This window comes from Clavelina lepadiformis, chromosome 5 (genome assembly GCF_947623445.1).
Source record: "Clavelina lepadiformis chromosome 5, kaClaLepa1.1, whole genome shotgun sequence".
NCBI lineage: Eukaryota > Metazoa > Chordata > Ascidiacea > Aplousobranchia > Clavelinidae > Clavelina > Clavelina lepadiformis.
This window is the reverse complement of record NC_135244.1, coordinates 22,958,453-23,102,631: the sequence shown is the minus strand read 5'-3', so window position 1 is coordinate 23,102,631 and position 144,179 is coordinate 22,958,453. Positions and strand designations below refer to the sequence as shown.

The following is a 144,179-nucleotide window of genomic DNA, read 5'->3' as shown; positions in this document are numbered from 1 at the left end:
TTTGACTTGGTTGACGTACCGTTCCTCTGCTTCCTTTTAGTTGACCCTGGCAAATGACGTTACGACTTTGCTCCACTTCCGGACATCGTTGTTTATCGTCGAGGTACTCGAGCTTATTTTAAAAGAACCTTGACTGTCTCTCGCCGTTCAAGTCATTCATTCACAATAATTTCGTTGATGATGGCCAACTATGTCAGAATAGAAATGACATTTAAATAAGGGCAATGACTTCAAAGCTGGAAGAAGGCGGAACAAAAGCGACCTAATAAGGCAAGTAACTCAGTCGAGTTATAACTGTGAGCTCATAGCTTGTGTTTAAATTGAATTTTCGAGTGGCGCATCCTCAAGCAAACTTGCGATTAATTCAAGACATGACGTCATGAGATTACTCGAACCAACTCCCACCAAATCGACAATGACACCGTATTTAAACCACTGTCATTGTGGCAAAATCCTTGCAAAATCATACTACCCAAACGAACAAAAGTTTTCCGACTCCAAATTTTCAAAAACAAAATAAAGGAGCTTTTTATCAAAAAAAAAAAAGTTTAACGTTTCCAATCAGCCAAAAAAAGCATTTTCAAAAAGCATTTTAAAATAATGATTGTAACAGAACAAAAAAAAAACACAAAAGCAACAAAGTATACTCACAAAACGAGTTTTAAGAGTTATGAAATTTGTACACTTGTACTGCTTCGTCACAATTAAAAACAATTTGAATGTATGACGTAAAAATGGACATAAGAAAAAAAGACCTTATCAGAATCTTAAAAAAGATTTCCTCCTCTTCACGATGGTGACCTTGAAATGGATCCATATAGAACGAAAAGTTCCGAAATTTACAAAAACGCGACAGCGATAATTACTCCAAAACCTAAAAAATGCCGTACTTATCAAGTGTTTTACGTCGTTCTGCTGAGCGATCCCGGAACATGTATGAATTCTTTATTGCAGAATTTTATTGCAGAACAACATGTAAACGAAACCATGCATTTGAAAGTTAAAATTAGAAATTGCATTAGAAATTTTGGCCATATTGAAAGGTGCCGTACTATTAGACTTGCTAAAATTAAACTGAGGTTGCTGAATAAGAGCGGTTTTGACTGGGATATTTTTGATTATTCTTCTGTTGCAAGTATTCAAATAAACTTCCGAGCTACTGTATTGTGCGATATGTTATAATCTTTGTTATACAGGTATTTGTTGTCTTTATGTGCTTCTCATGATTTTTTGAATTAGGCAACAACGACAACTACCAAAATATAACCTTATTGAGCTCTGGTAGAGGTCGGCTAATATATAATAATCATAAAATCAATAGCGGTAGGCCCAATTACCCAATCAATCTATTGTGTCCTATTCTTAGGTTCTAACATTAACCAGTTAACATAAAGTGAAATTCTAGCTGCGACATTGCAGCTATGCCTAACTAATTTATGTTTATGGACAATCACCTTTAAAAACGCACGCGCCATCGTAATTATGACGTAATCTAACTTATAGTGTGCCTCGTTGCTGCGCTTTTTAGTTGATTGGAATAACGGCTGTAAGTAGCCACGGTTTCAAATCGTTCCGCTTCTTTATTTCATGCATTTGAGTCCGGGCAATTTTGTAAAGAAATCTCAGTTTGTACATTGACGTCTGGATACACGAGAGGGTAACGAAGCAGAAATGTGTGAAAAAATTGTGGCTTTATCCCGATCCTGTAAAACCCACCCAGCGCTATTGGCAATTCTATTGGCTGGAGAGGTTTACATGGTTTTAAATCAGCTTATAATCCTGCTTGGCGGACGTCACAGTTTTTAATCCAGCTCATAGTAGGCTTACTGGTTTGTCATGTTGTCGGAGAGAGTTTGATTTTCTTTTAACTTTTCTCCATTGATGGCTGCCGGTCGGCAGGATTGGAAACCGGTTGAAAACATATTTTTAACGTTTTCCTTGCTTGAATTGTACCTTGGTCGCCTTCGGCAGGCTTATGTTTTGTTCAATACTTTGTGGAATGGCGTGTCGGAGTACGTTAATTAATTGGCGTTCATTCGAAACAGACATTTACATTTTTTGTTTCTACCTTGTCGAAGAGTATTTCTTGGTTGGAAACAATTGTCGTCATAATTAAAGGATGAGTTTACACCATGTTGCTGTTTTTTGACATTGTTTTCGTTCGCCTCACTGGCCATTTTGTTACAGCAACCTAGTTACAGTAATTGCTAAAATCTGAAACCATGTTAGACAACATCACAACAACAGCATTTAGTTCCTATCATGTTAAAAACTGGGTTAAGGCAGACAAATCACCTTCATCGTAGTTACCCTTGATAGGAATTGCTACCGGCTTCCAACCAATTGAATACTTGAAACTCCAAGTGATACTATTTCGAGAAAATCAAAAAAAAACTTCACAATTTTTTGTTGTTAAAGTTATCAAAGCCTGGTTAATGTGGGTAGTTACTCATGGGAAAACACCAAAGCTGTATTGTGTGTTGCTGTGCGTTATACTTTATGCGGTGCAGATCGTCCAACTCACTGGATTTGGGCCCTTATTATATTCAGGACCTCACAAATTTGTAGCCTAATGCACTGCGCTTTGCTTGGATAAATTGATAGATAGCACCTTGCCCACTGGCATAGGAACCCCCCTTGCAATACCTGCAGTCGCTGCAGGGGCCCGCACCTAAAGAGCCCCACGTTTAAGGGCCCCCTCACGAGGTGGAAGACTTTTTTGTTTTGAAAAACAAGTTTTTAGTGAAATCATGAAAGAAACCTGAAACAAACAACATCATGAAAGAAATCTGACACTTTTGTTATGTACAGTAAAATCAATTTTTCAGTTCCTTGCGTAAGGTAAAAGCAGTTTGTGTAAAATGTGTCTCTTTAGTTTTCGTAGTCTGAGTTTTTTCCATGAAATAATGCATCTTCCGTTGTAACGAGTTGGTCTATCATTTATTTTGTTTTTTGGCGGAAGCATGTTTTCAGTTTGATAACATCTTGCTTCTTCGCAGCCATAATCGGTACTTGGCTGGTATAGCACTAACTAGCTTCTAAGGTAGGAAGAACGTCAGGCTTAAGGATCCGAAATTTAGTTCGAACGAGTCCCATCCTATTCTTTGAAACGTCAATTTCAAACGAATGCTTCTTCCTGAAACGGAAGCTTTTATATTCCAACACGAGATACTTCTCAGTTCCCCATTTCGTCGATGTCTTGAAATATTCAGCGAAGTGTTCACGATAGTCTCTTTTATCAAGTCTTGGGTAACTCGAACCACATTACAAAAAGTGTATTTAGCTCCTATCACTTGATCAAGGCTGAAAAACAGTTTTGTAGCTTGGCTTTTTGACTTTACCTTCAATGACAGTAACTTTGTTACAATAACTTCTAATTACTTAAGTGTTTTGTGCTCTAAATAAATCATCCACTAATACACTCATTCAAGCTATTGAAAATAGTTGCAGCTTATCCTTCTATTAAAATGAACACACAAACTTTACCTGAACTGCAATAGCAGTGAACTTCATGACACTGAAATTTTCGTCAAAAACTAACGTACATTTATTTACGTTAACAATCATGCACGCACATTGATTCACATTGTATACCTCGTATGCAATAGCAGAGAATTTTATCACTTTCATTTTGTGATCAAACATTGATGCACACGAGTTTATCAGAAGCCTTGCCTAGTGTTAATCCCGGGATGAGACAGCATAAGTATTTTCCACAAATCAATCATGTAGAATAGATCATGCTTTTAAATTCCATATCTCTTGTATGCAATACATTGCAAATATCGATTACAGATATTGCAATCGCTATTGACGAGAAGGTTTTACATAGTTTTAAATCCAGATCACAGCATACTGGTTTGCTGCCATGTTGGCGATATTAAATTGAATATGTTTCATAACTTTCCTCCATTGTTGGCTGCTGGTCGGCACGATTGGAATCCAGTTGGAAAGATATTTATTAACGCTTTTGAAAGGTTGGATTGTACCTTGGTCGCCTTTGGCAGGTTTAAGTAACTTTGTTGACTACCTTGTGGAAAGGTGAGTGTTGGAGTGTTGAGTTGTTAATTGGCGAACAGACATTTTGTGTAACTATCTGGTGAAGTGTATGTCATCTTGGTTGAAATTTGAAAAAGTTTAAGTGTGCCTACCAATGAAGGCGATTACCTTTTGTTTTTTGCTTATTGTCTTTTTTTGCACAGCCCAGTTGTAGCACTCCTTGTCATCTAAGCCAATAGGAACAGGTTTATTTGTGTTTCCCTGGTGGCATTATCAAGATGCTTCTTGTCAAGCATTAAGCTTTTCAACATCACTGGAAAACAGAGGTAGTTATAAGGATGGAGTATTCTATTCATAGAAACCTTAAATAGAAGGACTGGTATCCTCTATGCTCGGTATCTGGAACTTGGGTCCCATCAGTATTTGTGTTAAAATAGGTGAGGAATTACTTCCTACTTTTAACCTTCTACAAGGTTATCTCACATAAAATTAATTGAAAGTTTATTTTTCTACAATATATATTTAACATGTTTAAGTAAAAATAGCTAGAACAAAGTTATTTCAAGGGACACATCGCAATGAAATTTGTAGAAATGAGTAATCAAACTACTTGTGTGTGTGGTTCTGTCGTTCCACCTCTCTGTTTGCTTGAGGCCACAATGGTGTAGTCTTCACATGATTGATTCCATACTCTATCAGAAAATTTTCAAATTCTTCTGAAACAAAATGTGGTAGGCAAAAGCACCAAAGAATGAGTTTTGTAGTAGGCAAGGTTTGCAGCCATGTCTGTTGACATAAAAGTTATGCAAAGTATCCTATGTATGTTCAGATTCAAATTCAGATAATTAATTGATCACTTTTATCAGAAAGGTCAACGAAGCCAACTAGCACATCGGTGGCAAAATCACTCAGCGCAAGTTTTTCCATCAAAAATATAGTCTTCCCGATAGGCTACTCAGTATTGTTTTCTTGTTTGTAAGGTTTGTAGCCTTGTAAGTTTTCCTTGAGTCCTTGGGCAATCTATAAGGTTTTCGAGTGAAGAACATTTTACAGAGTCATGCCAAACTCTACGTCACAGCCGTGACAATTTTTTATTACTTTACGCACAGCTGTACCACACAATTTAAAGTAAAGATATAATAATCATAGTGAAAGAGGCACTACAATAACTTGAAAAATGTGTAAAAACATTGAAGCGTGATAAATGAGCAAGGTTGGCTTCATACATAATGATTGGCCGAATTTCAATGAGAATCGATGAAAAATTATCCGAAGGTTGTTGGCCTAAAAAGAGTTCATGAAAAGTTGTGTGCTGAAATATTTGAAATCTTGCAGTTATGGCGAAGGTAGCGCTTGTACGTTGTTGCGTTGCTGTTACGATGCTGCGTTGTTGACTCCTTGTCTCAGAAGGTTGCTATCGCTGTTCTCTGTCTCCTTCGCTCATATATTAACTGAAAAGAACACGGCATTCTTAATTTAAGACTTTACTCAAACTGATGTCCTGCGCGCAGGCAGTGCAAAAACGAATGGGCAGGTAAAGTGAACGAGCAATGCGAAAATACACACGTACTGGGAACATCACGAGGGTGACAACCAGCGACAAACCAATAAGTATCCAACGGCCGCTACATACATCTTTCCTTCCCGGCAAGAATGAAAAAGGGGTGGGAAGCGATGAAGAACAACATAATGTGAACTATCAAAGCACAATTTACATATTACAAATTTGAGATTATCTCAGCGCCATTGTGTCAAAGTATCGTGCAAAAAACAAGGACAAGTGTAGTAGCGTCAGCAGCGGGTAAGTCATCACCTTTCCAAAAACAGCTACTAATGTACAGTGTACACCATAACAAAAGAACGCAAAGGAATAATTCTCCACGGCAGGAGTTCGCCGTCAGAGAGCATGGCATTTAGGGCCGTTAAGATAAGCACAATCGGCAATATAACGCTATTACACGTAACACCAGGTTGTGAGCGATAATTGTCAAAGGTTATAATAAACCTTTGACAGGCACGACAAATTGACAACTGGGCAAAAAGAGACTAGGTCGAACTAGTTAGAATTTAAATTTATGCGATAGTACACGACTCATGAAGTGTAAGGCTATAGGTTAAACGTAAAACTCAAGTTACCTTTTGTAGGCTTGAGGGAAAAAACGTACAACAAAATGGAAACGTTATAATTAAAGAAACGCATAAACAAAATCAGCACGGAGTGTCCGAATACCGCGCAGGTTTCTTGACTGGCCTTCCACGTGTGGTGAATTGTTCAGCGTGCGATGTTTCGCCGTCATCCTCGCATTCGGGGTCAATTAAAGTATCATCAACCACACTATCGGCCTGCGGTGGCTCAGACACGCCAAAACCTTGCATAGGTGGTAGATACGACCTATCTTCAAACATCACGTCGGGGTCACCAGAATATATGGCGAAGGTAGCGCTTGTACGTTGTTGCGTTGCTGTCACGATGCTGCGTTGTTGACTCCTTGTCTCAGAAGGTTGCTATCGCTGTTCTCTGTCTCCTTCGCTCATATATTAAAATAAAATCACACGGCATTCTTAATTTAAGACTTTACTCAAACTGATGTCCTGCGCGCAGGCAGTGCAAAAACGAATGGGCAGGTAAAGTGAACGAGCAATGCGAAAATACACACGTGCTGGGAACATCACGAGGGCAACAACCAGCGACAAACCAATAAGTATCCAACGGCCGCTACAATGTCACAGCTGAAAATGATTTTTCTGTTCCAGAGTTTTAAATTTATCATTGTCTACCTTTCATTTTTGTTTTATCTGAAAATTTCATTGGTAACAAGAAGACTAGTTGTACAGTTTTCAGTTTCTTTTGTTTTTTAGTTGGTTCAAATTAAACAATGGCCAGTATATCAGGGAATCAACAGTCTATGCGGCAGTCAGATAGTGATGAACTGTTTGTATGTCCATATGATCCGGTGCATCGAATTTCTGCCAAGAGATATGTTGGCCACATCATGAAATGCAAGAAGAACCACCCTGGTGCAGATAAGGTTATTCTAACATGTTTCATTTCTGTTTTACAAATCAATTGTAAACTTTTAATTAAGAAGTGAATAAATGCTTTATTAGCATGTATTTTATTAACCCACTAATTTGGTTTTATGCATACAATATATACATTGCAGGATGTGTGTTCATTTAATGCACGACACATTGTTCCAAAGCCAGAACTACAAATGCACATGAGTTCTTGCCCAGATAGAACGATGTTCGAATTCGAAATTAATAAAGGTAACTTCACAACCGAGATTTAGCAACTTTAGTGGTTTTCATAGTCTTAAGGCTAAAGTATTTAGTTTCACACAATACTGAATTGTTTGTTAAATTTATTGAATTGACTATAAGTCGTTACCATTTTCCATTTTCATATGGGTAACCATATGAAAACTTTTAACTCGGACTTACTCAGAAGAAGTTGATATAGCTTGATCTCTACAAATGACTTTTTCAATTTCTTCCTCCCATAGCCCAATCTTGTCAGAAGTATGTCATTGCCACCTTCTTTTTCATGAAGAGCTTTATAAAATTTCTTGTCGTTGCCACCACGTCAGCATGTTCTACTCGTGTGGCAATTTCCTTGACATCCTATTTACATTGCAAAATGTCTCAATTGACTGATATTGCATTCCTGGAAGTTGCTGCCAGTTTTACGTACAACAATTACAGTAAATTAACCCAAATCATTACCCTTACTTGCTCAATAATTTCTTGAAGTTCTTCTTCCGTTTCTGCTGCTAAAAATATTGGTGGCTCTTCATTCTTTTGTAACAAAGAAAGTGACATTAAGGAGTCCAACTTATCCTCAATCCCAGAAACGTTCAGATTGAGCAAGGAAATATCAGCTTTTAAAAGTGAAATTTCATGTCAATATGACACAAACTGAGGCAACTTTTGCTTTTTATGTGGTGGTTCATTGCTCAAGGGTCCAAGCTTTTGAGCCAACCTTAAAAAACAAGTAAACATTTATACATTTATTAACATTGCAACATACGCAAGGCAAATTTTATGAATTATTTGCAACAAATTTAGCCATAACTTACATTGCATTGCTGGTTGTGTTTAATTGTTTCAGATGTAATTTTTAAAGTTTGTTTCTAACCTGTTAATATCTTTCCTGTTATACGATTGGTTGTTGGAATAGTACTAGAGTTGTTTGTCTTTTCTGGTGTAATAAAGCTTGTGTATGACTTCATTCAGGGTTTCCCTTGTTGTATTAGCCACTGTCTTTGTGTAAATTTGTAATCTTGATTTAACAGAGTAATTGCTCGTTAATTATCTAAATCTGCATCATCGCATTTCTTATAGATCAGGGTGATGGCGCCTTTATTTATTTCCTTGCGAAATTCTCCTCTTATTCCGTCTGGCCCAGGTGATTTACCCTTTGCGAGATTCTGCACAACATTTTTGGTTTCATCATTGCTTATCTCACAATCCATTTTTAAGGTATTTTCCTGTCAAACATGTTGCAGATTTGCAGGTTACTCGATATGAACAAGTTGTGTTTTTACATCTGTCTTCATAGACGACTTGCGTTTGGCGCAGTAATATTTGGTAGCCGTCAGCATTTCTTTTGGTATGCTGATGGGTAAAGTGTTTTCGTGATATACATCTTCACTAAAAGTTTGCGATCGTTTTTTGTTAAAAATACGCAAAAAAATTCACGTGAGCCGATCTTTTCCTAATTTTCTCTATTTTTTGAAATAGTTGCATAAATTTGTTCTCTTCTATAGTTTCTTAATGCTCGTTTGGCTTCAACGTACTCATGGTAGTGCGCCGAGTTATCACAAAGTCGAATTTCAGCGGATTTAAAATTAGTCAACAAGCATTCTTCATACTTTTTTCTTTAAACATGGGGTTCTTTTGTGAAATCGACTACTATATTTTTTAATCTGCACTTGGAATCTATCCACCATGCGCTGGGGTTTATAGAACAAATCTTGCAACGTATGAACTGAACAGACAATTACAAATAATTGTATCCTTTAATTAAACAGCTTTAATAAACAAGAACTTAGCTAAGCTGCAACACAACAAGTAAATTAAGACAAAAGCATAAAAGGAAACAGGTTTTTGTTGTTTGTTGTTTGTTGTTTTTAAGCGTTCGTTCTTTTTCCCTCGGTTTGGCCTAGGAAGTAAAACAAAGCTAAAGTTTGAAACCACAACTCAACTCGTCTCGTGTTGAAAGGTTAAGCAATTTGAGCTTGGGTTTAAGGTTAACCAACTTTTCTCTCAACGTCCTCAGCTGAAGCTACATTTTTGCACGAAGTAGTTGATTTCGTTTTTCGAGTTGCTTTCGAAATCGGATTTTCGTTAAAGTCATAGTCTAAATTAAAGAAATTTGTAAATGAAGCTGAGAGCTGGTGAAAGTTATTTTCCAACACTGACTTTACTATAGACGATCATTAAAAATTAGCGTGCGATTTAGTTTTGTTGATAAACAAGGAGGTGGCAAAAAAATCGTCGAAAGACTGGTGTAACCAATGGTTTGATAATCACCTAAATATAGGTTTTGAACAAGTAAGTTTTGAACAGCTCTGATGACAAGTACTAGTTCTAGTACCATTCTGTTAATCATACAACAAATTTATTTGCCTTCGATAACACGTTTCAAAGCGTGGATTTGGACCTTTCTTTTGCATATAAGGTAGCACTAGGCGTTCATCCTTTCAAGAGCCCGCACCTGCCGTTTTGTTACAGTAACTTTGTTACAATAACTTTTAATTAAGCTCCTATCACTTGATCAAGGCTAAAAACAGTTATTGTAATTACCAATTGTTTTGGTTGCATTCTTAGCCAGTTTTTGTGGCTAACCTTATGAAATCATGGCTTGGCTTTGCGACTTCACCTTCAATTATAGTAACTTTGTTACAATAACTTTTATAAAGTGTTTTGTGCTCTAAATAAATCGTCCACTACTACACTCATTCAAGTTATTGAAAATATTTATGACTTATCCTTCTATTAAAATAACAAAAAAACACACAAACTTTGCCTCAACTGCAATAGCCGTGAATTTCATTAAATCACTTAATCAATTAAATCACTGCATTGCGTACTGTAGCCTTTTTTTACCAGTTCCTCGGTTTCTTGAAACTTGCTTTCGAGATTCACAATTATTTGGTTTAGGTTTTGCACCTTCTCCGCATGTTCTTTGAAAGTAGTCTAGTGTATCAACTGGTTTACACTAAACCAACTAAAAAACACTGGTTTAAAACCTAAAATTTCAGGAGTATAAAGTGTAACTGAAGACAATTAAGCCAAATTAATCGAAAATGCATTAGGTAGCAAAGAGTACAGCCATAAAGAAGATGACATGCAAAAAACAAGTTTTTCTGGGAAGGACAAAAATAGGACGGCGATTTAAATAATCTGATTTCATCGATCGATAAGCCAACTCACTTGCAATTTTTCATCCAGCTCGTCTTCCTCAAGAGGAATTTTGGTCGAGTACAATTCCTGTAAAACGTTTTCTCGACGTTCCAATCTTGCCCTTAAACATAAAGAAATATGTTGACACTATGTTAAACAAAATGGTAATCGCTTGGGTTGACGATAAATATAAACCGATGTAGTACTTACACCTTCCTTTCAATATTCACCACTTGATTATTCATCTGCTGTAACACTTCATCACGCAGATTCCTCTCAGTTATATAAACCTTTGCTTTTTCTTCTTTTAAAGCATTTTGCAAGTGATCGATGACACCAACCAACTTGTTCTGCATAAAGTTACAGATATTTTCATATTCATTCATAACTTTGTTACAATAACTTTTATTAAGTGTTTTGTGCTCTAAATAAATCGTCCACTACTACACTCATTCAAGGTATTGAAAATAGTTGTAGCTTATCCTTCTATTAAAATGAGATAAATTACGTATAAACTAACACACAAACTTTACCTCAACTGCAATAGCAGTGAACTTCATGACACTGAAATTTTCGTCAAAAACTGACGCACATTTATTTACGTTAACAATCATGCACGCACATTGATTCTCATTTTATACCTCGTATGCAATAGCAGAGAATTTCATCACTTTTATGTTGTGATCAAACATTGATGCACACGAGTTTATCAGAAGCCTTGCCTAGTGTTAATCCCGGGATGAGACAGCATGGGTATTTTCCACAAATCAATCATATAGAATAGATCATGATTTTAAATTCCATATCTCTTGTATGCAATATATTGCAAATATCGATTACAGATATTGCAATCGCTATTGACTGGAAGGTTTTACATAGTTTTAAATCCACGTCACAGTATACTGGTTTGCTGCCATGTTGGCGATATTAAATTGAATATGTTTCACAACTTTCCTCCATTATTGGTTGCTGGTCGGCACGATTGGAATCCGGTTGGAAAGACATTTATTAACGCTTTTGAAAGGTTGGATTGTACCTTGGTCGCCTTTGGCAGGTTTAAGTAACTTTGTAGACTACCTTGTGGAAAGGTGAGTGTTGGAGTGTTGAGTTGTTAATTGGCGAACAGACATTTTGTGTAACTATCTGGTGAAGTGTATATCATCTTGGTTGAAATTTGAAAACGTTTAAGTGTGCATACCAATGAAGACGATTGCCTTTTGTTTTTTGCTTATTGTCTTTTTTTGCACAGCCCAGTTGTAGCACTCCTTGTCATCTAAGCCAATAGGAACAGGTTTATTTGTGTTTCCCTGGTGGCATTATCAAGATGCTTCTTGTCAAGCATTAAGCTTTTCAACATCACTGGAAAACAGAGGTAGTTATAAGGATGGATTATTCTATTCATAGAAACCTTAAATAGAAGGACTGGTATCCTCTATGCTCGGTATCTGGAACTTTGGTCCCATCATAATTTGTGTTAAATACATAGTAAACCTTCATTCTGGTGTCTTTTGGGGTGTTTTGAAGGGTGAGGAATTGCTTCTTCCTACTTTTAACCTTCTACAAGGTCATCTCACATAAAAATAGCGTAAAATCACTCAAAATACTGCATATTTTCTCACTTAAACAACTGAAACACACAGTATGTTCCCCTGTAACTGAATTAAAATCTTATACATGGACAGTTTAGCCTGGGATCACGTCAATTGACCGTGAACAAATTCACCGGCGACAATTTGTCGTGGTCAACTAACCGGCAACAAATAGGCCGACGACACAAATCAACCGCTACGCATTTTATTTTTAATTTTTACGCAAATTAGCATTGTTGTTTATTCAAATTATATGATTCAAGGTCAGTTGGTTCTAGGTAAATTTACGTCATGGTCAGTTGTCCCCGGTGAGTTTGTTCGCGGTCTATTTCCCACGGTTAATTGTCGTGGAACCGTTTAGCCTGTATAGTTCAACAGAAACACGTCTAAGACGAACAATTTAGTTATTCTTGAAATAAGATAATTGAAAGTTAATTTTTCTACAATATATATTAAACATGTTTAAGTAAAAATTGCTAGAACAGTGTTATTTCAAGGGACACATCGCAATGAAATTTGTAGAAATGAGTAACCAAACTACTTGTGGCATAGTAAAGATACTTGTTCAGTTTTTAGTAGAGAGTTTTTCTTTTCTTTTCAAACAGCCGAGCTGTCTTTCTTTGTCACTGTTGTCAAGCACAAATGCTTTCAACAGAATGTTTGATGAAGTAAGACATGCTCCTTGAATTACAATCATTGAACTATCGATACGACGCAAAGCATGACTGAGATGAGCTCGGCAGCAATGCAAGTTGCACTTACCAAACAGTTTATAAGCTGAATGTATGAAATGTACTGTTGAGAGTAGAGGTACAGTTAGTCCACCTATATTTAAGTTTGTGAGAAACTCCGAATTGATCCGATGGTCGTCGTCATTTTGAGTTTTGATACGCAAGATATTAGATTGCACTAGGTCTTCAGTGCATGGAGGTTTTTGCAGCTGCCTTGATATCTATAATGTCAATATAGAAATTACCTCCACTGCGTTGTCTGGCTTGACCAAAGAACTTTTCAAGGGCCTCATCAACAAACACACCAGATAGAACGTAGATGAAGTTGTGCCGAGTCAGTAGCAACTCTGCGGCTTCGATGTTGTCTTTTATCAAATCTTGGGTAATTCGAACCACTTCAAACTGTTCTTCAACCATGTTGATCCATCCATCATACCATTCCATCTTCTCTCTCTGCCGCTTCATTTTCTAAGTCGTAGCAAAATGCCGGTCACTTGGCAGAAAACTGTGACCCATAATTGGCAGATTATTATCAATAGCATCAAAATATCCGTTTTTGACCAGTGTAGGAAAAACCTGAACTGTAGTGTGGTTATGGTTTTGGCCCCTGCAACCGTCAGAATAAACGTTTACCTTTTTGACTCCGGGTAAAACTTTGTTTTGGAGATAATGATGAAGGCACGAAACTACTCGCTTTGCAACAGTTTCTTGCCGCATTTACATCGTAGATGTGTTCGTTTTTGCACTGTACACACAACAGTTATGCAGCCAAATTTGCGGCATGTAAAAAATTTCTCCGACAGGAAGCTGAGGAAAAGTTATGTTTTGTTGAAAGTCGATAGCTAGTGTCTCCGTTTCTGGATCGTCTTCCGCCGAAGCAGAGTCAGCTTTTCAGCTTGTCATAAAAACACTTAGCATTGAGTTTGTGGAGTCAAAACTGATTGGAATTTTCTTGGCGTTGCTGGATGTTTTTCAGTTTGTATCGCGCAACATCAGATCGTGGCCTTCCAAATCCGTAGTTAAAAATATCTTTAAAATAGTTAAAGTATGCCCTGTGTCTAACAGGGCATTGTACAGATTCTGGTTCTGTCCCAGCTTGAACCTGAAGGTATTCATCTGGAAAGTACTTTTCCAAAAACGATATATACATGCGTCTGATACTGAGCTCTGATGACAAGTACTAGTCTGAGATCACGTCAATTGACCGTGAACAAATTCACCGGCGACAATTGGTCGTGGTCAACTAACCGGCAACAAATTGGCCGGCGACACAAATCAACCTCTACGCATTTTATTTTTATTTTTTACGCAAATTAGCATTGTTATTATTATTATTATATTATATTTTATTGTTATTATATTGTTATATTAATTGCGTGAATGAACATGTTTTCATACTGTACAAGGGATGCATGAACTTGTTTTAAATGTACGAACGTGTATTATCATGTGTTTCCATAATTTGGTAGTTTCCCTGATTCGACACTTTGTCTTAACCCTAGAATGCAAAACACTTGCGATATTATTGTGTTTACTATTTTACTATTATTTTTCATCAAACCTGCTAAAATGCGAATATTATAACTCCGTAAATTGTAGCAGCACTTCACAGCCATAAACAATATATTTTCTATGTCACTTTCCTGCGGGGTCGAAATGACCCCTGTTACGCACTCCCGGGATATTTAAGGAAAATGCATTTTTCTTATCAGGTAAAATTTTACAGAGACTATTTTCTCACCAAGTAAAGTCAAGCAAATCCAGGAGTTGCCAATATGTGTCAAGCAATCATGAGTAGCAGCGTTTGGGTCATTCTGACCTCTGTCATGCATTCTAGGGTTAATCTCCCAAAGGTGTCGAATAAGACGAATTCTACTGTATTTCATGAACATAGAAACAATTTTTGAAAGGATTATATTTTTTGCGAAATGTAGTATAAGAAAATATTCAACTAAATTTAAGATAATTAAGAAACTATATGGCAACTTAATCCAATGCATTTATTTAGCCATTGCATCTTTTCCATAAAGACAGTCGGCATAAATGAAACAGACAACCCTGAGAAAGCCAGAGTTACACAGTAAGTGTCTCATTATTGTCCAGCAATCCAGCAACAGGTAAAATGCAGGTAAAATGCAGGAAAAACGTAACTGTTCGATAACTTCTTTTAGATTGTCATTTTGTGACTTGGCCGGCTCTGAACGGTGGGCAAAGACCGACGGTTATGTTGAGAGGTTAAAGGAGGCTGGAAAAATTAACACGTCCTTGTTAACACTCGGAAAATGCATCGAGACACTGCGTCACAATCAGCAACACCCAGGTACATGAGCATCTTTTTAAAACTTAGTCTTATCTCCTCATTTATATGTACAATGTTTTGAATTGCAATATGACTGACAAAAACATGGTTTCCATTTCTGTAAATAATTTGCAGACAATGTTCGTGTTGTGCCGTACCGTGACTCACGCTTGACTCGGTTATTTCAAAGCTTCTTGATGGGGTATGGGAGAGCGTGCATGATTGTAAACGTGAATAAATGTTCGTCAGTTTTTGACGAAAATTTCAGTGTAATGAAATTCACTGCTATTGCAGTTGAGGTAAAGTTTGTGTGTTATTTTTTACGTAATTTTTGTTATTTTAATAGAAGGATAAGCTACAACTATTTTCAATAGCTTGAATGAGTGTATTAGTGGATGATTTATTTAGAGCACAAAACACTTAATAAAAGTTATTGTAACAAATTTACTGTAATTGAAGGTGAAGTGTCCTAAACAATTGGTTATTAGAATAACTGTTTTTTAGCCTTGATCAAGTGATAGGAGCTAAATACATTTTTTGTGACGTTCCTGCTATAGTTTCAGATGTAGTTACGTGAAAGTCTGCACTGCAGTTGTTGTGTTTACTTGTTCTTGTAGTAGAATCTGCTGATGATTCTGATCAGGAAGAAGACACCAGTGATAAACAGCATGATTATGCTTCCTGGAAAAAAAAGGGAGGTGAGAAATTTAAAAAAACTGGCGACACCTTTCATATCTTCTATATGATGTCCATGCAACTCTTTGCAATTAAATATTTATTTTGCTGACACCTAAAAATATTTTTATCTTTATGCAGAACAAATTGGTTGGTGTCGTCGATCACTTGCAAAATTCTTTAAAAGAAGAAAAAGCAAAGGTTTATATAACTGAGACGAATCTGCGTGAACTGTTACAGCAGATGAATCATCAAGTGGTGAATATTGAAAGGAAGGTGTAAGTAATACATCGGCTTATATTTATCGTCAACCCAAGCGATTACCATTTTGTTTAACATAGGATCAACATATTTCTTTATGTTTAAGGGCAAGATTGGAACGCCGACAAGATGTTTTACAGTACTTATACTCGACCAAACTTCTTCTTGAGGAAGACGAGCTGGATGAAAAATTGCAAGTGAGTTGGCTTATCGATCGATGAAATCAGATTATTTAAATCGCCGTCCTATTTTTGTCCTTCCCAGAAAAATTTTTTTGCATGTCATCTTCTTTATGGCTGTACTCTTTGCTACCTAATGTATTAGCGGTTAATTTGGCTTAATTGTCTTCAGTTACACTTTATACTTCTGAAATTTTAGGTTTTAAACCAGATTTTTTGATACACTAGACTACTTTCAAAGAACATGCGGAGAAGGTGAAAAACCTAAACCAAATAATTGCGAATCTTGAAAGCAAGCTTCAAGAAACCCAGGAACTGGTAAAGCAAAAGGATGCAGGTTATTATTTAAATTTGCTCACTGATGTCATTTCCAAAATCTTAATCTATAAAATGAAGATGTAAATCTACGTTACCCATACAGCAAGTTTTTTGTTATTGAATTTGATTCTTCATGGTACAAGGAAGAAAATGATGTTACCATTAGCAAAACAAGTTTTACAATGACAAAATTTTTATTTTAACAGTAACGTATATCACACCATGCAGTGTTTTTCGCATTTTGAGAATAATAAGCCTGCACCATAGCGTTGCCGTCATTCGTTGCTGCACCGGTTTTTAATGGCAAATATATTTCATTTCCATGTCTTTTTACATGTAAAGCTATATTAGCTATGGTCCATGTTCTTAATGTAGTTAATGTTGGAATACTTTCTTTTCTGGAATTCTGTTTTGTAATGACTAATGAGTAACGGAACAGATAACTTTCTGGTATTTGGGAAACTAGCGTTATAGAGCAAACAAAATTGTTTTTAACTAGATCTCAAGATTGAAATCTCATCTTCACTTTAAACTTTTAACTTTTGCTGCGTAGTTTGTTTGGTCTCACTCGTGCAGGCATTCCTTTTTAAAGTTAATCACAGTTTAACGGTTACTGAATGCTTCAGCAGCTACAATTTCAATTTTGTAATCGGAAAACAGTGCAGCATACAAACAAGTAAAACAATTTCAATTATGACCATTACTTGAAACATCAGTATATTTTATCGACTTGCAGACATTAAAGATTTGGAAAAGAGTAAAGCTGACAGTTTGTTGAAAGTGCGAAAATACGAAACTTTGCACAAAGAACATGAAGATGGTGGGTGAAATAGGCCGCGTCTTTTATTGTGTTATTACTGTTTGCTTCGTGCTACCTAATTTTATTTTTCTGTATTGCAGAGTTAATTTCTTGAAGTCTCACTGATTATTTCAGGGCGTGAAGTAATAAAGGAACAGCTTCAACAACTAAAAGAAATGAAACAAGCACTTAAACAAAAGGAGGCGGAGATAGAGAAATTGATGAATGTATGTATAAAATATTTGACTTATTAAACTAACTTTTTTTACACTGACCATACTGTTAAGAGCATGAAAGAAGCACAAAACGAAATGAAGCAGGAGAGGAAGAATTATTTAAAAGAATCGATCCTTTCCTACCTAATGCATTTTCGGTTAATTTGGCTTAATCGTCTTCAGTTACACTTTATACTCCTGAAATTTTAGGTTTCAAACCAGTGTTTTTGATACACTAGACTACTTCCAAAGAAAATGCGGAGAAGGTGCAAAACCTAAACCAAATAATTGCGAATCTTGAAAGCAAGCTTCAAGAAACCCAGAAACTGGTAAAGCAAAAGGATGCAGGTTATTATTTAAATTTGCTCACTGATGTCATTTCCAAAATCTTAATGCATAAAATGAAGATGTAAAACTACGTTACCCATATAGCAAGTTTTTTGTTATTGAATTTGATTCTTCCTGGTACAAGGAAGAAAATGATGTTATCATTAGCAAAACAATGACGAAACACAAGACTTCACAAAGTTTAGATCAAAGATGACGAACATGCGGCCCGCAGATGAAGCGAATTATGTTCTAGAGTTTTCGATATTATAGTTGTAATGTTTTGCGAATTTGATGGAAAGTTGTATAATAAAGATCAAAACGCAAATGTCTCATAAAACCTGTAACTCTCAGCACGTGGTTGTTCAGTTTTGAGTGAGACCTGACCCGAAATACAACCATCTCATGCATGATCACAGTCGTCTTTCCCGCATGACGTAGGTTTAATAATGTTGTCACATCGTAAATTTCGTGATATGATGACGTCGTTAGGGTAAGGTGTAATTCATATCTTAGTTCAACAGCTCTAATAATCAACAAACTGTTTTTATTGTTCTAAGTAAGAAACAATCAACCAGTTGAGATTAAAATCTCCCACAGGGCTGGTCACCGCCGTCTGAGTGAGATGAAACCGCTGTAGTCACGGTCCAATAATTATCGGAAACGTGCAAATTTGGGGAGAATTTCTCAATTCATCATCATTCGATAAATACGTGCAAGCGTCGTATATGAAGACATTACTAAACAGGCTACAGCACAACAACAATGCTTTGCAAATTCCATCAATGACATTGTAACGCAATACGACGATATACTGGAAAGCTTAAGAATTTGATAATGAAGAATATTGCCTCGCCTGAGCGAGGTAGAAAAATAAACTAAACTCATTGTATTGCTCCCAAACACGGAAATCTTTAGTAAAAGGCGATATTTTATTGCGGAAAAATAGCACAGAAAGAGAAAATATGTACAAGGAAAACTTTTCCAAAATCGACTTGCAAAATACTTTAATTGAACATGCCGGTGATGGTAATGGATTTAAACAAATGACAATAACACAGGTCGCGAAATCTTAGTAATGACACATCTGTAAATTGTAAGCAGAGCGTACATAGCAGGTATGATAAAGGTTGTACATCGCAAGTAACAATTACAACAAAGTTTATCTAGAATTTACACAGGTTCTAATTCATAAACAGTTTGATAATGACGTCCAAGCAACGGGACTAGCGTGGTCATTTTCCATCAAAAGCTATGATAGAGGTGGCGTGAAATACTTTTGCATTGCTGCACACAGTTTTTCAATCTGCTGTTTATAGGGCCTTCATTTCGCCGGTCCCATGTGCGTCTAGCATACACGGTCCTCTTAATAACTTAGACCGGATAATTTCGTCAGGGTTAAAAGTTTGGTTTTCAAACAAAATCGCGTTCCTATGTTTCCAAATTTTTTGTTTTACCACTGTTAGCCAATAGGTTAACATGTCTTCGGACTCGAAATCTGGGCCACCTATTCCATCGAAGTTGGTTATTGTGGTTGGTTCGAAGTTAATGTCGTCACTACCAGTTAAAATTTGCGCAACGCCGGAAGCACATTCCCAAATAGTGCTTATTTTTTTACATTTTACCATCGTGTACAACACTGAGTTGGGGCCGTTGGCGCAAAAACGACATGCTGTTTCCGTGTAGGGAACAAAGTTGGTCATATCACCTCGAGTAGGTAAATCATTCCATATTACTCTGTAGTTGAAAGCTTTTTGGGCGTTGGAGAGAATTGCGTTGTGTACTCTGGGCCATGTCGACCGCTCTGGTGGAGTCAAATAAAACTGCGGGGCACATTCGCGTATGATACGCTGGTATATTTTTTTAACCTTTCCGCTTAAGATCTCTTTCAGTGAGATACGGTGCTTCCTGATTATTTCGAGCATATGCTCATAATAAATCGATGGGGAGGTGACATGCGGTGTACAGTTATCAATCTGGACGCCGAGGAGGTTGGACAGTTGGTGACCGATTTGGTTTTCTATTGTGCGGTTTTCCAACGACAGAACCTTGTTTTCTATTTTGTCCCTGCAAAATGGGGTCAAAGGTTTTAAATAAAACAAATGCGCATACACGGGAATATTGAGTATGTCATAAACGCCGTAATTTCTGGGTCTTTGTAGAACTTCGATGTCTGCGAACGTATTATTACTCGTCAAAATGTACCTTTCAATTGTCCTGTTTATGGTCTCGGCTGTCTTGGTCGTTATGGGCTGGCTGAAGGCGTTGTATGAAATTAAAGGGAGTAATTTACTTCGAACCAATATGCACTTGGCATCAAAGGTGGAATGTACTTTATTAAGGCGGGTCGCTTCTTTTTTCAGGTTTTCTAACGGCCGTGACCAACTTATGGTAGGGTCGTAATTTCGTATTGTTGTTCCTAATAGTTGGAGGTGAGAGTTTGTCCACTGTATTGGTGGCAGTTGCGTCGTGGTATTTGGTTTGATTTCTGGGGTAATGCCTTTGGTTTTTGAGATATTGATTTTTAGGCCAGAGGCTTCGCTGAAATCATCCAGTAGGTTAAACGTCTTTTCGGCGGAGTACGCATCTTTGAGGGTGAAGGTGGTGTCGTCTGCATACGCGACGCATTTCGTACAGTACTCTGGGGTGGGACCCAAACCGTCTATTTCGACCGAGCTATTAATTGCGCATATTAGCGGTTCCACTGCCAATATGAAGAGATATAAACTTAGCGGGTCTCCTTGTCTGACCCCTATTGGTAAATCAAAGGGTTTAGATAAAAAACCGTTGTTGATTATCCTGGATTTCGCGTCAGAATACAAATTTTTAACGGCAAGTAGGAAGCGAGAAGGAAAATGCATTCGTTCAAGCACCTTAAAAAGCCATGCGTGGTTGATTGAATCGAAGGCTTTTAAGAAGTCAATCGGTATGAACAAATGGTTTTGGTTTTCATTTCTACTTTTTTCATACAGATCGCGAATCTTGATGATGGCGTCGTGAATCGATTTGTGGGGTTTTGCAAATTGGTTCTGGTGCGTAATACTGTTTAGTTTGCCTTTTAAACGGTTAGTTAATATTTTCGTGTAAAGTTTTAGATCGCAGTTTAACAGCGATATTGGGCGGTAATTGGTAAGGTCATTCGTAGGTCCTTTCTTATGGATTAAGGTTATAACACCTTCTTTGTTTTCCTTAGTCGTACTTGCGTCCCTGAACCACGTTTTGATTACTTCGAAGAAGCCACCTCCTATGATGTCCCAACATTGGACGTAAAACTCAATGCTGAGACCATCTGGGCCAGGTGTTTTGCCTTTTTTCATTTGTGTTACTGCGGTGAATATTTCTTGATCGCTAAGTTCAGCGTTTAACGTCTCTCTTTCGGAGGGCGATAAATGAGCGTTTAAATGTTTCAAAAAAGAGCGTTGTCTCTCCTCAGACGTTACTTCTTTCGAGTATAGATTATTGTAAAATTTACGGGTTTCTTTTAAAATCGATGGGGACGAAATGTGCTTTACGCCTCCCGAGTCGATGACCTCGGTTATTCGGGTTGACTTCCTATCTTGCATGAATCTTTGAAAAAATTTCTTGGTTGGTGTATCCAAGTTTCTTTGCAAATTTTTATGCAATTTCTTATCAGCATCTTTGCGTTGGAATTCAGCCAGTGATTTTTTGGCGGCTAGGTAATCGTCGTAATTACATTTTGCTTGGGGTAATCGTTCACAAACCAATTTATAATCGTTTTCGAGGCGAGTTTCTTCTTCCCTATTTTCTTGCGCGATTTCTCCTGTGATTTTGATTATCAGGTCTTTAATCCTGTTTTTAATTTCCACCCACCATGCGGATAAGTTTGGAATGAGTGAGGGATATAAGGTGCGCCAGTGGGGCCATCTTTCTTCAAGTTCTTTGCGAAATTTTACATTTTGAAACACGTTTACATTATTTTTCCAAACTCCGCGGCCTCTTTTCCCTAGGGTGAAAGAAACGCAATTTGCCAGTAACATTTTGTGGTTAGAATGGGGACTTTCCATCGTTTGGAGTCCGTTAACTTTTATTTGTTGAGAAACATAAAAGCGATCAATTCTAGATTTTGATGAACCGCTTTGCCAAGTAAAACCTACATCGCCGTGTTGGGGGGGATCATAGTGATCGTTGAGATCAAAGGCTTCGGTGAAGTTTTGAAGTTCTATTTTCGTTCTACTACTTCGCTTTTTGTGGGGAGGGAAACGATCTCGCTCTGGATCGTCCACGATGTTGAAATCGCCCCCTATTATTAAAGGGACGTTGGGGTTGGCGTAACTATAAAGCTTATGAAAAAATTCATTATTTTTCAGGTAGTGTCTTACTTGAACGTTTGGGGCATATACGTTGATAATCTGTATTATTTTTGTCGTCAAACTCAAACTTGTCAAGGTTGTCAAACTCAATTTGCATGCAACAGTTCTGGCCTTGTTACTTTTGTGAAGTATTACACAACAAACACATTTGTCATAAAGACCGGATTCACTGGCGGCTATTCTTAGAATATGAGCGAGGATGATTGATGGTTGATAACTTGTTTTGTTTCTGCTTCGATGGTATGAGTTCCCATTCCTCAAACGGCATGCTGACTATGCTGTTATTTGCATAATTCTGTCTATACATATTAGTAAATGATAAAGTTCCCATTTTTATTTATTGTCAGTTACAAAGGCCTACGCCTTTGGGCAAAGCTTACTTCTGTTGCATTGCGCAGTCGTAACAAGTGATAGAAAGAAAAGGAGAGATTACAAGCATTACAATAGTATTTATATGGCACACCAGTTAAAGCGAGGTAATTTATCTAAACGTCATTAAGGAGAATTTAAGCTTGGTCAGCAATTAAATCGCAAGATCCCAAAATAAAATTTTAGCATTTACAAACCAACCCATGACTCATGACGTAATTGTCACACGCTCTTCCATGAAGAAAAGGGCGCTTGTTTTGCTGTTCACCCTCTTTTAAGCAATTAGAAATGGTTTTATTCCGGCGCCATTTTGAACACCAATTGCATTGATATGGTGCAAGTTTACATTGTAAAACGTCTGTCCAACTGCAACTGTAAATTCTTATCATTATTTGATGTAAACGTTATAGAAAATTTTTTGAAATCCTATGTTTAAGAGTTTTCTTTTGAAGACAGCTGCCACAAATGATTAATAGACGAGTAGGCTAGAGTATTAAGAAGCTTCTACGATTGTAGATGCCAATGTTCAACATTTTAATATTTTATACTTTCAAAGCATATGTGGGGTTTCTGGTTAATCAGTATGCTTTCTGCACACTAACACTAAGCTAACGTTAGTCGCAGCTTGATTATACAACAACCTGGCTCCAATTCTGAAGTTAAAAAGGCATGTCCTTCCCAGGTAACACAGGGTCAGGCCTGTATTGGACACCAGAAAACTCTAACAATAAAACAAGTTTTGTTTAATAGCGGTACCACCAGAACGAATGCATTGATATTCCAAGAAATAATAGACAAGAATAGAAGTCTTTCAGCTTTCCAAGTAGGTCCTTCCAGTTTAGGTACTTCTTCGAACTGCTGTCGCGCTCTGTGTGTAGCTAAAGACCACATTTCTTTGATGTTATAATTAGTCACGCAATTGTTTATAGTGGCCTGATGCCAACCGACAACTTTTATTGGTTATGTTATAAAAGTAACGGCAACGTGAAACAAATTACAACACCAGGATGACAACTCGGCTCATTGTTGCCAGCTTAAAAAACAAAGCGATTATATTGAACCGCCATGACATGGTTCTGACGTGCTTATTATTGTGTATTGTAGCCTATTGTTTATTTTTTTAAATTATCTTTAAAGAGTGAAAATTTTGCGGGAAATAAATTTCAAAGTCAGTCATTTTTCATTCGCTACATAAAATTATAGTCTTAGAGCAGTTGAAATAAATTATTTTTAAATTGATCATTTGTATCCATTTTGTGCATTCATAGTACTGTTTGTGCAAAAAAATGCAGCGAGCGAATACCCTTTAAAAAGTTGCATGCTAATGGTTCCATTTCTACATTGAAAAAAGAGCATCACTCTCAAGATCATACTTAAAAACGGAGGGCGCTTATAGATGAACCACTTCTGTTAAATAGTGTCTTATATTTGCCACATATCACCACTTTTAGCACTATAACAAAAACAATATTTAATTACAGTCATAGCCTATACAACGAACTTATTACCCCTATCAATAATTAAAGTACTATTTTGCAAGGCAAAAAGTTGTCTAGTACAGAAATGCACAGCCGCGTGATGTATTTGTGTGCTAGAACTTTGCGAACCAAATTGTGATGTCATTTGGTTGTGTGCTTCTTTACTAAAACACAAAAAAATATGTTATCAAACCTATTTCATAAATATAGACAAAATTTTTAAATTTCAAAAAACACACATTGCAGTAATTTAATATACACATGCTTACGGCTTAGCCATGCCATGGTGCAACTTCATAGATACAAAGCGCAAAGCGGTATTTTTATCATTAAATTCATGCCAACCTCCCCAAAAAATAGTATTTCTTCTCATTTTTTGCTTGTACTTCGGATATGGACCATTTAAGTGTGTTTCTAAACAGTCGTAAAACCACCAACCTGACTTGTAGTTACTGGCACAATGTTGTTCGTCATCGTTGTCATTGTCTTCATCTGGTGTACTGAAGTAACTGCTAGTTATTGGGGCTTTGGTGTAACTATCATTAAAAATCCCACTCAAACTGTTTATATCTAACCAGTATTTTATTTTTTTTGATTCGAGCTGAAAATGACTAAGGTACCTGTACCGAATAAGGCCCACCTAACACTTTTTTGAAAATAACTCAAGAACCATAAATAAGAATAGACTGAAAAATCGTATTCTATTAGTGAGGGTATATGACTACAACATATTAAAACCACAATACCTGACTACCCACCAAAAAATTTTTATAAAGAAATTAAAAATTCCAAAAAATGGGCCTTATTAGGAGCATAGGCTCCTAATAAGGCCCACCAATTTTGTGAGTATTTTGATTCAAAACATAGTAATAGACAACATATAACTTTATTAGAAATTTCACATTTTAAGTTGTACAAACATTTAAAAAGATTCCACTAGGCGCATCAAAGTAACTGCAACAATTTGCCAACTGATGACTGGAACCACTCTTGAAGTCTGGACATAAATTAGCCAAGCATCTTGTATGGGCCTTATTAGGCGCATGTGGAATCCACGAAAAAAATGTAACATTTTTATCATCAGAAAAATTTTAGCAAAAAAAAGTGCATTATCCTTTTCAATACTAAGTTGGTTGTTACATGAAAACTTCAGCCGGCTGACAACAGTTCATTTAATCGGCCAAATTCTCACTTACTTTTTTTCTAAATTAACAAAACCACCTTAACTGCAAATATCAAATTTTTGTTGTGCTCTAGCGAATCGGTTGATCACGTGACAAGGATGAAATCTGGTAAACCATCATGAATTTATATTAGTTTTTATGTAGGGACAAAATCTTTCATTTATTTGCACGGGTTTGCGAAATATGAGCAATGGGCCTTATTAGGGACCGGGCCTTATTCGGTACAGGTACCTTATATTGAAGAAATCCTTTCACACCATCCCAATCTTCAAGATCAAAACCCACTTCTGGTGTTTTTATGTAGATCGTTCCTAAGTTGTTGGTTGAATAAGCAGTTTGTCTTGACAAACGATAAATATTTTCCAATCCAAACCAGTGTTCACTGCTAGGGTTTCCAAACCCTCTGACATAATCATCCCATCCCCTTTCAAAGTTGATCTCCCCGTTCATTCTTCTTTGTATTGTTGTCCAGCCCTTCTTAGTTGAAACGAGCTCCATATCACAGTAGACGTAGGTGAACTGGAATCGTTCCTTGAGCCATATCGGGTAGATACCACTTGTTCTTGAACCACTTGCGTAGATGCTTGTACAATCTGAAGAAATAGATAGTTTGATTTTCAATGCAATGCAAAAATACTCATAAAGCTTACTTGTTCCTTACCTTTGTCTAATCTAGCCTGTGAACCACCAAAATTAGTCAGGCTTGTTGTAAATTCAACAAATTCTTTGGCTGCTACTTGTTGATTTTGATAGTTTTGCAGTTGTTGAAAGATTTTTGTAGTTAAATGTGCGTTTTTTAGACTCTTGGTAACTCGCATTAATAAGTTGCCAGGTTTACTGTCAGTTGCTTGGCAATGCCGTAAATAAAAAGGCAACAATAGAAAGTAATAATAAAACCAACTTTGCTCTAACAATGTTTTTTTTAGATATAACATTTTAAGTGATAACTTTTTTCTGATTATCATTAACTGTTGCTGCTGACTTTACTAATTTCCTTCTCTGTACTTTTCAGGCTTCAGTATGGTTCTTAGAAATGCAAGTGGAACAGTCACAGAGGAATGTGATAACAGCACTGTGTTGCCTGGTACTAGGGAGTGGGAAATTCCACTGAGGGAGGGAGAATTTGTATATTTGCGGTTTGGGAAATCGTTTATCAGGAAATAATTATGATGTAGCAATTGTTATGTTTAATAAATGTTTTTGCGTTATGTTTTAATCTTGCTTTGGTAAATGATAACAATTGAACAAAAGCAGAGAAACTTGAGAATTTTGGTAGGCCTATGCTTTACTTAGACACACTTCTGTGAAAACCTGAACAATGAAATCTGAATCTCTTAATTCTGATTGTTATGAAATAGCCTACTCTAATTCTGTTTAGCAGTGAAATTGCTGTCTTTTGTTGATTTAGTAACTATAGTTTTTGTGTTCATGTAGTTGCTCTGGTGGATTACTGATTCTTAAAACAAGTAAGCCAGAGGCCAGAATTTGTGGACCTGGTAATCCTGGAAACTACCTTTTCAAAGAAACAGTTTTTGTTTTTATTCAAAGATATGCCAAGAACTGCAGTTTAGCTAAGATGTCCTTTAATTATTTTCGATTTGGTGAGTAAGCACAACATGTTTTTTCACAAATCATACAAATGAAAACTCTGAACTGATGATAGTGAGATTTTTAGTCAATAATTGACATATGTAATGCCATCGTACTTTCGAAACCATTTATTTGTCATACTTTACAGACTTTCATCTTACAATGAACAGCCATTATGTACAGCCTGGGGAGGTTGTTCAATTTGTTTCAGTACTACGTGGTGGGGACAGCTTGAAGGGATATCTTGGTTGTTTGCTGAAGCATAATCGAGCTTCCACTCAAACGGAGACGAATCTTTCAACATCAACCTTTACAGCACAACATATATATCAATACCCTGGAAACTATTTAATATATGCAAGATGTGACATTCTAAGGGAGAATGCTGTTTTTAGAACAGAACACGTTAATCTTTACGTGGAATGTGGCTTGTCACCTTCAACATTAGAAATATCCCACAAAGATATGGACAAGACATTCTTGAACCCGGTTGAACTTGTATTCCGTCACCGATATTGTTTTCCTATTTCATACTCCCTATTGTTGGGTGATGTCATTATAGCACAACAACAGACAAAGCAGGTTCTGGATGAGGCAAAATTTATGTTGAAGGTGTTTGAAGAAGTCAGTTTTAAAGTAAACTCAACCAAGCAACTATTAATTGGACCAGGAATACATGATGCCATGTTATTGTTACAAAACAATGTCTCTTTTATGATATATACCACACCAGTTATTTTGAACGAAGAAATCAAAGGTTTTTATATTGCAGTAAAAGAATACGTTGGTTTTCATCCCCATTATTTCATAATAAATGCGACGGTGAGTCAAGGAGCCCCAATAAGTCTTTCAATCCAAATCAAATCGATCGAAAGCAACTTGTCACACTTCAATGGTTCTCTATTCTGCCCTCAAGATTGTCACTCAATGGTGATCAAGACAAATTTATCACAACCAGGAATATACAAAATTGAAGCAACAGTTAAAAACAAGGTCTCTCAATCATCGTCATGGGCACTCATAGAAACATTACCACAGATATACAACGTGTATATTTCGTCACTGAAGCCAATCCCTAGCTACAGCAGAAATTACGTGTATGCATTTGTCAGAGGTGACATTGGTGATTACATGATGACGATATACTTACAAGGAAGACCAGAGAACCACAGTTTCACCATTTCCAAGTTGGAATATGATCACAAAGATCTGCCCAGTCTCCCATTTGATGCCAAATTTTACAAATTGATCAAAGTTGAACGAGTTTTATACCACATTGGAATGCAGCAGGTCACTGGTTTTATCAGGAATTCAAAACAATCATTTCCTTTCGTGGGATGGGTTGACGTGTTGGAGACGTCATCGTGCTTGGAGAATCTGAGAATTCGAGATGGGAACTATCAAGGAGGGTTTGAAAAACCATTGAAAGTCTTTGATTATTTGACCTTCAGCGTGGATTTTAAATTCACGTGCAAGAATATGTCTGAGGTCAGATATAAATGGTTGGTGTTCCCAGTGGCAACAGACATGGACATGGCAACATATACGTATGAAGTTGAATATGAGAAGGAGTCATTTGAACCAGAACTTATCATCAGAGCCGATTCATTGTCACCCGGCTTGTATGTGGTAAAGGTTAAAGTTACCAGTGAGAATGTGACAAGTGATGTGTTGGAGGGAAAGCTCAAAGATTATACTTTGATTGAAATTACCAAGAAAAAGCTACATTTTGTGATCTTAGGAGGAAATGTGCTTCAGACTGGTGAGTGGGCTATTATCAGATTTCTATGTGGCTTCATAAAATATTTTCATGAATTAAATTTTAATTGTTGACCACATCGGACCATATTTTTAATATCTTATGATTTCTCTGCATAGACAACAACATGACAGTCCTAAGATTTGAATCTTCAATTGATTACAACAAATATCATCGACACATCGGCTACAACTGGTTTTGCTCCATCAAGCAAGAAGAGCTTCCAACAAGGATAGTGATGGGGAAAATACAGAGAAAAGGTTTCAAAGTTTTTTTCAAATCTCATTTTGTTCAAGATTTAATTGTTTTTCTCATGTTTAAGATTCCTGCTTTGATTGGCACACTCTCTGGGTGACCAGTGGTCATGTGATGGAAATATCCATGAATGAACTCAGACAAAGTGAACATTATTACATTCGATTAATCATATCTGGACCCCATTACGATGCAACTTTGGCAGATCAGAAAGTTGTTGTTCAACCAAGACGAGCCCCGATTGTTGATTTGAAGTGAGCATTGGATAAAATTGCCCAAACTAACTAAAAACATTTCATTTAATTTTCTTTCCATCAATCACAGATGTTGGTCCAACTGTGGGAAGTACTTTTCTCCTCACCTGTCAATCATTCTACAATTAGAGTGCGATGATTGTTTACGTCGTAAATGGACATTGTCGCCAAATCCTGGACATCAACTGCCATTGTGTGATGATCAGGAGTTTTGCAAACTAAGTGCTTCGTTACTTATTCCATCATCAAATGTCACAGGAACAGGTGAATCCCCTTTATATTGTGCTAATTCAGTCACAAATTTAAACCTGACCTCCATGTGCAGGTTACAATATTCACGGAGAGAACTCCTCAGTGACCATTTTCCTCAATACTCTATCTTCTCATGGTGGTGGTAGCTGCATTGTTTTACCTAGCATGGGAAGTGCGTATACCACCAAGTTTAATGTCACATGTGCTGGTTACATAGAAGGCAAATACCAACTGATGTACAAGTTTTTCCTCCAAGAGAAAGGTGAATAAAGTGTCAGGTGGAAATAGAGCAGAATTAATTCCGACAAAGTCATAAATCCTTCTAAAAAATAAATATCCTTCCCAGGCCATCGATATCTTCTACAATATGGATTTGATCCAGTTCTCTATGACATCATACTTCCACCTGGACGTTCATCTAATGACGTCACGATTGTCATAGAAATATGCACTCCCGACCAATCTTGTGTTGAGGAAAATCTCTCCGTCACTGTGGTTGATAATTATGACGTTAACGATGATGTAATAAATGAACTGGATGCAGCATTGTTAAGTAACAATCTGCAGAAGATTGCTCAGTTTGTTCTCGTCTTATCGTCAACCAACAAACTCAACCAATCAAAGGTCAGTTTGTGACGTATTAACTTTATATTTTCTGTCAAAGTTTTATATTTGAAAGACAAATTTTTGCTGAAACAGAGAAAGGAAATAGTTTCCAAAATGGCGGAATATCCCATGTTGTCGTTGGAGCCGGTGAAACAAGTTGCCGATGTAATAGGCCATGTAACAAACAATCCTAAACTCCTTGAAGAAACTCAATTGGTAAAGTTTGAAATTACACAAACTTGCATTTAGAGTCCACATATTTATCCGTAATATAGACTGAGTAGAAGAAAGTTACTTTGTATTACAGCAAGATGTGCAGGATATCCTGGATCGAGTAGAGAGCTTTGTTCCATTTTCTGCCAGTCGATATGAAGATGTAAACTCCATTGTGAGGTCATGTATGACTACAACATCACAATTGATGAGACTTGTTCGATTTTATCCTTTCAAGGTAACCAAGTTAACCTGTTCAATAATGTAGCATCTGATTATTCAACTAACAACGACTTTTATCGAAGAATGAAGAAAATTTGAGAATGAATCGTCTGGGAAAGTTGCTCATGGCATCATTGACTCCTGGTGAGGAGGCGATATCCTTTGAAACTGAATCTGTTGAAGGAAGAATGTTCAAGTTGAACAGTCATGTCACGAGTAAGGAAGAAGTGTTTCAATTTATAAGTCACGTACATCTGATGCACACATGTTGTTCACACACATACAGTGCACAGTGGTAGCAACATTCTCATGTGTGAGGTGTAACTCTTCATATAGGTTTCAATACTTTGTTTATGACCACAATGAAATATTTTCAGATCCTTTCGATGCTAACACCTCGTTCGTACAACTTTCTAACTTGCAGTCGCATATAACTGATGATGTCATCAATGTCGAGGTAATAATTGTGCTTTGTTTAATCACTTACATTATATTGCGATGATATTCAGAAGAATGTTTTGTAAAAATTTAGATTTTTCGCTATAACTCAACCTCAGCCAACTTCAGTCCATTTGATCTAAAAGTTGATTCTGTGACGTCAGTCTGCATAACGACAGGTTGGAGGGACGAGCTCCCCATCAGTAAAGAAATAGCAAAGAATCTAAAGTTAGAGTTCAGCCTGCCTCAACAGCCCGATAAGAGCAAGATATGGCTGAGGGTTAAAAGTGAATGTGACGGCTCAGCATGCCATAGCACTGCCATTGGCTCTGCCTTCATAGATGTTGAGGGAGATTCGAGTGGTGCGATGGAAGCAACGATGCTAAACATTGTTGTGGGAAACTATGAAGGCAGAGTTAAAAAGCTTAAAATGTTCCTGACCCTTGTAGGCCAAGTAATAACCATGGCTAGAAAGGAGTTTGACAAGGAAGGTTGGTATGAGCGTCTGTGAGAATTTGCAGTGAATTACTGTGCATGAGTTGCAGTGAGTGTAACATCATACTGTTTTTCACTTTTGTTCTGTAGAAAGGTAACTGTGGAGTAGATTTAATTGTCAGAGTCTTTGGTTCTCAAAATATTGTCATTATATTTCAGCAACACATTATCGATGGACGACAAAGGCGCCCTTTGTAGGATTTGGATCCTACAATGTTACCATTCGTGCTGACCTGGGTCCAGGCTACTACCGTGCCGGAACCATTACATCGGCCGTGTTCTCTGTTTGGGCCTTGCAGTGTCTTCACTGGTTTGATGCCAACAATGGCTGGAAAGACAGCCTCTGCAAGGTGAGATATTGAAGGCAGAAAAGTGAAAATTTATATGAATTTAGCATTTTTATTTAATTGAATGCTTTGTGGATTATTCTGTGATATGAGCAGCTAACATCATCTTATGTCTTTACCAGGCTCATGAGGACACGGTTTCCGGCTCGGTAATGTGCCAATGTGGTCACTACCCTGTTACAAGGGTGGTCTGGACCCAGGGTCATAAAAGAAGCACGGATGATTTTACAAGGGCGCCATCGCTGCTCGCGTCGAAATTGTTGGTTTTCCCCAACAAACTCGACTACAATGAGGTAAGAATGTTTATGATGTAACAGAAGGTATCACTTTCAAATGATGAAATCATGTTCAGATCTCCTCCAACATGTGGCAGCGCTTCTTAGAAAATCCGATTGTCTTCTCCATGTTATTTGTGCTCTATTCCTTGTATGGACTCGGACTAATCTGGGCGAGATCAAAAGACCGGCAAGTGGAGGCTGAGGTGAAAATATTTGAATATCCGCTTGAATATGAAGACATGCTTGAGATTCTTTAAACATCGTGTCTATTGTTGTGTAACTGTGATGGAGTGCTACTGTCATATGTGAAAGTGATCAATCAAAATTAAAAAGCAATTATTTTCAAGGATCTGTGTGTGGAAGTCCCGGACAATAGTCCTTTCGATAAATATCGTTACATCGTGACGATTTTTACCGGAAGTCGACGAAATTCTGGAACTTCTGCTATAGTCTGCCTCCGACTCGTTGGAAATATGGCCACCAGTAGTGCTCATGTCATTCAGGTATTGTGACGTCATAATGTATTGAAATGCATTTGATTAAGTCATAAACTGATAATGAATGCTTTTTTACAGCACCACACAAAGATTTTGAACAGGGGAAGTGTGAAATCGTTCCTTATCACCACGTCAGAGTGTCTTGGAGACATCACTGCGATTCGCTTGTGGCACGATAATGGCGGACACAGCCCAGAGTGGTATGAAGTAGCAACAACTCAACAGGAAGTGTAGGAATTATTAAATGTAACTTTTACGTTAGGTTCCTCCAGAGGGTTGTGGTAAGAGACCTGGAGAAAAATCATTGCTGGTTCTTCCTCTGCAACCGCTGGTTCAAGCATGTCATAGACCACGTGGTCCCTGCTGCACGCACCAAAGACCTGCACAACACCAGGACATTGTTCCCCTTGAGGTTGGAAAATCACCTCAGAGACAGGTAAAGTTTGAGATAATTTATATCTCACAATTGTACCGGATTATTAACATATAATTCCACAATACTGCAGATATCTTTGGTACGCATTCTATGGAATGCGCCCGTGGCAACGTCACGTGATGGGCAGGATAGAAATGTTATCGTGTTGTCTCATGATAACCTTGATGATCATGCTGACCGCGTTGATGTTCCACGGGAACAACCACGCGCAGCAGGGACTGCTCTTAGCCGTCGGTAATTACACTTTTCAGTGGTGGCACGTGGCTGTCGGTGAGTTCAGTTGACATCGGTTTTGACAGACATGGTTGAGATTGTTATTTATTAAATTAATCGTCGTATTCTTTTGATTTGTAACAAAGGAATCGAGAGTGCTCTGTTGTCATCTCCAGCAACGTTTCTCATAACAACAATGTTTCGCCGATCGCAACGGCCGCATAAATCATTGCTAACTGACTCAAAAAGTATCGATGACGAAGAAAGTAATGTAAATAATGAACAAAATCCGGTCTCACATCATCCAAGTGTAGCAGATGGAAGCAAAGAGGAAAATCTGAAATTGGAACTTTTTCATCAACAACTTCCAGTTGAGAATAAAACTCGTCTCAGAGTAAAACCTAATCGAGAAACTAGTTTCGTTGAAGTTGCTGAGACTTCGCAACATGTTATGAGTGAAGACCGTCGAGTTCATCATCATCAACGCAAAGAAGCAACTGGCAAGATGAATCAAAATGAAAGACGAAAACTGAAGAAAGAATCTCCCAAGACAGAGCATCATAACGAGAGCAAAATCCACCATAGAGTGAAACCTTATGATAAAAGCCGTGCCTTTGAAGTAGCTGGGACTTCACAACAAGTTTTGAATGAAGAGCATCGAGTACATCATCACCGACGCAAAGAATCAAACAACGAGCTGGATCAAAAAGAAAGACGAAAACTGAATAAAGAATCTCCCAAGAAACAGCATCATGGCGAGAGCAAAATCCACCACAAGGAGAGACTAAAGTGGGTGAAAGAACTCCTCCAAAAACAACATCGTGGTGAGAGCAAAAGTTATCGGGGAGTAAAACCGCATGGTGAAAACCCTGTCATTGAAGTTTCTGGGACTTCACAACAAGTTTTGAGCGAAAAGCATCAAGTACATCATCATCAACGCAAAGAATCAAACAATGAGATGGATCAAAAAGTGAGACGAAAGCTGAATAAAGAATCTCCCGAGAAAGATCATCGTGGTGAGAGCAAAATCCTTTCTAAAGTGAAACATCATGGTGAAGCCCCTGTCATTGAAGTTGCTGATACTTCACGACATGTTTTGAGTGAAGAGCGTCGAGTAAATCATCATCAACGCAAAGAGGCAAGTGATGAGATGGATCATAAACCAAGACAAAAGCTGGTAAAAGAATTTCTCAAGAAACAACATCGTGGCGAAAAAAGTCATAAAAGTCATCAGGGAGTAAAACCGCATGGTGAAAATCCTGCTTTTGAAGTTGCTGAAACTTCACGACATGATTTGATTGAAGACCGTCAGGTTCATCATCATCAACGCAAAGAAGCGAATGACAAGATGGATAAAAAAGAGAGAAGAAATCTGAAGAGAGAATCTCCCAAGAAAGATCATCGTGGCGAGAGGAAAAGTCATCGGTGTGTAAAGCTGCATGGTGAAAATCCTGTCAACACAGTTGCTCATACTTCACAGCGTGTTTTGAGTGAAAAGCATCAAGTAATTCATCATCAAAACAAAGAAACGAATGATGGGCTGGATCAAAAAGAGAGGCTAAAGTGGATGATAGAACTTCTCCTCCATGAAGACCATCATGATGAGAACAAAAGTCATCGGGGTGTAAAGCCGCATGGTGAAACTCCTGCCAACACAGTTGCTCATACTTCACAGCGTGTTTTGAGTGGAAAGCATCAGGTAATTCATCATCAAAACAAAGAAATGAATGATGGGCTGGATCAAAAAGAGAGGCTAAAGTGGATGATAGAACTTCTCCTCCATGAAGACCATCATGATGAGAACAAAAGTCATTGGGGAGTAAAGCCGCATGGTGAAACTCCTGCCAACACAGTTGCTCATACTTCACAGCGTCTTTTGAGTGAAAAGCATCAAGTGCATCATCATCAACGCAAAGAAACAAACAACGAGCTGGATCAAAAAGTGAGACGAAAGCTGAATAAAGAATCTCCCGAGAAAGATTATCGTGGTGAGAGCAAAATCATCTCTAAAGTGAAACATCATGGTGAAGCCCCTGCCATTGAAGTTGCTGATACTTCACGACATGTTTTGAGTGAAGAGCGTCGAGTAAATCATCATCAACGCAAAGAGGCAAGTGATGAGATGGATCATAAACCAAGACAAAAGTTGGTAAAAGAATTTCTCAAGAAACAACATCGTGGCGAAAAAAGTCCTAAAAGTCATCAGGGAGTAAAACCGCATGGTGCAAATCCTGCTTTTGAAGTTGCTGATACTTCACGACATGATTTGATTGTAGACCGTCGAGTTCATCATCATCAACGCAAAGAAGCGAGTGACAAGATGGATAAAAGAGAGAGACGAAAGCTGAAGAAAGAGTTTCTTAATAAACACCATCGGGGTGAGAGTGATAATTTTCACCGGAAGAGTCATCAAACAGGGAAACGTGGCCGTAAACATTCCATTATCGTCACTAAAACTACACGACATGTTTCAAGTGAAGGTCACAGTAAACATGATGCCATCTCCCAGCCTCAACCTTCCAGTGGAAGAGTTAGATTTGAAGAGGAAAGTTCAGATGATTTGAAACCTCCAATGAGGAAAATATTTTTATCATCCATTGTTCGCGACAAAGATCAACCAAGTACATCATCAGCATCTTTTGAGACATATTTATCAATGCCACCTAGGTCACCATCTATTGCTATCACATCATCGCAAGAGCCATCTACATCATCCCAAGATCCATCTACATCATCATTTGTTGGTATGACATCATCACAAGAGCCATCTACATTGTCATTTGTTACTGAGCAAGTGACTCCTTCTGCCAGGTAGTTGTTTACATTAAAATTGTCTTAGTTCATAGATTTAAGTTGTTTGTGTTTCCAGGTCACACTTTGCTGGTCAGCGGGTGGCAGTGTCAGGTACTGGTCCTCATCGAGGGATTGCTTTCGTCGAGAATGATCCCAACGCAGGGGATTCCCGCGTTCTTCCTCACTTCTTCATATACATTGCCTGGATATTACTGGTTGCAACTGTCCTCACATCGACTGTGCTTTGCGCCTTGTATGGAATGTCATATGGCATAGAAACTTGCAAAGAATGGTAAGACATTGTCGCATCATAATGTCAAATGAAGACTACGTAATAACAGTTGTTGAAACTTGATTTCCAGGTTGGTTTCTGTATCGGTTGCTTTCCTTCAAAGTGTCATAATTCTGGAGCCTCTAAAAGAAGTCTTGATTGCCTACGTCAAGGTGGTGAATAACCCAAAACTCGATCTTCGCGACTGGATTCCACCTTTGCCCCCTTCAGGTTCATTTCACAACTATGATTTAGCACCATTTTGATTCTTTTTGATGATTTATTTTTTTAATAAAGTGACGCCGAGATCTCACAGCGGTGATTGTGACGCAATAAAGAGGAGACAGGACGAGGAGCGGTCAAGGAATCGGATTTATCGTCCTCCTTCTCAGCTAAGACTTGAAATCACGCTCCAGGATATCGAGGAAAAAATAAGAACAAAAAGAAAGATAAAAGTGAGTTTCATGGAATAAATTTATGAAGCTGAATATGACGATATATTCTATTGTTACGTCACAGAACATATCGCTTCACCTAATATTTTTGGTGCTCTTGTTTATTGTGACGTTTGGACAAACGGACAGGAATTCGTTTCAATTTGGAAAAACTGTGCAGAACATGTTGTTGGATGGACACAGAAAGGTTGATTATTAGCTCATAATTACATCATTTATGACGAGTTTGTTCCAAATGCCACATTTCATGACAATATGTTCTCAGATGTCGTCGGCTAATGACGTATATAACTGGGTCGAGTTTTCATTGGCTGACAAGTTCTCGATTGGTCGCCTGACGCATTTCCCTGACAACCAATTGGTGATTCTGACGCCCCCAACATTACGTCAGAAGCGAGTAATTAAAGGTTTGTTCCCACAAGAATTATATTTTCTTGATAATTTATGTGGAAACGCTTTAGACTGATTTTGAATTCTGAACCTTTACTTTGCAGGTACGTCTTGTGTTCACAGCGATTCAGCATTTAAATACGGTTTGTCCGACACGAACCAGTGTAAACTTCACTACGAAAATCAGTTCCAAGAAAAGAGGACTCATGGACCCACCTGGTCCAAGCCTCCTACGCACGCAACAAAGCCCTCACATGACGTCTATGAAAGGTAACTATGGCAACGCAGCGGTGCAGATTCTTTTGAAAAGTGGTAGTTACTTTACCTAACGCTTATATTTAATGACGTCACGATGCAGTTGTTGGAAGTATTCGACGGCGAATACGTCATGGCTGAGTAGTTACATCGGTGATCTCGCGCTCTTCTACAATCCAGGGGGGTATTACGTCACAATTTCAAAATTAGCCAACGAAACACGTGACCAAGTTCATTATATGAGACGCTTCGGCTGGATTGACGGATACACGAGGTTTGTGGAAAGATTTGTTGCAAAATCTTGTCAATTTCACTCAAACTATTTCCTTGAAGGTTCCTCATGCTTGAGACTGTCCTATACAACGTCCCACATCGAATATATTGCGTCACTATGGTCGCCATAGAAATATCAAACACTGGCAACTATGTCGTCAAGCCACAATTGATGTTCATGCGAAGTCACCACGTCGAGTAAGTAGATTATGACCTAACAACATTGTAAACTGCACGAAGTTATGTCGTCATTTCCTGTGAAGGCGTGCTTGGGACGTGGCGGTCCAGGTTGCCTTATATGGCATTCTTGTCCTGGTGCTGTACCACTTGGTGGAGGTAGCGAGCGGCTTCCTGGAAGAAGGCTTCCGCTTTCTCAAGAACTTGTGGAATGTTCTGCTCTTGTTTATTCTGATGACGTCAACACTGGTGGTTGGGCTTTACCTTAGCAGGTGATGAGTTAGACGTAATCATGAGGTGTATATATGCAAGCAGGGATTTTATAAATGATGTTATTTTCACACAGAGTGACTTACACGGACCAAGCGCTCCAAGCTTACAGGAATAACATGAAATCTTTCCATCTCTACCTCATGGCTGCTTTCACAGATTACCTCACAAAATGCCTTTTGTCCATTTGTACTTTCTTCACAATGCTGTACACCGTCAAGGTAAGAATATGACGTCATCAACATCAGTACCCGTCATAAAATCTTATTATGACATCATCATATTCAGGTCATGGAAGGTCATCCAATTTTTGATCTCATGCACGCCACCATACATAGAGCAAAGCTTGAAGTCCTAGGTCTTTCACTCTACATATTTTTCCTCTACATCGCTTTCTGCCATGTTGGTGAGTTCGAAGCTCATGGTTGTCATAATTAATCACAAATTTTACGCGAATCAGAGATTTGATCGAAAATCTTCATTTTCAGGGTTGGTGCTTTTTGGAAGAAGCAAAGATTTCAGCAGTGTGAGCAAAGCTATGCAATCTGTGAGTCACACTTCTTCAATATGACGCATTAATTGTTCGTGAAGTAACTCAAGGTCATTTTAGGTTGTAGGCTTTTCCATGGAAGCGTTTACGTCAACAAACCTTCTTCGTGCTTATCCAATCAGAGGAAGCATTTTCCTTCTGTTAATTTTGTTCATTTTCATAAAAATATTTGTCAATTTTTTTGCTGCGGTTTTGGAAAACACCTTCCGAGAGTTGAAGTTGCTCAGACGTGAGCGCTTAACTCGCCAACACCTCATGTCTTTCGGAAGAAAACATATCAGGTATTTTGACGTTATAATCTTCGATTTGTATCCAACGTAAGCTGCTTTATGACATCATGTTTTACAGGACCGTATTCACGATCCGTGACGAAATTTCGGAAAGATTCAAAAAACTACGAAGCAAGAGAAAAGTTGAATAGACTTCTGGGAAATTAGCATTTGTTCATTATATTATTGTAACCCAATAAAGTTATTTTGTGAGCATTTGTGGCGCCAGTATGTTCAAGTATTACCGCGGCTACAGCAAGTGCTACTGCAATACTTTAAGCACAACCACCATAACAACAACATGTCGATAACATGAGATTAAAGTTCTTGTATGTTATGAATTTCAAAACAACTAACCCAGAAAATTATAAGTGTAATTTGTCAGTGTCGGTCAAACCTATGTAATCTTTTACAACGCGTTTAGCTTCGGAAATTTCTTTGCTCTGCCCCAGATGATTAGCGTCAGAAATATCTTTTTGAAATTATGTTTCTGTATTTCTTTAACGGTTTTCTGCAATTCAAACATGAACATCTCATATCACTATAGGCCAAAGCTTTTAAACGGTCCCTAAACAACACAAATACAAGTCACCATCTGCTGTTTTGTCCGAACCAGTCTTATAAAAAACGTTGTATAATATTTTTATTTCTACTCGCAGAAGGGAATTTCCCGCCTAGGAATTTGTTTCCAAAACATTTCTAAAATGTGCAGTTTGGCAGAAGGTTAAAGCAGGTCTCTTACATTGTTCTACAATAAGAGAAACAATTGAAATGACTGTGAGTGACAAAGGCAATCGGTGCTTTATTTAAGCATGAATAGAATGTTTCCTGCCACAAATAAATAAATAGTAATAGGTATAACCAGGGCTTTGGAGCAGGCATAGGCCTAAATGTTTAATTGCTCCAGCTCCGGTTCCATTACTTCAAAAACTGAAGTTTTAGGATGAACGCTCAATTTGGAATATCTAGCGCAATGGGTCAGTCAGTGGTCAGTAGGGATGGGCCAATACGAACCCAAACCCGAATAGATTCGCCAAATATGGCCTTTATGAAAGATTCGGGCAGACTCGAATACAATATTACTTGTAAATTTAATGACTTTCGTAAAAAATGATGATCTAGTTTCCCGACAATGCTAAACTAGAGTCAGCAGTACTTACAATGATTTTGCTTTTTCGAATGTTGTTTTAACACTATTTTTCAACAGAAAGCGATTTGTTTATCGATTACATCATTTTAGAAGCAAGATTTGACAAGTTTTGGAGGAAATTTAATTGTTTGGTTTTAATAGGAATAGATTCGGGATTCGTTCGTGTCGACCTTCATGATATTCGAGTTCGCACGAACCCGAATAAATAATCTTCTACGCGGCACATCCCTAGTGGTCAGTACCATCGGTTGCAGCTATGAACATGTGACTGCTCTGCTGTCAAATCCCCAGCAATTCTTAATTTTGTGAAGGGTTGCTATTAAATTGTGTAAATTCAGCCAATAGTAGTAGGTTAGTGGCATAGCATCTTATGAAATACATCGGAGCAGGAGCTGCTTTTCAAACAACTGGCTCCAGCTCCTGCTCCGTTTGAATTTCACGTATAGCTCCGGCTCCGTTGGAAATGTACGGCTCCGGCTCCAAAGCCCTGAATATAACGCACTTAAGTGAATAAAAGCTTACTAGGTGTTTAGCCTAACAGGAACACTTTGCGTTAAATTAACCTAAACCATCGTTGGGGTATTTGTACTAGTTGACGTAAATGCTAAGATACAGTTCAGTCTTAGTTGGTGCTTTAGCCTAGTCATATTCCTTTAGCTGTGGTAAAACGAAAAATTGCCTTAGCAGTTTATATTGTCACCGTTACATTCCTATGCTGAAAATATTAATTACTAATCACTTCCCTCCCCATTGCAATAGAACTTTAGACCGTTCTCAGATACAGCAATTTACTTCCAATATGTCTTTACTAACAAGAACTGTTGTTGACGATATTCTTGTATGTTACTCAGTTGCTAGTCATTTAATGAAGTACTGTATTCACTCAGTCATTTGCTTACAAAAGAGAAATAGCTGAGAGAAAATCAAGTAATGGCTACAAGCCAAGAAATAATTGTGTAAAGATATTAAGAATAAGTGTGTCATCATACATCTTGCTTTTTATTTTAAATAGGTCAAGAACGTTTGTGTGTCATCATTTTTCAGATGGTGTTCGGTAACAACAATAGTTAATTGTTGCAAGATAAAAGCTTGGTTGTTCTGGCTTCATTGACAGTGTCATTCTATTTGTCATGAAATATTCTGCTGCAAGAGTCTGGATATAATAGCAATTGCATTCAACCTGACAACACTTGCCCATATAAATGTTCATTTTAATGACATCATAATTTATTCCAAATACACGACAAGAATAACATCACGAAACAGTAACTTGAATACTAGACTCTTAGGAATCGAATTTAGATTGAAAGGGATAACACATGTGAAAAGTTGCATTATACAGCTATGTATGTCATGTCATTTGTTGAAATAAGCGCAAAACCATACGAAGCAAATAGAATAAATAGTTGATTAGATATTATATGCAAGTCACTTATAATTCTCAATACAACTCTTCAATTACAAAAGTTTATTTGCAACTATTTTTACTGTCGATATGCATGTTTTAATATCTCCTTACATCATAAAGGCACAAAAAACAACGAAGATAATGCAAAGCATGGTGCAAAATATGAAAATACTTTGCCAGATGAGTTTTAATATGATGATTTACTTAATCTACATCTATAATGCCTTTACGCCAAAGATGCATTGTTGTTAAAAGAACCTTTGTAAGATGGGAAATTAAACACACAAAAGAGAATTTTCTTGTATATTAAGAACAGGTAATTAAGTAAATTATTTTGCAGATTAGTTTCTGTTTTCTGCAGCCAAGAATAGTGTTTTTGTCTATGTCAGTTTCATGGGAACACAGAAGCCGGTTTGCAAAGTCTGTAGTGACTTGATATGTTGTCATTTCATTTTAGCTCTCTCGTAATGAAGGAAGGTTCAAGCACCATTCTATGGATCCTGCAGCATCAAACTTCATACAAATCTGGGTCGGGACAATTTTGTTCCGAGTATGAGCTGAACTGCATTGGTTCAATGCATACCATGGTTGCAAAGGGGATGAGATATTGGACAAAGTAAAATTGTAGAACTTTACGAATTAAAAAGTTCTGCGGATTATTTTCTGCTATGAGCAACCAATAATATCACCTCATGTCTTCACCAGACTCATGAGGACAAGGTGCTGCTTTAGGAAGTTTCCCAGAACTAGAATAGTCCGGAACCATTCTATCGAACCATTCCTTACGTCTTGCAGTGTCTTAACTTCAGTGGGTTTGGTGGCCGCGTTGACGCTAATAACTTTTTCACATTCTCTGATTGGTTCTTAATGCACGTTTCTGCCTTCGAGGCCTTGTCACATTTCCCGTCGAATTTGTGGAAAATGTTGATAAATATTAAAATGCTTGCAACCACCTGCGTCAGCACAATTTTTCCACATTGAAGACAAAAATTAAAATAAATGAAAATTAATACCAAAAATGACTGGGAAGACAGGCTCTGGAAGGTGATATATTACTTTACCAGGCTCGTGAGGACACGGTTTCCGGCATGGTTGTGTGCCAATGTGGTCACTACCCTGTTACAAGGGTGGTCTGGACCCAGGGTCATAAAAGAAGCACGGGTGAGTTTACAAGGGCGCCTTCGCTGCTCGTGTCAAAGTTGTTGGTTTTTCCAAACAAACTGGACTACAATGAGGTAAGGATGTTTATGATGTAACAAAAGAAGCGAGGCCATTGGATCTGCTTTCATAGACGTTGTGGAAGATTCTCGTGGTGTCATGGAAGCGACAATTCTCAACATTGTAGTTGGAAATATTGAAGGCAGAGTTAAAAAGGTTAAAATGTTCCTGACCCTTGCAGGCCAAGATATCACCATGGCTAGAAAGGAGTTTGACAAGGAAGGTTGGTATGAGCGTCTGTGAGAATTTGCAGTGAGTTACTGTGCATGTTTCCATCATACTGTCTTTCACTTTTGTTCTGTAGAAAGGTAATTGTGGAGTAGATATTATTCTCAGTCTCTATGGTTCTTGAAATATTGTCATTAAATTTCAGCTCCCTCCTACCACTGGACGACAAAGGCGCCCTTTGTAGGATCTGGATCCTACAATGTTACCATTTGTGCTGACCTGGGTCCAGGCTACTACCGTGCCGGAACCATCACATCGACCGTGTTCTCCACTTGGGCCTTGCAGTGTCTTCACTGGTTTGATGCCAACAATGGCTGGGATGACAGCTTCTGCAAGGTGGGATATTGAAGGCAGAAAAGTGAACATGTTTGTGATTTGTGAATATAGCATTTTTAATTAAGTGAATGCTTTGTGGATTATTCTGTGATATGAGCAACTAACATCATCTTATGTCTTTACCAGGCTCATGAGGACACGGTTTCCGGCATGGTTGTGTGCCAATGTGGTCACTACCCTGTTACAAGGGTGGTTTGGACCCAGGGTCATAAAAGAAGCACGGGTGAGTTTACAAGGGCGCCTTCGCTGCTCGTGTCAAAGTTGTTGGTTTTTCCCAACAAACTGGACTACAATGAGGTAAGGATGTTTATGATGTAACAAAAGAAGCGACGCCATTGGATCTGCTTTCATAGATGTTGAGGGAGATTCTCGTGGTGTCATGGAAGCAGAGTTGAAAAGGTTAAAATATTCCTGACCTTTGTAGGCCAAGATATCAACCATCACATCGACCGTGTTCTCTGCGTCGACCTTGCAATGTCTTTACTGGCTTGATGCCAACAATGGCTGGGAAGACAGCCTCAGCAAGGTGAGATACCGAAAGTTTTTAAAACTCAAGAGCTTTCAACAAAGTTAAGTGTCGTTGTTATTATGAGTTATGACGTCTTATTATTGTCCGTTAGCTGGTTCATGAGAACACGGCCCGATACGGCACTGTGCAGTTGTGAGCAATAGCAACTAAAATAGTTTGGAATAAAAAATACAGAAGAATTTTGAAAGGGGTCCATCTATGTTGGCTTCAAACTTCTTGATTTTTCCCAACAAACTTGACTACAATGAGATAAAGATGCTTATTGCTTATGATGTAACAGAGGATTTTAAAAGGAGTCCAAGACTGTTAGTGTCGAAACTACTTAAGAATAATCTTTGCGGGATGAGATATTATACATTATTATTAATGTAGTAAAATTTGTATTGACTTGTGGCTTCTTCTGTGATGTCAGCAATCAGGAATATCACCTTAGGTCTTTACCAAGCTCAAGAGGACACGGTGTCTGGCAGGATTATGTGCAAATGTGAACACTTCCCAAACAGAAGGATAGTCTGACCCCACAGACGAAAAAGAATCAAAGAACCATTTTGTTCTCTACTTGGGCCTTGTGGCGTCTTCGTCAACATAAACCGAGTAACCACTGTATTGAGATTGGAGTTGGATGAGCAAGAAAGGTTGGTTTGGATGTCAACGTGAAATTGCAGTGAGTTACTGCGTGTCTTTCCTTCATTTCTGCCACTTTACTTCCACAAAAAGGTTGATTTGAAGCAGCTATGCTTGTAAGATTTTGTAGTATTGATGTGTTATCATTATGTTTCAGCACCAATGCACCATCTTACCACTGGATTATAAAAGTGCAATTTATTGGCTCGGACTCATGCAACGTCAAAAGTTATGTCAACCTAAATTCAAATGCTGGTACCATTTTGTTAAACGCTGGAAGGATAACTCTTTGCTTTTTCTGAGCTTTGCATTCACAAACAATGCCCTCTGCAAACAAGGAAACAGATCCATTGATGATGAGATAACCTACCCAAAGAAATTTTCCACGATTGACTACTCCAGAGCATGAATGCAACCAACGCTCCTTTTCTAATTCAATGCAATATATGAAGATAATTAAATGCAGAAAACACTGAAATCCTGGATAATACAAAGTTGTTTTGACAAATATCGTTAGTTTTGTTACATATATTGCAATAGTTACCAGAAGCTGATGAATTTAACTATATTTTATTATAGTTATTTTTGTCCGACTTGTTCGAAGTATCTCAGACAACTATGTACATGAAATCTAGTCATCCTAACAATAAAATAGGCCAATAAAGATCTTCACAATAATTCATTTCTCATTACAAATGCAGAAATTTTGGGCAACATACAATTATAGTTATGATTCTGCTTAACAACTTCAGAATGGTATAAAGTAGTGACAGTCAACTGAACTAACATTATATATTAAATGCCATTCATTGGCAAGTTTCTGTAGCGGACATTTGAAATAAAACAAGCTGGTTTTTTCCGTGCAACTGGTGGTGCGATTGAAAAGTGGGCGAAGGATTAAATTAATTGCACATATAATAGCTCTTGTTGGGCGGAGGATTTCTCACCCATACATAACAAACTTTGTTATTTGGACTGGTGGCTTAACGACGTCATCAATCGCATATTTCCAGTTGGTCAAATCAAGGGACTAAATGCAAAAACGTTTGATCTGGTGAGAATACATTTAAGACTTGTGAAAAGACAATTGAAACTTAAGAAAAAATTCGGCATCGAAAATCAAGCAGTCACAACTTGCCGCAAATTACATCGAGATTTTTCAGTCGAAACGGTATTGTTCACCAAAAGAAGAGCGATCTCTCGAAAAAGCGGAGACACTAAGCATACATTTTTGGTCGTTTTCTGGTATACCTGCACAACGGAATTTTTCGTCTGCAACCCCGAGATCTCGGCAAAACTGCCAGAGACCTAGGTTACTCCGCAGTCCGGCGTGCATCGGCAGACACTTGGGCTATTTTATCGGCCGCCATTTACCGAATTAGCCAATATGCTAAATGCAATTAGGATAGTTTATGAATTGATATATATATGCTAGTTTTAACTTAAAAAGACATAGGCTACTATAATCTTTCCACACTTTAAATAGCATTGCTCTCCAAATCTATCCGCTAATTATGCCTTTAACTAGGCTACACCTTCCCTGACCACGAGGGCCAGGGCATGACCAACGACCATCTACGTCACGTCGCTTCCCGCCAATTTGTAAGAAAACATTGGGGGATTCCCATAATTGTGTCGTCAAATTTGCGCGTCACCTATAACAGGGATGCTGGAAAATGTCGGAAAGGAAAGTGGGAACACTGGAAAATGACAGAAATCAATGTTTTCTTTCAAAGTTGCAAAATATATAAATTTTGAGATTAGAAACTTCAGTTTGTTGGCAATCATCTTTTTAACGCTCTTTCTATTGTGCATGTCTATCTCCGTCTGATATATCGATCTCTACTTCACCATTCTTCATATTCCGATGTATCGATCTGTACTTGAACCAAGATTTCGAAAACGATGGTTTCACTTGCTTGCGGCACTGCGCGGGTTCTTAGCAGTTAGCACAGAGCGATTGGATCGCTAGACTGTTTTTATAACACACTAAACAACACAAGATAATATTGAGCTAATTTCAACATGTCAAAAAACAAGGATTTGTTTGGTCTCTGTGGTGGTCCTGTTGTGTGTTCAGTGGTCTCACTATACAGTTCAATAGGCCAAAAACAAAGATACTATTTTTCTGACTTCTCTTGTATTGCACCCAATCAATCCTTTCGTAACGTAGGAGTCATGTCAAAACAGACATATTGTGTAGGGAACAGATAGGAAATTTTGAAAGTTGCGACTAGTACGAAGAATGAATACAAGAGCCAAAACAGTAGAAAGCATTTTATTCATCAGAAGTAGGTCTGATTTTATTTATTACTTTACTTCAAACGTTGCAATAAATTATGAGAATGTTTGTTGCATCGACTAAAATTTCTGAGTAATGAAATCCCTTCTTCAGTTTTAATTCTTGGATTCTAAGTAGTATTTTTGCACATTTTTACATTTACAGTAGCGTACAACTCCTATAATCATATTTTTAACTGTATAATTGTAGCGTTATAAGCCTAAACTAGTAAAAGTAAAAGTTGTTGTGACGGCCAAAATTTGGAGTACCAACCAATTTACGATCTCAGCTGATATAGAGCAGCTTCAGAGTGGCACAGTAGAAGCGTGCTGGGCTCATAACCCTGCAGAGGTTGTTGCACTGTTTATCAGTCTTAACGCATGTTATTTGGACTTAGTTTACCTGCCGAATTAATGATCTGACTCCGTGGTTGCGTGCGGTTAGAATTCTCTAACCTCTTGCTAGCCGAAAGCTCTTACGATATTACAGATACAGTTTATCGGAAACGGTCCTTTATTGTAGGAACTGTACAGGTTCCGAATATTACACACAATCACAAACTTAGTATTCACCATTTAAAACAGGTCTAAAGAATTGTAATTAACACGACTAACGTAGTATGTTCGTACAATTCTGTATCTCTCCGTCTGAGCGGTTACTCGCGTAGAAGTTTGAGCTTATAACAGCGTGGAGCGGTGTGAGCGGAAATATCCGACACAAAATACACGAACATTTCAGAATGTGCGAACGATAAAAATAAAGCGTTGGTAATGGAGATTACATTCAGTTAAAACTAGGATGTTATGAAATCACCTGGTAACGTACTAAACGGCATTTTCACATGAAGTTATTTAGAGAAAGTTTCCAAATATTAAACGACAATTGCAGTTTTATCAATAAACAATACTTCAATAAATAACTGGCGAACACTTTCCCAAGAATGATATAATGGTATTAAAAATGCCACCCAGGCCACTACAACCCAGTGGTTGAAGGATCTTGTCGATCCTTCAAAGTCTTTGTTGTAGGCCCAACACGATCCTACTGTGCCAATCTGAGCCTGTCGTTCTGCTCTCTTTCTAGATTAAGTGTCAAGGAGTCGATTTAAAAAGCCTTTCAATTAACATTTTGCTGCGTCACACTCCATGACTTTTCCACTCTGACATGAATGAAATCATGTACCATTGTCCACGACTATCTCCGTCAATTCAACTACAGGCTTCAAGAACCTGCGCATCTAAGCACTCTGCAGTACTCGTACTTTATGTATTATGCCGCTACGCGGAATAATTAGTTGATTAAATGCACGAATTTTAGTTTTAACGCGTTTAGCATTGTGCACAGAGCGATGGGACACTAAACTGCTTTTATAACAGATCAAACAAGACAAGATGCCATTCTGCAACTCAACGTCATGGCAACCTTGAATGCAATTAACTTGTCTGTGGCTTGTAGCCAGCTCACACAGCGAGTTTGACCAAATTAATCTTGTCAAAAAAACAAGGAGTTGTTTGAGAAGTGTTTGTTTATTTTAAAAATTGTTGAAAAGCGAAGGTTGTCACAAAATAAGTGCAATAGAAACATCACACAGGAAATATTGCGCGTTTAGCAACGGACGTCAAATTAGATAAAAAATGTTTGAACCGCAGAACGAAGGTACAAACAAATTCTAAATAAAAAATTCCAAGTATTAAATTTACACTGCGTGCGTCATATCTTGCATTATGTCGTCATAGGAAGATGCTTGAGATAAATAAAAAGAAAATTTCACAGCCAACAACAAATATCCACAATTTTTTAGTAATTTGGGTTTTTACAAAAATTTATTTACAAAGTTCACACAAATAACCTACCACATGAGCGAGCACAATTTCTCGTCCAAAAGTGGCCATGTAACGTGTACTGTAGAATTTATATGGACCATATCCATGTAAAATATAATAAGGATGATTATTCAAAGTAGAAAGCGTCCAAAGTGAGGCATTCAAAGGTTTAAGCTCACCATGACAGGTAGCAGTCAAACCTTTTGTTTAAAATCCGAAATCAAAGATCATAGATGGAACAATTACCATGCCTTTCTGCTTCACAATGCGTGGCATCCATAAATACGAATAAAAAGCAAAAGTAAACTGATCTTTGAAAAATACCGCGCATATCACCCTACAATCAGTGCAACCATAATTAAAGCAACATGTCAAAGTGGTGACAACAAGGTCACCGCTTGGTGGCGATGTGGCCGGTTCCGGTGTTACAGCGGTGTATATGGTGTATGTGTGTACTTTGAACACCAAACAGCTGACATTGCAGTGCAGGGCTTCCTAACATTAAAGAATTTGATACATCTAAACCCATGTTATTAATCATTGGTGATTTGATGAGTAGCGCACAAATCACGCATCACGCATTACGCACAAAATTTTTTTAAAGTTTAAAAGCTAATTCCCCCGGTTTGTGACGTTCAGTTATGACTATGAGGTTTGTCTGCTCGAGTAAGGCGTAACGTTCCGATATCTAATCTAAGTCTAATCTAAGCCAGCATTACGCAACGATATTATCAAGGGCGCAGCTGACGAGCTTATCCGTTGCATCTGTGTCGGCGTGATGTAGAATTTCAAGAAGAGATCTGGCAAACACTTTACGGGAAACCCGACATAGTAAAACAACCTAAATTTAAAGCGGGTGACAACGTACGTATTAGAAAACTGAAACGACATTTAGAAAAAGGTAACTTACCAAACTGGACCGAGGATATTTTTACAGTGTCAACAGTTGGAAAATCCCAGCCCTTTGTTTATGGAATAAAAGACGACAGCGGAGAAGATTTGGACATTTTCTGACCAAGAGCACCAAGTCCCGACGCGCCACATTTCTTTTGATCACCGCAACGGATCTATATATTTGGGTGACAGTGCAACGGATCATTGGACCACATATCAATTATGACGTCATATACTGCTCTCATCTAATGCTCAGTGGCGTCACGACTGAATGCAAACCACGAGATTCTTTTCATCTGGAGCTTGTAGGGAAAAGTCATGGATTTCGAAAAGAGGATGTTCACTTCACTGCCCAGCATCTAATCGGATTTTATTGTAAATCAGATGCCTCCAACTTAATATAAAATTGGAAATGTTTTAAATTGCTGAACTACAGTTGACGTGTATGATATTCAGGTATAAATTGCCATTTTATTAATAAGGTCGATGCTACAATGAATTAGAAAAGTCACAATCACACGGTTCATAAAACAAACAACCCACACAGAATCCAAATGATTAAACTAATGAGAATAAGGTCATGTGAGGAAAACAACCAATAACAAGCAAACGTTTGAGAAAATTATAATAAGATTTAAAAAAGGCTAATGAAATAATCTTCGGGTTAAAATGGAAATATTCGATCAATGCCAACCAGATATAAGCCCATATTTAAATCAATTTCATTTTTTGAGACAATCAAGGTAGAGAGACTTTGTACAGATCGAAATACAAAGATATACTGGAGTAAAGTTTATAAATTGTAAGGACAGACTATAAGAGCAGGAACTACATTTAATTGAAAACAAATATTCGTTTGTACAAAATAAGTAGTTTAAGGTGAGGAATTTGATTCAAAAAGTTTGTATATTGCATAGATGGAAGAACAAAGTTATACTTGAAAAAAGTTTATAAATTGAAAGGACAGACGATAAGAGGAGGAAATACATTTTATTGAAATCAAATATTTGTTTGTACAAAAGAAGTAGTTTAAGATGAGGAATTTGATTAAAAAATTTTAAACCGACGGAAACGACGTAAAAGATTTCCCAAGCACAAAACATCAAATTTTAAAATGATCGTTTTTATGACGTCAAAATTAAATGCCAAACGATTACTGATCGAAATTACCAAATAAAATAACGAAGATAAAAAGATTTCGACGAATCACGAAATAAATTAAATGAATTGTCAAACATATCCAGATGAAGAAATCAAAATCCAACAAAACTTCAGATGGAAAGCACGTAAGGACAATCTCGTTCTCTGTCCATGTTGGTCGATACTTGCCATTTGTTGGCGGCTGAATCATAGAATTCAACTGTTTTGGCACCTGTCCTATAAAATGTATAAAGCACTTCAATTATAACTGTACCAGGTTGTATATAAGTTAATTATTGGAAAGCAAGTTATCCAGAATATATTAATAATAATAAAAAAACTACTCAATCCACTTCGCAATAGACGATTACAAAACAAATTGGTTCGGTATTCATACAGATCCCTCGCCACCAATAAGTTACAGTTAAAAAGTTGTTTGCTAATAAGAAATTGTGATGTTGTTCATGTAAAAACGTCGGCTAAATTAAGATAAGAACGAACAGATGAGTTAAGAGAACTGCGCTTCAACACTGCTTATGTGGAATAAACTCGTCAGTCGGTCTCACGCTAAGAACTGGATTGAGCTTTGTGCACTGGAGCATAGAATTAATCACGTTAATTAATTGTCCATAGACATAACAAAAATTACCACTGGAAGTTACAATTTTAAATTGTCAACAAAATTATCGCTGATAGAGCCATAGCTTAACTGAGTAAATTAATGAAATGAAATGTTTTTAATTGATTTCCCAAAACTCATCATGACCTTCACCTTCATCTAGTCTATTGGTTTACGGACCTCAGGTTGGCAATCACTGCATCAGACATTAAGCTCTTAGTAAAGGTAAGATTATGATAATATAATATATAAATTAAATATTATGCATTTAAAATAATATATGATATAATATATGCATATAAAAAATGCATATAAAATATATATGATATAGCAATGTATTATAATTTTAATATACTGTACATATAATTACTCACCCTCCAAACACCCATATAAGGCCATCCACTACACAAGCTGATCCACCATATCGTTCCTCATTCATAGATGGAACATCAGTCCATGTTTTCCTGTCCAGGTTGTATTTTTCAACAGAAGAGAGACGATTTGAACCGTTATATCCACCTGATTTAATTTATTTAAAGAACATGACAAGTCATAAACTTCCTTAAACATTTGAAAGATATTTGCACTTGCAGCAAGACTCACCTATCCCGTATATTTCGTTGTTTAATACAACAGCAGTTAGTCCTGTTCTGCGAGTTTTCATCGATGGAATATGTTCCCACTTTCCGTTTCGTGGATCATAACATTCTGCTGTGTTTGTTATATTGTCACTCCACCCTCCAAACGCATAAAGCAAACCTTTCGAAATAAACCATTAATCAATTAAGCACCTCACTCGTGCTTGAAATTCGAGCATAATTGTTCCAGCACAAAAGACCACATCGTTTGTTTCTGCACTTTTGTTTGTGACACTTCATCAACCTTTTTACATGAGTGAGTCAAGTTAACTCAGCGTCAAGTCAAGAACGCGTGAACTCGCCTTAAATTTTTACTTTTTAAACGAGAGAAAAGTAGTGTTTCCAATTCTGGGCGAGATTTCAAATCCCGGGTTCCTCGTATAAAAGACAAACCCGGTTTTTAAGGTTTTAAGAAAAAGGTTTTCTTTTTCGTGAAAACTAACTCAATATTAAGATAAAATCAACATCATTGTAATACATTCGAATTTGCATAATAATTCGTCTCCGTTCATTTTATTAATTCATTTTTGTCGATCTTGGAAAAACTGTAAATATTTTCATGTTTCAAGGTCGTTTAATTCGGTTTTGCGTAATTCGATTAGTTCGGCAGTTTTCTTTTACTCTAACAAATATTTTTGTTGTCAAATTTTTTCATGAACTTTACGTAAACCTGAGCATAAATACTCATCGACATGAGAGAACTTCTGTGATCAACGCATTTTGATTGTATAAATGTGTGAGCTTGTACAGTAAATGCATTTTAAATTTGTAATTGATGGTGAACTTTTGTTGTTTGTAAGCCCTGGAGAAAATGCGCTGTGTGTGCCCGTGTGTTATTACTTGTTTGCATATTCATAACCTATAGTCCACCTGATCATGCGAGCTCAAGCTTGCGAAAGCTCGTGTTAAGTAAATGAAAGGTCTGAAGTGCCAAGTTATATTCTGCTTGTTAATCAAATTTAGAAAATTTCTTTATTTTCCTGCTTACGACTCAATACAAATTAATACCCATGCTACCAGTAAAAATATTGCATAAACTAACTATCGTGATGAAATAATCGCCTAATACAAAACATTAAATTGCGTAAATAATATATAGCGACGCCTTTTGGTTGGAAAATTTTGAACGCCAAAGATTTCCTGGATTCTTCCATCCACCCAGATGTTTACATTTCATAACCCTGGTTTCGTGTCGTACAAAAAGGCAGAAAAACTTGTGTTTTGGGTTAGGGAAAGCCCGGGTTGGAAAAACTTGAGAGAAGTGGAACTCGGTTAAAATCGTTAAGAAGTAAAAAGTGTTATTGCCACCAAACTTTTTGATGTTCATGATGAACCCCAAGCAGCTATGTTTAGTTAAACTTTAGGAGTATATCTAAGTCTGGATTTCTCTGAGGACCAAGTGCTTGTAAGAACGACTATCAAGGAGTTGCAAGAGTAAGAAAAACAGCAACCATGTGCATTTTATTGTGCTTTAAAGTGGACCTGTGACGTGACGATGAACGTTATCAAGTGTAATATGCGAATAAGAACGCGAGTATCTGTTTTCACGTATACTGCGGTTCTCGGGCAGGTGCCGGCTTGATTTTATCGATGTCGAAACGAACGATTGGTGATTGGCATCTCTCAATTTACTTCGACAACTTTGAAAAAAGCTTACCTCAAACATCAAAATAATAAACTCACCTCGTGCACTGACCGACGCATGAAAGTACCGCTTTTTATTCATGTTTCTTATTGAAGACCATTTCCTCTCTTCAGGATTGTAACTTTCACAAGATGATAGACGACCAGAGCCATTCTCACCACCAGCACAATAAACAAAACCTACGTATCATACATATAATCAATTAATCATCATACATAATCAGATGAAAATTTATACAAGAACGATTTTGTTATATCTTACTATCACATTAAAATTATTGGATCAATGAAGTCTAAACGGAATTTATTGTAACGTTTTGTGTTTTTGTTTCTTTGTTGATTACGTCACAACATTAATGAGTGGTTAAAGCACAGACTCGCTTGTTGAAAAGTTCCAAATCTGGGTAAAATCAAACAAAACTCAAAAATAAAAACAGATCAATCAGAAAACGTGAAAAAACAAGCTGAGTGACTGGGGCAAGAGCAGTGACGGATCCTCGCCAAATTTGAATCTACCTTGATATTGTGATGTCATAAACGGGGAAAAGACTGAAGCTGGGCGTAAATTTAAAATGGTTTTCACTGTTTCATCGGAAACAATCGTATGTTAGAAGTTATTTTCAAAATTTTTTATTAATCTAACTTAAATGTATATCATAGAAACCTAAATCTAACACCATCCTCAAGTAATTGCTAAATACTAAAATCCCCATTCTCCTAACTAGGGTTGGTCAAAGTAGAATCCTAATGGTTTTGAGAATAGAGATAGAAAATCTAGAATTTCAAATCTAAACGTTTCATATCTAGTAAGTTGCAACAATGTTAACAAAATGCAGTTTAATTCAACTAAAACAGTCCTAAGTCTTGAATAACCCAGCACTTAGCAGCAGATTTTTTAACTTTGTTGTGTAAAAAGCCCAAAAGTACTTCAGACCTATAAACCCACTTATCCGAGCCCAAAAAACAGAAGTGGGCTTATACGCCACACCTATATCTATCGTGCAAATCCTTATATACTACAGTACTTCGAATGAATGAACGCAAGTTTGGCAATTTGCCCAAGAAACTTAGTGACGGTTGTCGTAATTAAAATGTGTTATTTTAGACATCAACTTCGTTATTCGCATTCGTTTATTAAAAACTATAACAACCAAAATGTGCGATATAGCAATACATAAGACAACAAAGATAAAAGTGTCTTGTCAGCAACAGCAGTCACACATTTTGTGAACTACATTGTGTCTTTGACAACGTGATATTACTTCTTTGCAGTGTTTCCCACAAACAATTTCGCTTTTTAGTTGGCAAGTGTCCAACGATTACTGCGTGTGACACTTCCTATTGTTACGTAATAATTAGGCAATAAAACAAACAAACTAAGGTAAGGCAAATGCTGTCACTTTTCAGTTTTACGTAACGTATATTATGGTTCAAGCTATAATAATCGCTTTAAATAATTCTACCCCATGAAACATGACTTACAAATCTTACATGGTGACCCAGCCAAATCACTGGAGGTTGCGATCCATGGATTGAGAAGAATTGTTCTAACCTAACCGATTATCTTAAACAACAGAATGTGTGATCTACTTATGACCAAATAGTCACTTTCATTTAAAAATTACCCAGCAGTAGTTATAGGATTATAATTATGAACTCGCATTTACAATTATGAAAACAAACATATTTATGCGCTCGTCTGGTCCATATTACATGAAAACTCAACATATTTGTGTTCTATTGCATCAAACACCAATGTTAAATCGAACGATGTAGTTACAACTACGCTGACGTTAGTGTCTAAAACCTAAAGTGTGAGTCCTGTGTGGTCTTACAGTCATCAAGACCACCATTATTGTCTGTCAGAGGTGGGCACGAGCGCGCTTCTATTTTTTTGGAGCGATCAAGAGAAAGTCGCTCTTTTTTAACGTCGGAACCGAGCCACTAGGTCGCTCATTTTTAGTTATTCACTCGTGTTGTTGCCGAGTCGAGCCAATGAGCCGAGTTGTCATCCTGGTGTCTTAATTTGTTTCATGTTACGGTTATTTTTATAACTTAATCGATACAATCTTTGAAATTAGTGTTGCACGTATTCGAAACTTAATTTCCTGATTTACTTGACCGTGAGTAATTACGTATTTTTCCTGCTACCGCGCGCGTTGTTTTATTGTGATGCTGTGATATCATTGTTGTTTATTGGCAAAGCAAGTTTATATCACAATAAATTGTTTAATATTCAGTTCCAATTTCGCAAAATTTGTTTTTATTTCGATCGCTGTCACCAGAAAAATTGTCTCTTTGTCTTCTTTATGTTACAAGCAAGTTGAAATGTAATTAAAGGTTATTTATTGTGGTCGTTATTAATCTCACTTATTTTCTTACAAACATTTTCCCAAACTTAATTGCTTATCGTAACTTTATCGACGTAGCGTGTCATCTACTTTTTTACGAGATGTAAAAGTGATATTTCTCCTGGGCTATGCACAGTGTGACATCATTTCAACAGTTTAGCAATGTCACTGCCATACTTTCCATACTCGACTTATGTCGTAACAATAGTTATCAAACGACTGTTATTACGTCACAATACAATCAGTTAATGCCCGAGTGCAGATATCGCACGCATTTCAATTGCGTTTACACAGACTGTACATGCAGATTAAAATATGGTTATCGATGTTTCGCGGGCTTAACATACCAAAACGTAGGTTGCATAATAACGTAATGAAATAATATTTGAATAAACGTGCTACACTGTTTGAAAGTGAAGAATGTTAAATTGTTAAACATCGGCATCTACAATCGTAGAAGCTTCTTAATACTCTATTTATCTATTAATAGTTTGCGGCAGGTGTGGCCGAAACATATCTTCAGTATTTTATTCCATCAAATTTCCTATGACATTTACAACATATAAATGATAAGCAATTACATTTACCGTTGGACACAGATTTCACAACGCAAATACGATGTTTGCAACATACTAATGCGACTGATGTCTTGAAACGAGCCGGAGTGAAAATATTTTTCATTGCCAAAAAAAAGCGGGAACGTGAACGACACGAGCGCACTCTTTTCTTTATAAAAGAAGGTAAGCACGAATAACGGCTTTTTTTCATTGATGAGCGAGTGCAACGCTGTTTTACACGAGCGGTTGTCTAGCATCACTGTCTATAACTGGCATGAGCTTGAACTTGCACGTCATAATAACTTACCATTCAATAAAGCTGATGCGAATCCAAATCGCTCTTCTCCCATAGAAGGCAAGTTGTTATCCCACTTTGGATTCTCATCATTCAAGTCCAACATCTCAACAGAGTTGTAGCAAGTACTAGTATATCTTTTAGCACCACCCATCAATAAAATTTGTTGATTATAATTTATAGCAGATGGAAACATCCGAGCAATGTTTGTATTCTGTATGATGAAACATCATTGCATAAAGTCAATATCAACTAAAATGAATTTACTAACTTTATCAACTAAACACTAGATATGGTGTTATTAATGGAGATGGCCTGGCCAGACTTAGGTACAAAAACTATCTGCAGGTAACAATACAATATGAATGAATCATGGCCCATAGCCTGGTCAATAAAGTTATGTGGTTGAGAGGATTGTACAGTGGCACATAACAACACAGGTATAAACTTTCTGCAAGCGACAATTCACAACAACTGATTCAATCAAGAAACAACAATCCACGACATTCCACGACCGCAAGGAATGTTTGTTAGCTCGTAACTTTAACATTCACTCTTCTTAGCAGATTGCCAATTGAAAATGAATTTTGTGCTTTTAAAATAAAATAGTTAGTCGCGATAATTAAAGCATTTTAACCTGGCAATATATTTTTTGCTTCTCTGTCAATTCTATTTTGCCTCAATTAAGTTAATACTCGCATAAAGAGGTAAAATTTGAATGTGCATGAGCATCTTGCCGGGCACCAACGGTCAATTACTTGTATAAGAATGGATCTACTTGTGCAATGATGGACTTGAGTTTGCGTAACAACAAATTTGTACCGGTCTCATTGTTATATGTTTAAACCAGCTTTTCCGATCCGCATAACCATTTGTTTGTAAGAAACCGGTTAGTAGTATGCGACATACGGCATTTAACCAAAAATGCTTCTGATTGGATGATTTATTTTGTCTTTAGCTACGAGGTAGCAACCGAAATGCTGTTGTCAGTTTGTGTGATTTTGATTTCGGTTTTAGCATGAGCTTGCTTGTCACTTTCACTTGTCGAATTTATTGTGGTTGCAGAGCAAAATAATGAAAGCAATTAATTATTGCAATCATTAAAACAGTTAAAACAAAGCAATTATTACGCAAATGATTAAAAACGTGAAAAGCTGCAAGAATGATCGAATTTAAAAGAAAAGTGTCCTAGTGAAATGACTGTGTTGACACAAAACTATGTTGTTGCTTGCACTTAATCAGCGGTCTCCCAATTTTTTATACGGCATTCAACCAGAAGCGAAAATGCTGTCTGAAGTTTGTGTGATTTTGATTTTGGTTTGGGCATGGGCTTGCTTTTTGACCTGACTTGTTGGGTAAAAAAATCTTCTTAACTTTTATTATTTTTACAAATTGAAGCGATTAAACTAATCATAATGATCCTCTCTGCCCCAATTCTCTTTCTATGATTAAATATTATCATTCTATTAATAATAATTAACTTATAAGCCAGTGTGTGAATTGAAATAGGTTAGGTTTGGTCTTTTTGCTAATTGTCAGCTTAAAATAACATAGATTTGTATACTAGTTAGAAAGTTGTATTATACCTTGAGATATAATACATATCCTGAACTAAACTGAAGTTCTTCTATGCGAATGGTATTTCGATCGCATTTTAAAAAATTGGAACTGCCAGCTAGGTAGCTTACTTGGGCATACATTAGGTTGACCTACTAAACATATTTAAAGCATATTCGAAAATACATTAACTTAAATCGACCTTTTTAAGTCATTACTAGGCCATTGTAAGTTGAAAGCAATCCTGCATTTCGATTCCCAAACCATCTAAATTGCTGTTAACAGTGTGCCTTAAGAAGAGCTTTTTACCCAAAAAGTCTACAAGCAAGCTCAGGCCCAGGCCCAAACCAAAATCAGACAAAGCATTTTCGCTTCTGGTTGACTGCCGTATAAAAGATTGGAGACCGCTAAACTAGTGCAAGCAACAACATGGTTTTGTCTCAACACAGTCGTTTCACTTGGACATTTTTCTTTTAAATTCGATCATTCTCGCCGCTTTTCACGTTTTTATCATTTGTGCAATAATTACTTATTGTATTAATAAGTGCAATAATTAATTGCTTTGATTACTTTGCTCTACAACCAAAACAAATTGAAAAAATATTTCAGTTCGAACTTCATCTGTTCATCTCCTGAATAAAAGTTTATCATATTTTTACTTAAGAGGAAAATCTGCCCGAGCAAATTGTTACTGACAGAAAACATAACGATCTTATCTTGGGTCACACTGGGCCATGAACACACAGACACATGAGAACAAATTATGCTTTCAACTAATTTCTATGTGTCGAAATACTGTGGCAATAAGTATATGTGTATGACATCATAATCACAATTCTTATTTGAAACAAATTCATTATAAAGCAAACATACCGGTATGTTACTCCACTGGTTTGTCTTGGTGTTTAACTTGGCAACACTTCCTGGACATTTCAATCCACCAATCATAAGTATCTCATCAGACTGACCTGGAAAATATATTCGATTTCGTTACAACCAGCATGAAGCAAATACAGGCCGGTTGCAGCCTGTGGATAATTTTTGTGGCAAGCGAGTTGTTTAGATTTTTATTTAAGACGTTAAGTTCTGTCATTTATTAGGAGGGATAAATGCAACGTAACAAAATGAAAATGCCTAAACACTTTTACAAGAAACAGCACATCAAAGGCATGATGGCACTAAGGATTAAACTCAAGGATAAGACGCAAAACTCGATCAAAATGCATATTGCAGTATTTGGTTGTAAGCATTGTTACATCATACAAAGTCATTTGTCAAATCTACTGCTACTGTTGCTAGTATCGCTATTTGCTTAAATATTACCATCCTGGTCCATGTAGTGTTTTATGTTAAATATTATTGGTTCAACAGCTCAATGTTATTTTAAGAAGATCAACATGTAAAAACAATTTAAGTTATTAACCACTCTTTCACCTGGTATTGCCTTACAAGCTGGGGTGTCAGATATTCGAAAGACGAGTGATGTAACAAGAAGTTGCATGCAATCCGTGGAGTTGCAAACCAGTTTCTAAATCATTAAAATTGAATCAATGTTGGCAGTTTAGCCTACTAATTAGGAAAGTCTATTTTGTTATGGGCGGATTTTTGCAAACAAAAACATTTTTAAACTTAAATTCTTCAACATTGACCCATAACATAAGGCAGGAGTACTACATGTTAAACCTTAAACAATTTTTAATTTCTTTCAAAAGTTGACACAAAACTTGGCGATGCATGATCATGCAAAGAAATAAGCAACGTGTTCAAAACTATCAGCAAGTTACCTCCTTTTGAACAACTTTTATCAAAAAATCTTTAGATAAATTTTCCAGTTGAATGAGATGAAACAAATCCCTGAAGTCTCTCCGTCTATCATCCAAATGATGAAGTGCCCAAGCAACTGCACTCCTGTACTTGTCCTCATCGATCGAATCCTGAAATTTAATCAAGGCTGTGGTGACATCATAGGTACTTTTATTTTATCCCAAATAGATGACGTGATGTATGTTAAAGCTAAGAATGATTAAAAAATGTTTGAAGAAACAAAACACTGTACATGGTATGAACAACGACATTTAATTTTTTGATTTAATGTCTTAACTTAATAGCGAAATTAAATTAACTGACAGCAATGTTTGAAATTTAAATCGCGTAATCTTATTCGAGAAAAGAAGTATCTTGCAAAACCTGGCAACAAACATTCAAGGCCATTCATGCATATATGAGCCAGCCTACATCAAATGCTTTGTCTAAAAATGAACAACTTTAGTATTGCACATTCACTTATAAATAACGCACGAGGTAATGAACAATTTCTGGAAATGTAATTAATATGCCGTAGTGTATTTATAACATGAAAGTATGTATTACAATTAGCTTCTTGCAATTACAACATTTCACACAATGATGTAAGAACTATCAAAACAAAACGTTTTATTTAGATACTGTATAAAAATCTCTATGAGACAAACACATTCTAAGTTTACTTCAGCACTTTCCAACTTCAGCATAGCCTTGACGTCATCAACACCAAACTGAAGAAAATCTGCACTTTTCAAAACTGCTCCGAGATTTTTAGAAATGAAAGTTTCAGCTACTTGAACCAGATCACCCATGTTGTATCGGTTTGAATAACATCGAATTTTCAAACAATTTTCTCCATTGAGAGATGCTTTAAAAAATGTCGTGCAGTATTCCTTCAGACCTTAAAAAATTTTCCGATTTATTTAGGGATAAAACCTATCACTTAACTTCGATATAATTTCTGTTAAAAGTCACCCATTTTTTACACCAATTCGAGCTTGCTATATTACATATGATAGAATCATTTTTTTTTTATCGAGTTTTTTTTTTCATATGATCAAACAATTTTTTTTTATATTACAAAGAAAACATATGTATGATAAAACTACTGCATTCTTCATCTATACAATATAGAAAAGATTTCTTGCTCATTTAGACATTGCAGTATTACATCAAAAATCCCATATATTACAGAAGAATCTAGTCAATTTATACAAAGGACCACAGTTATTTGGTTATAAAACCAACTTGTTGTTACATCCGTATTTCTGGGAATGAAATTTCCTATAAATCCTCCATTATAAAAACCCGGGTTAATACATCCAGCCACTGCCTAATACACCCACTTTTGATTCCCATTGGCAGGCAAATAACGGCATATTATGAATGAAATTTTTATGTGAGTAAATGGGCTTTATTATTGTGAAGAAACAATGGCAGATCCAGGACAAATAGTGTAGTATGATAATCTTTATCCTCAGACTGAGGAAAGTCTTTCCACAATTTTAACTCGGCGATGATTCCTCATCGCTTGAGTCCCGGTTACTGAGCTAGCTGTTGTGCAAGTTTTGATAAACATACATTTTTATTTAGTGTTTTAATTTTTTATATCGTAAAACTCGAATTTTGAATTGGTCACCAGGTCTACTGCACAAGAACAAACGTCATTAATGTCTTGCCCAAGAGCATTACAACATAGCACTAGTAGGTATCGAAAAAGAATTTGTTTTTGCAACTGAAACAATCTTCTTATTGCAGCCAAAGTGTCTTGATCATTCTGGACTCCATGTTGCTTAAATACAGAACAATACACTGATTGTATTTTGACCCTTAGGGAGTCGTTTAGTTGCAGTTTTATGAAAAATAAGTTATTGCAACCACTGCTTATTACATCCGAAAATAGGTTGGTGGTGAGTATTAAAGGTTCTGGGTTTGGGAGGTATTAACCGCATTTTACTTAAAAACATTTTTTAACAGAAAAAAAATTCAGACTTTGCACAGTTGCACATAAACTGTCCAAAATTTAAGTTACTTTTATGTGAAACTGAAAACCAGCAACCTTTATGCACAGCGTTATATCAACAAGTATCACAAATCAGCTGCAGTAATAACAGTTACTTGTAATGCGTAGATATTCTGCTGCTTCCAGTACATCATATACATTGTCATGAGTGAGGATTATGCATGAAGTGTATATGAAGTTAATGATCGATGCCATTGTTGGACCACTGACTTCTTTAACGCTTCCTTCATTCAAATAACTTTCTCTCATCTACAAAGAACAAAAAAAAAACAGTAAATACTTCAAAAGTTTTGTGAAATAGTAAATTAGTAAAAATTTAATCCATTCCACCTTTGTAGTAAACATTTTCTTGAAATATTCCGAGAATGAACCAACCACACATTTGTGAACAGGAAATTGTTTTCCTCCAGCTTTTATTGTGAAATCGCAGAAGTCCTTTGTTGTTGTTCTTTCCCTTTATAACATATAGATCATGAAACACTAAACAACTTTTACTTTGGCAGCAACGTAGCAAAATTGTGACATATATCAACCATTACAGTAATCACAATCAAAGACATATTAGCACGTCATCACATTAGAGTAGAGACTTTGTTATGGCAGGCAGTGTGTAGTGATCATAGGCATAAGGTTTAATATCCTGGTTCTGCCCAAATCTTTAAATAGCAAACGGAAAATTTCTCAAATGAAAGATGGGAGTAAGCCAGTCGCATGAGTCAAGCAGCCACTGGGTCGTGCTGTCATCCCAAACTCGCAGGCGATGTATTCCATGGAAACTGAGAAGCATGGTAGAAAATAAAATTAGATATAACATGGTCTGTAACTTACTCCTCCGTGCCATACTCAGTTGGTGCCACACTCACTAGCCAAAAGTTTTTCCACTCCCAATTTGTATCAAGTTTGGTGACACCAGTTCACAAATGGTTAATGAATGGAACGTTAAGGGGCTGTAGGCCCATCCAACTCCCTATCTTAAACAATGCAAAGTAATATTTTTCAATTTGAATTTGCTTCTAAACAAGCCCGGTCACCTCGCTGAGTTTTTGTATCCGCCGAGATGTAGGATAAAAGGACTTAATGCAGTATTTTGGGCAAATTCTCGTATCTGGAATTCTCACACCAAATGCTTCAACTTTTTAACAACTTTTTTCCTTATATTTTTTCAAAAAATCAGCCAAAATGCTTTAATTTTGAACCAACACAAAACGTCAACTTTAGCCTGAACCTACACTCAGCAAACGCCATAACAACAAAAAACCATCACAAATTAAGGTCACATGTGCACTGGACCGGAACCATTTATACGTTTTCTATAATGACGTCTTGCATGAGACCTTCGTCACAATCGCCGTGTTGCCGTTTCAAAACTGCTCAAAATGGTCCTACAGGCCCTTAACCGAAGTTAAATGAAATGAATGGAATGGTATGGGTATTCCCATAGAGTGGGTTGCAGATATCTAGTCATAGTACGCGCCGTTTATGACAGTGTCAATCTGATGGATGTGTGTGTGCTGTAACACCAGGTAGGTGCGCAATACTCGGCAGTGGAAAAGACTAGATTGAGTCGTTGTGCAAATGGTAGCAGCCCCAATCTGAGGTCACCAGTCATTTTATCAAGGAGGCATGGGGTGAAATTTTCCTACGTAATTACTCAAAGTGTTGGCGGTAGTTGAGCAATCTGCCCAAGGTATTTGGGGACAGGACAAAAGGCACAGGCATGGTATTGATGTAAACTTTACCTTCATGATTTGTTTCCCTGTTGTTAAGATGGAAGGATGCCGACACTGTTTTTTAGATTTACAGACCTTTAATATTCATTCCTGGAGATAAACTGATAAAGTAATTAAGTCTATACAAATGGTCTTCTTCACGAATTCTCAGTTCTTTGCCAAATGCATAGTTGCCAGGTCATCCTTGCACTTAGACAACATTGTACATATAACATGATCTGCTGTTTACTCCTCCGCACTCCACTCAATTGGTGCCACACGCAATTTGTACTCACAAGCAACAAGTCACAAAATTTGCTATTCCCAAGTTGTATTGAGTTGAGTTCAGCAATTCCGGTTCACAGGTGGTTAAGCGATAACCAAGTCATCCTGGCAGCGATAGTTTGGTGTGGTGGGAGTCAGCGTCGGTCATGAAGCTGCAAAGTCTGGTCATGTCCTTCCTGCCCTTTCTTTATCTATTGTTGTTTGAAAGAGAAAGAGACTCGAACTGATGCCTTATTTTCAACTGGTTCCAACAGTTGCAGTGTGACCAAGATTGGGAATGAGTGTCTTGGCTTTACGAGTATCTGTCTATCTTGAGTGTCTAGGTATAGTGTTCTGAGTATCTCAGTATCATTGCGGGATTTTTGCTGAAACTAGAAGTTTTGAGTGGTTCCAAATGTGTGAAACGCAGATGTCTAGTCACAGTACACATGACCCCGTTTATGACACTTGTCGATTTGGTGAGTGGTGAGGTGAACTACAGTAGACCTTGCATACAACAGGCAAGTTGGGACAAGCGATATTCATACGTTATATGCGATATCTGTTATACAGGAAATAATCCCTGAAACAGAGATCCGGCCTTGCAGGCTTTCGATGCTCTAATATGCTACGATTCACACTCCTAAGTCATATAGAAGACATAAAATCAAGCAAAAATAAACGTATGCTTTAATTTCCTCTGTGACATCACATTGGCTTGTTAGAGCACATGTGGCCTCATGCTGTGCAAAAGGGAATCACAACAATGGTGGGTTCTGCGCCAAGCAAAAAAATTACATAAACCGAAACTATGAGCCACGAAGTTTGAAGTCACTGCAGGACACCGTCCCTTGCATTCATTAATATTAAACCTATTCATTGCATTAAATAAGTTTCTACTTGTCCAGAGTCTGTCTGTATCTGGGTGGGGCATAACAACTGGTTCTGGCTCAATCAATTTACAGCATGGATCTTTCTATGGTGGTGATTTGTTTACACACAACTGATCAATGAAACAGATGGCAAATAAATTAAAATATGGACTATAATGGTTCACGACTATAATCAAGTCATGACAATATAAGACAAAGTATGGAGTCAAATACTTTAAAACCATTATTAGCCATAATAGTTTTACTTATTACGTCAGCCGTAACTATGATATGTAAAAATGTTAGTTTACAATTCAATAACAAATAATTTCAAAATAAATAAAACATTTTGTGAAGTTGAATATTTCACACAAACTTTTGTAAATGAGCACAGATTAAAATTAACAACTTACTTATTCAAGTTATTGAGTATTTCAGCGGCATGGTTGTTGTTGAATTCCATCTTTCTAGTTTGAAACAAGCAACTAACAATAAAATAGTTAAGCTAAAGCCAAGTGTTTAAAAAAACAACCTGCAACAGTTTAAAGCACAGTATTAACATAAAACTTCAAAGCTTACGTTTGCCAAACCGACCAACAGATATCATCAAGCACAAGTGAGAATGAGGTTGTTATAAAAATGAAAACCTTTACAAGCGCAGCAAATATTTTCTCATTGTAAATCATGACTTGCCTCAGCGAATGTTGCCTGATACCTGGTGGTTTTATTGTTGACATAACGACGGCATTAAAAGCTTACATTGTCTGGCTTATTTATCACTTTCGTTTTTACTCTGAGCCAATATTTGCACTTTGCGAACAAAACTTTTTCTATTGGCACTGTACAGACAATTTGGGACACAACTAAATGTTAACTGTATTTGAATTGTGTGTTAGAGTTCGGGAATAGGTTCGACTTTGCTTTACTGTTTTCTGCTCACTGTTTGTGTACAATTTATCATTCTATCCAGCCACAATGGTCAGCATTTAGACATGAAATTATGCGTGCGAAGACACAAACTTTGGCGTGATAACTGGCACTGAAGCTTTGATTCTTTGTTTATCTGCTATTAACCGGTCTGTATTTCAAGGCAGGATTTGACAAAATCTCAGGCATGTAAACCGCTAACTCAAGTGTGCAATGGCTAGCTATATGTACATTTATTCAATTTTCTCCAGTGACTTACATAGATTTATCTAACAGCTTATCGAAAAATTTCGTGGGCCAGATGAATTTTCATGGAAACTCATTCAATCGTTAATGCTAAATGGATAAAGCCAACCAACAACATTAGTCCAGTTGGTTTGTTATATAAACAAAACATATCAAACATAGGGAATTCTCGTCCATAATTGTGAAAAAGCCATCCTATACATCATCCTAAAAACATCCTATACACAGCAACCGCTGTTTACCGATTTTAATGGTTATTATGCTTTACAAACAACTTTAATACTTTGGCTTAACCTGAGACTGTAAACTAACCCAGTGTTTTATTCTTGCATAATGAAGAACTTTATAAGTGTTCCAACGAAAATAGCCTAGGTCTCACCGTAGCCAATGAAAGGCTTGAGTAACGCAGTTATCTCTGCCATGCTTTAAAGGATTAGTCTTTAAATATTTTGTTAAGGAAAGGAAATTTCACATTGACAAAAAATTGTTATATTTTAAGACCGTAGTAGCCTAGTAGATCTTGTCAAACACAATCTTAAAATTACTTGTAATGTCCATCATTTGCATCATTTCGAATTTGTTGGTTAATTTTGTGCTGAAGTACCATCGCGGTAATTTGGACAGATTGATAATTAATTACACCTTTCCACATATTTTTGTTTATTTTTATAGCAATTTTTAGACCGCAACACAGTTTTTGGTTATGTTTTGTAAAGTCTGTGTGCTAAATGCTACTTAAGATGAATTACAGTCGATTTAAGATTTCCCAACAAATTGTCACAAGGCATAAATCTGGGAAATTCCCATTGATTCAGCAAACCGACAGCTCACAGCTTGGCAAAAAACAATGCAAATCAAAAAGATCTGACCAGTCAGGGATTTCAATTTTGCTTCCCCTGTTTATTTCATTTTATAAAACATCAAATTTTCTCATAAACAGAAAACGTTTGCGTTGTGGGAAAGGTAAATCATAACTATTTATCGTAGCAAAAATTTTCAATACAACATTTTTGTTTGTTCTGCTTTTTACAAACGTGACAAAAAAATTTTGAAATGTTCAACTTGTAACGTATCGAAAAGTTTTAATACGGTTGAAGTCGCTGTTGCATCTTTAGTAACTCCTATAAATCATGACTCTTGAAGAGGCATGCTCATCCCAGCTTCACAGGCGGCTAAACTGGTGCTATAACGTGACTCAAATCAAAACGTCGTTTATTGGGCGATGCAAAAGTGTGTGTTCTGTAGAGACCCGGGTTGTTTCATAGAATCTGCGAGTACGAAAAGTGCGCGTACTCCAAACAAGACACTGTTTACAGCTGTTACGTAATTGGTTACACAGCAAAACTCACTTGACTTGCATATCACGTTTAGAAATATTTTGGTGGATACAATTATGTTTGTTTTTTCACGGGCATTTCATTCCAGACAGCTTAAGCTAGACTAAGTAACTTAGGAAAGCACCGAGTCTGATGTCACGTTCATTGAAGGCCATTAGCGATAATTAAAAACACCGATAATCATATCATGGAAGGTAAGATTTAGATTAATAATTTGAACTAAACTTTTGCCCGTTTCTGCTGTTGCACAGCGCAACCAAGATGCACAGTAAATTTTCTGCTACCTTCGGCCATTTTACAAATTTGTTGCAATGCCTTTGCAGCATCTGAACTTGTCAGCCTCATCCAATTATGGGGAATACAAACTCGTAGTTTTCATCAATGAACTGGACAAGTTTGCCAATTCCCTTTTTTATACAAGCTGACACGATGATAGACATCATGTCAAACTTGGAATAGGCTGTGGGGCTTTTTACCTGCATTAAAAAAACGAAAAAATTCTTAAATGGTTCAAATTTCATGCAAGCAAAGTATCGTGACTCTCGCAAACAATCAACGTGAGCATCTTTTTCCAGTCCAGTGACCGTACTGTAGTTTCTCTAATGGACCGAACTTGTCAGTGGGGATTTTTTCCATGATCATAAAAGCCATGAGAAAATCTACATGGCCCATTCTGATCTCCTCCCCGGGATTGTCTTCCCAAACTCAATGTTTGCAGTTACTGTATCGACAAAAATTAAAGTTATCTAAAAGAAGCAATCAATTTATTTCAGTTTAACATTTACTTACCTTACATCTCTAAGGAGTCTTTTACCTAATCTACCTCTTCTTTAAGTACCAAGTAGGGCAAACTATCCCAGGGTTTAAATGCTACATGTGGGCAGCAGTTGCAGTCATCTTTTAAGTAATTCTTTTCTGCTTTTCTCCTTCAGCTTAACCTGGAGGAGCGCATTGTTTAGGTCAAATGCAATGGACGCTGTAGAAAAAATGAGGAAATATGTTAGTGAGTGAGTGATTAAAGTGAGCATTTGAGTGAGAGATCAGAGTTGAAAGCTTTTTTTTCGTTCAATAATTTCTAAAATACAAGTACAATAAAAAGATTTGCTTTCACTTTTATACAAATACATGTAGATTCACTTTTTATTTATTTATATATATTTTATGTAATATAAATTAATATGACGTCCTAACCTTTATTTTTTTCTCCTTGTGCTCCTCAATATTGACGAATTGCAGACTTTCACACCAAAAATCGCATTTTATTCTTTTGAAGGTGATTGCTTACTGGCGTGATTCAGTTGAGGGTTTTTCCCTCGGTTGGTGTCAGTGAGGAACATTTCGCAGTCTCTCAAAACCATTTCTCAATCAAAGGGATTGTTTTGACTCTATGCAAAGTAACAACTGCAGTAATCCTTGCACGAGTTGTATCTACTACACATCTACTGTAGTTTGTATTCAGATAAACTCACGATTGAAACAGTTTTCTGGCGGCGGTCTCTGAACTTTATAATAACCTCTACTTATTGACAGTCATTTGTGTGAGGAGTTTCAAAAGAAAACAAAGTTTCACATAAAAACAAGCTAAACCAACAGAAAAAATGAAAGACAAAAGCAACAATGTGCATTTCCGTGCGTTGTAAAGTGGACCTGTGACGTAACAATGAACGATATCAAGTAAAATATGCGAATAAGAATACAGGTTTCTACCTTACAAACACTGCGGTCGCCAGGTTGTTGATTTTAGCGATGTGGAACTGGATTTGCATAAAGCTGCTACTGCAGGTGCGAGCATAATTCATTTCAAGCCTTGAAGAAGTAATTACATAAATCGCTCTTATAACCAGGGTTGCCATACCGTCCTTATTTCTAAGATTTGTCCTTATTTTGAAGGTCCTTGTCTTAGAAAATGTTTTTTTCCTTTTTTCTAAGAAATGTCCTTATTTTCACTTGCGTCCTTATTTTCGTCTTATTTTTAGGGCAGAGGTTCGTATTTTGGGCATTTTGACACCTTTAGTATACCATTTTGTACCAAAGAGATACAAAATTTAAAAACATGCAGATAGTGTCTCGTTTTTTTGTTTGTTTTTTTGATAGGAACATTGGTTGCTTTCTCCTGTTGTGCATTTTTTAAGGTGATATTCGTCTTTCGTTTCCTAGTCGTGCTTATTTTTGAGTTGAGACTGATGGCAACCCTGCTTATAACTGATGAATATTAACTTCTGTTGTCCACAGAATGCTTGTTATCAAATTATCTTCTCAACTCGCAAGTACTCAGAGCATAAACAGCGACAAATATGCAGTAATATACAGAAGAAATATTGTAACCGCACGCATTAAGCAAATTTTGTAGCCATTTTTTCGCTCTTTGGTCTGTTAAAAGAACAAATAAAAAAGTGTGCGATTCCTGGAACTTACATAAACGCAATCTCAGTAGAGGATGAGGTTTGAGCGATGAGGAATCATCACTAAGTTTCCAGGGTGCATTCAAAAAATCAAGAAAAAAGAAAAAAGAAGACACTTATTCATGCTTCGATTTGTACTGTAATGTCTTAAAAACGATGTTTTTTAAAAGTCGGGAAACTCAGATTCTTTCTCGATTCTCTCCAGCACACAACAGCTGCTTCCTTGCACACCTCCACACCGAAACTTTGCTTCTGCACACCTAAGATCTCGGCGAAAACTACCATACTCTGCAGACCGGGTTGCAAATGCTAGCTTAAATAAGCTCGACTTAAATAAGCCTTAAAGTGGGAACCAAGCCACTTAATAGTCTAAATTTACCCCTTACGTGAGATGAAAATGTTATACAATTTTGAAGGTGTCACTAATTCACTGGAAAGAATTGTACGTTCAAAGATATTTTTCACAGTTTCTTGTTAACTTAAATTAAATTTTTTAACATAGTAGCCTAAATTTATCTTCTAATCTAAATCCAATAAAACCGTAAATAGCTAAAATCAACTTCTTACATTGCCTTTATCCTAACCTAACAACCTACCTTGAACTACAGGCTGCGTTACTTACGACAAAATAGTCAATCTGAATTTTGAAATACGACTTTGCATTTTTTTTCCTTTTTTTTCTTGGAAAACATTTTTCTTTTTCTTTCACTTTGTTGAAAAACTAAATTGCTACTGCGAAATGAAATACTGTAAAATTCTCTCCGCCACGTTCTCCGTTTACAATATTGTTGCCAACAATATATATGTGTTCTGTGCTTTTGTTAAGTGTTTTTGGTCACTTCCCGTCAGAGGCGCCGCATGTGCACCGCCCCCAAGTTACAAGTTACAGCTAGAGTAGCCAGCATTTAAAAATTCCTATTTGAAAATTCCTATGTTTGTAATAGCAAATTCTAATTCGGTTGTCATACCAAAAGAGACAGTCAAATTCAGGAACTCGTAGCGAATTTCGTGAAAGACTATTTAGGTTCTGTACAGTTCGCATCCAGGCCTTCCAACCGTTTTACAATTTTCAAAATTGTGCACAAACGAAGACACGAGATCCATTAGAAAAGCCCCTGCAATACGATTATGACGTCAGGGTTTGTGGAACAGTTATCTCTGCAAATTCCTAGTTATAAGAAGTAAAAAACGTCTCACTGTAGACTTGACATTACTTGGTACAATTTGAGGCATAAATATGATTACCAGACGTCATTCTGTAAGATTTTCATGACAATTGATTTTTCCTCACAGGCAATGTTGTGATGCCTCAAGTGGAATTCCGACTATTCCCATAAAAGTAATGGAAAAGGATTTCATTCTCAAGGACTCGTGACGTAACAATAAACGCTATTGATGATTGATGCTATGAATGCTAATGGGTTTTTATTATAAAGCAGATGCCTTTACATGCATGGGTACTGTATTAAATTGGTTAAGTATAACTTTTGACATTTTTAAAGTGCTGAACTACAGTTGACGTGTATGATGTCCAGGTGTAAATTTTCATTTTATTAATAAGGTCGATGCTAAATTATTAGAAAAATCACAATCATACGGTTCATAAAACTAACAACCCACACAGAATCGAAAAAATTAAACTAAAGAAAATAAGGCCACGTTATTCAAACAACTAATAACAGGTAAACGTTTGAGATAGTAATAAGGATTAACAAAAGGAAAATGAAATAATCTTCTGAAATAATGAAAATTATAATAAGGGTTAAAAACGAAAACTAAATAGTCTTCGTATTAAAATGAAAATATTCGATCAATGTCAACAAGAAATGAACCCATATTTAAATCAATTTCATTTTTGAGACAACCAAGGTAGAGGGCCAATGTATAGATGGAAATATAAAGATATACTGGAATAAAATTTATAAATTGAAACGACAGACGATAAGAGCAGGAAATACATTTAATTGAAATCAAATATTCTTTTGTACGAAACAAGTAGTTTAAGGTGAGGAATTTGATCAAAAATTTTAAGCTGACGGAAACGACGTAAAAGAGTTCCCAAGCACAAAACATCAAATTTAAAAATGATCGTTTTTATGAAGTCATAATCAAATGCCAGACGATTACTGATTGAAATTGGCAAATAAAACAATGAAGATAAAAGATATTTCGACGAATCACGAATTAAATTAAATTCGTAAATAAAATGTCAAACATATCCGGATGTGGAAATCAAAATGTAACAAAACTTCAGATAGAAAGAACGCAAAGACCAGATCGTTCTCTGTCCATGTTGGTCGATACTTGCCATTTTTTGGTGGCTGGATCATAGAACTCAATTGTTTTGGCACCATATCTATAAAATATATAAAGTAAACACTTAAACACAAAATATTTGCAAATGATAGATGAGTCCATCAAAAAAATATCTGCACCACGTTGTATGTAAGTTAATTATTGGAAAGCATGTTATCCAAAATATATTAACCAAAATAAATAAACTGCGTAATCCACTTCGCAATAGACGATTACACAACAATGAGGTCCAGACATAACGAAAACCTGGTCCCTCGCCACCAGCTGCAACAGAAGTTCAGGTCAATTACTGTGACAATTTACCGTATCCCGTTCTTTATCAGTATCTCATGTTACAATTTCTGTATAATTCAAACGCTTGACATAAACGCAAAACAATCGGCAGCCTTATACTAAAAGGGTATGACGTAAAACAACCTTACAAGGGAAACCACACACCATCTCATCCGGTCAAAAACGATTCTTATCGCGTAATTTGAATTATTTTGGGGTTGAGATTAAGTTAGGAACCAACTTGGTTATAAGCTACTGCAGCAAATCTTCTGCCGAATCATAGCAGACTGCCTAACCACTCACAATCAGATAGTCACAAGCTACGTCTGCAAGGTAAAAACCCTTTCGCTTGTTATGTGAAGATTGAATTTGGCAAGATAAGATGTTGTAATTCTTTTGCTCTATGATATCATAATGACCAAAAAAAAAATTAACACCATTGGCTTTATGACTAATTAAAACATGTCCTAGGCCTGCAATTGCCACTATAAAGCTATGGCTCCACAAGTAGCAATAAAAAATTATCACTACATTTTTCGGTAAAGATTTAAAATTTTGTGTTGGTACTTGGTGGTCTACAGTATTTTCTTAAACGCATTTTAAACCCACACTAAACCCAATTTTGTACTGGTAATGGTACGTACTGATCCCTGACAATTTTTCAAATTAATATCGGAAGTGATAAAATGTCCACTGAAAATGATCACTGAGTTACAATTTAAAATTGTTAGTGATGGAGCAGCTGGTGATGACGTAAATTTTCAAATTTAGCGATATTTATAGTGATAATTTCGGTAATAGTTTATCAAAATTAGTTTTCCCAGTGATAATTTTAGTGAGTGGCAAGTTCCGCTTCTCTTTAAACTGTTTTGAGATAGTTAGCCAATCTCCAGGTAATGGTATATTTGCATAAGTGGGGGCTAGAACGTTGTAATAGACCTTGTAAGTCTCCTGAATGATTGTGGATATAGTTTGACGGCCAATTCTATACTGCAAGCTCAAAGACTTGTTAGACCCACCAGCAGCTAGATGACGAAATGTCAGAGAAAGTCTTTGTTCAGTTGGAATAGGTTTTCTGTAGTTTGTAACCTGTTTTGTTATTTGAGGGACAACCAAGCAAAGAAAGTGCTTCAAACGACTAGAGGTCATTCTCGTATACCCAAAGTACATTTCTCTATCTCTAATAGCGAGTTGTTCAATAAGCTTGTAGCTGCAGATATCTTTTTCTTAAATGCGTTTGTAACCCACACTCTGTGCTTTCTTTGTCTGTATGTCAGAGCAACGGCTATTATCGCTAAGCATTCTTCCTCGCTGCTTGAAGAACTGTCACTCTCCATGTCTGTAACTACGAATGATCTATTCTGTATGCTGGAGTGCTGTTACAAACTTTTATAAAATCAATCTCATTATGAGCTAACAATTGACAATTTTAGTTATCACTTTATGTGATAATTATTTCAGTGATGATATTTTACCTCAAAATATCACTGTTGGAGCCGCATTTAAAAACAGAGGAAATTGAGCGGCTCCACCAGTAGTAATTTACAGTAAAAATTGTTACTGAGAAAATTACCACTGGAAGTGACAATTTCAAATTGTCAATAAAATTGACACAGGTGGAGCCACAGCTTAACTGAATAAATTAATGAAATGAAATGTTTTTAATTCTTTTCCCAAAACTCATCATGACCTTCACCTTCATCTGGTCTAGTGGTTCAAGGACCGTTGGTAGGCAATCACAGCATCAGACATTAAGCTCTTAATAAAGGTAAATTTATATTATAATATATAAACTAAATGATATAAAATTAAAATAATGTGGTTATGTATAATATTTATGTATACTTATAATTACTCACCCTCCAAACACCCATATAAGACCATCCGCTACATAAGCTGATCCACCACATCTTTCCTCATTCATAGATGGAACATCAATCCAAGCTTTCGTGTCCAGGTTGTATTTTTCAACAGAAGAGAGACGATTTGAACCGTCCTTTCCACCTGATTTAATTGATTTAAAGAACATGAAAAGTCATAAATATTATAAAAAATTTGAAAGATATTTGCACTTGCAGTAAGACTCACCTATCGCGTATATTTCGTTGTTTAATACAACAGCAGTTAATCCAGATCTGCGAGTTTTCATCGGTGGAATATTTTCCCACTTTCCGTTTCGTGGATCATAACGTTCTGCTGTCTTTGTTGCATTGTTATTATCATTCCATCCCCCAAGCGCATAAAGCAAACCTTTCAATATTAACCATGAATCAATCAAACACGTCACTTTTCACATTACCAGCAAAATGTTTATTTTAAGTAGGCCTTTTTAGCTTTTTCTTGATTAGCCTTGATTGATTGATTAGCCTTGTGTCTTTCAAAGAAAGAAATAGACTGGAACTCACGTAAAATAATATTCTAAACAGCAAAGTCTTTTCCCAAGAATGTCAATTCATAGAACAACGACCTATTACGCACTAATGAGTTCCCGCAATGCGATATCAAGGCTGCTGGGTCAGGGCAACTTATTTAAATCTTTTGAAGATACTATCTCAAGTAAGCCTATGCTTGAATTGCCCGTTTCCACAGATATCAATCAATTCATTGGCATTTTGTGATATTTGCCTAAATTGTCTCAACCCGTTTGCAAGCTCGCCAACCCACGTCACTTATACGAGTTCACCAAACAGACCCGAAACTTGCTTTCATAATTTTACTTTTTAAACCAGAGAAAAATAGTGTTTGCAATTCGTGACGAAATTTCAACACCCTGTTTCCGGGTTTAAGTGACAAACCCGTTATTTTGGGATTTTGAAAAAACAGATGTTTTTGTGAAAACTAACTCATTATTAAGATAAAATCAACATTATTGTAATACAGTAGGATTTGCGCAATTCGTTTCCGTTTAATTCTTCATATTTTTGTCGATCCCAGCAGAATTATGAATATTTTCATGTTTCTAGTTAATGTAATTCGACTTTACGTAATTCGATTAGTTCGACAATTTTCTTTTACAAGAAACATTTTGGTTGTCAGATTTTGTAATGAACTTTGCGTAAACCTCAGCATAAATACCCAACGATCAATGTGTGAGCTTGTACAGTAAGTGCATTTTGAATTTTTAGTTGATGTTTTTCTTATGTTGTGTGTGAGCCCTGGAGAGAATGCACTGTGTGTGCCCGTGTGTTATTACTTGTTTGCATATTTTGCAATTCATAATTTATAGTCTACCTGATTATGCGAGCTCAAGATTGCGAAAGCTCGTGTTAAGTAAATAAAAGGTCTGAAGCAAGTTATATTCTGCTTGTTAATCAAGTTTACAAAATTTCTTTACTTTCCTGCTTATGACTCAATGCAAACTAATACCCAGGTTGCCAGTAAAAATATTGCGCAAACTAACTATTGTGATGAAATAATCGCCTAATACAAAACAATAAAATGCGTAAATAGAATATAGCGACGCCATTTTGTTTGAAAATTGTGAACACCAAAGTTTTCCTGGATTCTTCGAAAAGCCGGATGTTTACATTTTAAAACCCAGGTTTTGAGTCGTAGAAAAGGTCAGAAAAACCAGTGTTTCGGGTTCGAGGAAACCCGGTTTGGAAACACTACAGAGAAGTGCGCTCATGAAACGAGTTGAACTCGTTTAAAAGCGCTAAGAAGTAAAAAGTGTTATTGCCACCAAACTATTTGATGGTGATGATGAACGCCAAGTAGCTATGTTTAGTTAAACTTTTAGGAGTATATCTAAGTGTCTGGATTCCTCTGAGGACCATGTGCTCGTAAGAACGCATATCAAGGAGTTACAACAAAGACATGAACACGAATGAGAATTAGAAAACAGCAACGATGTGCAACTTATTGCGTTTTAAAGCGGACATGTGACGTAACAATAAACGATATCAAGTTAAATATGCGAATAAGAACGCGAATATCTGCTTCACGTATACTGCGGTCCCCTATCAGGTGCAGGGTATGATTTTGTCAATGTGGAAACGAACGATTGGTGATTGGCATCTCTTAGTTTACTTCGACAACTTTGACAAAAGTTTACTTCACACATCAAAATAATAAACTCACCTCGTGCACTGACCGACGCATGAAAGTACCGCTTTTTATTCATGTTTCTTATCGAAGACTATTTCTTCTTAACAGGATTGTAACTTTCACATGATGATAGAGGACAACCAGTGCCATTAGAACCACCAGCACAGTAAACAAGGCCTACAAGACATAATCATGTGTATATTTATAGAAGATTTTTGTTATATCTTTCTGTGACTTCATAGTTATTGGATCAACAAAGTCAAAACGGAGCTTATTGTGACGAGCTGTGTTTTTTGTTTCAAACACTTTGTTGATTACTTCACAACGAGTGGTTAAAGCACAGACTCGCAAGATGCGAGCTGGGTTCGACACTCGATGGCGCTATCCTATCATGGTAATCTCCTTGGGCAAAGTATTTAAGTAAGCTTGCTCCTGTTCAGTGGTCCTGGTGAACAATTCCAAATACAGGCAAAATCACACAAATTTTAAAATGGAATAAAAACACAAATCAATCAGAAAATGTAAAAAGACAAGCAAGTTATTCTAACTTAAATGTATAACACAAAAACCTAAATCCGTCCTCAAGTAATTGCTAAATCTGCCTTGCAAGTGTGATGTCATAAATGGGGAAGAGACTAATGCTGGGCGTAAATTTAAAATGGCGTTCACTGTTTCATCGGAAATAATCGTATGTTAGAAGTTACTTTTAAAGTTTCCTGCTAATCTAACTTAAATGTATAAAATAGAAACCTAAGTCTATCCTCAAGTAATTTCTAAATAACTATGATTTTCATTCTCTTAACCAGATTTGGTCAAAGTAGAATCCAAATGATTTCAAGAATAGAGATAGAAAATCTAGAGTTTCGAATCTAAACGTTTCATATCTAGTGAGTTACAACAATGTTAACAAAATGTAATTTAATTCAACTAAAACAATTTTAAGTCCTGAATAACCCAGCTCTTAACAGCAGATTTTTTAACTTTGTTGTTTAAAAGCCCCAAAAGTTCTAAACATATGTAAGCTCACTTATGTAAGCCCAAAAAGCAGCAGTGGGCTTATACGCCGCACCTATTTCTACCGTTCAACATTCTTACATACTACAGTGCTTCGAATGAATGGACGCAAGTTTGGCAATATTTGCCCAAGCCATTTAGTGACAATTGTCGTAACTAAAATGTGTTTTTTCTAGACATCAACTTTGTTATTCGCATTCGTTTAAAAACTATAAATGTTCTGAACAATCAGCATATGTCTTTCTATACTTCTTGTTTCTACACTGTAAAATTATGACGCAAAATTATGTTTACTTGATGATACACTTATAACATGTCTTCTCAGCATAAGGTTGGGAGTTGTGACTTGAACGTGGAATGAATAAAAATAAATGATGCTTTCTACAGTTTTGGTTCTTGAATTCATTCTACGAACATGTTTTTTGGTTGCATGGACGGCCTCGAAGTTCTATGGTAAATGTTTTTGTTTTTAAACAAGCTTTAGCTTTAGTTGTTTGGCTATCCCTACTTTTAACCTTGTACTTCTCAACCTTTTCTAAATTTAGACGTGAAACATCTTAGCAACCCACCTTACCACAATAATAATTTAAACCACTGCGTTTAACATTTCTTAAGTAAACTATTATCATTGCTTATAAATCTTATCACAAATTGCATGAAAACACAAATCTAGTCGTTACGATCACATGTAGCATAAAACTTTTCGTTTTCTAACTGCAATTTTGAGACGCCGTGTATGTTTAAGCAATTTGTAATCGCCAAATATTTTCAAAACGTCACATAATATCCTTGATTTTCTGGGCTTGTTTAATTCAAGAACTTCTGTGCTTGGTTTGTTGGTATTTTAATTTCTCATTCGTTTTATTTTCTGTCAAATATTGTGAAAAAAAAAGTTTGTGATGCCGCAGGGAACTAGGTAGTTGCAAACGTAACAGTAACAAGCCAAGCCACTAAAACGGCTGGAAAACAACCAAAATGTGCGATATGGCAATACATAAGACAACAAAGATAAAAGTGTCTTATCAGCAGCAGCAGCAGTCACACATTTTGTGAACTACATCGTGTCTTTGACAACATGCTATTATTTCTTTGCAGTATTTCCCACAAATTACTTCGCTTTTTAGTTGGCAAGTGTCCAACGATTACTGCGTGTGACACTTTCAATTGTTACGTAATCATTAAACTACAAAAAAAAGAAATTAAGGTAAAGCAAATGCCGTCACATTTCAATTTTACGTAACGTATATTATGCTTCAAGCTATAATAATCGTTAAAATAATTCTAACCCATGAAACACGACTTCCAAATCATGCGCTATCGTGGTACATCTACATCAAACATGGTCGCTCAATGCAGGGATTTAGAAGCACCGTCCTAACTAAACCGCCTATCTTTAACAACGGGATGTGTGATCTACAGTACTTGTGGCAAAATATTTATTCCTATTTCAAAATTGCATAACCTAATGTTAATTACAGAATTACGATTATGAACTAAAACCTATGATTATGAAAACAAACATATCGATGCAATCGTCTGGTCCTTATTACTTGAAAACGCAACGTTGCTGGATTCTGCTGCATCAACCACCAATGTTAAATCGAACGATGTAGTTACAACTACGCTGATGTTAGTGTCGAAAACCTAAAGTGTCAGCCCTGCGTGGTCTAACAGTCATCACGACTACCTTTACTGTCTGTAACTTGCATGATAATTACATATTTCAGTTAAATTTTGTAAAACTACGCCAAGCAGATTAAGGGTGGATGGTGGCTAACGGAATGAAGTTGCGCCATTATGACGCAAATAAGAAGATTTATAATAAATATAGTCTGCATAGATATTAGCACTTGTATTATTATGCCATCATAATAACTTACCATTCAATAAAGTTGATGCAAATAAACATCGCTTTTCTCTCATAGAAGGCAATTTGCTAACCCACTTTGCATTCTCGTCATTCAAGTCCAACATCTCAACAGAGTTGTAGTAAGGACAACCCAATCCTTTAGCACCACCCATCAATAAAATTTGATGATTGTAATTTACAGCAGATAGCCTTATCCGAGCAATGTTTGTATCCTGTATGATGAATCATCATTGTTTAAATTCAACATTAACTGAAGTGAATTCACTAAGAATATCAATTAAATACTGGATATGGTGTTATTAATGGAGATCGCCTGGCCAGACGTAGGCCTGAAAACTATCTGCAGGTAACAATACAATATGAATAAATCATGGCCCATGGACGTTGTCAATAAAGTTATGTGGTTGAGAGGATTGTACAGTGGCACGTAACAACACAGGTATTAACTTTCTGCAGGCGACAATTCATAACAATCGATTCGATCACGAAACAACAATCTACGGCATTCCACGACCGCAAGGAATGTTTTTCGAACTTCATCTGTTCATCTCTTGAATAAAAGTTTATCTTATTTTTTAGTTATGAGAGAAAATCTGCCCGAGCCAATTGTTACTGACGAAAAGAATAGTAATATTTTGTGGAGTCACTCTGAGTCATGACCACACGATAAAACAAATTATGCTTTCAACTCATTTTCAAAAGTCACAATACTGTGGCAATAATCAATATGTGTATGACATCATAACATCATTGCTCATTTCAAATCAATTCATTTCAAAGGGAAACAAACCAGCATTCATTCAACACACTCAGAAGCAATTAAAATTTGCATTGAAAGAGCCACCTAGTACAGCTATATCCAACCCGAAAGTTATGTGCGGCCCTGGTGTTGGTATCCTTCTATTAATTATTTGTGAAGTGTATTTGTATGAAATATGTATGAAAGTGTGCCGTTGATTGGTATTTCATTCCTGTACAAATTGTTTGAGCGTCATAACGTCCGTTATTGTGCGTGTTATTAGTACTGTGTTTTTATGGTTAGAAGTGTAAGTTATTTAATGTTGGCAATGTGCCACCCTAATTGAACTAGTGACATAATTTTTGGACCCATTAAGCTATTTCGATTGGACATAGGTGACCTAGTAATAAATGAAATGGTGACGATAATAAAATGGCGAAATCATGTCTTGATGCAGCGATAGAATCAAACACGCAACAAAACGTAAAGTTTAAAGTGGAAATGGCTGGGTGGCATGTGGGGGTCAATGGATCTACTGCAAACAGCAATATGGGTTTGCCTCCACACAGTCGTTTCATTTTGAACCTTTGCTTTCAAATTCGACAATTCTCACAACTTTTCAAAGTTTTTAATCGGTTGTGAAATTGACTGCTTTGTTTTACAACCGCAAATAATTGAGACAACATTTATTTCACACTTCATTAATTCATCCCTGGAATACCGATTTATTTTAATCTAATGTCTTATAGGGGACTTCTGTCTGTGCAAAGAGTTTTTGACAAAAAGACGCGACTTATTCTAAGGTTAGAATTGTTGATGACCAAACAGATGAACATTGTTGGCTTTTAACTTGTTTGTGAATGCTGCGTCAAAAAGACGTATGTCTATGACAGTATAAAGACTTCGCTTGTTGTAAACCAAAGCATTTAAAACGCAAACATACCGGCATGTCACTCCACTGTTTTGTCTTGGTGTTGAACTTGACAATACTTCGTCGACAAACCTCACCACCAATGATAAGTATCTCATCAGACTGACCTGGAAAAGAAATTACAGCAAACACTGAAAGCTCATTAACTCGGCTGTCACCAAGACAAGAACTCGAATTTGATTGACTCGAAGTAATGTGTAAGATAGGTGTCTTTTTACTTCTTGTCATTATCAGTGTCAAAGACGCGGTCAATATGTGCTCAATAGTGACGTGATAGCATTGATTGTGACCAAATCGTGCAACCACGGTTGGAGTTTTCATTGATTAAAATATCTCCTTGTAGTTTCCACCTTTGCAGCATGAGTGCGCTTAACACAGAGGTCTATAGGAAAATGAATTTGCAGAACATGGGTCGGAAAGATATATTTTATGAAATCATTTTAATCAAAGCGATATTTACATCAAATCAAATGTTCTTTATTGCGTCATCAACATAACGCTTGACAAGAAGGAGTGAGATTAAACAGCACATTTCCTTTTATAGATTCTTGATTGATTCTTTATTCCTGATTCATAACAAAGTTAAACAAAAACCTTGCACAAAGTTAACAATCTATTAAACAACAACCAGCATCTGTGTAGTGGTTGAAGTTGGAAGGAAACCGAAATAAATCAATTTAGATGAACAAAAAAGCAAACAAAGAGTTTGATAGAAATGTTTTTAATGAAAACTAATGCAGCCTAAACTAACAATCTGCATTAAACTGTTTTAGAAAAAAATCTGGAAGTAGTTTAGTCGATTTTTGTCGAACTTTGTTATCTTGATCGAAAAGTTTGGCACATGATGATTTAGACTTTACTCTCTGGGGACAGCAATTAAGATGTAGAGCAAATATTCACCTTTGACTTGAGGTATCAATGAAATTTAGTCACAAGTGATAAAGGATTTTGTTTCTATTTGTTGGTGAATCAGTTTGAGTTTTAGTTATTTATTTGTTAACAGAAGTATTAACTTAAAAATGTAGTCACCAGGTTAAAAATAACTTATTACCAGGAGCTTCTGCAATTTTCATTTTAAGAAGTTTAGTTTCCACTTTTCTTGTCATTTCGATACCAGCAATGGATTCTGAAACAAAACAAAAAAGAAAACAAATTTTAACCAACGTAGTTAAAGAATATTTTCAGGCATATACGGATTGAAGTTGTCATCCTGTCATCATCTAATAACAATATACAGCTTTCTTTATAAACAAATTGGTCAAATGCTTGACAATAAAATTAGAGAGATATTAGATCTTAGAAAGAAGATAAAAGGAAATTTTTTTTAAGCATGTATGTGTGTCGTTTCGTAGCCTGTCGCCATCTGTGACCGTAACTCAGTCTGTCTGTTGAGATATTAAGGTTCTGCATACACTGTTTAGACTTTTTGCGAAAAATAAATAATGGAAATAACGAAATTGAATCTTAGTAATTCAAAATTAAGAACCGATCTTTTTTGTCTGGATGAGAAGTAAAATTCAGACTTTCATTGATTCAGTGCAAATTCTGATATAACTCCCGTTGCTTTTAGTTCAATTATTACGTCATCGGCGAATCCTTAATAATAATTACATCAAGTTTATATTTTTGTTTACCATTCTTCTACTGTGACGTGCACGAACGGAAATATTCACAAACTTGAACTTCTACATATTCAGTGTCAATTAAGAGTTTAATTGTTCGTTTAATTGTTTTATTTATTCGGTGTAAACTTGAAATACATGAGTTTTGAGTTTTAGTTATAACCAGAAGTATTAATTTAATAATTTAGTCACCAGGTTAAAAATAACTTATTACCAGGAGCTTCTGTAATTTTCATTTTATGAAGTTTAGTTTCCACTTTTCTTGTCATTTCGATACCAGCAATGGATTCTAAAACAAAACAAAATTAAAACAAATCCTAACCAAAGTCGTTAAAGAATATTTCGAAGTATATACTGATTGAAGCAGTCTTCCTGTCATCATCAAATAATAATATCCACATGCACAAATATTATTATTCTGCAATTATCAACATCTACGGACCCAGATTATTATCAACTCAAACCAGATTTGTAAGTCGGACCGGGATTCTTAGATCGGGTTCGGGCTTAAGTTTGAAACCAATTTCGAGCCAGATTCGAGCTCGAATTCATACTCACACTCTGCCACATTTTCGTCGTAAATTCACTTTCTCCGTAGTGCAGAGAACCAAAGTCAACTTTTGATGCCAAACTTTGACTTTTATCCTTTTCTGAGTTGAGCTTTGTTCACTTCGGGAGGTTTTTGACCGTCTGCCCACATGCACATTCGTGTGCTTGGAAAAGGATAAATGTCAAAGAGTGACATAAAAAGATGACTTTGGTTCTTTTAGTAAAATTAACTGTCGGGCTTAATTGGGGCTTCAAATAAATTTTCGGATTTGAGCCGAGTTTGGGATAACAATATAAGGCCCGTTTACAACTCTCACTTAATAAATTAAAATTAAATTAATAAATTTGCAAGAAGCTGCTATTTTGAATTGAGCAAATATCTGAGAAACAAGAGTAAAATATGAAAGATAAACTCACCTATCTCATGAAGAAGTTGGTTGAAATTGTCATCAAAGGATCCTTTGCTGAAGTCGTAGTAGAGCAAGCCTGCTGTCATCATGCCTAAGAACGTCATTACGAAATATCATCATCAGTTTTACGGAATAAAACAAAACAACTATTATTCAGAATTCTTATTCGGGGTATTTTAGTTTTATGTCGATTTTTTTACATTATTTCAGGGATGAGACGAGCACGAGCTCGAACCTGTTTTAAGCGTTTTCTGTTTCAAGCATAGACACCTTAAATAGAAGGACTGGTAACTTCTATGCTCGGTATCTGGAACTTGGGTCCCAAGTTGGAACTTGGGTCCCATCATAATTTGTGTCAAATACATGGTAAAACCTTCATTCTGGTGTCTCTTGGGGGGTTTTGAAGGGTGAGGAATTACTTTTTCATACTTTTAACCTTCTACAAGGTCATCTGAAGGTCATCTAAAGGTCATCTAAAGGTCAAATCACGAAAAAATAGTCCAAAATCACTCAAAATATTGCATATTTTCCCACTTAAACAACTGAAACACACAGTATGTTCCCCTGTGACTGAATTAAAATGTATTCATGGACAGTTTAGCCTGAATATTTCAACACGAACAATGAAATTTGTGAAACAACAATGAAAAACAACAACAAACAACAATGAAATTTGTGAAACAACTATGAAAAACAACAACAAACAACAATGAAATTTGTAGAAATGAGTAATCAAAATACTTGTTGGCATACTAAAGATACTTGTTCAGTTTTTAGTAGAGAGTTTTTCTTTTCTTCTCAAACAGCCGAGTTGTCTTTCTTTGTCACTGTTGTCAAGCACAAATGCTTTCAAAAGAATGTTTGATAAAGTAAGACATGCTCCTTGAATTACAACCATTGGACTATCAATACGACGCAAAGCATGGCTGAGATGAGCTCGGCAGCAATGCAAGTTGCACTTACCAAACAGTTTATAGGCTGAGTGTACAAAATGTACTGTTGAGAGTAGAGGTACAGTTAGTCCACCTCTATTTAAGTTTGTGAGAAACTCCGAATTAATCCGATGGTCGTCATCATTTTCAGTTTCGATACACAAGATATTAGCTGGATATTTGTGTTCCAAATATCCAGCTAGAAAAATACATTTATGCTTGACACTGTCATTAGATTGCACTAGGTCTTCAGTGTCAGCAATGGTGATGTCAAATTGATCATCATCAATGCAAATGTTAGAGGTGCAAGGCACATCATGAGACTCGCACGGAGTTGACTCATATTTTAAAAGTGCATGGAGATTTTTGGTTTTTGCAGCTGCCTTGATATCTATAATGTCAATATAGAAATTACCTCCACTGCGTTGTCTGGCTTGACCAAAGAACTTTTCAAGGGCCTCATCAGCAAACACACCAGGTAGAACGTAGATGAAGTTGTGCTGAGTCAGTAGCAACTCTGCGGCTTCGATGTTGGCTCTTGTAGACACTACAAATGCTTCTGCAGTTTGATTAGTAAGCTTCTGCGTCCGACCTCGACCACCTGACCATGCACAAGAGGATATAATGTCACAAGTTTCATTAAGTTTCTTGAAACTAGTGCAGTTCTTGGTCCATGGTTGACGACACTCATCACGCATGTTAATACCAGAATATCGATCTTTCACATTCATCATGTGAAACCAATCAGTGATGAGTTTGACAAAAATGATGGTGCCCTCGTTAATGCCAAGTTTATCCTTTAGAGCTGAAAGAGCAGCAACTGTCTTGTCATTGAAGATCTGGCATACAAAAGGCACGCTTTGTCTCTGCAAAGATTTTGGGTACACAGCTGTGTATGTGATCTTGGTAAGACGGATGCTGTTTTTCCGGTCTTCATTGTACAGTGCTTCTATGTCCTTCCATCGTGCAATATATGTGTTTCCATCTTTTGTGAAAGAAAGTTCCTTATCATGCACCGTTATCCAGTTATTTCTTATATTTTTAAAAGAATGAACGTAGTCAAAAACAAGGAAAGCATAAGAATTTATAGCGTCAATAAAGACTTTACCAGGGCCATGTAATTTACCATAAACTGCAACATTTGTATTGCAATTATCACCTACACAAGAAATTATACTACCACCAGCATTTTTTACCGCTACTAGAGCTTCCAATAGAATTTTCTTGAGTTGATCTGAATTAAGTTTTGCAACAGGGTAAATGCGTAGTATATATCTAGGGCCACCAAAATGGCAGACAACTTCAATCACCAAAGCATGTGTTGCAAGAACTTCGGTATCACCAGAACCATTTTGCGCATAACCAACAACACGACCACCTGAGTACCTAAGTGTTTCTGTGAGCTTTACTTCATCAAAAAGAATGTTGACGAGACACTGCTGAGGTTGAAGCTTTTGGAAAAGTTGCTCTAAGTTTTCATCATGGAAACTACAGGAGAGTAGTTTTTTCAACAGTTCCACTCTCGGTAAAACAATTGAACCGGACTTTCGTACCATTTTATATGCAGCTGGAGAAATGTTATGAAGTTCGGCAGCAAGAATATAAAGATTTTTGTCAAAACGTCGACCTTCTGGAGGAGTGAGCAGTAACTGTAACTGAGCATAAATAAACTGGAAATGAGGCGAATCAGAACAGCTCATGCTATTCAATTCCTCTACAGCACTTTTTAGATAGTCTGTATCTTTGAACTCATACTCAGTAATGCATGACAGAATTTTGTCTAACTGTGACCACTTACTAAGAAGGCTATTCTTTTGCAGACAACCAGCTTTGAAAAAATATGTTTTAGGTATGTCCTTTCCATTTTTCTCAACACATTTAAGATGTAAAAATCCAAATGACGATTGAACGCGTTGAAAATGAAGAAATTGAATAACAGAACGTCCTTTTGCATCAGTTTTAGAAATGTAAATGTCATCACTATCACAAAAAAAAAGATGATCCTTTGAGAAATGCTGCTTGATTTCATTACAAAAAGAAGAAAAGTCAGCTATCTTATCCAGGCCTTCAGTACGGAATCGTTCCTTTTCAGCTCTCGCCTCTGCTGAAGCAGTTCTAGGCCTAGTTCTGGGTGCTGAGGAGACCTGCTTTAAGCATGACTTTAAAACTCCAGGGAAAATGGACGGTGGTTGGCTTGGTCTTTTTCCACCTTTAACTGAAATCCATTTACAGTCAAAATGATTAGCACAAGCATAGATCTGCTTAAGCTGTAGCAAACTAGAACGTTCATTTGGCATGGCATCAATCCAGCGGTTTCGTTCTACTTCATCAGTTGGAAATGATACCACTTTAGAGTACGGTTCCTCCCTGTAATTGCCTCGACAACCATATACATTACATTTCTTAGGCATTGTGTGTTATTAACAGAGACCCCTGAAAAAACTTTGTTCCGATTATGAAATAAAAAAAAAGAAAAGTTGCTTTAAAAAATTACCCTACTCTATCGGCATTGCCATAGCCTATAATTGGTTTCATCGTCACATGTGCTTATTTATCAGCTATTGAAGCAGTTAGAAAGCTTTAAAGTCACATATGCTTGTCTGCATGCCTTATTTTAAATATTTATACAGTTCTTTTCCAAAATTCAAAAGATTCGCGGCACACCTGAGAATCTGTGACGGCGCACTAGTATCTGTGATTGGGACCCAAGTTCCGTAACCCGAGAGTGCGAGTTACTAGTCCTTCTATTTAAGGTGTCTATGGGTGGAGCATTAAATCAACTGAGTAAATTAATGAAATGAAATGTTTTTAATTGATTTCCCAAAACTCATCATGACCTTCACCTTCATCTAGTCCAGTGGTTCATGGACCCCAGGTTGGCAATCACTGCATCAGACATTAAGCTCTTAGTAAAGGTAAATTTATGATATTATAATATATAAATTATATAATATAAATTTAAAATAATATGGTTAGGTAAAATAATTATGTATACATATAATTACTCACCCTCCAAACACCCATATAAGGCCATCCACTACACAAGCTGATCTTCCCAATCTTTTCTCATTCATAGATGGAACATCAATCCAAGTTCTCTTGTCCAGGCTGTATTTTTCAACAGAAGAGAGATTCTTTGAACCAGCACATCCACCTGATTTAATTCATTTAAAGAACATGACAAATCATAAATCTACTTAAACGTTTGAAAGATATTTGCACTTGCAGCAAGACTCACCTATCGCGTATATTTCGTTGTTTAATACAACAGCAGCTAATTTAGATCTGCAGGTTTTCATCGGTGGAATATATTCCCACTTTCTGTTTTGTGGATCATAACATTCTGCTGTGTTTGTTTCATTGCCATCCCATCCTCCAAGCGCATAAAGCAAACCTTTCAAAATAAACCATCAATCAATCAAACACGTCACTTGTGCTTGATATTCGAGCATTATTGCTCCAGCACTTTATGAAGGAAAAGTCAAATCTTTCGCAGTGGTGAGATTTTCTTTGACCAATTCTCGTTGCTTCTTTTATCTTTTGCTGATTTTTTAATTTAGATTTAGATAGAAATTTAAAAATTGTTGGGAAGCACGATATCTGTGATGTCACACAGACTGTCATTTGATATCAAAGAACATTTAACACGTGACCCGCGTCTTGGTCTTCTATTCTCTGAGCTGCGTTTTGCATCGAATAAACTCTTGGACACAAAAGACCACATCGTTTGTTTCTGCGCTTTTATTTGTGACACGCATCAACATTTTTAGTTGAGTAAGCTTAAGTGAGTCGAGTTAAGTCAGCGACGCGTGTCACGTGCCATACCATCGGACTATCGACTCGTTCTCACATAAAATAGATCCAGACAAACGCTTGAATTCGCTTTGACTCTTTAACCTTTTAAACGAGAGAAAACTAGTTTTACCAATTCGGGTTGAAATTTCAAAGCCCGGGTTCCGGGTATAAGTGACAAACCCGGATTTTTGGGATTTGAGGAAAACGGATATTTGTGAAAACTAACCCAATATAAAGGTAAAATCAACAATATTGTAATACAGTGGAATTTGTGTATTTCGTCTCCGTTTAATTCATTTGTTTCATTTATGTCGATCTCAGCAGAGTTGTGAATATTTTCATGTTTTCTAGTTCGTTTAATTCGGCTTTGCTTAATTCGATTAGTTTGGCACTTTTCTTTTACTCCAATAAATATTTTGGTTGTCAAACTTTGTCATGAACTTTGCGTAAACCTCAGCATAAATACTTAATGACGTGAGAGAACTTCCGCGATCAACGCATTTTGATTGTATGAATGTGTGAGTTTGTATAGTAAATGCATTTTAAATGTGTAATTGATGATGTTTTTATGTTGTGTGTAAGGCCTGGAGAGAATGCACTGTATGTGTCCGTGTGTTATTACTTGTTTGCATATTGCGCAATTCATAACTTGTAGTCCACCTGATCATGCGAGCTCAAGCTTGCGAAAGCTCGTGTTAAGTAAATAAAAGTCTGAAGTACCAAGTTATATTCTGTTTGTTAATCAAGTTTAGAAAGTTTCTTTGTTTTCCTGCTTATGACTCAATACAAATTAATACCCAGGTTACCAGTAAAAATACTGCGCAAACCAGCTATTGTGATGAAATAATCGCCTGATACCTAACAATAAATTGAATAAATAGTATACAAAGACGTCATCTTGTTTAAAAGCTGTGAACACTAAAGTTTTCCTGGATTTATCCAAAAATCCGGATGTTTACATTTTAAAACCCAAGTTTCGAGTCGTAGAAATGGGCAGAAAAATCCGGGTTTCGTGTTCTGGAGAACCCGAATTTGTAACAGAAGAGAGAAGTGAGCTCATGAAACGAGTTGAAATCGTTTAAAAACGCTAAGATGTATAAAGTAATTCCACATTCAGAATAAGAAAACAGAAACCATGTGCTCTTTATTGCGTTTTAAAGTGGACCTGTGACGTGACAATGAACGATATCAAGTATAATATGCGAATAAGAACGCGAGTATCTGCTTCACGTATACTGCGGTCCCCTACCAGGTGCCGGTATGGTTTTATCAATGTGGAAACGAACGATTGGTGATTGGCAACTCTCAATTTACTTCGACAACTTTGACAAAAGTTTACTTCAAACATCAAAATAATAAACTCACCTCGTGCACTGACCAACGCATGGCAAATTCGCGTTTTATTCATGTTTCTTATCGAAGACCATTTCCTCTCTTCAGGATTGTAACTTTCACATGATGATAGACGACCAGTGTCATTAACACCACCAGCACAATAAACAAGACCTACAAGACATAATCAGGTAAATTTTTACGCAGGAAGCTTTTTGTTACATCTTACTATGACATCATAAATATTGCATTAATGAAGTCTAAACGGAATATTTATTGTGACGTGCTGTGTTTTTTGTTTCAAACACTTTGTTGATTACGTCACAACACTAGTGAGTGGTTGAGCTCGATGAACAATTTCAAATGCGGGCAAAATCGAACAAATTTTAAATTAAAATAAAAAAAAAACAAATCAATCAGAAAACGTAAAAAGACAAGCTTAGTGACTGCGGCAAGAGCAGTGACGGATCGTCGCCTAATTTAAGTCTACCTTGCTATTGTGATGTCATAAATGGGGAAGAGTCTAAATATGGGCGTAAATTTAAAATGGCTTTCACTTTTTCATCGGGAACAATCGTATGTTAGAAGTTATTTTTAAAGTTTCTTATTAATCTAACTTAAATGTATAACATGGAAACCTAAACTTAAATTGCAAGTAATTAACAAGTAATTGCTAAATAACTAAAATACCCATTCTCCTAACTAGGGTTGGTCAAAGTAGAATCCTAATGATTTCGAGAATAGAGATAGCAAATCTAGAATTTCGAATCTAAACGTTTCATATCTAGTGAGTTGCAACAATGTTAACAAAATGCAATTTAATTCAACTAAAACAATCTTAAGTCCTGAATAACCCAGCACTTAGCCCTAACCTATAAGCCCACTTATGCAAGCCTAAAAAGTGGCAGTGGGCTTATACGCCGCACCTATTTCTATCGTGCAAAATGCTTGCATACTACAGTGCTTCGAATGAATGAACGCAAGTTTGGCAATTTGCCCAAGTAATTTAACGATGGTCGTCGTAATAAAAATGTGTTTTTCTAGACATCAACTTTGTTATTCGCATTCGTTTAAAAACTATAAATGTCCTAAACACTCAACATATGTCTTTCTATACTTCTTGTTTCTACAAAATTATGACGCAAAATTATGTTTCCTTGGTGATACACTTACAACATATCTTCTGAGCATAAGGTTGGGAGTTGTGACTTGAACGTAAAATAAATAAAAACAAAAAATGCTTTCTACAGTTTTGGTTCTTGAATTCATTCTACGAACATGTTTGTTGTTTACATGCATGGCCTCGAAGTTCTATGATAAATGCCTTGTTTTTAAACAATGCGTCGGCGGGAATGCGGTTAATGTTTTACCGCATAATAGCTTTAGTTGTCTGCCCAATGATTGGCTATTTCCATACCGGTAGCCTACGTCACATCTTTTTCCCTTTATGCGTCTGGGCAAAACGTGAACTTGACGTAACGTGGCATAGTTAGTTGTTACGAGTGAAAAGGTAACGACAGTACCCGAGTAACAATAACAAAACTTGGGGCTAGCAAAAAACCTTCTTGACGTTACGCAAGTTCAATCACGCCGTGGCCATGCGTCCAATCCATGATAATTAATCAATGTAAGGATGCTACGTCACTTTTGGTCACGTCACCTTTGTCACCTTTGGTTCATGCGCGTGACGTCGTGACGTACATGCGAATGTTGTTCGTTCTTGCAGGAAGAAGAAAATCGTAAGTAGGCTCATACGTAACAAAGGATTTTCGAATCCCAGGATTCGTTAAACCACACAATTTGGATTCGAATACCTGTGTATTCGAAATTCTACTTGATGATCTACTTATGACGAAATAGTAACCTTCATTTAAATATTACACACCGGTGTTTACAGAACTATGATTATGAACTCAGATTTAGGGTGGATCGTGGCTAAAGGAATGACGTTAGGAGGCGCATTTAAATTGTTGAGTGATAACCTCTATAGTGAAGAGATAGGACCATGTCAATAACAAAAGCATGCATCATACAATGTCAGCATACAACTTGTCAGAAGCCAATCACTGTTTGATATGATGATGTCATAAAACTAGTATTGTCATCACATTAAGAATTATGTGCATGCGCCATTGTGCGCACAAAGGAAGGTTTAAAATAAAAATAGTTTTTGTTGATATTAGCACTTACATTTTTATGACATCATAATAACTTACCATCCAGTAAAGCTGATGCAAATGACCATCGCTTTTCTCTCATAGAAGGCAAATTGCTATCCCACTTTGGATTTCCATTGTTCAAGTCTAACATCTCAAAAGAGTTGTAGTGAGTACTATCCCATTTTTTCCTACCACCCATCAATAAAATTTGTTGATTGTAATTTACAGCAGATGGCCATCTCCGAGCAATGTTTGTATCCTGTATGATGAAACGTCATTGCATAAAGTCAACATCAACTGAAGTGAATTTACGAACAATATTAAGTAAACACTGGATATGATGTTATTAATGGAGATGGACTGGCCAGGCTTAGGTACAAAAACTGTCTGCAGATAACAATACAATATGAATAAATAATGGCCCATGGACATGGTCAATAAAGTTATGTGGTTGAGAGGATTGTACAGTGGCACATAACAACACAGGTATAAACTTTCTGCAGGCGACAATTCACAACAATCTATTCGATCAAAAAACAACAATCCACGACATTCCACGACCGCAAGGAATGTTTGTTAGCTCATAACTTTAACATTCACTCTTCTTAGCAGCTTGCCAATTCAAAATGAATTTTGTGCTTTTAAAATAAAATGGTTAGTCGCGATAATTAAAACACTTTAACGTGGTAATATATTGTTGCTTCTCTGTCAATTCTATTTTTCCCCAATTAAGTTAATACTCGCGTAAAGAGATAAAACTTGAACGTGCATGAGCATCTTGCCGGGCATCAAAGGTCAATTACTAGTAATTGTAACAATAGACATGGTGACAAAACAATGATCTTAGACTTTGCTCCATTTCTCACAATGGCAAGAGCAAGACGAGCAGCTTTGATGGAGTTTTGCTTTCTCTGAGTGGATTTCGACGGTTTTCGATTCTGCGTTTTCAACAATTTCCGTAGTTTTTGATGCGGCGTTTTCCAACAAAAACCTGAATGTTTTGTTATGAAAGCAAAGCACGTTGTTAAAAGTAAACAGTTACGTCAGGTGAAAATTTTCAGGTAAATTCGAAATAACACCGCATAAGTGTTACCGGCCCTGTCCTAGTGCTGGTTCGAAGAGACCTGCAGTTAACTATAGGATTGTATTTTCAAAACGGTAGAAACTAGGCACGTCTACACAACGGTACCGGTATCGGTAGAATCTCATCATCACTCGTTGTAGCAACAGACAAGGCGCAGCCAAATCGACAAGCGCTTTCATCCGGAAGCAGACAAGACTATGGAATGACAAATGAAGCGTAAAACAACGTAACATAAGGATGGACTTGAGTTTGCGTAACAACAAATTTGTGCCTGTCTCATTTTTATATCTTTAAACCAGCTTTGCCGGTCCGCGCAACAATTAGTTTGCATGAAATAAGTCCGTGGTATAAAAAGATTGGAGACCGCTGATCTAGTGCAAGCAGCAACATGGTTTTGTCTCAACACAGTCGTTTCACTTGGAAACTTTTCTTTTAAATTCGATCATTCTCGCCGCTTTTCACGTTTTTAACCATTTGCGTAATAATTGTTTTACTTTAATTGTTTTAATAATTGCATTATTTAATTGCTTTAATTACTTTGCTCTGCAACCACAACAAATTGAAAAAATATTTCAGTTCGAACTTCATCTGTTCATTTCTTGAATAAAAGTTTATCTTATTTTTACTTATGAGAGAAATTTGCCCGATCCAATTGTTACTGACAGAAAACATAACGATCTTATCTTGAGTCACATTGGGCCATGAACACACAGACACAGAGGAACAAATAAATTATGATTTCTACTCATTTCCAAGTGTCGCAATTCTCTGGCACAATAAGTATATGTCTATGACATCATAATCATATTGCTCATTTCAAACAATTCATTTAAAAAGGAAACAAACCGGTATTGATTCACCACACTAAGAAGCAATTAAAATTTGCATTGAAAGAGCCACCTAGTACAACTATGTCCTACCCGTGGGCCACATGCAGCCCTTTTGAAGGTTTTGTGTGGCGCTGGTGTTGGTATCGTTCTATTATTTGTGAATTGTATGTGTATGAAATATGTATGAAAGTGTACCGTTGGTATCGTTGGTATCGTTGTATTATATGTGAAGTGATGTGTGTATGTGTACGTGTATGTGTATCAAATATGTATAAAAGTGTGTATGTGTATGAAAGTGTGCCGTTAATTATTGTTTTATTCATGTACAAATTGCTTGAGTGTCATAACGTCCGTTATTTTGCGTGTTATTAGTGCTGTGTTTGTGTGGTTAGAAGTGTAAGTTATTTAATGTTGGCAATGTGCAACCCCAATTGAACTAGTGACGTAATTTTAGGACCCATTAAGCTATTTCGGTTGGACATAGCTGACCTAGTAAGAAATGAAATGGTGAAGATAATAAAATGGCGAAATTAAAAAGAAAGCATGTCTTGATGCAGCAATAAAATAAAGCACGCAACAAAACGTAAGTTTAAAATGGAAATGCGTTAGTGGCATGTGGGGGTCAATGGATCTAGAGCAAACAGCAACATGGGTTTGCCTCCGCACAGTCGTTTCACTTGGAACTTCGCTTTCAAATTCGACAATTCTCGCCACTTTTCAAAATTTTTAATCAGTTGTGAAATTGACTGCTTTGTTCTACAACCGCAAATAATTGAGACAACATTTATTTCGCACTTCATTAATTCATCCCTGGAATACCGATTTATATTAATTTAATTTCTTATTAGGGACGTCTGTCTGTGCAAAGTGCTTTTGACAAAAAGACGAGGCCTATTCGAAGGTTAGAATTGTTCATGACCAAACAGATGAACATTGTTGGCTTTTAACTTTTTTGTGAGTGCCACAGTGCTGTGGCTAGAGGACGTATGTCTATGACAGTATAAAGACTTCGCTTATTCTAAACCAAAGCATTTAAAATGCAAAGATACCGGCATGTCACTCCACTGCTTTGTCTTGGTGTTGAACCTGACAACATTTTGTCGACAATCCTCCCCACCAATCATAAGTATCTCATCAGACTGACCTGGAAAAGAAATTACAGCAAACACTGAAAGATCATTAACTCGCCTGTCATCAGGTCACGAACTCGAATTTGATTAACTCGAAGTTATGTGTAAGATAGGCTTATTTTTACTTCTTGTCATTATCAGTGTCAAAGAAGCGGTCTGTAGGTGCCACATAGTGACGTAATAGCATTGATTGTGACCAAATCGTATAACCACGGTTGGAGTTTTCATTAATTAAAATATCTCCTCATGGTTTCCACCTTTGCAGCATCAGTGAGTTTAACACAGGCGTCGATACGAAAATGAATTTTGCAGAACACGGGACGGAAAGATAATTTTAATGAAATCATTTTAATCAAAGCGATATTTACGTCAATTCCAGTGTTCTCTATTGCGTCATCAACATAACGCTTGACAAGGAGGGGGGAGATTAAAGAGCACATTTCCTTTTATTAAACAATCTATTAAACAACAACCGGCATCTGTGTAGTGGTGGAAGTTGAAAGGAAGCCGAATTAATTCAATTTAAATCAAGAAAAAAGCAAAGAAAGACTTTGATAGAAATGTTTTTTATGAAAACTAATGCAGCTTAAACAAACCGTCTGCATGAACCCGATTTAGAAAAAAAAATCTGGAGTAGTTTAGTCGTTTTTTGTCGAATTTTGTTATCTTGGTGGAAAAGTTTGGTGTATGATGATTTAGACTTTACTCTCTGGGGTCAGCAATTAAGATGTAGAACAAATATTCACCTTTGATTTGAGATATCAATGAAATTTATTCACAAGTGATAAAGGATTTTGTTTGTATTTGTTGGTAAATCAATTTGAGTTTTAGTTATTTAGTTGTTAACAGAAGTATTAATTTAAAAATGTAGTCACCAGGTTAAAAATAACTTATTACCGGGAGTTTCTGCAATTTTCATTTCATGAGGTTTAGTTTCCACTTTTCTTGTCATTTCGATACCAGCAATAGATTCTGAAACAAAACAGAAAAGATAAAAATCCTAACCAAAGTAGTTAAAGAATATTTTCAAGCATATACTGATTGAAGTAGTCATCCACTCATCATCAAATAACAATACACAGTTTTCTTTATAAATGAATTGGTCAAATGCTTGACAAACAAAATTAGAAAGATATTAGATCTTAGAAAGACGATAAAAGGAAAATGTTTCTATGAGCATGCGTGTGTGCCGTTTCGTAGCCTGTCTCCATCTGTGACGGTAACTCAGTCTGTCTGTTGAGATATAAAGGTTCTGCATCCACCGTTTAGATTTTTTTGCGAAAAATAAATACTGGAAATAACGAAATTGAAGCTTAGTAGTTCAAAATTAAGAACCGATTATTTTTGTCTGGATGAGAAGTAAAATTCAGACTTTCAGCGATTCAGTGCAAATTCTGATATAACTCCCGTCGCATTCAGTTCAATTATTACATCATCGGCGAATCCTTATTAATAATTACATCACGTTTATATTTTTGTTTACCATTTTTGCTACTGTGACGTGCACGAACGGAAATATTCCCAAACTTAAACTTCTACATATTCAGTGTAAATTAAGAGTTTAATTATCCGTTTAATTGTTTTATTTATTTGGTGTAAACTTGAAATACATGAGTTTTGAGTTTTAGTTATAAACAGAAGTATTAATTTAAAAATGTAGGCACCAGGTTAAAAATAACTTTTTACCAGGAGCTTCTGCAATTTTCATTTTATGAAGTTTAGTTTCCAGATTTCTTGTCATTTCGATACCAGCAATGGATTCTTAAACAAAACAGAAAAGATAAAAATCCTAACCAATATAGTTAAAGAACATTTTCAAGCATATACTGATTGAAGTAGTCATCCACTCATCATCAAATAATAATACACAGTTTTCTTTATAAATGAATTGGTCAAATGCTTTATAAACAAAATTAGACAGATATTATAGATCTTAGAAAGGCGATAAAAGGAAAATGTTTCTTTGAGCATGGGTGTTTGCCGTTTCGCAGCCTGTTTGCATTTGTGACCGTAACTCAGTCTGGCCGTCGAGCTATTTTGGTTCTGCATATACTGTCTAGATTTTTTTGCGAAAAATAAATATTAGAAATAACGAAATTGAAGCTTAGTAGTTCAAAATTAAGAACCGATATTTTTTGTCCGGATGAAAAGTAAAATTCAGACTTTCAGCGATTCAGTGCAAATTCTGATATAACTCCCGTCGCTTTCAGTTCAATTATTACGTCATCGGCGAATCCTTAATAATAATTACATCACGTTTATATTTTTGTTTACCATTCTCGCTACTGTGACGTGCAGGAGGGGAAAACTGCTCAAACTTGAACTTTTAAATAATCAGTGTAAATTAGAAGATTAATTGTTTGTTTAATTGTTTTAATTATTCGGTGTAAACTTGAAATACATGAGTTTTGAGTTTTAGTTATAAACAGAAGTATTAATTTAAAAATGTAGTCACCAGGTTAGAAAATAACCTATTACCGGGAGCTTTTGCAATTTTCATTTTATGAGGTTTAGTTTCCACTTTTCTTGTCATTTCGATACCAGCAATGGATTCTGAAACAAAACAGAAAAGAAAACAAATCTTAACCAAAGTAGTTAAAGAATATTTTCAAGCATATACTGATTGAAGTAATCATCCTGTCATCATCAAATAATAGTATACGCATGCACAAATATTATTATTCTGCTATTATCAACATCCACCGACCCAGACTATTATCAACTCAAACCAGATTTGTAAGTCGGACCGGGATTCTCAGGTCGGGTTCGGGCTTAAGTTTGAAACCAATTTCGAGCCAGATTCTAGCTCGAATTCATACTCACACTTTGCCACATTTACGTCGTAAATTCACTTTCTCTACAGTGTAGGGAACCAAAGTCATCTTTTGATGTCACACTTTGACTTTTATCATTTTCTAAGTTGAGTTTGTTCACTGCGGCAGGTTTTTAACAGTCTGCCCGCATGCACACTCGTGTACTTAGAAAAGGATAAAAGTCAAAGAGTGGCATCAAAATATGACTTTGGCTCGTTTAGTAAAATTAACTTTCGTGGCTAATTGGGGCTTCAAATAAAATTTCGTAGTCGGACCTAGTTTGGGTTAACAGTATAACAGTTTACAACTCTCACTTAATAAATTAAAATTAAATTAATAAATTTACAAGAAGCTGCAATTTTGAATTGACCAAATATCTGAGAAACAAGAGTAAAACCTGAATGATAAACTCACCTATCTCATGAAGAAGTTTATTGAAATTGTCATCAAAGGATCCTTTGCTGAAGTCGTAGTAGAGCAAGCCTGCTGTCATCATGCCTAAGAACATCATCACGCAGTTATACAAGTTTTATGGAATAAAAACAAGACAACTCTTTCAAAATTCTTATTCTGGGTATTTAAGTTTTATCTCGATCTTTACATTATTTCAGGGATGTGACGAGCCCCAACCAGATTTAAACATTTTCTGCTTCAAGAAACTACAACTTTATTATGCGCGAGTGTGTACTCGATGTAATTTACAAATAATTTGTGTTCTTAAAATATCAATCTCACATTTTGTGTTTGTCAAATGCTAAAGCAAATGTGAAGCAAGCATCAAACGGGAGATAAACGTATCGTATATATTCTGGACGAAGCCAACACCATAACAGTATTTTGCTCGGATTTACACATCTTTTAATATGACGTCATACGAGCTCGGCTCGGGCACTCACGAAGGTTATAGTCGAAAGCTCGGCTTGCCACGAGCCGAAACTTTTTTGCGTTTCCACAACCTAATTACTGTAATTACTAAGTTTTAATTTGTTACCAATTTTGGGGTTTGGTTCGTATCCTTTTTGGACACGAATTGGGATAATTTTCTTCTTCAGGTCTTTTGCATAGTTCGCTTCACTCTGGCAATTAGCACTTCTCTCGTAGTTGGAAGAAGTGAACATCAGAACCACGTGAGCGTTGTCAACAGCTCGCCCCATCATTTCGTACATATCTCCTTTCATCTGTTCCTTGTCGATCCAAACCTGGTACCCAGCATCATACAAACGATCATTGATCTAGAATAAACCACGTCGTGTTGATGAAGCAACAATTCACGAATGAAGGGAATTTTTCTATACAGTGATGAAAAGACATTGAAAAAAGATTTGCCTAGTTCTTATTTTACACCGGTTTGTAACCTATTATGTGTTTCACGTCACATACCACGTTGACCACGTAACGTGACCTCATGTCGAGCAAAGCCAATGAGTAGAATACAAACCACTGTAAACAAAAATCCAGGCAACTTTTTTCAAATGTTTTTGTCTTTACTATGTAAACATACTATGTGAAAAATGTTATAAGCTACCGACCTGAGGGAAATCTTTACAGGTCGATGTCTAGAACGTTTGCAATTTAAAAAAGATTCAAAGTGGGTCGACATTTTCTATTGTAAAGTATAAGCGATCAAACATATTTTGCCTTCAAAAACAAAATGGCCGCTGTAATTCAGAAAAGAATCTGTTGTCTTTACAGCAGTATATTGTGACATAACACTGAAATGGCCGCCATTTACGTCTTAATAAGCAATGATTTAGATTTTTTGGAACTGATTTATCTGACACCTGTTGTTTGATTTAAGACAAATTTATTTTTGGATTTACTCCCATTTAACCCTATTAATTCTAACTAGGCTTGGCTTCTCCCGCACACTGTCATAGCAAAACGTGGCGTACAGTTGCATTGTTTGCTGTAGAAACTTGAAATTTGGTGACTTTTCCTAAAAAATGTTCAGCTATCTGTCCATGTTTGTTTGATAAAGTTGGATTTTGTAATTTTTAAGATATTGCGATATTTTCATAATTTTCCTCTGCTTTGCTCTGCTCTCCGCATTGAAGCGTATTACTCATTTACGCACCAATAACTCGACTAACTATTCTCTTTCGTTCTCTTCTCGCGGTCAGCTGGTTTTCCGCACAGCGGGGACGCGGAGTAGCAAGAAGAATTTCTAGAAATGTGTCACTTTTAGAAATACTTAATTTACACTAAATTCACTTTCTTTAGTTTTACAATTATGATGTATACAGGAAGCCAGATGATTTTTCTACTAACCTGTCAAAATCCGATCAGTTTACGACGTATAGTTTTCTAGTAATTAACGATTGAAAATGTGTGTGCGGGGTCGGCCACACCTAGTTTTTTAGTAAACTCGCGAGCCTGGTTAGGATAGGGTTAAATAAACTGGGTCACTGGGCAATGATAATAATCAAATGTATAAAAAAGCAAAGCGATTCCACGAAGATAATTAAAAAAAATATGGCTCACACTCGAAAAAAGTTTCATCAAGCAACAGTTGATATAAATTTTCAAGACATCGCAACATAACTGGGCACAACCCACCTTATGCGCCAACTCCTTCGAGTCACTCCAGTTGTAGCTGATCATGATGTGCTTGCTTGGGCTGGAACTCTACAAAGACAAGATTTCTACTCAAAAGAAAATGAAATTTTAACGCTATTCCCAATGACAACCCAATGCCTACGTATGGAGATGTTTCTTAATTTTTTCTTGCTTGGGTTAAAAGTTCGTGTACGTCACGAACTAACTGAGAAAAACAAACGTAAAAGTTTGTGATATGATGTTGCATAGAAAATATGAAGGTTATTAAACAACCAAATCCTCACAATAATATGCGAATCAAGAGGGTTTTACCGAATTCTCACCTAGCCACCAAAGATTTATCGAAGTCATTTACTAAAAATTTTAATCATCTTGACAATTCATTGAAGTCTTAACCGACCAGATGATTCACAAAAGAACAAGAGGAATTCTTACGTCACAACGAAGTGACTCGTAAAGAAAATGTCGAACTTTCAATGAACGGAAAAAATTTGTCCACAAATTAAAAGCCAAAAAATAGAAATTATTTCAGCTGCGTCAGTTGAACCGATGCCGAATTGAACCGGACACACAGACACAATACTAAGAATTCTTTTATAAAGGACAATCCATCTACCCCGCTATGATCTGATGCCTGGTGTTAAAACCGATTTTAGGAAATAAAATAAAACAAAATCTCTGCTATAAACCCGATTGCAATTTACTCAGAAGCACAAAATTATTTGTGTGTTGTGCTCGACATTTCTTGAATACATCAGCAGCAGTTAATAAACGTTGTTAAAGTTGTCGAAAATTTAAAAATAATGGTCATAAGTAGTACAGTAATAATAATCAAGCAAATAAATCAACAAGTGACAAACAATTAATAAAAAGTTAAACTGATTTAGAAGTAACTAAATTCACACTTATTCACAATTTCGTCAATACAAATTTCGCGAAGACATATCATACATACATACATATCAATCTTCGTGACATCATCAAATTAATTAATCCTACGCACTATGACAATGTTAATCACGTCATTATTTCACTTACGTTTGGTGATGTCATGTTGTTGCGATGACGTAGTCAATTTAACAATTGAGCAGGAAAAAACTGAGTTAAATCTAGGCTATAAACGTCTAAAACTGATGAGACAAACAAACAAATAGTTCAACTTGAAATAGTTTGATGTTTCAATTATTTACAATAAAACCTACATCCGGAGACAACCTACAGCCTTAACAACTGATTACAACAGACCATGATAAAGAATAGAACACATTTCACATAAAAAAGATGCCTTCGTCACGCCATTGTCGTCCCTAGATGAACTAATACCTTTGACCGACTAGGTACTGTATCATGGTTCGCTAAACTTCATAAATGTGCCAATGCTAAAAAGTATAACAAAGCAAATATCTCATAAAAGACTACAAGATATCAAGAAGCGACTTTACTTGAGCATTAGCAGAGTGAAGTTTGTAGAGTTCGTAGCGAGTCGTGGTCACTAATGTGGGGTAGGTTTGCTACTGGATCACATGTTTCGGGATCGCCAGTGGGGTTTCGGTGTAAGAGTTAGACTTTGTAGCAATCTGACTTCAGCTTAAATCTATTAATATTATATAATCTGTTAAATCTGTAACTCCCTACATATTAACATCAAACAATTGTTTGTCTCCCGACTGTTAATAAAAAGACAACAGCCGGGCACAAAGTTGAACCCGCCATAAAGTATTTTTCACGGTAACTAAAACGTCGCTTCTCTGTTGCGTTGGACGTCACATCCGTGTTATGTCATAATTGTTAGTATAATCTTTTGGTGGCGTAACGCCAACCCATAGAGTCAATGCATAAAGAGCATAAACATCGCACAAGACTTTTTCATTCCCTCCTGTCTCTGCTCTCGTTTATGTTTCTTTCTTTCTCTTCGCGCGGCTTCATTTTCTTGGTTTTCACTGATGGCGGACGTTTTGATCTAACACTTGGCGATTGAGCGAATATCGTTACGCAACTGGCGTAAATATCAGCTTAGACTTTTCTGACGTGAAGTCATAAAATCATGTCACAAGAAAAGAAACACGCGCATTCAAAGATTGCAAGCGCAGTCAAATACCCTTTAGTTTTATCCAGTTGTAACTTGATAGTGGCAGTGACACGGATGAGCAGGGAAGCGAATGCCGAATAGAATCGACTCCATTATATTTATAGTTAATCCGACAGTTAATATTTTTAGTGCTTTTTGCTTATTTTTGTTGAAAAAATTGAGAGCTGTGCAGTGCACCTGAAAGGTTTGCAGGTGGTTTTACACTGTATCAGCATCAGTATCACAGTATTCACATACAAGCTTATTCCCTTGTAGCGCACAAAAACGGATGACTTGTTTCTATCCGCTTTTACCCATACACAGTATATGCACTACGCAGCAATGTGTGCGTAACGCTTAAGGGGTTATGACCCAATTTAAAGAGATAGGCTTTTCAATGCAAAGTACATTAAATCAAGAAGCTAGTATCGCAAAACCACATCATAAACCTCCTCTAAATTTTGGCTTGCAACGAGATCAGAGCTAGAACTGCAAACAGCCTTAGTTTGGACAGAATTCTTGTCCTAAAAGTTCTACAACAACCACCTCAACTTTACAGCAAGTTTTGAGCTTCACACTTTAGGACAAATACTCCAAAAAACAAAATTTCCAACACACAGCAAATTTACAACTTAGCCTAGACCTGCAACCAGCTATCGTCAAAACCGTAACAAACCCACATCTACGTCACGTGCGCTTTGGACCGGAAAACATCCTATTTTTTTAGTATGACGCGACATGGTCACAATCGCCGTGTTGTCCGCTTAAAATTGTCTTCCTAAAGGAAAGTGACCTTTTAAGGTGCTGTTGCTGACACTACGGTATTTAATTTTAAACATTCAACTAGTTATTTTTCGGTTACGACAGATCCTAGTCAATATAGTAGTTAAGCCAATGTGACGTAATCGTCACGGTGATTACCTTTGCTTCGTTACCATGCCCGTATTTGGTTGCATACCGTAAACTTACGTCGCTAGCTACCTTTTCCTCGGAAAAAATTTTTTTTTAAAGATTTGTATCGCTTGTCTTGACACACTCAAGTTTTGGTGAACGAGTTAACAAACTTAACAATATGGAAGATTTGATCGCTTTGACCACCTTACATGTCGGGCGATTATAGTACAGACGGTCAAATTTAATAAAACAACTAGAAATTAAAATATATTTATCTGAACGTATGCACGTCATTCCTAGGACAGCTGCTCACCAACAATAATTAGATGAGATTCGTCAATATCGAGGAACAGCCACGAAATATCATCAACTTCACTGATTACCTCGCTCGATTCGGAATGACAGCCGCAAGTGGCAAGTAACATTGACGGATTGCTCGGCTATATACGTCCAGTATCACAGCAGACATCGTTAAAATGTTACAGAAGTTTTATTCTTATTATTATTGTACAGAATTTATTAATACGATGGTAAACATGATAACACAAGATGAGCTTCAGGCAGTTTTTATTACAAACGAGCTTGACATTTCGATTGCCGACGTCCAAATTGGTGCAACATTTTGACGATATCTACTGCGCTACTGGATGTATAGCCGAGCAATCCGTCAATGTTACTTGTCGACTTGCGGCTGTAATTCAGTAATAGAGTAATAATAGAGTTCTTTAGCTATCAGCAAGAAACCTTGGACTAAGAAGAGCCTTAGCACGATGTAAACTCGTCGATGATTTCCCAGTTCGACGAAGCCATAACATGCTACATTTGAAATATTGGTATTTTTTTTAAACAACTATTTATTTCATAAAGCTATAATAGCTTAATGGAAAAGTCAAAAAGAAAACTCAGCTTGATTGTATCGGTCACACACTTGAATAACTCGCCAACCTTCTAATAAAAGTTTGGTCTCGGACAAAAGTTTGGTTATTTGTGATAACAAATGCCTCTCCTGAAATCAACCAAAATAAATTATACATTTTTAATGGAAACACTGTCTTCGGTCAATGTCCATTACCGCCATCATCTAGCGTACCTTTCCAGGAGCATGATACCAGGTGGTTTGACAGTATAAGGTATAAGCTATACAAGGTATAAGACAGTATAAGATACTCACCCAGACCGGCGCATAATTATTCTTACCTACACCAAGCTTTGAAAATTACGCTGTTCAGTGCACAAAAGACTTACATTCCATGTTGGAAGATTGGTGTCATAAATATACCAATTAACTTACCAAATAATAGGTTAAATACTACCGAAAGCAACATATTTTCTATAAAATTCATGGGCTATGGGTTTAGTACATGGCATCCATAATAAAAATTGTGGCAGCTGCACGCACGAGCATTAAAAATTTGTTTATCTTCACGCCAAATTATTACAATTTTTAATAAATACAAAATGAACTGAGGCTTTGGTTCATACCATTACGCCAAAATCTACGTCATTTTACGAACGAGTTCTGATCGAAATTTGCTGTACTTTCCAGTCAAGATGGGTATGGCGCGTAGGTTTAGTGGCCGTGCAGGTTGCTACCAGGAATTATTACATTAATTATTACACGCACAAGCGCCATCAAGTTATAATCGGGGTCACTGTCAGTAAGAGTTTATGCTACAAACTTCGTGATGATTATGATTAAACAAATATGCACAAGCGTCTGCGGAAGACACCTGGACGCCTCCCCAGATGACAATGCACTTTTCCCGGCCCTATATTTAAGTTCCACACGGGAGTAACTTGAAACGTTTCTTTCACTTGGACCAGTCATGCGGTTCATTTGCTTCATCGGTGTTTTTGTCAGTGTTTACGGGATTTCAACCGCCTACACTGCCACAAGTTATCCATCCACCATCTCGGAGCGGAATAGGGTTGATTGCTACCCAGAGGCCGGTCCAAATCAGCAGACTTGCAGACAAAGAGGGTGCATGTGGTGCGAGACGAACCAGCAGGGTCCACCCTGGTGCTTCTACGACACTCCAACCGCCATGACAGGTTTGAAACGTATTCATTAATTCATAAAACATTCTAATTTAATTCAAGTCGAATTTTTAAGAAAGTGTGTTTTTTTCATAGTTCAGGTATAAAGTAGATTGTAAACGATGAAGACATAAACGCATTTCAAAACGCTTTGATATACTTTTTTGTTGCTTAATGTAACCACAGGCCCGCTGGTTGTATGCACCCGTATTGCCTGATCACTGAATATTTGTCAACTTATTTCTAATTGGATTTTGCTACAACATGGTTACTACAATTATTTTACTCCCTACTATCAATAGCCACAAAAAACTCATATGTTGTGTTATCACACATCTTACACAAGTTATTATAGGTTATACAGCTCTTGAAGAAATCACTGGTTTGGAAAGAGCTGGAGTTCGTTCTACTTCTTTCTACTTGAAATGGGACGTTGTATCGGTCACAAAATACAAACTCGTTGTCCAAAACACTGGACAAGCTCCCCCACCAAATAATCTTGTTCCTGATTTCGCCCGTGACGTCACAGAAGGTGTAAGTAATTTTTCAATGCCAAGTAAAAGTCCAAACATTAGCATTATTAACGTCGACATTAAAAAAAATTTAAATTGTCTTTGTTACAAGAGCCGTCAAACACCAAAAAAATGCCATAAAATCTTTGTTTGTTTTATTATACAATGAATTTACTAAAAGACTGATTACTCGAAGACTCCTCCATGGGGCTCTCTGAAATTTTGCATGTCAATTTAGTATGCTTTGAACTACCATTCCATAAAATGCCATCAAAAAACCACTATTCAAACGTTTTTTACAGAGGTGCAAAATAAAAAGTACAATTTTTTGGTCTAAAAACCCAATCTTAGCTACTTTCACGCTAAATTTTAGCCTAATTCTGCACGCGACCTGGGACATTGAAGCGCGCCAACTTCTAGGGTAATTCCCATACTTGAAAACAACACCAACCATGCTGCATTCTGATTGGTCTAAATAGGTTTTATAAAGCCCTACGTAGGAGTACAACAAATTCATAGAGATCTTAGTTTTAGGGGTTTGACGGCTCCTTAATATGAAAAGGCAAATATTTTAAAGTGCTGAATTTCCGTTTAAAGTGTATCAAGAGTCACCTGGCGCTTGTATTATTACTGGCTGTTACTGCTGAAGTGTATGATGTCCAGGCGTAAATTATCATTTTATTAATAAGAGTCTATGCTAAAATGAATTAAAAAAAATCACGATCACACGGTACAATAATTATAATCAAACAACCCACACAAAATCGAAATAATTAAACTAATGATGATAACGTTATGTGAGGAAAATAACCAATAACAGGTAAACGTTTGAGAAAATTTATGATAAGGTTTAAAAAACGAAAACGAAGTAATCATCGGGTTTAAATGGAAATATTCGATCAATGTCAACAACTAATGACAAGAACATATTTAAATCAATTTTATTTTTGAGACAACCAAGGTAGAGGGACATTGTATAGATGGAAATACAAAGATATACTGGAATAAACTTTACAAATTGAAACGAAAGACTATAAGAGCAAGAAATACATTTAATTGAAATCAAATATTTTTTTGTACAAAACAAGTAGTTTAACGTGAGGAATTTGATTAAAAAATTTTAATCTGACGGAAACGACGTAAAAGCATTTCCAAGCACAAAATATCAAATTTGAAAATGATCACTTTTGTGACGTCAAAATGAAATGCCAGACGATTGCTGATCAAGATTGGCAAATAAAACAATACAGATAAAAATATTTAGACGAATCACGAAATATATTAAATGAACTGTCACACATATCCAGATTAAGAAATCAAAATCCAACAAAACTTCAGATGGAAAGGACGCAAGGACACCATCGCTGTCTGTCCATGTTGGTCGATACTTGCCATTTGTTGGTGGCTGGATCATAGAACTCGACTGTTTCGGCACCAAGCCTATAACATATATAAAGTAAACTTTTAAACACAAAATGTTAGCAAATGTTTAACGATGAGTCCATCAAAATAATAACTGTACCAGTTTATAAGCAAGTTATTTATTGGAAAGCAAATTGTCCAGGATATATTAACCATAATAAATAAACTACGCAATCCACATCGCAAAGGACGGTTACAAAATAATGTGGTCCAGAATTCACGGCAGCCTGATTCCTCGCCACCAGCTGCAACCGAAGTTCAAGTAAGTTACTGTGAACATTTATCATTATTTATTTGTCTTTATCAATGTCTTTTGTTACAATTTCAGCAGAATTCAAACGTTTGACATAAACGCAAAACAATCGTATAAGGAAACGACGCACCATCGCATCGGGCCAATATTGTTAATTTAGAATTTAATCGCGTAATTAGAAATATTCTTGTGATGAGATTAAGTTAGGAACCAACTTGATTATAAGCTACTGCAGCAAATCTTCTGCCGAATCGAAGCACACTGCCTAACCATTCACAATCAGACAGTCACAAGCTACGTCTGCAAAGTAAAACCCCTTCGCTTGATATGTGAAGATTGCATTTGGCAAGACAATAATATAATTGTTAATATGCTCTATGATGTCATAATGGCCAAAAAACATAAAACATTATTGGCTTTGTGATGAATTAAAACATGTCCGAGGCCTGCCATTGCCATTATAAAGCCAGCTCCACCAGTAGTAATTTAAAATATTATCACTGCATTTTTCGATAAAGATTTAAAAATTCGTACTTGTACTTGGTGGTATATTTTCTTAAACGCATTTCTAACCCACACTCTGTGCTTTCTTTGTCTGTATGTCAGAGCAACGGCTATTACGGCTAAACATTCTTCTTCGCTGCTTGAAGAACTGTCACTCTCCAATCTCCATGACTATAACTACGAATGATCTATTCTGCATGCTGGAGTGCTGTTGCAAATTTTCATAAAATCAATCTCATTCTGGGCTAACAATTGACAATTTTAGTTATCACTTTTATGTGATAATTATTTCAGTGATGATATTTTATCTCAAAATATCACTGTTGAAACCGCACTTTAAAACACTGGTAATTGAGCGGCAACACCAGTTGTAATTTACATTAAAGAATTGTTACTGAGAAAATTATCACTGGAATTTTAAACTGTCATTGGTTAAGCCATAGCTTAAATGAGCATATTAATGAAACAAATTTTTTAAATTCATTTCATTAATTTACTATAAATATAAATAATAATTTACAATAAAATTATCGCTGATGGAGCCACAGTTTAACTGAGTAAATTAATCAAATGAAATATTTTTAATTGATTTCCCAAAACTCATCATGACCTTCAACTTCATCTCGTCTAGTGGTTCATGGACCCCAGGTTTGCAATAAGCGCATCAGATATTAAGCTCTTATTAAAAGTAAATTTATGATAGTATAATACATAAATTAAATGATATAAATCTAAAATAATGTGATTAGGTATAATAATTACGTATACATATAATTACTCACCCTCCAAACACCCATATAAGGCCATCCACTACACAAGCTGATCCACCATTTCTTTTCTCATTCATAGATGGAACATCAATCCAAGCTTTCGTGTCCAGGTTGTATTTTTCAACAGAAGAGATACCAATTCCACCTGATTTAATTCATTTAAACAACATGACAAGTCATAAACCTCCTTAAACATTTGTAAGATATTTGCACTTGCAGCAAGACTCACCTATCGCGTATATTTCGTTGTTTAATACAACAGCAGTTAATCCATATCTGCAGGTTTTCATCGGTGGAATATAATCCCACAATCCGTTTAGTGGATCATAACATTCTGCTGTGTTTGTTACATTGTTGTCATCAACATATCCTCCAAGGACATAAAGTAAACCTTTCAAAATAAACCATCAATCAAATAAACACGTCACTTGTGCTTGAAATTCGAGCATAATTGCTCCAGCAATTTATGAAGGAAAAGTCAAATCTTTTGCAATGGTGAGATTTTCTTTGACCAATTTCCGTTGCTTATTTTATCTTTTGCTGATTTTTATAAATTTGTTTCAAATTACACGGCATATGATTCCAGACGCCAAATTTAGACATTGCTGGGAAACACGATATCTGTGACGTCACACAGACTGTCATTTCAAATCATAGAACATTTAACACGTGACCAACAGCTTGATTTTCTATTACCTGAGCTGCGTTTTGCATCGATTAAACTCTTGGACACAAAAGACGACATCAACCTTTTTACATGAGTAAGCTTAAGCGAGTCGAGTCAAGTCAGCGACGCGAGTCAGAACGACGATCTACGCACAAATGAGTACCTGCAATGCGATATCAAGGCTACTGGTTTAGGGCAACTTATTTAAATCTTTTGAGGATACTATCTCAAGTAAGTGTCTAAGCCTATGTATGAATTTCCCGTTTCCATAAAACCAATCAAGTCATCAGTATTTTGTGATATTGACGTAAAATGTCTCAACCTGTTTCCAAGCTCGTCAACGAGTTCACTTGACACGACCAGGCAGCCTGAACTCGCTTTGAGTTTTTTTTTTATTAAATCGTTTTAAACGAGAGAAAATTAGTTTTTCAAATTAGGGACGAAATTTCAAAACCCGGGTTCCGGGTGTAAGTGACAAACCCGGTTGTTTTTTAGGGTTTTGAGAAAAGCGGATGTTTTTGTGAAAACTAACTCAATATTAGGGTAAAATCAACATTATTTTAATACAGTCGAATTTGAGTAATTCGTATCCGTTCAATTCATTATTTCATTTTTGTCCATCCCGGCAGAATTGTGAATGTTTTCATGTTTTCAAGTTCGATTAATTCGGCTTTACGTAATTCCATTAGTTCGGCAATTTTATTTTACAACAATCATTTTGGTTGTCCAATTTTGTCATGAACTTTGCGTAAACCTCAGCATAAATACTCAAAGACATGAGAGAACTTCCGCGATCAATGCATCAAATTACTATTTACAAATTAATAACCCGGTTACCAATAAAAATATTGCGCAAACTAACTATTGTGATGAAATAATCGCCTAATATCAAATAAGAACCCAAGAATCTGTTTCACGTATACTGCAATCTACCGGGTGCAGGGTATGGTTTTATCAATGTGGAAACGAACGATTGGTGATTGAGATCTCTCAATTTACTTCGACAACTTTGACAAAAGTTTACTTCAAACATCAAAACAATAAACTCACCTCGTGCACTGACCAACGCATGGTCAGTTCGCTTTATATACATGTTTCTTATCGAAGACCATTTCCTCTCTTCAGGATTGTAACTTTCACATGATGATAGATGACCAGTGTCATTATAACCACCAGCACAATAAACAAGTCCTACAAGACACAACCAGGAAAATATTTACGCAGGAAACTTTTTCTTACATCTTACAATGACATCATAAAAATTGCATTAATGAAGTCTAAACGGAATTTATTGTGATGTGCTGTGTTTTTTGTTTCAAATACTTTGTAGATTACGTCACAGCACTAGTGAGTGGTTAAAGCATAGACTCGCTTGTTGAAAAGTTCCAAATCCGGGTAAAATCAAACAAAACTCAAAATAAAACAAATTAATCAGAAAACGTATAAAGACAAGCTGAGTGACTTGGTCAAGAGCAGTGACAGAGCCTCGCCTAATTTAAGTCTATCTTTCTATTGTGATGTCATAAACGGGGAAGAGTCTGAAGCTGGACGTAAATTTAAAATAGTTTTCACTGTTTCATCGGAAACAATTGTATGGTAGAAGTTATTTTTAAAGTTTCCTGTTAATCTAACTTAAATGTATAACATAGAAATCTAAATCTGTCCTCAAGTAATTGCTAAATAACTCGCCTAATTTAAATCTACCTTGCTATTGTGTCGGACCCGAACCACGAGCTCGCTATAACAATAAGCCGAGTTTTCATCCTGGCGTCGTAATTAGTTTTACGTTGCCGTTATTTTTATAACTTAATCGATATATGCTTTGAAATTAGTGTTGCACGTAACTCGAACATTTAATTTCGTAATTTACTTGACCGTGAGTAATTACGTAATTTTTCCTGCTACCGCGCGCGTTGTTTCATTGTAATACTGTGATGTCATTGTTATTTATTGGCAAAGCAGGTTTATATCACAAGTAATTGCTTAATATTGAGTTTCAATTTCGCAAAATTTGCGTTTCTTTTCGATGGCTGTCACCAGAAAAATTGTCTTTTTGTCTTCTTTATTTTACAAGCAAGTTGAAATGTAATTAAAGGTTATTTATTATGGTCGTTGTTAATCTCACTTATTTTCTTACAAACATTTTCCCAAACTTAATTGCTTATCGTAACTTTATCGACGTAGTGTGTGATCTACTTTTTTACGAGATGTAAAAGCGATATTTCTCCTGGGCTTTGTGCAATGTGACACCATTTCAACAGTTTAACAATGTCACTGCTATACTTTCCATACTTGATTTATGTCGTAACAATAGTTATCAAAGGACGGTTATTACGTCACAATACAATCTGTTATTGTCCGGTTTCGGAAAACGACAATGTGGGCCAGGAGCCGAGTGCAGAACTGCAGATGTCGCACGCATTTCAATTGTGTTTACACAGACATACCAAAACATACCCAAAAGTAGGTTACGTAATAACGAAATATAATAATACGTACCAAACGTTCGTAACAGCAGCTCCGTTACGTAATTACGTAAGTGTTTTACTTATTTCAACACTGTTTGAAAGTGAAGAATGTTAAATTGTTAAACATCGGCATCTACAATCGTAGAAGCTTCTTAAAACTCTATATATATATTAATCATTTATGGCAAGTGTGCACAAAACATATCTTAACTATGTTATTCCATCAAATTTCCTATGACATTTACAACAAATAATGATTAGCAGCAGTTACAGCTGCAGTTGGACAAACGTTTTACAACGCAAAAATGATGTTTGTAACATACGAATACGATTTGTGTCTTGAAACGAACCGGAGTGAAAATATTTTTAATTAACCAAAAACAGCGGGAACGTGAGCGACACGAGCGTGCTCTTTTCTTTATAAAAGAAGGTAAGCACGAATAACGCTCTTCCTTTCATTTATGAACGAGAACGAAGCTGTTTTTACAAGAGCTGCTCCCTAAAATCACTGTCTATAACTTGTATGAATTTGAACTTGCTCGTCATAACAACTTACCATTCAATAAAGTTGATGCAAATATATATCGCTCTTCTCCCATAGAAGGCAAGTTGCTATCCCACTTTGGATTCTCATCATTCAAGTCCAACATCTCTACAGAGTTGTAGGAAGGACCACGCCATTCTTTACCACCACCCATCAATAAAATTTGTTGATTATAATTCACAGCAGATGGCCGAGTCCGAGCAATGTTTGTATCCTGTATGATAAAACATCATTGCATAAAGTCAACATCAACTGAAGTGAATTTACTAACAATGTCAACTAAATACTGGATATGGTGTTATTAAATAAAGTAAATTAATAAAGTAAAGTTTTGTGGTTGAGACGATTATACAGTGGCACATAACAACACAGGTATAAATTTTCTGCAGGTGACAATCCATAACAATCGATTCGATCAAGAAACGACAATCCACGACATTCCACGACCGCAAAGAATGTTTGTTAGCTCGTAACTTTAACATTCACTCTTCTTAGCAGCTTACCAATTCAAAATGAATTTTGTGCTTTTAAAATAAAATGGTTAGTCGCGATAATTAAAACACTTTAACATGGCAATATATTGTTGCTTCTCTGTCAATTCTATTTTGCCCCAATTAAGTTAATACCCTCGTAAAGAGGTAAAATTTGAACGTGCATGAGCATCTTGCCGGGCACCAAATGTCATTTACATTTATTTGTAACAATAGACATTGTGACAAATAAATGCGCAAAACAATGTTCCATTTCTCACAATAGCAAGAGCAAGACAAGCGGTCTTGATGGAGTTTTGCTTTCTCTGAGTGGATTTCGGCGGTTTTTCGATTCAGCCTTTTTCAACAAAAACCCGAGTGTTTGCTATGAAGGTGGAGCAAGTTGTTAAAAGTAGACAGTTACGTCAGATGAAAATTTTCAAGTAAATTCGAAATAACACCGTATAAGGATGGACTTGAGTTAGCGTAACAACAAATTTGTGCCTGTCTCATTGTTATATGTTTAAACCAGCTTTGCCGGTCCGCGCAACAATTAGTTTGCATGAAACCAGTCCGAGGTATACGCCATACAGCATTTAACCAAAAATGCTTCTGATTGGTTGATTTATCTTGTCCTTAGCTACGTGGTAGCAACCAAAATGCTGTTGTCAGTTTGTGTGATTTTGATTTCGGTTTGAGCACGAGCTTGCTTGTCGAATTGACTTGTTTAAAAAATTTAAAGTACCAGCTAGGTAGGTTACTTGGGCTTCCATTAGGTTGACCTACCAAACATATTTAAAGCATGTTCGTAAATACATTAACTTAAATCGACATTTTTAAGTCATTACTAGGCCATTGTCAGTTGAAAGTTATCCTGCATTTCTATTCACAGACTAGCTAAATTGCTGTTTACAGGAGGCCTTAAGAAGAGCTTTTTACCCAAAAAGTCAGGTCGACAAGCAAGCTCATGCCCAAACTGAAATCAAAATCACACAAACTGGAGACAGCATTCTCGCTTCTGATTGAATGCCGTATAAAAAGATTGGAGACCGCTGATCTAGTACAAGCAGCAACATGGTTTTGTCTCAACACAGCCGTTTCACTTGGATACTTTTCTTTTAAATTCGATCATTCTCGCCGCATTTCACGTTTTTAAACATTTGCATAATAATTGCTTTGTTTCTAATGTTTTAATAAGTGCAATAATTAATTGCTTTAATTACTTTGCTCTGCAACCGCAGCAAATTCAAAAAATATTTCAGTTCGAACTTCATCTGTTCATCCCTTGAATAAAAGTTTATTTTATTTTGATTTATGAGAGAAATCTGCCCTAGCCAATTGTTACTGACAGAAAACATAACCATCTTATCTTAAGTCACACTGGGCTATGAACACACAGACATAGAGGAACAAATTATGCTTTCAACTCATTTCCAAGTGTCACAATATTGTGGCAATATGTATATGTCTATGACATCATAATCACAATTCTTATTTGAAACAAATTCATTATAAAGTAAAAATACCGGCATTTCACTCCACTGCTTTGTCTTGGTGTTGAACTTGACAACACTTCGTGGACAATCTTCTCCATCGATCATAAGTATCTCATCAAACTGACCTGGAAAATATGTTCTATTTCGTTAGAACCAGCATGAAGCAAATACAGGCCGGTTGCAGCCTGTGGACAATTTTTGTGGCAAGCGAGTTGTTTGGATTTTTATTTAAAACGTTAAGTTCTGTCATTTATTAGGAAGGATAAATGCGTTGTAACAAAATACAAATGCCTAAACACTTTTATTAGAAAGCGCACATCAAAGGCATGATGGCACTAAGGACTTAATTCAAGGATAAGCCGCAAAACCCGATCAAAATGAATATTGCCGTATTAGGTTGTAACACTTGTAAGCATTGTTACATCATGCAAAGTCATTTGTCAAATCTACTGCTGCTGTTGCTACTACCACTAGTCGCTTAATCATTACTATCCTGGTCCATGTAGTGTTGTATATTAAATGTTATTGGTTCAACAGCTCTATATTGCCATAAATCTGTTTAGCAAAGAATTAACTTATATTAATATAAAGCTGATGTCAAAGCTTTCATCATAACCTTATAATTTTATGCACTGTCAAAACCATGAAACATTATACAGGGTTAGTTACAAGCAAAATTTATTTAAATTTATTTATAATTGACTTATAATTCAAAATTTATTTAAGAAAACCAACATGTCCGGAGAAACCTTGGCAGTTGCTGATAAAAAATGGACGCGTGTCAAGACAATTTAAGTTATTAACCGCTCTAGTCTAAAATATAAAAACCACTTTCACTCACGTTTTCGTTTTTTGTAAGTTAATTCTGGTATTCGGGAAAATAAGGAAGTTACCAATAAGCTCATACAGTCAGTTGATTGGCCAATTAGTTCCTGCAAAATATTCTTACACATCATTTCTATCCAGGATGTTGTCTGGTTGTATTAAAATTCATTTAGATTGATCAAAAATAGAAAACCACAAAATTCATATGATAAAGTTTTACTCTGTTAATCTTACTTCTTTGTGAACAACATCAATTAGGAATTTCATTGACAAATAGTTGGGTTGAATGAGATGAAACAAATCACTGAAATGTTTTCTTCGTTCAGTTAAATTATGTCTTGTCCACGCAACTGCATTCTTGTACTTGTCCTCTTCAACCAAATCTTGGTGAATTTTCTATAATTTTGCACATGTGTACATAAAAATTTCACATAACGTTGATGTGAATGAAACTGTTCATTCAAAAATCGCCTTAGTAACTACTTTACTATACATCTATTAGCACATCTCATAGATCACTGCCAGGCAAAAACATCTAAATCTTAAAATAATCTGCTTACTTTATCACTTTTTGATTGTAGCATAACCATGACATCATCAACACCAAACTGAAGAAAATTCGCCCCTCCTGGACTTTGATAATCCGTGCTATTTTGTTTTGAATAAGACTGGTGTTTCAAAAAATTTACTGCGTTGGGAAACACCTTAAGAATTTTTCTGCAGTGTTCTTTCATTCCTAAACAAAATTTACATTTCAGTTATTGATTAAAGCGTTATACAATGCTACCACGCATATCACTATATTTACTAAGACGGTTTCATAAAACTTTTCCCCATAAGCATCACACTTTATAGACAAACGATTCAAAACGTTAGTTCACAAGAAAGCTTTACATTTTGAAATCATGAATACAAATGTTTTAAAACGTAAATATTTGAATAGCAAGCAAACTTTAATAAAAAAAGTTTGTTCTATTCTCACCGGATTTTTCTTTACTAGCTGAAGCGACAGAAATTCGAGAAATGAGTGATGTTAGAAGTTTGTTCATACAATCCACGGAATCACGAACTAATTTCTAATGTGCAGTGCAAGTTAGGTTAGGTTTGTTCAACTCGAAGTTCGATAGAAGGACAGTTATGTCATAACTTAATGTAACCCCACTGGTACGGTAAATATGTATGCAGTAAAACCATATATTTCGTAGGAATTAAATTAGTTTGGATATTCCAGAATGCTCATCCCTCCCTAATTAAACATGTAATAATTTACCAGAGGTTTTTTTTAGATGGTCACCGGAGAAATGTTTTCACAAAAACAAATCGTAAAGAAACCGATAAAAAAATATAAAAAAAGATTTTTCTACCTGAGTTGTTGTGTAAAAAATATTATATCGTTTTCAATAATGATAATAAGTTTAAGTTCAAGGCAAGTTATTCCACAAATATACTGTGGATAACTCTACACTTTTTGAGTGATTTGTAAACACTAACAAATTACCTCCGCATGAACAAAGTCCTTCAAAAAAGTTTTGGATAAATAATCCAGTTGAATAAGTTGAAACAAATCATAAAAGTGTTTTCTCCTTGCGTCATTTTCATATTTTGTCCAATCAGCAACACTTTTAAACTTGCCCTCATCAATCAAATCCTGAAACCAATTATGTAAACTTTTAATTAGTGTCATCTCTTAATAATCACACTTAACTGTACAAGTGGTATATATTTACTTGTTTACTATTTAGTTACAATGAAAAATATTTACTTTTTCTAAGCATAAAAGCAACAAAATGCATTTCAGCGAAGTAACTCCAAATACATTAACACATTTTTTTATTTCCCTGTTATACAAACGTTTTCTATTTCTGAGCGTACTTCATAATTTTCCAATTTTAACAAAGCTTTGACATCATCCAAATTGAGCTGAAGAAAATCAAAACTTTTTAAAACTGCTCTGAGATTTTTAGAAATGAAAGTTTCAGCTGCTTGAACATGATCATCCATGTTGTATCGGTTTGAATAAGACCGAATTTTCAAACAATTTTCTCCATTCATAGACTTCATGAAGAATTTCGCACAGCATTCTATTAAAGCTAAATAAAAATTTGGTTTCAATTTATTTGATCAGTCGAATTGTATATTTACTTTCAATCGATATGCCATCATCGAAAGAAGGCTTGCTCGAATACTGTTTAGTCTGTCAGTTGACACATACAATAAACTCATCAATAAGCAATACATTAAAGTAACAAGTAGTACAAGCTTTAAATTTAATGATTGAGTAAATATGCACCACAGCTATCATTGGATACTGATCTGGAATGCAAAAGTAGTCAGATGCATCCAGTACGTTCTCATGATGGAGAATTATGCATGAAGTGGATATGAAGTTAACACTCAATGAAAATAATATTGAATCAAGGTACGTAATACATAATTCAGTCATTATATAATACCAACTTGGAATCAGAAAATATTCTGATGCTTCCAGTACATCATATACGTTGTCATGAGTGAGAATTGTATTTGAAGTGTACATGAAGTCAAGAATGGATGCCATTGTTGGACCACTAACGTCTTTCATAATTCCTTCGTTTAAGTAACTTTCTTTCATCTACAAAAAAGCATGTTACAAACAGTGTTAGACACGATGGTTTATTTCATTATGATACTGTAATGTAAAAAATTAACGCCATCTATCATTTTAAACCAAGGGTTCCCAAACTGGGGTACCTTTTACTTTTACTTGAACAACAGCAGCATTGATTGTCATTAAGTAGTAAAAACGATTGTGGCAACTAAGCATTTAAAAGCACTTATGCTGCTGCTATAATGCCCTTGGATAACTCATAAACACTTGCTCATATTTCATGATATTTGTAACACTTTACAATGTGTCACAAACAAGTAGAAACAGAAAATGCAACTATGGAACAAAGCGCTAAAATAAATGTGGCAGCTAAGCTCCAGCAATGAAAAATCATCACTGACTTTAAGTGGTTAATTTTACCTTTACAGTGAACATTGCCCTGAAATATTCTGAGAATGAACCGACTACACATTTGTGAACAAGGAATTTTTCTCCTTCAGCTTTTATTGTGAAATCACAGCCTTCGTTCGTTTTTCTTTCCCTTAATGAAACGCAGATCAGTAAATATTTAAAATAACTTTGATGGTCACCAACTCATAAAACTGGTTATCGATATAAACTCATATAACACACAGTCACATAACAATCATCACTATTATGACAACAACATAAAACAATATAGTAAAAAACATATGTAAAGCAGTATGTATGTGACGTCTATTTCAATTGTTATTGTCTTCTTATCCGCAAAACTTCACCAATGAGATTAAAGGCATAAATAAATTGTATGACTAGCAAAAATGTCAGTCTAGTGCACTGTGTGAGTTTTCATAGTTTATGATTAGGTTATATTATGATGTTAGCGATAATTAAATTAAAAAAATTGTTTCCTTATTGCTTGCTTAAAATGTTTTTAATTGCTGTATTGCTGTTTAAATTGGTTTTTGGTTGTCATACAGTCACAACTGTCTTTAGCGTGATTTACACCTAAAAATGCTTGAATTGAACACAAACTTTTGGCTGTTTTAGTCTGGAGCAATAGATATGGTGTGTATTCATTACAAACACACAATCAATTAATTCCTGCAAATTATGAGATCTTGACTTAAATCGTATGATTTTATGTATGGTTTCGTAATATCCTCTTAACCCATCACACTTATAACATCACATACTTTAACAACTTGCTTATTTTTAGCACTTGCGGTTTTGCCAACGAGATAATTCATTTTAAAGCATCATTTTTTGTTCATTTTGTCCTTCTTTAGCCACAAAACGAACAGCAGTGCATACCGTGCTTCAAGAACAACTGAAGTGGGAAAACCTTTTGGCTCACAATTTTAGGTTCGTGAGACATTAACCCATATAAAGGTCTTTTTCGATTATAGAACATACAATAATCGAAGCAAACCTAATCATAAGCAACGACAATTTTGTGTAATGTAAAACTTACTCATTCAATTTGTTTAAAGTTTCAGACGAATGAGTGTAGTTGAATTCCATTGCTTCAAATGAAAAGTTTACTTCAACAGACTTAAAATCGTTAATTAATCTAACTCTAATAATTCAAGTTTATTAGAAATAAAACCTTACTTTTCATAAACAATAGTTAATGCACAGAAGTTTACACCTTGTCGTAATAATAGAATTATTGAAAGCGTTAGTATTACTAACTAGGACTGGTTACTAACTGATAAACTCTCGCTGGACTAAAATAAAATCCCAGGATTAAAGTAAAATCTTGTCTTGTACATTGCCAGTTATCCATATGCACTGTTCCAATAGCTTCATTAACGTGAATTAGTTTGGTTAACACTGCATTATAGCATTGCCTTATACTAAAACCGTTTACAAAACAGGTTGGCATTACTTATCAGCGACAATGCTATAAAAGCAATAATAGCCTGAGGGCTTATGCTAAATTTACATAATGGTTCATTATACTGTTTCATAATTTTCCTGCATGATGCTCAAGTAGGTTGTGAATTACAAAGTCAAAGTAGATATATGAGAGCACACATTCATCATAATGGTCATATAATAAACTGGAACCAGCTTCGGACTGATGAAAATGCTAATGTATATAATTATCAAACAAACTTTTATGAATTTAATGTCTAAAACTGGTTTATTACAGTTTTTATCATTTTATTTGTAATTGCATTGAATGTTTGAAAACTCAGTATAAAACTGTATAAACTGTAAGTAATTGAGTAAACAACAACAACTGTAACTGAGTAAACTATAAACAGTAAACTGTTTAATGTACAGTACATACACTTTGGAAAAAAACGATCCAAATTCAGACAGCCACATAAAACATGTTTTTGGTCAAAAATCAGTGACCTGACAAAACATATTCAGGTGAGAAGACGAGATTATAGGCAGTGAGCTTGTCTTGCTAATGCTGTTGGATAAAAAAGCAACAAACGGTGGATCTTCCGCAATGGATTTTTTACAATGACGAGTGCAGACCTTTACACTTAAACTTGTATTAGGATATTTGGCAAAGCTTGACTCAATCACTAAATACCATCACAAAGATATTTGTGTGATAAACAATAACGAAACGTTGGCAAAAAATTTTCAAAGAGTTTTTCATAATTTGGTTTGCACATGCACTATTCTATGGGAAATGGGGTGTGTGGTTTTAGACTAGCCTGAGCCAAGTCTGACTGTTTGACTCCGCTAATGATTGTCTTTGACTCCGTTGCGTTTACTGTCTCTATATTGCTTCTTAAATCAACACCAACTTCATAAAGTTTAGTTGTTATATTGTCCGAATAAGTTGTATCGAATTAGCAATATTTACACCATGATCCCACTTTCATAATAATTCAGTAATAACTTCAATTTAGCAGAACAAGGGAAATAACTCAGAGAAGAGAGAATTTCCAAGAGCCGAGAGAAGTACTAGCAAGTTCTGAAGGGACAAGCCCTTGCAGAGCCTCGCCGGCCAGAGCTTCCAGGGTAACGATTTGCACCAAGCTTAAAGTTTTATATCATACACGTCAGCCAATCAGCTAACGCCATGTTAATTTATCGTTGCTACGTGTATGTGTGTACTATCTATTATTCTACGAATCTACGTCATCCAAACATTTCATCAAGTACACTTCAAACTTTACGCCGTGAAAACAATGCTATTTGAAATACTTCAATCTGCGTCAATATGTCGGTTAGAATTTCTTTGTTTGAATAAGAGCTTAGCATGAATACGAAGCTTTTGCAAACATTACATTATCTAAACTGGAGAAAAAATACAAAAACTCATACAATGCCAATTTATATAACTAATTGCAATTTCTACATGATCCCCACAATAATTCCCCCCACTCATAAAAGCTTCGAGGTAGGAATGTCGGTGTGGCAGGTTGCAAGATTCTTGTTGTCAGCTTGCAATGTGAATGCAGAATTTGTTTTCTCTCCTGTCAGGATTGTGATGCGGTCAACGAACGTGCACAGATGGAATATGCAAAAAAAAAAAAAAATATAGCAGTAAACATTCTTCACTAATGCTATGTTATATAGAAGGGTTTTTAAATATTTTGATATGTTTTTGTATATACTTTTACCATAAACCAAAGTTACATACAAGTATCCTAATTGTAATTTCACACAAAACCTAGTACCACACTACATATAAGTAGACACCTACATATAAGAAAATAACACACAAACACAAGGTATGATTCAGCTATGTGAACTAGAGGAAACGCAAAGGTAAAGGTAATACGTTCGCGCTGTACCTACGTTATAACCGTAATCGGACAACGTCGCGACAAAGCCTAATGCTGACGTAAATTAGGGTATAGCGGTTCATTGGGGTTTTCATCGGTATGCCGGACCTCTTGCGTTACAACTAAATCCTCTCTGTTTTCTGGAGCATCTTCGGGAGGGACGTTTTCTTCCATGGCTGGCTGACGGATGCGACGGACACGAGAGATGAGAGATCGTGCCAAGTCGACTACATGTCCTCTGTAAAACTTAATTGCCCAAATAGTTAAGACAAAGCCCCAAAACATTGCCATGAATAGTAAAATAACCAATATCCCGCCTAAAACAGGATTTGTAATAGAAGATAAAACACTCAAAAATACATTGGAGAAGGTATTCTCGATTGTGTGTCTGACGCTAGAGAAATCGTAATCCCTAGTTTGATCAGTATTGGCATCTAGAAAATGGTAAAATTTATCATGTGCGAGCTTGAACTGGCTCATCGATACTAGCATATTTTGGATATCTTCAATTCCTTGGTCTTCCTCTGAAGGATAGTCATCGACAAAGGTTTCAAAATCAACGTCTGGTGTGGTAAAGTTCACTGGTGCGAAAGACGGACGTAATGCTTGCACATCCGAGTCTATTTGACTCAGAGAGTAATTCTCAAATTGATAAAATTGGTTACCAATGTTAAATGAGAAAATGCGACCAGGAACATAGGAATCTACATATCGAACTCCTCTATAAAGATTGCCGTCTCGGTAGATTTGACCGAGCGTTTTGGATCCATTATTATAGAAGAATTCAACTAAGGGCCTAGCAGAAAACTGACCCTTATATACCAGACTTCGTAATACGGTTCCCGATACTGGGTAACATTGAATTTCCGTTATAAGATCACCGATGGTGACGGCTGCTTTCTTCTGTCCGCTAATTGCGGTTAAGCTTTCCCCGGGGTATTGACGTGCGACCAGCGCATAAAGAGATGATACGAGTGTTTCAACTTGACACTCGAGGTAATGTATATCGTCTACTAGATTAGAGACATGGTTAGCCATATTGTCATTGCTTTCCGTCATGAATCTCGCAAGGGCACCGGCTTCCGAACTGGACGAGCGGCTATGTACGTCGTTGGATTGCTGTTTGATTGTCGCGGTTTTGTAAAAGTCTAAAGCTGCAAGCTCCGAACAATTGTGCGGAACCAGAATCAATCCTGTAGGCGTGCAAATGGCGTTTCGGCTGTAGCATTGAAATGTCTTTTCAGCACACTTTGCACGATGATGCACACTAATCCCAAGAGCTTTGATTTGCACTCTGTATAAATGTTCTTGGTGGTAATGTAGTAACAGTTTATGGACTCCCTGAGGAACAGTCTGAGGACACTGAAACGATTGTTTAAATTTCCATATAAACGTTCTGGCTCCAACAATACAGGAACCGGAAGATACTTGGCACTTCGCTAAAGTGGCTATGCTCGACATGAGTTTCTGCGTTACCGGATCATATTTCAAAATCGATTTGTTCAGGATGCCATTGACTGTTCGTGTAGTAGTCGTGGAGGGCCAGCTGTAGCGTCGTTTAACTTTGTTTCTGGTAGCCCATGTGAATTCGTTCTGCTGCTTCAGCTCTCCAACATTGGGTGCTTGAAATGTTCTTCTCCAAAGATCGCAAGCATCCGGGTTTGGAGCAGGTCCTGCAACTGTACTATCGTCGTGACTTTTGGATCCAAAGAAATAATGGGTTGCTATTGAGGTAGTTATAAACGTACGGCACACAAAAACCTCGATGTCGATTAAGCGGTGACTAGGATCATAAATTGTGGCTGTGCATTGGTGAATTGCAGTATGTTTCTTATGCAAACATGGTTCCGGCGGAGGTATAAAATATTCTCCCTTTTTGTAATGTGGTTGACACAGGTTAAAGGTTTGTAAGCCAATTGTCGGTTGGGAGACCACAACTATGCAAATCAAGTACAAGGCAAGGGGCACGTACATGCTTAGTCTTGAAAACGCTTCGGCAAATGAATTTGACGTCCTCGTCTTGTGGTGCGTAAAGGTGGAATGTCGGTTAAGGCGTCCCAATATATGTCGTCGACTTCAATGTCTTCAGCAGTTTCCACCGGAGATGTCGGAAGTCCACTCAAATCAGCGTTGGAATCTGCAGCGATAGAAATATCATTAGTATCATTAACCACTTCATCAACTGAGTCCGTCTCTGTCATTTGCGGACTGACTATATCTACAGAATCAAAAACAGGCAAATGAGCTACTTTAAGACGGTCTACTGACACATTAGGATGCTGTCCTACAATAGCCAATGTGAAATACTTGTCATATTTGGCCAAAACTTTATAAGGTCCTGCATACGGAGGAGATAAGCTAGGCCTAGAAGCATCAACGCGAACGAACACATGCGTACAGTCCGCAAGACTTTTGTCTATGTACACTGGCGGAGTTGCATGATGTACTGGCGGTATGCACCGCAAGGTGGCCATAAAGTTCGTTAAATGTTGCACATATTGAGAAGGTGAGGGCGTGTCATCGTCCAGGGCTTCGAAAAACTGCCCGGGAACTCGTAAGGTAGAGCCATACACAAGCTCAGCTGGGGAACAGTTTACATGCTCCTTGAGCGATGTCCGTAAACCCAAAAGCACTAGTCCCAAGTTGGCCGTCCAATTCTGCGGAAATTCGCACGCTCTCAAGGCACCTTTCAACGTTCGGTGGGTGCGTTCCAAAAATCCAAGACAGGAAGGCCGGAATGACAGGGAATGAACAAGCTTGACTCCAAGGGTCCTGCATAAGTCTGTGAAAAGTTTGCTCATAAACACCTGACCACGATCGGTGTGAAGTTGTTCAGGTACTCCGTAGCGTCCAACAATGTGCAGCAGAAAATTTCTGGCAATGGTTGCTGCAGTGGCGTCTGGTATAGGAATCGCTTCAACCCATTTCGTGAACCTGTCAGCAAATGTTAAAATGTAACGACAATTGTCACTTTCCACCAATGGTCCAACTATATCTGCCAAAATAAACCGAAATCGTTCTGTGGGTTCGCTGTGCGGCTGTAAAGGTGTTTTGTTATGTCTGCTAACTTTACTTTGTTGACATGGCAAACATGTGCGACAAAAATTTTTGATATCCGTTTTCATACCACTCCATACAAAGCGTTCGCCAATCTGTTTGAGTGTGCTCTTGTATCCACTGTGTGAGAGCGAGTGAATGTTGTGAAAAATGACGTCACGATACGCGGTCGGCACAATCGGTCGAAATCTCTTCTGTGAAATGTCACCCAGAATCGAGAGGTCCGAATCCGGAAGTTTACGGCGTTCCAATTTCAGGCCAGTTTGGTCGGTCAGCAGTGCTGTTACAGATGCGTCAGCCATTTGATCCTGAGCGAATTGTTCATAGTCGATAGTATAGTCCTGTAACTGAAAAGTATTGATTTCTATACGGGACAAACTGTCCGCTATAACATTACTAAGTCCACTTTGGTAAATGAGCTTGTCGGTAAACTGCGATAAGTAACTGAACTGACGGGTTTGTCTCGGGGACATTGATGTGCCGGCTTTTTGGAAAGCCTGTGTTATGGGGCGATGATCGGTCACCAGGGTAAGCGACCTGCCAATCAGAATATCTGCAAAGTGCCGGGTGGCCAAAAACAAAGCAGTTAGTTCTCTATCAAAGGTGCTATAGTTTCTTTGTGCTGAGTTGAGCGCTTTTGAAAAGAATGCCAAGGGCTGCCATTTATTGTCAATGCATTGAGCTAACACAGCACCAACTGCTTTTCCCGAAGCATCGCATGACAAAACATAATTTGCATTGATTTTTGGAAAACAGAGCTCCGTCGCTGAAGCTAAACGTTCTTTACAGTCCTGAAAAGCTTGCTGAGCTTCTTCAGACCATGCCAATTTCTGACTGGGCCGTTTGACTTTACACAACATCGAATTAAGGGGAATGAGTAAGGCAGCACAATTCTTAATGAAGCGTCTATAAAATCCAAACATACCCAAAAATCGGCGAAGCTCCTTTACCGTGTCGGGCAATGGGTATTTCCGAATAATAGCTACGCGGTCTTGTAAGGGAAGAATCCCGTTTTTGCTCACCATATGACCCAGAAATTTTATCTCCGTCTGGAAGAAAATGGATTTCTCTTTGTTAATCACCAGGCCGAATTTGGAAAGTCGTTCAAATACAGTGCGTAAATGCTCCCTATGCTCTTCCGGCGATTTGGAGAAGATCAAAATATCATCAATGAAGGTTGCCACGTTGGAAACACCTTGAAAAACATGATTCATTAAACGCTGACATGTCTGCGAGGCGTTTGTCAGCCCGCTACAAGCTTTGCACATTATTATCTGCCTGGAGAGAAATCAAAACTTATGCATGCCAATATATATAACTAATTGCAATTTCTACATGATCCCCACAATTCTATGACAAACTTAAAACTGTCTGGCTTTCTATTCAAATGAAATAAGCCAGTAGCGTGGTACTGTTATAAACGTAGATTAGAGCTCAGGTAGAAAGTATCTTGCATTGTGCGTGCAGAAGCACATTTTATGGTGTGCACTGAAGGTTTATTTCTTGTTTTTTTGTTATAAACTAGCATTCCAAGAGCTCGAAACGAGTGTGAAAATGTGAAATTTGGTTTGTAGTCTACCCATGGCTGATAAGTCTTGTCAGTAAGCACGACCATTTTTGGTTTAAATATGGCACACAACTTAAGGAAAAAATTGCACGCCAAGGCTGTTCTGGGTGCAATACACAGACTTAGCCTCAGTTTGGACAGCAGGGCATTGTTGTTATCAGCAAGATCTTGTGTGAACCAAACAACCAAAAATGACAAGTGCCAAAAATGCTTGGATGCACCAGAAATGTAAATCTACTTACACAGTAATGTAGGCAGGTTGACCAATTTAACCTCTAAATTTGAGTACACCGAAGTTTTATTCCAGACTTAAAATGCAAAATAATGCAATTAAAGTGCGTTACTGTAGCTAACTATCAAGCCAAGTCAGGTATACTATGCGCATTTTTTGGAAAATTTTCATTTACACGCTTGCCTTTTTACCTATTGGTGATGAGTCATACTTGTATGTTTATGTTTAAGTGGTCCTCCAAACAGACGTCTTACTATACTATCATGTACAGTGGTTTGACCTCATTTAAACATATTAGTACAGGCCAACAAATACCTTTTTTTAATGAGATTAAAAAAATAAATTACTGTATTCAAATCTGTTGGTTGGTATGTTCAATGCTAGTAGAATGACTAGGTTACTGCCACTGATATAAATGGATAGTAATAAAAAATAAACAATTAAATAAAAGCTTGTAATGCACACTGAATAAGTTTAACAAAGATTTCATACATTACTTTAACTGCTAACAGCCGATAAACATGCACAACGAGCGTGCCAGAACACTTGCCAAACTATTCTATATGACCTGCGTACCATAATCCCTTGACCTCTAATCATGTGGGTATTGAAGGCGAGGGCTGCTGCTTTGCACTAAGTGGGAATTTTGAGAACTTTTTTCATGTGACCGAAGGTTAAGGTTTCCCTTGGGTAAATGAAATCATAACTCACATGGTCGTGCAAGCATATTCAGAGTGATACAAAAGTTCAGCCAGCTGTCCCAAAACATGTTATTGAGCAAAAATCAGTGACCTGGAAAAATGACGTTATCTCAGAAGGCGAGAGCACACGCAGTTAGCCTATCTTTATAAAGTACCTAGAAGAATGGTCGGGTGATAAATTGGCATGGACAAAGCTTTAAATTTTTTGTTTCTTTATTATAATTAGCGGTGTGCCTTCTTTTCCCCCAAACATAACTGCGCCTACTATAACCGACTTGATTATACGTATATATATATATATATATTAAAGTCTGCTGCCCGAGGCCATCCGTCCACACCTAACATAATAAAGAAACTTTACGTGACACCAAGCACTACAATTTCTATCACTGCTATTTGTCTTATGTACTGAATTCCTGGCAGTGGCCATCATGTTAATATAAACTTATTGCAATATATTACAATAAATTGGCGTTCAATCAACTAGCATTTTTTTGTTTGTTTACTATACATTGCCATAAAAATAAAATTTCGCACGCAAGTTGATAAATCTCGTGCTTCCAACTGCCAAACTTTCAACTATCGGCCACCTACGAAAGTGTGGCACCTGTACCTATGTCACGCTTTTGCAGACGAGGTTCATCATTATGCACGCCGAAGTGTTTCATCTTCACGCCAATTTTAATTTAATTAAAAAACCCGTTTAATACATCCATTTTCGATTCCTCATGGAGGCAAAATATTCTTTATTGTGTTCATGTAACAGCATATTATGAATAAAATTGTTAATGTGAGTAAATGGGCCTACTTACTGTGAAAAAACATTGGCCGATTATGGCCAAATGGTGTGGTATGATAACCTTTATCCCAGGAGGGAGGAAAATCTTTCCACAACTTTAACCCAGCGATGAGCCCTCGTCGCTTAAGCCCCGGTTACCGAGCTTGCCATTGTCCAAGTTTCAAGCTATTCGAGTTCAAACCAATTTAAACTATTCTTTCATTTGTTTTTCTTTATTTTTATATCGAATATTTGATTTTTATCCGACGTCCAGACGGACAAGAATCTACAGTGTCTTTGAACGACCTCTCACCATGCCCTCGAGAAGCGCCAAACAGCGATAAAATACCTGTCACAGGAGATATTATAAGAAACTCTTTACCAAACAGTGAAGTTGCAAACAATGTCCCTGTCGTGGACGAACCAGATCATGTATAGAATCATGACCTTTACATATACATGACCTTTACAGAACATGGCGATAGAAAGAAATCTTTGCCGATCAAGCCGAACCAACAAAGGGGTAACTCCAGCTCGTTATGGCGAACAGTGAAATATTTCATATAAAACTTGTGTTTCCTTTCAGTACGTATACGATACGTGTTCAGTGTGTTACCATGAGTACGTGCTTATTGCAAGCCTATGTTGTGTATAATACCACGTCCATTATAACAACCACAGTCATTAGATCAAATTTATTATAGGCCAGGTGAAAATGTAATGAAAATTCCTTTTGTTAACTCGCCTCGTTTTATCTTAATTATTTCTTGTGTTTTGTTTCTGCTTCGGGCATTTCTTCGTTGTAGACTAAGACTACTTCATGGTTTGCATTGTGACATACGAACTTCTTTTGAGCTGTGAGGTTGTGTTGCTTTGCTTATCCTTATTCCTAAATTTCAGATGAATGTTTTACTTCCAAGTGTCACAATGTCACTTATCTTATCTTATCTTGGTCACTTGGTCACTTGGTCACTTGGTCTTATCTTGGTCACTTGGTCTTATCTTGGTCACTTATCTTATCTTATCTTGATCTTATCTTGGGTCACACTGGGCCATGAACACACAGACATAGAGGAACAAATTGTGCTTTCAAATCATTTCCAAGTGTCACAATACTGTGACACTAAGTATATGTGTATGATATCAAAATCACAATTATTTTTTGAAACAAAGTTATTATGATGCAAAAATACCGGCATGTTACTCCACTGGTTTGTCTTGGTGTTGAACTTAGCAACACTTTGTGGACAACTCTTCCCACCAATCATAAGTATCTCATCAGACTGATCTGGAAAAAATATTCTATTTGTTACATAATATTCCATTTTATTACAATCAGCATGAAGCAAATACAGGCCGGTTGCAGCCTGTGGACAACGATTGTGGCATGTTAGTTGCTTGGATATTTATTTAAGATGTTAAGTTCTGTCATTTATTAGGAGAGATAAATGCGTCGTAACAAAATGCAAATGCCTAAACACTTTTATTAGAAAGCGCACATCAAAGGCATGATGGCACTAATAACTAAACTCAAGGATAAGACGCAAAACTCGATCAAAATGAATATTGCAGTATTTGGTTGTAAGCATTGTTACATCATGCAAAGTCATTTGTCAAATCTAATGCTGCTGTTGCTACTATCACTAGTCGCTTAATCATTAGTTTACTATCCTGGTCCATGTAGTGTTGTATATTAAATATTATTGGTTCAACAGCTAAATATTGCCATAATTCTGTTTAGTAAAGAATTAACTTATATAACTTATTTTAAGAAAACCTACACGTACGGAGAAACCCCGACAATTATCGATAAAAAATGAACGGATGTCAAAACAATTTAAGTGATTAACCGCTCTTTCACCTGGTTTTGCCTTACAAGCTGGGATATCAGATATTCGAGAAACGAGTGATGTCACAAGAAGTCGCATGCAATCCGTGGAGCTGCAAACCAGTTTCTAAATAATTAAAATTAAATCGTGTTGGCACTTTATATATTACGAAAGTATATTTTATCATGGACGGTTTTTTGCAAACAAAAACATTTTTAAACTCAAACTCTTCAACATTGACTCATAACATAAGGTAGCAGTACTCGTGACGCGACACTTAATCGAAAGACACTTTATCGAACGACACTTAATCGAACGACAGTTTATCGAACGACACTTAATCGAACGACAGCTGATCGAAACGACAGATGATCGAACCGACAGTTGATCGAACGACACTTTATCGAACCGACAGTTGATCAAACGACACTTTATCGAACCGACAGTTGATCAAAGCGACAGTTAATCGAATCGACTGTTGCTTCTCCCGCACACAGTCATAGCAAAACGTGGCGTACAGTTGCATTGTTTGCTGTAGAAAATTGAAATTTGGTGACTTTTCATAAAAAATGTTCAGCCATCTGTCCATGTTTGTTTGATAAAGTTGGATTTTGTAATTTTTGAGATATTGTGATATTTATATAATTTTGCTCTCTCTCCGCATTGAAGCGTATTACTCATTTACGCACCAATAACTTGACTAACTATTCTCTTTCGTTCTCTTCTCACAGCGGGGGCGCGGCGTAACAAGAAGAATTTCTAGAAATGTGTCACTTTTAGAAATACCTAATTTACACTAAATTCACTTTCTTTAGTTTTACAATTATGATGTATACAGGGAGCCAGATGATGTTTCTACTAACCTGAAAAAATCTCATCAGTCTACGACGCATAGTTTTCTAGTAATTAACGATTGCAAATGTGTGTGCGGGGTCGGCCACACCTAGTTTTTTAGTAAACTCGCGAGCCTGGTTAGGATAGGGTTAAAAGAACCACAATTTAACGAAACAACTGACGATATGCACTGTTAAAAGAACGACAATTTATTAAAAGAACCACAATTTATCGAAACAACTGACGATATGCACTGTTAAAAGCACGACAACTGACGAAGTGCACATTTCAATCGCATTCATTTAATTACAAGTTGTGTGCAATTGCTCGAAGATAACTTTTTATGTCAATATTCGTTGAGTCATAATTTTCGACTATGCTCTTCAGCCGTTGGTTGACAGCGTCGTAGCGCCTCTTCCGAGGTTGGCCAGCAATTCCAGCACTCAATTGCTCAATAAACATTTCGTTGGAACCTTGTTCCTGATTAATTTTTTTGACGAGTCTGCGAAGCGTCGGATGGGATATTGAGACACGCTTGCTGAACGCATTGTGCCATCCTTCAATGCTATTATTCGTTCATGGAAGGTCATCTTGAACCCGGTGGAAGACATTCCAACACCGGATAGGAAATAGAGGTTGACGACGATTCCTGCGACGCAATCGTCCAATCCAAGTAGTTTCGAAATATTCAATGTATTCAGACAAGTGCTGCTCATCGTCGTCACTGAACGTGGCCAGGAAGTCCTCGAACCGTTGTACAACAAGAATTGAAAAAGCTGGGATAAAGACCACTTTCAAGAAGCTACTTTGTGTAAAAGTCAGACAGCGATATGCCCCTTGCTATGAAATTTTGCCTTCAATTCCTTACTCTTTGTATCTATAACGACTAGTCTAGTCTACTGTACAGACAATCTCGTACTTAGTACGAGATACTGGTCTACCGCCTTCGCACCAGTTTTATGGCGTAACAATAGACTAGTACGACGTACTTATGTCGTAACAATACCACAATTTTTTCAAACAGAGCTAACACTGCAGTTTGAAACTCAATAAGAAACGGCGGGCCGTATTCTTGTGATAACTTATTAATATGTTTCGGGCCGGACGATTTCGCATGGCGGGCCCGCCGCCATGCGAAAAAGTCAACTTTATGATACAAATATAAAATATAGATATAAAATATAAATCGTCAACTTTATGATATATACATCACAATTCATTAATGCACACCATTACAAAGACCACACATCACAATGGCTTATTGTCTCAATGTTTGAGAAACACGCAAAAATCTTGCTTGAAGCTATTGTCAAAGTTTGTCGTTCGATCAACTGTCGGTTTGATCAACTGTCGGTTCGATAAAGTGTCGTTCGATCAACTGTCGGTTCGATAAAGTGTCGTTCGATCAACTGTCGGTTCGATTAACTATCGTTCGATAAAGTGTCGTTCGATCATCTGTCGGTTCGATTAATGACTCATAACATAAAGTAGCAGTACTACATGTTGACCCTCACACAATTTTTAATTTCTTTCAAAAGTTGACACAAAACTTGGCGACGCATGATGATGCAAAGAAATAAGCAATGTGCGAAAAACTTTATGCAAGTTACCTCCTTTTGAACAACTTTTATCAACAAATCTTTAGTCAAATTTTCCAGTTGAATGAGATGAAACAAATCACAGAAGTTTTTCCGTCTATCATACAAATCATGAAGTGCCCAAGCAACTGCACTCCTGTACTTGTCCTTATCGATCGAATCCTGAAATTTAATCAAGGCTGGGGTGACATCATAGGTAGCTTTATATTATCCCAAATATATGATATGATGGAGGTTAAAGTTAAGAATAATTTAAAAATGATTGAAGAAACAAAACATTGCAAATGGTATGAACATCGCCATTTAATATTTTGATTTGATGTCTTAACTTAATAGTGAAATTTTATTAACTGGCAGCAATATTTGAAAATTTAAATCTCGTTATCTTATTCAAAATAGGAAGTATCTTGCAAAATCTGGCAACAAACATTCCAAGTTGTTCATGCACATATGAGCCAGCCTACATCATATGTTTTGTCTGAAAACAGACAACTTTAGCAACGCCTCTTCACTTTCAGTTATAAATAGAGCACAGGGTAATGCACAATTTTTTGAAATGTAACAAATATACCGCTGTGTAACAATTCTAACATAAAAGTATGTATTACAATTAGCTTCTTGCAATTACAACATTTCACACAATGATGTAAAAACTATCAAAACAAATTGTTTAATTTAGAAACCTTTTAAAAATCATTACGAGTCAAAAATATGCCATTTCTAAGTTTACTTCAACACTTTCCAACTTCAGCATAGCCTTGACATCATCAACACCAAACTGAAGGAAATCTGCACTTTTCAAAACTGCTCTGAGATTTTTAGAAATGAAAGTTTCAGCTGCTTGATCAAGATCACCCATGTCGTATCGGTTTGAATAAGATCGAATTTTCAAACAATTTTCTCCATTGAGAGATGCTTTGAAAAATGTCCTGCAGTTTTCCTTCAAACCTTAAAAAATCTTCCAATTAATTTAGAGATAAAACCTATTATTTAATTGCGATGTTAACTCTGTTAACAGTCACTTATTTTATTTTTTGTACATTTGTACACCAATTACCTTTATTACATTTTGTACACCAATTTGAGCTTACTGAATTATGTATATTCAATTCAGTATTAAAGGTAAGTAGTAAAGTAAGGTTTTATTTATTTATTTATTTAAGTAATCATTTATTATTTATTTATTAAAGGTATTATATAGTTTTATTTCGGTAGTATTAAAGGTCCTGGGTTATGGATGTCTTAACCGATTCAAATTATAAAAACAATTTTTAGCACAATGAAAAGCCAAACTTTGCACAGTTGCACAAAAGTGTACACAGTTTAAGTTACTTTTATGTGAAACTCAAAACCAGCAGCCTTTGTGCACAGCGTTATATCAACAAGTATCACAAAATCAGCTTCATTAATAACAGTTACTTGTAATGCGTAGATATTCTGCTGCTTCCAGTACATCATATACATTGTCATGAGTGAGAATTATGCATGAAGTGTATATGAAGTTTATAATCGATGCCATTGTTGGACCACTGACTTCTTTAACGCTTCCTTCATTCGAATAACTGTCTCTCAACTATAAAGAAAAAGGAACATCAAATACTTGAAATATTTTGTGAAATAGTGAATTAGTAAGAATTTAATCCATTCCACCTTTGTAGTGAACATTTTCTTGAAATATTCTGAGAATGAACCAACCACACATTTGTGAACAGGGAATTGTTTTCCTCCAGCTTTTATTGTGAAATCACAGAAGTTTTTTGTTGTTGTTCTTTCCCTTTATGACACATAGATCATGAAACAAAAAATAGCTTTTATTTTTGGCAATAAACTCGGCAACATTGTGACTAATCAAGCAACCACTGGGTGGTGTCATCCAAAACTCGCAAGCCATATATTCCGTGGAAACTGAGCAGCATGGTAGAAAATAAAGTTGGATATATCATGATCTGTGGTTTACTCCTCCGTGCCATACTCAGTTGGTGCCACACACGGTTTGCACTCACTAGCCAAAAGTTTTTCCACTCCCAATTTGTATCGAGTTGAGTTACGCCGGTTCACAGATGGTTAAGTCGTATGTGCATATAATCGTTCATGCCTTTCCTGCCATTTTGTTTGAAACAGAAGTTTCAACGTTAAGTTTTTTTTTTAGTTTCTGAGTTTCAACTTGTTCAATAGTTGCAGCGTAACAGGAAACAGAATGGAAATGAAGGTGTCTTTGTTTTAGGTGTGTCTGGGCTTGCATTTTTGCTGAAGCAAAAAGTTATGGGTGGTGCAGAAGATGTCGCACCGTTGCCTTACAAGCAAGAGAAAAAGTGGCTCCATCGCAGCATAGTCCGCGAAGTGGAATGGCATAGGTATGTCCAATGGTGTGGGACGCAGATATCCAGTCACAGTATGCAAGGTCTACTGTATTTATGACGCAACGCCGTTTATGATAATGTCAATCTGGTGGGCGTGTGTGCTGCAACACCAGGAAGGTGCGCATTACTCGGCAGTGAAGTAGACTAAATTGATTAACTAACTAGTAATAATAACTATATTGAGCTGTTGTACAAATGGTAACAGCCCCAGTCTGAGGTCACCAGTCGTCCTATCAAAGGCAGTATGGGATGTAAGTTTCTTGCGTAAGGACTTAAGATGTTGGCGGTTGGTGAGCAATCGGTCCAAGGTATTTGGGGACAGGACAAAAAGGCACAGGCATGGTATTGATGTAAACTTTACGCTAATAATTTGTTTCCCTGTTGTTAAGATGGAAGGATGCCGACACCGTTTTAGTTTTGCAGACCTTTATCCATTCCTGGAGATAAACTGATAAAGTAATTATGTCTAGACAAATGATCTTCCTCACTAATTCTCATTTCTTTGCCAAATGCACAATCGCCAGGTCTTCTTCGTAGGCATACTTAGACAACACTGTACATACAACATGGTCTGCTGTTTACTCCTCCGCACCACATTCAGTTGGTGCCACACGCAATTTGTACTAACAAGCCACAAAGTTTGCTACTCCCTATTTGTATTGAGTTGAGTGAAGTTCGGTTCACAGGTGGTTAAGCCATACCCAGGTCACCCTGGCATCCATAGTTTTGAAGCTGCAAATTCTGGCCATGTCTTTCCTGCCATTTCGTATTCCAGTTTTGTTTGAAAGAGATAAGAGTCGAACTGATGCCTGAGTTTCAAACTGTTCCAACAGTTGCAGTGTGACCAAGACTGAAAATGAGTGTCTTGGTTTTAGGAGTATCTAGGCTTGCTTTTTGCTGAAGCTAAAAGTTTTGGGTGGAGTCCAAAAGGTGTGGAACGCAGATGTCCAGTCACAGTACACACGATCCCGTTTATGACACTTGTCGATTTGGTGAGTGACAGTGTATGGTGAGTGGTGAGGTGAACTACAGTAGACCTTGCATACAACAGGCAAGTTGGGACAAGCGATATTCATACGTTATATGCGACATCTGTTATACAGGAAATAATCCCTGAAACAGAGATCAGGCCTTGCAGGCTTTCGATGCTCTCATATGCTACTCCTCACACTCCTAAGTTATTTAGAAGACATAAAATCAAGCACAAATAAACGCATGCTTTAATTTCCTCTATGACATCACATTGGCCTGTTAGTGCACATGTGGCCTCATGCTGTGCAAAAGGGAATCACAACAATTGTGGGTTCGGCGCCAAGCAAAAAAATTATATATATGCGTCAAGCACAAACACTACATCAACCGAAACTATGAGCCACGACGTTGGAAATCACTGCAGGACACCGTCCCTTGCATTCATTAACATTAAACTTATCCATTGCATTAAATAAGTTTCTACTTGTCCAGAGTCTGTCTGTCTCTGGGTGGGGCATAACAACTGGTTCTGGCTTAATCAATTTACAACATGGATCTTTCTATGGTGGTCATTTGTTTACACACAACTGATCAATGAAACAGATGGCAAACATTAAATTTGAACTATAATGGTTCTCGACTATATCAAATTCATGACAATATAAGACAAACTATGGAGTCAGATACTTTAAAACCACTGCAAGCCACAATATGTTTACTTGTTACGTCAGCCGTAACTATGATGTGTAAAAATGTCAGTTTACATTTCAATGACTAATAGTTTCAAAATAACTAAAACATTTTGTGAAGTTGAATATTTCACACAAACTTGTATAAATGAGCACGGATTAAAATGAACAACTTACTCATTCAAGTTGCCGAGTATTTCAGTGGCGTGGTTGTTGTTGAATTCCATCTTTTTAGTTTGATGTAAGAAATTAACAATAAAGAATTTAAGCTAAAGCCAAGTGTTTATAAAAACAGCCTGCAACAGTGTAAAGCACAGTATAGTCATAAAACTTGAAAGCTGACGTTTGCCAACCCAACCAACATATATCATCAAGCCCAAATGAGGATATGGTAGGTATAAAATTGAAAAAATTCAAAAGCGCAGCAAATATTTTCTCATTGTACATCGTTGACTTGCCTCAGCGAATGTTGCCTGATACCTGGGAGTTTTATTGTTGACACAAGGACAGAATTGAAAGCTTACATTGTTTGGATTATTCATCATTTGCGTGTTTTACGCTAAGCCAATATTTGCGCTTTGCGAACAAAACTTTGCTTTTGTTACTGTATCGACATTTTGGAACACAACTAAAGGTTAACTGCATTTGAATTGTGAATTGTGACAAGCACAGAAGCTTTGATTCCTTGTTTATCTGCTATAAACTGGTCCGTATTTCAAGGCAGGATTTGACAAAATCTCAGGCATGCAAACCTGCTAACTTAGGTGTGCAGTGGCTAGCTAAATGTACAACTACAGTGAGACCTCGTTAATCCGGACCACTTCGTTTCGTCAAAAAATGTCGGTTTAGCGGGGTATCCGGATTATCGGAAAGTATAAAATCAATCAATCTTGCAAATGCAGCACCGTGTTCAAAACGCAATATGCACCTTACTCCAATTCTAAGTACCGAGTTTCTGGCTGGACAGCAACTAAAATAAAATTATATTTTTTGTATGATCCAACCCAGTGTCGAACCCCAGAACCACCGTATTTAAGACGAATGCTCTAAGCCAGAAGTGACGAACATGCGGTCGCAAATCGGTTTGACAACCGCTCTTGCATGGCGAAGCATTCCGGCGGGACCAGAAGTCTTGAACTTTCTTTGACCTGTTTCTAATCTTTGCGCAATGCGATATCAAAAGCTGATAGCACGATTGAGTTGCAGCAGTATGTCTTCAATAGATTGCCGCACTCAACCGATGTACTGTACGTATTTTTTTGCGATCGCGGAAGCGTTGTTTGTTAGTGTTGATGAACAATTTATTTTTTCGTTTCTAAAATACTGTACAGTATTTCATAGTATGACTAAAAAGCTGTGCGGCTGACTCAGCTGTAACTGACAAAGTGGCTTGCCACAACGAATAGGTCCGTCACCCCTGCTACAACGTTATTATGCAACGCAAGGTAATTGATCGCAACGTTATTATGCGTAGATAATCGGGTATTGTTTCGTCAACTAACTACATAGTGTATTAGGACAATGGTGAATAATTTTCGCTTAACTGTTAACAATCCGGTTTATCGGATTTTATTGCTATTGATTTAGCACATTTGTTCCAAAACTTTTGTGTCGGAGTCGGACAGCGGGGTTTCCGGATTAAAGGGGTAAAATGCATAGGAAAAAATCCGTTTCCGGCAGTTTTGTGTCGGTTAGCGGGGATTCCGGTTCATCAGGGTACGGATTAACGAGGTCTCACTGTATTCAATTTTTTCCAGTGACTTACATAGATTTTCCTAACAGCCTATCGAAAAATCCCGTGGGCCCGATAATTTTTCATGGAAACTTATTCAATCGTTAATGCTAAATGGATAAAGCCAACCTTGCTCATTTTTCACACTTTGATGGTTCTAAACTAGGGTGTGCAGCTGCCAGTTCCACAGTAGTTGCAACTACGGCATTTCACTCAACATAATTGCACCAACACTAGATTGCACTCACATGGAATTGTAAACATTCCGGCAGTGGGATTGCGGTAAACAAGTATTACATAAGTAAATACATACGTGAGTATATTGAGTCAATGTAAAGTTAATATAACAAAAATCATTAGCCTCTGATGATGAACTAATCAAAAATGGTGATAACTCAAAAATCATCCTGCTGACTGTGATTGTACATCTGACGTCACTCAAGATATTGCTTGTCGTGGTTGGACATGTATTTTGTTGTTGTTTTTCCACTTTCTTTGACAAATATAACATGTTCTTATACTCCTGGACCGAGTGGTCAAATCTGGGTCTTGGCAGCCCGTTGTTTATCAGAAACAACAAACACGAACTGCATTACAAAACTATTGAACAGGGCAGGATGCTGATTGCCAAGACTTTTGATATCCTGAGTTAACGGTAACATTTTATTTTATTTATTGTGCACAGGTTGACTTTGCTCGAAGATGACCGTCGTTATAATTCACTCTCAAAGTAAGAGGTTACGCACGAATTATAACTCTTTCATAAATGAATTTCTGTCTTGCTTTGCAAGTGTTGAAATTTTCAAAGCAATAGTATTCGTTCATAAACTCATGTTTCGTTTACAACAATAAAACAGTGTGAAATAAAAGCATGAGACATGTTCTCTGATTTAATAAAATTATGAGTGGTTGCAATCCTGCGTTTGGTACATCCATTGGTTGCTACTGCAACTGCCGTGAAATACAGACCAGATTAGAAATAGGTTCCAAGCAGTGATGGGATTCAAATATTTAAACATCCGGTTCTCTCACTAGCAGCATGCCATATTGATCCGGGGCCGATATAAACATAGGCCTATAGATACGCTTGTTAACAACTTGTTCGAGGAGGTCATTTAAATTCCAAGAACCGGTTCGTATGAACCTGTGCGAACCGACTGATATCCACCACTGGTTCCAAGCAACCTGTATAATCTGTTTTTTATTATAAATCCACGTAAATGTGTTGATGAGTCTCTTGCGTATATGTTCCACACTTTCCACTATTTATAAAGTTGTGCAGCCACACACCGTTGTCATTGTTGGTCAATTGTCAGAATTTCAATCATTAGAATTGTCAGAACACCTGAGAACAAACATATGTTTATGTGCTTGCTTTAAGTAAAGATATCAAGGCTGACTCAGCGCTTTGTATAAGGATCTCGGAATCTTCAGCAGATCGGTTTGAAGTCTCGTCCATAATTGTGAAAAAGCCATCCTGTACACAGCAACCGCTGTTTACCGATTTTAGTGGTTATTAACTTATTATGCTTTACAAACAATCTGAATACTTTAGCTTAACTTGAGGCTGTAAACTAACGCAGTGTTTTATTCTTGCATAATGAAGAACTTTATAAGTGTTCCAACAAAAATAGCCTAGGTCGACCAGTAGCCAATGAAAGGCTTGAGTAACGCAGTTACCACCTAGAATTAATTACACCTTTTCACATATTTTTGGTTATTTTTATAGTAGTAGACCGCAACACAGTTTTTGGTTATGTTTTGTGAAGGCTGTGTGCTGAATGCAATTTAAGATTTCCAACGAATTGTCGCGATGCATAAATCTGGGGAACTCCCCTCGATTTGGCAAACGGAGAGCTCACAGCTTGGCAAACAACAACGCAAATCAAAAGGATTTGACCAGATTGGGATTTCAGTTTTGCTTGTGGTATTTCCCCTGTTTTATTCATTTTATTAAACATCTTATTTTTACATGAACAGAAAACGTTTGCGTTGTAGGAAAAGTAAATCATAACTATTTATCGTAGCAAAAATTTTCAATACAAAATTGTTGTTTGTACTGCAACGTTTTTAAAAAACTTGAAAACAAAATTTTGAATGTATAACTTGTAACTTATCGGAGAGGTTTGATACGTTTGAAGCCGCCGTTGCATCTTTAGTAACTCCGATAAATCATGACTCTTGAAGAGGCATGTTCATCCCAGCTTCACAGGCGGCTAAACTGGTGCTATAATGTGACTCAAATCTAAACGTCGTTTATTGGGCGATGCAAAAGTGTGCGTTCTGTAGAGACCCGGGTTCTTTCATAGAATCCGCGAGTACGAAAAGTGCGCGTACTCCAAACAAGACACTGTTTACAGCTGTTACGTAATTGGTTACTCAACAAAATTTACTTGACGTAACTCAAGACTAATGAAAGCGTTTTCTTAATAGAGCCTGATAACTGAGCGTGTTATTGGGGTTGTGAACAGTTGTTAATTATTGCTTGATCGATTGTTCGCTAATCTGACTCCATTGATAGCGCATTCATTAACCCTTGATAGCCAGTTAAGCATCACAGTACTACAACCAAACTGTCAATGTCGTGAATAATTATTTTTTTATAGGTTCTCAACGAAATGGTTACTGTTTTCAGAGAACAGAATAAAACTGCATTCGGTAGACTGCAAATTACAGATTTTCATATCAGAATGATAATATCAGAACTAACGCATTGAGCGCTGTAGTACGAACCACGTAATTCAAAAGGAGTCAAAACTACAGTAGGTCATGTATACTAAACACGGCCAAAATATAGCGCAGCGCTTGTTGATAAACACAAGAAATAAAGCACAAAAAGCATTATAATATCATCAGAGCTGCACGAGAATTTCGTAGGAATAAGGGCTAATTATGACAACTAGCACATTATTTATTACGATGTTATTTGCCGAAGGTATACCACTACTTTATACTTTTGCCAATTTTAATGATAACAACAACATTATTTGAAATGTATTTGTAATATTGATCTTGCCTTAATTATTATTCTAAAATAATTGCTTTTGTTGTTCATCGCATGGAGCTTTGTCAACTACATGTTTCATCTCATGCTGTGGCTTATGCTGTAGATTGTAGAATGATAAATGATAGGTAGAGTTAGTTATGTCTCAGGCTCAATATAATCAGCGAAGTGGGAACACAAAGAGCCCGCGGACAGTGTTTGCAGATGTTTTAACCCTATTTTACCCGAACCACGCTAAGTACAGCTAGAAGACTAAGGGAAGCTAAGATGTAAAACGGCGATGCACTGCTGTGCTTAACTCTTACTTAATGAAGAATATTGCCTCGCCTTGGCGAGGTAGAAAAATAAACTAGACTCATTTTATTGCTCCCAAACACGGAAATCTTTAGTAAAAGGCGATATTTTATTGCGGAAAAATAACACAGAAAGAGAAAATATGTAGCCTACAGGGCAAACTTTTTTAAACTCTAATCGCAAAATACATCAATTAAACATGCCGGTGGATGTAATGCATTTAAACAAAGGACAATAACACAGATCGCGAAACCTTAGTAATGACACATGTATAAAGTGCAAGCAAAACGTATGTAGTAGGTACGATAAAAGGTTGTAAGTCGCAAGCAACATATAAAGCACATAGTTTATCAAGAATATAAACAGATTCAAAGTCATAAAAAGTTTGATAACGACGTCAAAGCATCGGGACTAGCGTGGACGTTTTTCATCAAAAGCTATGGTACGGGCGGGGTGAAATACTTTTGCATTGCTGCACACAGTTTTTCAATTTGCTGTTTGAAGGGGCCTTCATTTTGACGTTCCCATGTGCGTCTAGCATACGCAGTCCTCTCAATAGACCTGATAATTTTGTCAGGGTTAAAAGTTTGGTTTTCAAACATAATCGCGTTCCTATGTTTCCACATCTTTTGTTTTACTACTGTTAGCCAATAGGTTAACATGTCTGCGGACTCGAAATCTGGGCCACCTATTCCGTCGAAGTTTGTTATTGTGGTTTGATCGAAGTTAATGTCGTTACTACCAGTTAGAATGGAAAATAGTTGGTCATTTCACCTCGAGTAGGTAAGTCATTCCATATTACCCTGTAGTTGAAAGTTTTTTGGGCGTTTGAGAGGACTGCGTTGTGTACTTTGGGCCATGTCGATTGTTCTGGTGAATTAAAATAAGATTGTGGGTCACAATCGCGTATGATACGCTGGTATATTTTTTTTACTTTTTCGCTTAACATCTCTTTCAGTGAAATACAATGTTTTCTGATTATTTCGAGCATATGCTCATAATAAATCGATGGGGAGGTGGCATGCGGTGTACGATTATTAATTATCAATCTGGATGCCGAGGAGGTTGGACAGTTGGTGACCGATTTGGTGTTCTATCGTGCGGTTTTCCAAAGACAGAACTTTGTTTTCTATTTTCTCCCTGCAAAATGGGGTCAAAGGTTTTAAATAAAACAAATCCGCATACACGGGAATATTAATTATGTCATAACCGCCGTAATCTCTGGGTCTTTGTAGAACTTTGATGTTCGCGTACGTATTTTTGTTCGTGAAAATGTACCTTTCAATTGTCCTGTTTATGGTCTCGGCTATCTTGGTCGTTATGGGCAGGCTGAAAGCGTTGTACGAGATTAAGGGAAGTAATTTGTTTCGAACCAATATGCACTTGGCATCCAAGGTTGATTGTATTTTTTTAAGGCGGGTCGCTTCTTTTTTGAGATTTTTCTATCGGTTGGGACCAGCCTATGAAAGGATCGTTATTTCCTATTGTTGTTCCTAATATTTGAAAGTTGAGTTTTTCCAATGCATTGGCGGCAGCTGCATCGTGGTATTTGGTTTGATTTCTGGGGTAAGGCCGTTTGTTTTTGAATATTCGGTTTTAAGGATTCGAGTCCAGAGGCTTCGCTAAAATCATCCAGTAGGTTAAAGGTCTTTTTTGAGGAGTATGCATCTTTAAGGGTGAAGATGGTTATTATTTCGTGTTTATTTCAAAATTTTAACAAGTAGCCTATGTTTTCAAAAATATATTAACTTGTAAATTTTCAATGCTCGTTACACAACTATTTCGGACATTTACTGCAAATACTGCAGATCGTTTTTACATATTTTCAAGTTAAAAGACTGGAACCAGTTACTGAATTGAAACGTCACCATCAGCGCCACTCAAGTCTTCAGCTTCGGATTAAGAAGGATTTTTCTTTCAGCACTACCATCTATTGGACAGCATTGGCATCTTTTTCCGTACATCATTGTCGATGTACCAGAGAAAATTCCATCTTGCAACGAGCAATATTATCATCACAACTTCCAAAGATTATCATTGGTGTGCACTCTTGCTGTACAAACTCGGGCTAACCAACAACGCTCTTTTTTAGTGCTATGTCCACCAGAAACCGGGTTCTTGCCCGGGATGGGTTTTCTTTTACGTTGGTTTTCTTTTCCCATCCACTGATATACAGCATTGAAGCAATTTTCAATCATCAGTTGCTTGAACACACCACCTGCTCGTCTGCTTAATTTTTCGCTTTTTCAACTTATGTTTTATGGATTTAACTAAGTATAGGTTTAGTGGCCGTGCTAGTTGTTACCAGCAATTATTAACGTTATTTATCTTGAGCACGTTTTTGGCTTTGTCACTTTTTCCTGTTCATTGGTGCGTGTTAGTAACAACTGGCTTGATTTTTCGTCCCCACCGCGCTTTTGACGAAAAATAAATGAATGAAAAATGAATAAAGTCATGTCAAAACAGACATATTGTGTATGGAACGGATCGGAAATGTTGGAAGTTGCGACTAGTACGAAGAATGAATACAAGAGCCAAAACAGTAGAAAGCATTTTATTCATCAGAAGTTAGTCTGATTTTATTTATTATTTTACTTCAGACGTTGCAATAAATTATGAGAATTGTTGTAGCATCGATTAAAACGTCTGAGTAATAAAATCCTTTCTACAGTTTTAATTCTTGGATTCTTTCTAAGTAGTATTTTTGCACATTTTTACAGTTACAGTAACCTACAAGCCCTGCAAAAATGTATTTTTAACTTTATAATTGCAGCGTTTTCTGCATAAACGAGTTATAGTAAAAGTTGTTTTGACGTGGATTCAAACCAGGGTTGCCACGGCCACAACGTGGAGTATTAACTACTTAACGATCACAGCTGATATATAGCAGAGGATGGTTTCGATCCATCAACCTCTGGGTTATGAACCCAGCACTCTTCTACTGCGCCACTCTGCTGATGTAGTTGGGCCGTCTTTCTAGTTCAAGGGTTAAGGAGTCGATTTAATAAGCCTTTCAATTAACATTTTGCTGCGCCACGTTGATAACTCAGACAGAGGAATATTTTTTTCCTTTCTGACATGAATGAAATCATGTATCATTGTCCACGACTATCTCCGTCAACTCAACTACAGGTTTCAAGAACCTGCGCATCTTTGCCGACTTGTACAAGCACTTTGGGCGGAAATTCGAAGCATTTTACATTACAGATAAGCTATGTAGCACGAGTATGCTAAAATAACGGCTATTTGCTGTGTGTATTAATTCTTCATATCCCAAT

The 144,179-nt window shown here is 36.6% G+C and overlaps 8 protein-coding genes and 2 long non-coding RNA genes across 11 annotated transcripts; 5 read left to right on the top strand and 5 right to left on the bottom strand.

The window, feature by feature from the left end:
* The first annotated feature begins 10,933 nt into the window (after positions 1–10,933).
* LOC143461094 (uncharacterized) lies at positions 10,934–14,777 on the top strand. Its single transcript, XR_013117994.1, has 3 exons — positions 10,934–11,495; positions 11,657–11,779; positions 14,736–14,777. It is a non-coding gene; the product is annotated as an uncharacterized LOC143461094 (long non-coding RNA).
* Positions 14,778–14,860: 83 nt separating this feature from the next.
* LOC143459611 (kinesin-like protein KIF20A) lies at positions 14,861–15,724 on the top strand. Its single transcript, XM_076956827.1, has 3 exons — positions 14,861–15,047; positions 15,162–15,325; positions 15,644–15,724. The coding sequence occupies exons 1-3, from the start codon at positions 14,861–14,863 to the stop codon at positions 15,644–15,646; spliced, it is 354 nt and encodes a 117-aa protein (XP_076812942.1). The 3' UTR covers positions 15,647–15,724.
* LOC143459610 (uncharacterized) lies at positions 15,656–18,124 on the top strand. The gene is made up of 8 exons (XM_076956826.1): positions 15,656–15,724; positions 15,843–15,979; positions 16,069–16,159; positions 16,370–16,478; positions 17,196–17,279; positions 17,394–17,485; positions 17,713–17,821; positions 17,946–18,124. Exons 1-8 carry the CDS (start codon positions 15,656–15,658, stop codon positions 17,954–17,956), a joined length of 702 nt encoding a protein of 233 aa, XP_076812941.1. The 3' UTR covers positions 17,957–18,124.
* Positions 18,125–26,182: 8,058 nt separating this feature from the next.
* LOC143459609 (uncharacterized) lies at positions 26,183–38,943 on the top strand. The gene is made up of 35 exons (XM_076956824.1): positions 26,183–26,298; positions 26,597–26,763; positions 26,901–28,514; positions 28,631–28,771; positions 28,834–29,020; positions 29,091–29,284; positions 29,346–29,534; positions 29,619–29,896; positions 29,972–30,094; positions 30,186–30,329; positions 30,397–30,529; positions 30,691–30,770; positions 30,846–31,242; positions 31,406–31,596; positions 31,716–31,886; positions 31,946–32,074; positions 32,219–32,374; positions 32,447–32,568; positions 32,631–32,804; positions 32,875–33,074; positions 33,164–35,828; positions 35,887–36,102; positions 36,173–36,312; positions 36,379–36,536; positions 36,601–36,723; positions 36,802–36,943; positions 37,031–37,196; positions 37,285–37,455; positions 37,515–37,652; positions 37,718–37,903; positions 37,978–38,122; positions 38,190–38,307; positions 38,390–38,448; positions 38,512–38,732; positions 38,800–38,943. Exons 1-35 carry the CDS (start codon positions 26,183–26,185, stop codon positions 38,870–38,872), a joined length of 9,627 nt encoding a protein of 3,208 aa, XP_076812939.1. The 3' UTR covers positions 38,873–38,943.
* Positions 38,944–40,862: 1,919 nt separating this feature from the next.
* Positions 40,863–45,234, top strand: LOC143458851 (uncharacterized). The gene is made up of 6 exons (XM_076955728.1): positions 40,863–41,594; positions 41,736–42,719; positions 42,870–43,060; positions 43,187–43,357; positions 43,414–44,253; positions 44,371–45,234. The coding sequence occupies exons 2-5, from the start codon at positions 42,596–42,598 to the stop codon at positions 43,453–43,455; spliced, it is 528 nt and encodes a 175-aa protein (XP_076811843.1). The 5' UTR covers positions 40,863–41,594; positions 41,736–42,595; the 3' UTR covers positions 43,456–44,253; positions 44,371–45,234.
* Positions 45,235–51,164: 5,930 nt separating this feature from the next.
* On the bottom strand, positions 51,165–65,212 carry LOC143459922 (kelch-like protein 12). The gene is made up of 11 exons (XM_076957242.1): positions 65,097–65,212; positions 62,169–62,292; positions 61,934–62,087; positions 60,499–60,716; positions 59,797–59,946; positions 59,447–59,540; positions 58,886–58,980; positions 56,468–56,669; positions 53,292–53,432; positions 51,574–51,729; positions 51,165–51,489 (listed from the first exon to the last, which is right to left on the bottom strand). The coding sequence occupies exons 1-11, from the start codon at positions 65,144–65,146 to the stop codon at positions 51,341–51,343; spliced, it is 1,533 nt and encodes a 510-aa protein (XP_076813357.1). The 5' UTR covers positions 65,147–65,212; the 3' UTR covers positions 51,165–51,340.
* A 5,913-nt stretch (positions 65,213–71,125) lies between these two features.
* LOC143458848 (kelch-like protein 36) lies at positions 71,126–101,129 on the bottom strand. The gene is made up of 13 exons (XM_076955726.1): positions 101,036–101,129; positions 99,998–100,066; positions 98,433–98,673; positions 97,856–97,939; positions 97,107–97,181; positions 96,315–96,389; positions 95,526–95,600; positions 94,548–94,642; positions 91,642–91,843; positions 89,459–89,599; positions 87,537–87,692; positions 87,308–87,452; positions 71,126–71,951 (listed from the first exon to the last, which is right to left on the bottom strand). The coding sequence occupies exons 1-13, from the start codon at positions 101,048–101,050 to the stop codon at positions 71,846–71,848; spliced, it is 1,479 nt and encodes a 492-aa protein (XP_076811841.1). The 5' UTR covers positions 101,051–101,129; the 3' UTR covers positions 71,126–71,845.
* LOC143458849 (kelch domain-containing protein 8B-like) lies at positions 74,314–80,869 on the bottom strand. Its single transcript, XM_076955727.1, has 4 exons — positions 80,798–80,869; positions 79,126–79,327; positions 76,265–76,408; positions 74,314–74,434 (listed from the first exon to the last, which is right to left on the bottom strand). Exons 1-3 carry the CDS (start codon positions 80,801–80,803, stop codon positions 76,323–76,325), a joined length of 294 nt encoding a protein of 97 aa, XP_076811842.1. The 5' UTR covers positions 80,804–80,869; the 3' UTR covers positions 74,314–74,434; positions 76,265–76,322.
* On the bottom strand, positions 81,811–83,470 carry LOC143458726 (uncharacterized). The gene is made up of 3 exons (XR_013117698.1): positions 83,374–83,470; positions 82,622–82,696; positions 81,811–81,911 (listed from the first exon to the last, which is right to left on the bottom strand). It is a non-coding gene; the product is annotated as an uncharacterized LOC143458726 (long non-coding RNA).
* A 7,193-nt stretch (positions 101,130–108,322) lies between the features above and the next one.
* Positions 108,323–127,087, bottom strand: LOC143458847 (kelch-like protein 26). Of its 2 annotated transcripts, none has more exons than XM_076955725.1 (14): positions 126,687–127,087; positions 117,935–118,055; positions 117,385–117,538; positions 116,800–117,017; positions 116,426–116,575; positions 115,910–116,003; positions 115,488–115,663; positions 115,162–115,323; positions 114,944–115,034; positions 114,133–114,227; positions 112,149–112,350; positions 110,175–110,315; positions 108,687–108,848; positions 108,323–108,602 (listed from the first exon to the last, which is right to left on the bottom strand). In XM_076955725.1, the coding sequence occupies exons 2-14, from the start codon at positions 117,947–117,949 to the stop codon at positions 108,466–108,468; spliced, it is 1,797 nt and encodes a 598-aa protein (XP_076811840.1). In that variant the 5' UTR covers positions 117,950–118,055; positions 126,687–127,087; the 3' UTR covers positions 108,323–108,465. The 2 variants fall into 2 exon arrangements, with proteins under 2 accessions (XP_076811840.1, XP_076811839.1); XM_076955724.1 differs by lacking the exon at positions 126,687–127,087 and adding an exon at positions 118,968–119,087 and having other exon boundaries at positions 108,325–108,602.
* Between the last annotated feature and the right edge of the window lie 17,092 nt (positions 127,088–144,179).

Bases quoted from the DNA above. Each gene is read 5' to 3' on its own strand.
- LOC143459610 (XM_076956826.1), top strand. From the start codon at position 15,656: ATGATTCTGATCAGGAAGAAGACACCAGTGATAAACAGCATGATTATG. The intron at 16,479-17,195 runs GTTATTATTTAA...ATCGACTTGCAG, and splicing joins GGTAAAGCAAAAGGATGCAG to ACATTAAAGATTTGGAAAAG. The intron at 17,486-17,712 runs GTATGTATAAAA...TTGATACACTAG, and splicing joins AGATAGAGAAATTGATGAAT to ACTACTTCCAAAGAAAATGC.
- LOC143459609 (XM_076956824.1), top strand. From the start codon at position 26,183: ATGGTTCTTAGAAATGCAAGTGGAACAGTCACAGAGGAATGTGATAAC. The intron at 30,771-30,845 runs GTAATAATTGTG...GTAAAAATTTAG, and splicing joins ATGATGTCATCAATGTCGAG to ATTTTTCGCTATAACTCAAC. The intron at 36,537-36,600 runs GTGAGTTTCATG...GTTACGTCACAG, and splicing joins GAACAAAAAGAAAGATAAAA to AACATATCGCTTCACCTAAT.
- LOC143458848 (XM_076955726.1), bottom strand. The intron at 94,643-95,525 runs GTAATAAGTTAT...TTTCTTTTCCAG, and splicing joins GAAAATTGCAGAAACTCCCG to GTCAGTCTGATGAGATACTT. The intron at 89,600-91,641 runs GTAAGTTATTAT...TATGTCTTGTAG, and splicing joins TGCATCAGCTTTACTGGATG to GTCTTGTTTATTGTGCTGGT.
- LOC143458847 (XM_076955724.1), bottom strand. From the start codon at position 119,017: ATGGAATTCAACTACACTCATTCGTCTGAAACTTTAAACAAATTGAAT. The intron at 118,056-118,967 runs GTAAGTTTTACA...CGTTTCATTAAG, and splicing joins ACTTTAAACAAATTGAATGA to GGAAAGAAAAACGAACGAAG. The intron at 115,035-115,161 runs GTAAGATTAACA...AATATTTTGCAG, and splicing joins TTGATGTTGTTCACAAAGAA to GAACTAATTGGCCAATCAAC.
- LOC143458849 (XM_076955727.1), bottom strand. The intron at 76,409-79,125 runs GTAAGTTATTAT...TATGTCTTGTAG, and splicing joins TGCATCAACTTTATTGAATG to GCCTTGTTTACTGTGCTGGT.
- LOC143459611 (XM_076956827.1), top strand. From the start codon at position 14,861: ATGCAGGAAAAACGTAACTGTTCGATAACTTCTTTTAGATTGTCATTT. The intron at 15,048-15,161 runs GTACATGAGCAT...AATAATTTGCAG, and splicing joins TCACAATCAGCAACACCCAG to ACAATGTTCGTGTTGTGCCG.
- LOC143458851 (XM_076955728.1), top strand. From the start codon at position 42,596: ATGGAAGCGACAATTCTCAACATTGTAGTTGGAAATATTGAAGGCAGA. The intron at 42,720-42,869 runs GTTGGTATGAGC...ATTAAATTTCAG, and splicing joins AAAGGAGTTTGACAAGGAAG to CTCCCTCCTACCACTGGACG. The intron at 43,061-43,186 runs GTGGGATATTGA...TGTCTTTACCAG, and splicing joins GGGATGACAGCTTCTGCAAG to GCTCATGAGGACACGGTTTC.
- LOC143459922 (XM_076957242.1), bottom strand. From the start codon at position 65,146: ATGGAATTCAACAACAACCATGCCGCTGAAATACTCAATAACTTGAAT. The intron at 62,088-62,168 runs GTGGAATGGATT...TGTTCTTTGTAG, and splicing joins AGAAAATGTTTACTACAAAG to ATGAGAGAAAGTTATTTGAA. The intron at 56,670-58,885 runs GTATGTTTGCTT...TTCATCATACAG, and splicing joins ACCAGTGGAGTAACATACCG to AATACAAACATTGCTCGGAT.